Raw genomic sequence first — 104152 nt, forward strand, 5'->3', positions numbered from 1 at the left:
CACTTCCCATTTGCAGTAGTACATTATCTGTTCTCACTACTTTAGCCTCCCCTTTATCTGCGACAGTAGTCACTATTATTATCCCCGCTTTAGTAATTAAAACACTGGCACTTAAAGAGGTTGACATCCTTGTCCCAAATCACACAGCGGAGCCGGGCTTTACCTAGCCAGGGCTCCAGGGCTCTGAGAGTCAAGAGGCGAGAACTGCGTTGTGCTCTCCGCCCATAGGTGGAGCAGTTTGCGAAACCTGGGGGCGCCGCTGCAAGCTTTCAGCGAGAGAGGAGGGTGCAGTGGAGGGGCCCTTGGCACCTTCCGAGCCTGCGCCCAGATGCTGCGAGCCCTGACCGGTGCCCTGCGCCTTCCACGCCCCTGGAGACCCCTTCAGACCCGCAGCTGCGCCTCCGATGGGGCGGCTGGGGACCCGGAGATCCAAGTGCGCGTCCTGGCAGGTCCAGACCAAGGTAAGTGCGCTGTCGCGGGAGCGCCCAGGGGGAGACTTGACGGGTCCGAGCCGGGCTCCTGGCGCTGCTGCCAGGGCCGAAGCCATGGCCAGAGCGGCCCACTACACGCGGGAACACAGACCAGTAAGGGGAAGGCGGGTCGTTTAAGGATTTGATCCCGAATGTGCGGTTTCCCAGTCAAGGCTCCCCACGCCTTCCTAAGGCCGGGGAAGTGGGTGGCCCCGTCACTAGCCTCCCAGACCCTAGTTGAGGTGGAGCTCTAGGTCAATCTAAGTCCCTTCAGTCCCCCATTCGAAGGCCTGGGGCTGTGACGGAGGGACGGAGACTCGCTCAGCGATAGACCAAGCACCGGCGACCCCCACCCCTCACCGCTTCCACCCCAGTAACTTTAAAAGGCCTGCTGTCCCGTCGGCCAAGAGTCCTGGCTAGTTTCCAGAGCGCCGAGGCGGCGGAGCCAATCCGGCTCGCCATGCAGGGAGAAGAGGGAGGAGAGCAGAGGAGGAGCAAAGACCTGGGCAAGTCTCCATGCGCTCTGGCCCGGCTGTGGCTGGCCGTGGCTGGCGGACTTTTACACTCTTTTGAGTCAAAGGAGAAAGTTCGTGCTGGTCACTGGCAGAGAACTTTTTTTCCTAAGTAGGCTTCACGCGGAGCTCTAAGCTCAAAGTGGGGCTTGAACTCACCACCCTGAGATCAAGACCTGAGCTGAGATCAAGAGTGGGATGCTTAACTTACTGAGCCACCCAGGCAGCCCTCCATTTTCCACTAAGGGCGTTTTGTTTTTTGCTGGGGTGCAAGGGGATGTCAAAGTGCATTCAGTGGCGTTAACACCCCTCAGTCCTCTGCGTGTTACCATATGGGCAAAGCCATTTTCTTGGCTTTACTTTCTCCCCAGTCCCAACTCTCTCCCTGAGTTTGATGTAGCATAGTTTGTGTTTTAATTTACAGTTTTAAAGTACATAGATGGTGTCATACTATATAACTCGTATTTCTTCCTTTTTTCCCTGGTTGATACTAAGTTTTGAAGAGCTGCTTTGCCATATAAATCTAGTTTCTTGCTCCCTGCTGTTGTATACTGTTCCGTAGAGTGCATCCCCGACATGGACATGAAGGGTCTTCCTCTAGCCATTTGGGATTGTTGGTTCTTTTTTGTTTTGTTTTGTTTTAATGTTTATTTATTTTTGAGAGAGAGAGAGAGAGAGAGCAAGGGAGGGGAGAGAGAGGAGACACAGAACTCAAAGCAGGCTCCATGCTCCGCACTGTCAGTACAGAGCCTGACATGGGGCTCGAACTCACAAACTGTGAGATCATGATCTGAGCTGAAGTCAGACACTTAACCGACTGAGCCACCCAGGTGCTTAGGATTGTTGGTTCTTAGAGAATACTCCTTACTCTCATGCTTAGTTCATTGCAAAGCACAACAGCACTTGCTTTGAGATTGTTATAATTATTCTCCCTACTTTACAGATTAAGAAATTGGGGCAAAGGTTAGGTAGTTTGAATCAGATCTGATTTCAAAACCTGTTTTCTCAACTATTAGATCATCACTACTTCTTTAGTATTGACTCAAAAGACAGACTTCTACATCAATTAAAAAAACCAAAAACTGGGGCGCCTGGGTGGCGCAGTCGGTTAAGCGTCCGACTTCAGCCAGGTCACGATCTCGCGGTCCGGGAGTTCGAGCCCTGCGTGAGGCTCTGGGCTGATGGCTCAGAGCCTGGAGCCTGTTCCCGATTCTGTGTCTCCCTCTCTCTCTGCCCCTCCCCCGTTCATGCTCTGTCTCTCTCTGTCCCAAAAATAAATAAAAATGTTGGAAAAAAAAAAAAAACCCAAAAACCAAAAAACTATCATATGTCAAATTAGGGCTCACTTGCAAATACAGAATGTTTTATCCACAAATAACAAGGATTAGCAGATTAAACGGCTGCCCTTGCCAGAGGGCATATAGAAGGCAGGAGGAAGTCATTGAGGAAGGAAACCACGGAGGAAGGAAACCATGGAGAAACCACGGATGGAGGAGGCAGCAGGAAGAGGCTCACAAAGGAGAACACCGCCACCACCCCTACCTCCATCCCCCCACCTTCCACCAACCTAAAGTGATTTGGGGTCATTTGATATTCATGTTAGAAGCCACAGGTTCTGCTTCCACTTGAGCTGATGACACCACAACATTGTCACATTTTCTGTTGTCCTTGAAAATGGGATTCCCTCTTTAACCATCTTGGCTCTTCTTATGGCTCTACCCAACTCCTTAGCTGGGCGTTCAACGTTCTCCACCACAACCTTACCTTTCCATCTTATCTCTTCAGCGCATTGGGTTCATTTCAAACTGTCCCACCTCTGTTTTGTTCACTTGGATTCTCTTTCCACTCTGCTTATGTAAGTCCTTATGGAATTACACACCCCCTCCTTCCCATTTTCCCATTACTTTCCATGTATCTAAACTTATCTCTCTCATAGGTTGTTAACTCTTAGAGAGTGAGGATTGCTAGGTGGGTCCAGCTATTAGGCACATTCTCTTCTGGGCCTGAATTTCCCCTTCTATATAGTAAGGGGTGGTAAAAAGAGTTGGTCTCTAATACCTTACAGTGGTTCCTGTTGATTTTTTCTGGGGAACAAGAATTTTCTGTCCCTTTCAAGGTCTAGTTTCTAGGTAAGAGTAGGGAGGGTATAGTACACACCTATCCTTACTGTGGAGGTCCAGCAAGGGCAATGTTCCCAGAATCAGGGCTTGACTAGAAAGTCAGGGACCATGGCTGATTCCTCCCTATTTCTCCAGGACTTGACATGTGATAAGTGCAAATTAAATGAAAGCCAAACATAACCCTGTCTGGCTCCTCATAGCTCCCAGCTTGGAGTTCATTCCTTCTATTAAATCCTAGAGTTTCCCTAGCATCTATGCATTTTTTCTGCTCACTGCTCACTCACAAACTCTGGCTAAGCACTTATGGGCATTATCTCTCTCTTTTTTTAAGACTTTATTTTTAAGTACTCTCTACACCCAAGATTTACAAACAAATTTACAACCCCAAGATCAAGAGTTGCATTCCCTATTGACTGAGCCAGCTAGGTGCCCTAAGGCATTATCTCTTTTAATCCTCATAACAATCTTTTTATTATTAAAAAATAATTTTTTTAATGTTTATTTGTTTTTGAGAAACAGACAGAGTGCAAGTGGGGGGTGGGGGCAGAGAAAGAGGGAGACACAGAATCGGAAGCAGGCTCCAGTCTCTGAGCTGTCAGTGCAGAGCCCAACATGGGGTTCAAACCCACGAGCTGTGAGATCGTGACCTGAGCCAAAGTCAGCTGCTTAAGCAACTGAGCCACCCAGGTGCTTCCCTTTTTATTATTTCTACTTATGGATTAGGAAATTGAAGACCAGAGGGTAAAGCAACTTGCCCAAGACCAGTGGAACTAGTATATGACTAAGCTGTGACATGAGCCAAGCACCCCATTTGTATTCTGAAAGAAGGAGATAGAAATGGAGAGAAGGGATAAAGATGAAATATGGGGAGAGCATCAGCCGGAAAGGCAAGACAGATTAGGAAAGTGAAGAGGAGAGAAGAACGTCTATCAATCTCAGGATATTGCCTGAGGATAACAAATTACCACAAACTTTATTGCTTAAAATAACACACATGTATTATCTTATAGTTCCTATAGATCAGAAGTCCAGGCACAATGTAGCTGGGTTCTCTACTTCAGGGTTTTACTAGGCCACAATCCAAGAATTGGCCAGGGGTATGGTCTCCTCATAGGCTTGACTAGGGAGAGATCTGCTTCCAAGCTCCTCCCATTGATAGCAGTCACCTCCTGTGGTTGTAGGACTGAAGTCCTGTTTTCTTCCTGTTGGTCTGGGGGGTGTCTCGCAGCTCCTGGGGGCAGCCTATAGTTCTTTGCCACAGGACCCTCTCTGTAGGTCCACTAGTTTCTCTAGTATGCCCTAGCAAGACAGAGTCTTACATACATTGTAACCTAATTATCATTAAATTTTAATCTTTGAAGTGACATTTTATGAGTTTAGCTGTATTCTGTTGGTTAGAAGCAATTCACAGGGCCCCGCCCACACTCCAGGGAAGGAGATTATTGAGGATATGAAGATGGGGCCTGTCTGCCACAAAGATGTTGGACCTCTAGACTGTTTTCCTCAATCCCTCTGATGTGGTTTCTTTGTATCTACCAGAGTTTCCCTTCCCCAGAGTTGCAGCATTTTCTTTCATGGAGCATTAGAGCTGGAGAAGACCCTGGGGACATCTGAGTTCTGTGGGACCTCCAGATCTGTTGGGCTCAAAGAACTCTTTGAAGGTTTCTGGGGAGGCTAAGGAAGCCAGCCTAGTCTGCATGTTATAGATTTCTGTCCTGAACCACAGTTCTCTAACTCCTGGCTGGAAACCCTGTCCCTTGAGCGCTCCAAAACTTTTACTGTCTCTTCTGTGTCTCAGATTAACTCACACTGAGAATGCCATCTTAATAAATACTGCTTGTTTCACAGACAAGGCTCAGGACCCTGGGGGAAAATACTAAGGGGTCTTTGAAGGCCAAAAGATAGGTAAATACAGGAGGGGATACAACCAAGAAGGTACGAGAGTATTCGAGCCCTTGCCCAGAACTGGTCTCTCTTCTCTACAACTGGCCCAGATTGTGGGGGTGAGTTGAGGCCAGAGTAGGATGCAATGGCCATATTGGGGATGGAGGGTGGGGGCATCTTTTGGGTGGTATTAAGGAATTTGGCTTAATTTTGGTGGAAAGGGAAAGGGAGGGTCATGGTTGGATTTGGGTTAGAAAGAGGACTCTGACCCAAATGAGGAACGAATGTGGAGTAGGGAGGGGGAGGAAGACCAAAGGCAGGAGGGTCAATTTTGGGTGATCCATGTAGTAAAGAACCCATATAGGTTGCTGGCTGCAAGGAGGGATATTAGCTGAAGTATCTGAGATGTCATTTAAGAGGTTGAACTGGCATTGGAGACTGAGTAAATTCCATGGGTGAGGAAGAGGGGACTTCTGAGTTGATAGATCATTTACTCACAAAGGGAACAGGAGAAAAGATTGATCATTTTTTTGACCGGTTGGTCAAGACATCAAGTGGGCAACTGTGTATTCAGGCTTAGAGCTCCGGGGAGAGTTCTGGGCTAGTCAGATATGCAGAGCAGTTCTGGGTATACAGGAGGCAAGCACACAGGTGGTGTGGAAGGTGGAGAAGGGGCAGATGAGCATGTGAAAGCCCTCCTGACTTGCCCGTGTGTTTGTGTGTATAGTAACAGCAGAAGCAGGTAGGAACCAATGCAGTGGTCATTGTTGTCCGTCTCTCCGTGTTGCTCCATGGGGGTTACAAGCCCTTTCACTTCTGTGAGGGAGAAAGAGCAAGGGGTTATTCTCTCCATGTTATGGTCAGGGAAACTGAAGCCTGGGTGTCTGTGACTCGCTCTAAGTCACACTGCTCATCAAGGGTAGAGGCCACCAAGAATCCAGGCGGCTGCCTCCAGGCCCCAGCCCAGGAGTGAGCAGGCCAGCTGGCTCACCCAAGGCTGCCCTGTCACCTGCAGGAATCACGGAGATCCTGATGAACAGACCAAGTGCCCGTAATGCCCTGGGGAAGGTCTTGGTCAGTGAGGTGAGAAAGGGCAGCACCAGGGTGGGTGGGGGCTGGGCTAGGGCTGGGCTGGGAGATACCTGAAAAGATCTCCTCTGCAGCTTCTGGAAGCTCTGGCCCGGCTGCGGGAGGACCAGCAAGTACGCGTTCTGCTATTCAGAAGTGGAGTGAAGGGTGTATTCTGTGCAGGTGGGTTTCCTCCCTTGCCTCTACCCCAGGGCTCAGCAGGGTTCCCACCAGCCTATAGGGGGTTGGGGGTGTAGGTCAGCTCTAGCATAGGACTTATTGTTCCCATTTTATAGATGTGAACTCAAATACTCAGAGGTAAAATGCCTTGCCTCGTGTTACACAGCTAGTAAGAGGTAGAATAGAATTCAATTTTAACTTGGCCCCTCTGACCCTCAAATCCTTATTCTTTCTGCTACACCATGCTCTGTTCTGACGCTTCACTGAGGAAACTAAGTGCTGTGACATTGACAAGGTCTGTGGCCAAGAAGGTACTCTGTGTCCCTTTGCCCACCCACAAGATCTCAGTTCCTGTCGCCAAAACTCTCCACTGCCCCTGGACAATTTGGTCCTCACAGTAGGGCAAGCATCACCAACTTCTGTTTCAAAGACACAAAACACTGACTCACATCCCCACAACAAGAAGCAAGTGAGTGAGAGATGCACTGAGCTGAGCTAAGAACCCACTCTGGGGTGATTGGGGAAGGGGTAGCAGGAGTCACTGAGGAGGTGAGAAGAGGCCATGGATGGGTAGGATGGGAAGAACATGGAATTTCAAGGTGATATGGCTCAGTCTCTAGGTCTGAGCTGTCGGGATCACAGTGCCCAGTTTGGGGTCTCCCCTGGCACGACAAGTATGCAGAGGGGTCTGCCTGACGCAGCTGCCCTGGATGAGGGCCTCACTCTACCCTGGCTTCCTCCTTCAGCTCTATGCCTGTCTGACCTTCTCTATGAAGGTCCCAGTAGCCCCACTATCCCACCTAAGCACAGGGAAGTGGAGGGGTTGGGGGGATGGCTGCAGGAGGTCTGGGTCTGTCTCTGACTTGTTCTGGAATCCTGGGATAGTCCCTACCCCTCTTTGGCCTCAGTTTCTCCATCTGTCTTTGAGGGGCTGGGACTAATCAAAGACATGCAAGGGCTGTCAGCTCTGAATTCCCATAGTTTCAGATGTGAAGAGAATATATTCACTCCCTACTCCCACCTCAGCCCCCTGCCATCTGGCCTTTGATGACTCTGCCATGGTACTACTCTTACTAAAGTCCTTCCCAACTCCATCCCACTGTATCCTGCACTTGCTTGTCAGTTCTCTCATCTTGACTTTGTAGTCTCCTTGGACCACACTGACCCCTCCTATCAAAAAGTAATATGTTGGGGCACCTGGGTGGCTCAGTCAGTTAAGCGTCCGACTCTTGATTTTGGCTTGGGTTATGATCTCAGGGTTGTGGGATTGAGCCCCACATTGGGCTCTGGGCTGACAGCACAGAGCCTGCTTGGGATTCTCTCTCTCTCTCTCTCTCTCTCTCTCTCTCTCTCCCCCTCCCCTGCTCTCATGCACTCTCTCTCTCAAAATAAACCTTAAAAAAAATCAATATGTCAATTATCTCTCAATAAAACTGGGAAGAAATAATACATTTTTGATGTTTAAATTTGTTTATCTATTTTGAGAGAGCGGGAGAGAGAGAAAGCATGGGGGGGGGGGAGCAGAGAGAGAAAGAGAGAGAGAGAATCCCAAGCAGGCTCCATACTATCACCATGGAGCCTGATGTAGGGCTTGAACCTACAAACCGTGAGATCATGACCTGAATGGAAGTCAGATGCCCAACTGACTGAGCCACCCAGGTGCCCCAAGAAATAATACATTTTAAATATTATCATATATATTTTAAATTGTGGTAAATAAATAAATTACACAGGGTTTACATTTTAACCATTTTTAAGTATAAAATAAAGTGGCACTGAGTACATTCACATGGCCATGCAACTATCACCACTGTCCAATTCCAGAAATCTTTTATCATCCCAAATTCTGTACCTATTAAGCAATCCCTCTCCATTCCTCCTCCCCACACCAGCCCCTGATAATCTCTGTTGTACTTTCTATCTCTATGAACTTGCCTATTCTAGATACCTCATACAAGTGGAATCATACATTTGTTCTTTTGTATCTGGCTTTTTTTACTTAGCATAATATCCTCAAGGTTCACCCATAGTGAACATGTCAGAACTTCATTCCTTTTTATGGCTGAATCATATTCCATTGTATTTATACTACGTTTTATCTATCTTGATGTGCCCTGGGTTGTTTACACCTTTTGGCTATTGTGAATAGTGCTGCTATGAAAATTGGTATGCAAGTCTCTGTTTGAGTCTTTGCTTTTAAATCTTTTAAGAGTGAAACTGCTGGGTCATATAGTAATTCTACGAATAACTTTTTGAGGAACTGCCCACATGTTTTCCAGAGCAGCTGCATCATTTCACATTCCCACCAGCAATGCACCAGCGTTCTCCACATCCATGCCAACACTTACTTTCTATTTCTGTGGTTTTTTATAATAACCATCCTAAACGGTGTGAAGTTGGTTTCTCATTGTGGATTCAATTTGCATTTCTCTAATGACTAATGATGTTGAACATCTTTTCTTGCTTGCGTTTATTGCCCATCTGTATATATCTTCTTTGAAGAAATGTCTATTTGAGCCCTTTGTCCTTTGTGGTTTTGGTTGGTGAGTTCTAAGAGTTCCTTAGGTATCCTAGATATTAATACCTTATCAGATATGTAATTTGCTAGTATATTCTTCATTCCATGGGGTGTCTTTTCACTCTCTTGATAGTGTCCTTCGATGCACAAAAGTTTTTAATTCTAATGAAGTCCAACTGACCTTTTTGTTGTTGCACCTGTCCTTTTTTGACACACCACCCGCCCCCCCCCCCCCCGCCCTTTCCTCCCTGGCTTCCTGGCCCATGCCTTCCTCTCTGAGATTTCGCCTTCCTCTCTGCCTCTCAAGTCACCTTTGCTGGGTCCTTTAACAACCTGGGATTCAGTAATAGGTTATTTCCCAAGGGCTGTCACCACCCCCTCACTATCTGCAGGTGCAGACCTGAAGGAACGGGAGCAGATGAGTGAGGCGGAAGTGGGGATCTTTGTCCAGCGGCTCCGAGGCCTGATGAATGAGATTGGTGAGGGTCTTGGAGTGGGTTGGAGGAGGGCGTTCAGGGGCCCTGCTGATCCCAGTCCCACCACACCTACCATCCTCCACTGTAAAGAGAGGACAGTTTCTGTTGTGAGCTCTGTGAAGACAGATGACTCTCCCAGGAGGAAGGGCACAAAGAATTCTATAAGGTGGAAAGGGACAAGAGAGTTCAGAGGGCATTTCTCCCGGAGGGAGCTCTGGTGCTCAGCCTTTGTGTCCTGCTAGTTCTGACCTCCCCACCTCTCTACCCTCAGGGTTCAAGCCCAGCTATTCCAGTGGAGTCAGATTTCAGGCTGCAGGCCTTCAGGCTTTGATAATTACTGCTCTTTTTGCCTGGAATATCCCTCCTTGGCCACCTGAACTTTTTACTCATTCTTTAAAACCAGCAGGAAGCCTTCCCTGACTGGTTCTCCAAGATTTCTTTATCAGAGCACTGATTACCATGGGTCATCATTGCCTGTTTACAGATCTGCCTTCCCCGTATCTATTCAATCCTATGTTTTCAGCACCCAGCATGGGGCTTGGCACACAGAACTTGGAGGAAGTGCAGAAAGGCTGGTCTGGGGATGCCAGCAGGAGAGTGGGCCTGAGCACGGATCATTCAGCCCATCTCCCCACCCCAGTAGCCCAGCTAATTTCCCAACTTTCCCCAATAGAAAAACCAACTTCTAAGATAACCTGGCTGAGGTACCAGGTAAGGTTCCAAACCTGGGACCCATGAGGCCCTCTGTCCCAACCAGCTAGCCCCTTTCCAATCTTGAGTCCCTGTTCTGGTCCTGCTAGGGCCTCTCAGGCTGAGCCTTTCTTCATCTCCACAGCAGCCTTCCCGGCACCCACTATTGCGGCTATGGACGGGTTTGCCTTGGGTGGAGGCCTGGAACTTGCCCTGGCCTGTGATCTCCGAGTAGCAGGTACTGGGCAGAAGAAGAGGTGGGACAGGGTGAGGAGGGAAGAAGTAAAGCAGGGTAAGTCTGGAGATTCTGCACTTAGCCACTGCTCTGAGCTTTCCAATCAACAGCAAAACTAAATGTAACGTGAGGGATACAGAGCAAGTTTGGGGGGAAGCTGGTTTCCCTCCTGGCCCAGCCACTGACTGCTGTAGTACCTTTTACTCTTCAGAACCAGCCTCCTTCACCTCAGGAATGCTTCTACCAACCCCACAGCAGTTGGCGAGAGGACAATCAACAAAAACGCAGGGAGGGGAGACTGAGGAAAAGATTAATTGTTCAACTTTCTGGTTCTATGCAAGCCACATTTATTTGTCATGTTTTGCACAAAGAACCATGGGGGCAGTTTGTCACCAGCCCAGTTAATCACAGACATGCCTGGGCAGAAACACTGCCCTCTGGTTCACTGGTACCAGGCAAGGGTTGCCATACTTGTTCAGAGCGGTTGAGTTTGAAGAGTGGAGGGAGGGGATGAAAAAGATGATTGCCTTTAACCTTACAGGCTTGCTGGTTAGTGTGCCCTTCTTGGCAGCAGAAAGTCTGAGTGCTATCTGGTGCTACTCTCTTCCTTTCACTGCTTTTTCCTGCCACTCCAGGTAGAACATTTAGAAATGTGTAACTCCAGGCACAGAGGTAGCATCTACATGATGCATATCAAAGAGAAGGTATCAAATTACCAAGTCAGATCATAGCTCCAACTCTGTTTCTCATGTGCCCATGTTTAGGGCAACTAACTTGCAGGGTTTGGGTAGATGGCAGAGAGTGACTATAAAACCCCTCATAGGCAGGAGTATTGGCCATTCCCTGCTGCCAGACTGCATGGTTCAGATGGTCTGTGAGGGAATTCAGGAGAAGCCTGTGGGGTGGGACACACAAGGGAGCTCCTTAGAGAAGTAGAACTCAAAAGGAGAAGTGGACTGAAACATGGGAATTTTCAGGCTGATGAAAAGCTGGGAGGAATAACTGGTGTGAGCATGAGTCGTGATACTATAGGCCAGGCCAGAGCTAAGGGTCCATGAGACAGAGAATCCATTAACCCACAAATAGGCACTGGGTACCTCCCAAGAACCCCTTCCTTGTTACAAGCACCAGTACCTTGTTTGATCCTAAGCAGCTCTCTGACGATGGCAGAAGAGTAACCATATTTTTTCCACCTATGAATGAGGCTCAGAAAGGGTGAGATTTGCTTGGATGCATACCTCCACCACCGGAGGCAGGATGAGGGCCTAGGCCTCCTGACTTCTGTTAGGGCTCTTGCCAAGGCAGAGTCTGGGGAGGTCTGCTGCGGCCAGCCCATGACAGAAATGGTTGGCTGGAGGGGTGAGCCTAGGGGCAAAGGACTCTTCTCCCTGGGGATTGGCACTGCAGGACAGCGTGGGTGCTTCACTCTGTTCTGTTTAAGCAGCTTCCTCGGCTGTCATGGGGCTGATTGAGACCACCCGAGGGCTCCTCCCAGGAGCAGGTAACTGTACCCACAGCACCCATCCTTCTCTACTTACCCATTCCCACTCTATCCGAGCTACTCCCCTGCTTCCATCCTTTGCCTTATGTTCTGGGCTCAGCCCTTCCATCCTAACTCAGAATCTGTTCCTCTGAGAAGTCTTGGCTGACTCCCAGACTGGGCTCCTCTGGGCTCCCACTTCCTATGTCGATTTACCACCCGCACTCCATCCTGGCAGGAGGGACTCAGAGGCTGCCTCGATGTCTAGGAGTGGCCCTGGCAAAGGAACTCATCTTCACAGGCCGAAGACTGAGTGGTGCACAGGCTCAAGCCCTGGGGTTGGTGAACCACACTGTTCCCCAGAATGAGGAGGGCAATGCCGCCTACCACCGGGCAAGAGCGCTGGCCCAGGAGATCCTGCCCCAGGTGAGGTAGCAGCCTAGCACAGGAGACCCTGTGCCATGGGAGGGGGTATGTGTACACCTGTGGGGAGGCGAGGGGGTGCGTCCTGTGAGGACACACAAGATCCACTTAACTGGACTTAAATTTAATTAAAAATTTAGTTTCTCAGTTACACTTCCGCCACGTCAAATGTTAATAGCTACATGTGGTTAGTGGCTACTAGATCAGACAGTACTGCAATAAAATGTCCCCAAAACTATAAAGCAAGATTCTAAAGCAGATAAAGAACTACAAGCTTATCTTTCCCAACATACTGCACAGAGAAATTCCCATGTATCATGTAGGACATGTGTTACGACCCCAGCTAGGTGTAATCCTACCTGCTTCCAGGCCCAAAACCTTTAGCAGGGCAGCCCGAATCTGGCTGATGGGGTCTCCCAAGGACTGGAGAGCCTCTCACTGCTGGCTTCTCACTTGTCACTGCTGGGCCCTGGAGGAAGGTCCCAAGTTTCCGTATGAAAGCAGCTTGAAATGGAGCTAGGTTTTATAATGACTTAGCCCACATGGAGCGCTTCCTATCCATCAGACACAATCCCAGGTATTTTAAGAGTTTCTCAATCACTAGTACAATCCAGCCGAGTTGATTATCCCTGTTGTATTTGTAATACAACAGACCCAGAAAGGTTAAGTGACTTGCTCATCAAGGTCACAAAAAGTGACTGCAATACCAGAAAAAAAGACAATACTGGCATTTGGGCTTTTATTTTGTATACTACAAAATACAATATAAAAACTGGTATTCTTAAGAGTGCAGAATACATACAAAATTTTTAAAACTTAAATAATGCATTTCCAACACAAAAAATTTACATTTATAAAACAGATAAGCTTATAAAACTGTTAACCATATATTATCATTTTAATATTAACAGAAAAAAGTATTTGAATTAATCACGAAAATAAGTATTTTATTTTGGAAAAAATACTTTGTCTCTCTTAAATTTAAATAATCCTCCCTCATAACTTTCAGGTGTTCTTTGAGGGCAAGGACTGTAACTTTAAAAATTAATAGTGAGTTGGTTTAAAAGAAAGAATTTGTTTTGTCTTTATTTCTTTTTCTTTTCTTCATCACATACAAATGGAGCCTGATGATGTTACTTGGGCCATTCTAATGCTACCAGGTTTCTATTACACTTGAGCAAAAGTCTGAACTAACACAAAAAAACTCAAGGTAGTGCGTGGCTCACTGCACTAGCAAGACTTGTGGACTGTAGGGTTGTCTTTTTGCATAAACTGAATAACTGGGTCTTTGAGCTTCATCTCAAGAGGATTCAGATTTCAGATTTTTGAATATACTGAAACAATGGTCTCCTACTAATATAATTACTTATATTTCATTACTTAAAAATAGCTTTGTATACCAAGGCACCAGCTTACCAAAAATTAGTTCCACATTCACTAATCCCAATCTTCAACTTCTAGGCGAGTTATTGGGTGCCCAGAATGAGAGGGTTCCCGAATAGGATGAGTGTAAGGATGGTGTGATAGACTGCTGCTCTCTAGTGGATAAACCACCAAGACTAGGGAGTCAAATGGTATCCATACACTCAGGGAAAAAATTACATTTTCAACACACACACAACACACATTGTATCTATACAGTTTTTACTTTTCTTTGGTGAGAAATCAGTTTATTAGGTAGTTACCTAAATAATAATGCATATTCATGACAAGCAAATCAAACAGAAGAATAAGGGCATAAAGTAAAAAATCACAAGTAGGGTGACCCAGCTGACCTTGTCTCCGTAGGGCTGTCTCAGTTAAAAGTGAAAGTCCCATATCTTGATAATCCTTCAGTCACTGGCAAACCAGGATAGGTGGTCACCCAAACAGCTCTAGATTCCCCAAGCCCTCACCAGAGATGATCACTGTTAACAATTTACATACTCTTCCAAAAATTTTCATTGTATATATAGGAATACATATTATGCACATACACTCACATATCTAAAGAACTCTGAATTCCTTTTAGGACGGTTTGGGAGACAAGGAGCACACTTGCAGAGGCTAATACAGTTCTAACAGACATATAAAAACCATGAAATTAAAATATGAATAGTAAAGAATTCAAACAATATGGAAATGTATAAAACAAAAAGTGAAGTTGTCCATTCTCCTGACCCTCTGGAGAGATCAAAGGCACGTCATGCCAACAACTTTTACACAAATGAGATAAGAATGTACATACTAGTATAGCCCTTGATTTTTTTTACCCAATATTTTGGAGTTTCCCATTTCAGCATATACTTATCAACCTCATTCTTTTAAAACAACTGCACGCTTTTTCATTCATGGTACAGATGTGCCATCATTACTCAACTAGTACTCTAATGATGAACATTTTATGTTGCTTTTTGCTACCAAAATGGCTGGAGTGCATAACTGAACATCTTTGTGTACTTCTAGAAGTGCATCTGTAAGGTGGATTCCTACATGGAATTAAAACATCAAAGGGTATGTGCATCCACCTAACATCTTGCCCTTAGAAGCATGGTACCAATTCACTCCATCAATAATGTATGAGAATACCTATTTCCTGAATCTCAACAAACAGTGGGCATCACCAACATCTTACTACTTACCTAGTTTAGGGGAAAGGGGGCACCTCAGATTTTTAAGCTGCATTTCTTTAACAGTATAACTGAATAACCCTTGTGTTCATATTTCCTTTTCTGTGAACTACCTTTTCATACCCTTGTGAATATTCGTAAAAAAATTATACCAGCTCTTTGTAAATCAAGGACATTTGCCTGTCAGAAACATCACAAATACATCTTCCCAGTTTTTCACTTTTGCCTTTTATTCATGGTATTTTCCCCCAATATGAAGTCATTTGTGTTTATGTAGCTAGCCTTTTCACTTATGGCCTCTATGTTAACAGACTTTACAAATCTTTTTCTGATAAAGTTGTACTTACAAAAACTTCAAATAATTTATATGATCAATATAGGGAGTAAATACATTTTTTGCCTAAAGTGAGGCCGGGGATGGACTGCCAGGCCTGCGGTGGCCCAAGTTAATCGGAAGCAAGACCAGTGAACCGCAGGTTGCTGCTCTGATACACCTGCTTCCAGTGGCTGTGTAAACTGCCCCTTGGGATTTCAACTCAGGCCTGTCAGACCCCAAAGCCCAAGTTCCTAATCTTAACCTATTTTTCACCCTGCTGGAGTGAAACCTGCTTGCAGTAGAGGCTTGCATTTGCCGAGATGAGTAGGGGAACAGAGCAGCAGTGAGAAGGGTGACTGGAAATCAAATCCAAGCTTCCCCACTCTAGACAAACAGGACCAACTGCTTCACCTCCCTGAACCTCAAAGATGGCACCATGCTTGAAGAGTGGGTTGCACCTTTAGGCAAATCTGTAGGTGGGAAAACACTTTGTAAACTATTGTATGTTATACACACTGGGGGGATAGGTTAAATGGCAAGAACCCCAGATACACTTGGGAGGCTCAGGGATCAGTCAGGCTTCCTTCATTATAGATAGAGAGTATCAACTGAGAAGTAGAAAGTACTAACACTAACAAAATGTAACAGAACAGCTGGAACTTGACCCAGACCTGTCTCCCTGTCCATGACTCTTCCCCCCGCCCATGAAGATAGGTCCCTCTCTTTATTCCAACCCTCCCCCTCAACTATCAGCATTGATCCCCTCAACTAAGACTTTTTCCTTTTCTTTTCCCTAGGCACCCATTGCTGTGCGGCTGGGCAAAGTAGCCATTGACAGAGGAATGGATGTAAGCAGGTTCTGGGTCCACTGAAGTCAGTGGGATTGCTGGGAAACAGTGCTTTCATGGCTCATGCAGACTGAGAGCACAGCTAGAAACAACTCAGGAACCAGACTTTTCTAACAAACATGGAGTCTGACCTCTCTCTGTGCCTTAGTTTCCCACCCACAAAATGGAAAATTTGGCCAGGTGATATTCCGAATTACATTTTATCCTCATCTCTTTCTCTTAGAGAGAAAGTAATTTGAGTAAAAGGGTAAATGACTTATCTAGGATCACAGAACAAATGTAATAAGAATGCAAGTCTGTATGGCTTCCAGTCCATGTTCTTGGGTTTATGCTGGTGGTCAGTAAGGTGGCCTCAAGGATAGGGCTCAGGGTGGTGCCTTGGATGCTACTAATCCATACTCAGACATCAACTTACTCATCAACTCATCCATTACACACTGAATCTAGACCTGAGCTGAGAACTGGGACACAGAGAGAAGTCAAATATGGTCACTCCCCTAAGGTAGGGAAACAGGACAGATACAGACACAATCACTAGTACAAGGCAGGGGTACCTGGCTGCCTCAGTCACTAAAGTATGCAACTCTTGATCTTAGGGTCAGGAGTTTGAGCCCCATGATGGGTGTAGAGATTACTAAAAAAAGGCAGGGGTGGGTACCAAGCAGACACAGCTACTGCTGGGTATTGCTGGGTTAGGGAATGTTTTGTAAGGTTGGGCCTTGGGTTGGATGAGGGTTCAAAAAAATGGGAAGAGTATGAGCAAAAGCATAGACGTGTATAAACAAGTAACTTGACTGGGAGTAAGGGGTGAATTAGACTATACAGCACGTAAGTTAGGGGCACAGGCATTCTGATGCTGGACTGTCTGGATTCAAAGACCTGCTTCTCCATATATAGTTGTGACCTTCACCTTTCTATGCCTGATTTCTCAGCTGTATGGTAGGGATAATAACCCTTGCTGTGAAAAGTAAACGAGTTTATACACACATGGTATTTCTCTTAGAATGGTGCCCATAAGTGGGAGCAACAGTAAGCACTGGGCAGTAGAGACTAGAAAGCGGCCAGGGGCCCGGCCATAAACCCCAGGGCCTTACTCCCCAGGACAACAGAAAGCCTGTGAAGTTCACTTACCAGGAGTGACAGGAGGTGTGGAGAGGCAGCCAGATGGGAAGGAAGGAATACTGGCTATGTACAGCTTCCATACACCCTCCTCAGCTCCCCAGGCCAAGTGCAATCCTCCCCAGTTCTCACAGACCCGCTTTGTCCCAAACACTGTTTTATCACTGCTACAAATGGTGTTCCCTCTCCAGGTAGGGAATTCCTTATCATATTCATCTCTGTTCCTATGGACTAGCATATAGTAAGCCTCAGTAATACTTTGCTGGAGGAATCCACGAACACTAGGAAATGGTGTAGGCAGTAAGGTGGGCTGGCACCCCAAGCAGACAGAGGGGAAGAAGGTCAGGCTGATCCAGGCACCACTTCTTTCTCACAGGTGGACATCGCATCAGGGATGGCCATTGAAGGGATATGCTATGCCCAGGTACGTGACCGCTGTCCGTTGGTACATACTTGCAAGCAGAGGGCAGGCCAGAGTGGGGAGACTTGTGTAATACATAAGCAATTTAGTAGGCTCCTCCCACCCTGAAGAGTTAAACTCTGTGCCACTCCCTCTCACAATTAGCGTGGGATGGTCCTAGGGAAACCACACTGGTCCCTGGTACTGTGTCCTCAGCCATCTAATGGTGGCTCATACTGCCCCACTTAGTGCACAGAGAGTCACAAAGCACACAGGTAGAGGTAAGTGGCAAAGAGCCACTTCTTTTGTCTCTGTACCAGTGGCTGCTGTAGAGACCAGGATGGCCTTGCAATGTCTAGGCCTTGGTTATAGCCTGCAGGCTGTGTGTGTTCAATTGTGGAGGATTGGGGGAGGATGGTTACCTAAGGCTGACTTATTTAGCCCTTGACTCCTGGGTGAGTCAAAAATACTAATATCCAGGTTAACAAATATCCAAAATACTCCTAAACAAGGGGTCTGGGGACTTGTAGAACCTGGTACAAACTGGCTACACACCAGGATTCAAAGCCAGATTTCTTACTGTAAAACTTAATCATTCTCTACCGATCAGCCTCGTATTGGACTCCTGCAGACTATCAGCTCCCTGGAAGCATGTAAGCAGTGTGCAAGAGGCTAATGTGACAGGTCACAGATGCTAGAGAGGTGGCCTAACTTCCCCAGGTGATCAAGGAGTCAGGCCCACACCTTTGCCTGGCCCATCATCAGAGTTCAGAAACAATGAAAAGACTTGGACTCTGACCTTGCCATGGGCTGGACAAGCTTAAGCAAGTCTTTATTGGCCTCTGGCCCTGTTGTGCCCCCCACCCCACCCCAAATTAATACTCTGTATTGTTGTTTCAGAACATCCCCACCCAGGACCGGCTAGAGGGCATGGCAGCCTTCAGGGAGAAGCGGCCCCCCAGATTTGTTGGCAAATGACTCCCATTTAAGTATGGGAGATGCAAACCATCAAGGGCAAGATCCACAAGGACAATGATAGATATAAAACAACTGGCATGGTGTCTGATACCAAGGTACTGACCATGCCACTGACTGCTACCTTCGTTATTCCTTATCCTGGGGCTAGATGACCACTGGGGTCAAGTTAGCTTTGGAGAATATCTGTCTCTCCCTATTTGAATGGTAAACTAAGGATTAAAATAGATCACTCTGGGTCTTTATATTATTGACTCTCAGGCCTGGCCTGACCTCTGCCACTCAATTATCGGGTGCTCACCAGAGACAGCAAAAGGTTGTAAGAACCCTCCAGTTTCTTCCTCCATACAATAGGGATAATATGGAAACCCTGGTCATGGTAGAACAGGCATCAGGAATCAGACTGCAGATCCCAGCTCTCCTAGTTATTCATTGTGTGCCTCAGCTTCTTCAGCTGCAAAATGAAACTGTTAAAAACAAAAAAGCCTATGCCTCATGTTCAATAAATGTGAGTTATTATTACTGTACAGTGCTCTTGTGAGAACTGAATGAAATCATCACTGTGAAAACTTTTTGTAAACTATAGGGTGGCAGGCAATCTTTGATGGCTGCAGTACACAGTGCTCTCAGGAGCACTGAGAAGGGAGCAGGTTAAGTCTGAAGGAGAGAATGGAGGGTCAGGAAATGGTCAGGTAACACTGGAGTGAAGCCTGAACGTTCAATAGGCATTTGAGGCAAAGAAAGGAAGGGTAAGGGAAACAGCATGAGGGAAAGTGAGAAAGAGGATGACACACTTAGAAATGATGGTGGCTGATAAACACATATGCACACTAAGCCTCACAGCCCTGCTCCTGTACCAAGGTAGGAAAAGAGAAGGCTGCATCTTAAGCTGTGGCCTTATGATCATTCTTTAACTCATCTCAGCTTCCCCAGCTTAGGGCTGGTCTAGAGATACTAAGCCAAGGGCATGGATACATAACAGTAACATTGTCGATGTGCTGCTAAATACAAATGTGCCCAAGGCTGTGCTCATTTTCTGGAAGGAATAGTAAGAGTCCAGGCCTTAGAATCAGAAAGAACCACATTAGCTGGAGCCACGCATTCCTTGTAACTACTCAGTAAAGTAACAATGTTACTTAACCTCCTTTTTCTCATCTGTTAAATGGGGGAGAATACAACTTATCTATGAAAGGACTATCATGAATGAAACAAAGTTCAGAGGGTTGCCTCAACAGGCACTAGTTCTTACTTACCACATCCTCCTATCAGTAAGAGTTAGTATCTGGCAACAGAATGTTCTAAAATACTGGAACCCAGGTCAGGAACTGAAGACAGGCTTTTGGAATCATGCAAAAAAGTGAATACAAGAAAATACAGTGCAGTTTCAGAACTGTGGAAGTAAAGAGATTACAAATTCTCCTTATCTTGCTCACTGGTGAGCAAGAATTTTGAATATGATTTAGAGTATGGATAAGCCTCATTTGATTCCAAAAGACAGTACACAGAACTCCAGTAAGAATCGGGCCAGTTCGGAGTGCCGAGCGACCAGCTTTTGATATGGGCTCGGGTCATGATCTTGTGGTTTGTGGGTTCAAGCCCCACGTCAGGCTCTGCACTGACAGCAAGGCATCTGCTTGGGATTCTCTCTCCCTCTCTCAAAAAATAAAAAATAAATTAAAAAAAAAAAAAAAGTCTGGCCAGCTAAAGCACAAACATCTAGTATAAAAATATGCCACTAATCAAAAAGGAATATACTTTTGTTCTTTGGAAAACTTAAACAGAGGAATGGCAAAACATATTTCGTTGGTTGTCAATAATAAGGAAGGAATTCATACTCTGTTCCACAGAGGTTTGCAAAGGACACAAACAGAAGCCTCTGATAGTTTATACTGCAGTTGAGGCTGGTTCTCAAAAGCCCATTATATTTCTTGTCTTCATGCTAGGTAAGAGCACTCTGAAATCTATAGCAAAGTCTTTTTTCTGGCCCTTCCTCTTCTTCTCAGTTTTGGTCACAATCCCATTTAAATCAAAACTTTGAGGGATCAAGATTTACAATGCCCATATAATCATTATCTACACCCTCTACTCACAGTCATCAAGTCCTACTATTTTCCACCAGCACATCCACTTACACAGAATGTTATGTTCAGTCTAGTGTGTAAAGTTGGAGCCTTTTGCAAAAGGCCAAAAGCAGAATACCCAAAATTGTAAAAAATATATTTTTTCCTTCCCTCTACCCCACAAGTGGAAGGTACTTTGGTATTTATTAAAAAAAAAAAAAAAAAAAAAAAAAATTCCCCTCTTTTTCCTCCCCTCCAGCTGAGATTCTGCCTTCTAAACAACACATTTATAAGCATGTATTTTCCAAAGCTTTTTCATGTACTTCTTTTCTAGTAGCCTCACTAGGAATAACAACTCAGGATATTCTTTCAAACATGAAATTTAACATAAATACCAAGGTCTCCCTGTAGGTCTTTCGTTTCTCCTTCCTCTCTGAAACTCCCAGAGTTAAGAAGCTGGCCAGGGCTAGGAAAAGTAACTGGCATAGCTGTTCCAACATAAGCTAACAGGCCTCCCCACATAGTCCAAGGCTTGATTTTGCAAAGCTGTTGAAGGAGCGTTCCCAGAATGATTCCAACTTGATTTGGGATTATGGCTATCATTCAAAATCAACCTTTTTGCGGCCTACAGAAAATCAACAATAAAGGCCAGTGAGGCAGCCAACTTACAAACTCCAATGATAACTTGTTTCAACACTGAACTGCTGGCAAGGCAGAAGGGCTGACACTGAGGAACAGACAGCACCTCTAAGCCCCAGGGGCTGAGGAGGGCATTCAACACAGAGAGGGTCTCTGATAATTCATGAAATGCATTCTGAAGTCATCTAGAATGGAGGTTGCAATCCTCTGTGCTTGAGCATCTGCCTCACTGTGCTCCTGGATGTCACACAAAAACTGCAATCCTTCTTCTTCAACTAACATTCTGCAGTATTTGCTGGCTGAAAGAAAATCAAAGAGAACTGATGGACAAACTGGCATTTTAAATATTCCCAAGTCACCACATTCACCTTTGTGAAGAAAGGGTACCAAGGTTTAAGCCCTTTGACATAGGAATTAACAGATAAAAGAAATATGTCAAAGGGCACCCGGGTGGCTCAGTTGGTTAAGCACCCGACTTGGGCTCAGATCATGATCTCACGGTTTGTGGGTTCGAGCCGCACGTTGGGCTCTGTGCTGACAGGTGGGAGCCTGGAGCCTGCTTCAGATTCTGTGTCTCCCTCTCTCAGTCCCTCTCACACTTATACTCTCTCTCTCTCAAAAATAAACATAAAAAAAACTTAAAAAAAAATACGTCAAAACTTAAATAATGCTTGGATTGTGCAGTGCAATTATAAATGATTTTTTAGTATGTTTATTTCCAGACAACTCTATGCCTCAAATCTCTAATCCTAGCTAAAAGGATAGAAACCTCTTTTATTATAAATGTAATACACATTTCAAGTTCAGGCATTATGCTGAGCTAGATAACCTGATAACACTAGATGCTGGATAAAATATAACAAAAAATTTTAAATGTATACTCATTTATACAAAGTAAATGTATACTCATCTATACAAAGTAAAGAACTTGTCCAGGACCCAGACATAGATTGCAGAGAGCACCTAAGCTCATGTAACTTTATCTGCAGCTATCCCGGGGAAGAAAGGGACTGTCAGTTTCAGTAATCTAGCAATTTAGGTTCCAACTTACAAAGTTAGAAGCAATCTATATATAATAAAATATGTATCAGTGCATAAAGCTGACCCCTCAAAGGACTATAGGAGAGAAGGGATAAGACAATGAAAACATTTGGCCTCTAGGTGGGTATACAGGTGTGGTTGGAAGAAATCCTCCCCAAGAATTCATAACCACAGTAGTGAGTTGGTATAGGATTTGAATTTATACTGCCTAAATGTTCTGGGAACCCTTGAGCTGAGAAGTTAATATGAAAATTAGTTCAATCCCAGGACAACCTCTAGAGCACCTGAGGGAAGCAAATACAAAACTGCGTAGTCTAAAAAGGAGTCTCTTAATCATTCCAAAGGCCAACTAGACACAGGGAGAAATAATGATCTAATGACATGGAAATTATTTTTTTAAGGATAAGATAGGGGCGCCTGGGTGGCGTAGTCGGTTAAGCGTCCGACTTCAGCCAGGTCACGATCTCGCGGTCCGTGAGTTCGAGCCCCGCGTCAGGCTCTGGGCTGATGGCTCAGAGCCTGGAGCCTGTTTCCGATTCTGTGTCTCCCTCTCTCTCTGCCCCTCCCCCATTCATGCTCTGTCTCTCTGTCCCAAAAATAAATAAACGTTGAAAAAAAAAATTTAAGGATAAGATAGAATAAAGTGAGAGAAGGTATAAGATACTTCTGACAGACACCCCACAAGGAAAGTATAGGGGAAGAATAAGATCTTTAAACAGCTGAGAATTTTCATCAATTTTGGAAAGTGTAACTGTGACCTGAAGTCCAGAGGCTGTGTAACAAAAGGCTGATGAAACATAATGAACAAAGTCAAGACAATAAACTGCAGAAAAAATATTTGCAAGAGTTCCTTCAAATTAAAAAGATCAACAAAGAGTAGACAAAAAGTGAATAAAGAATATCAATGGACAATTCAAGGAAACGAAAACGAGTCTTCAATAAAAGATAGCTAATGTAACTTAAATGTTAAGCAAGACCATCATTTCACCTTAAATTGACAAAGAACAAAACATTCAATTAAACATTGTCTGTGTAAGAATGACAAGCTTTCATACATTGCTGACAGGAATGAAAACTGATAATCAACTCACCAGAAAACAGTTTAGCAATGCCTATCAATATCACCATGTTCCTAACATTTTGACTCAGCAATTCTAAATATTATGCAGATTAACTGACACTTGCAAAATGATACACTTAACAAATGATATGTACTATGCGTGAACTAATACTGTGCTATGCACAAATGCTAATACTATGAGCCTAGCAATGTTTTAAATGCTTAACGAATATTAACCCACTTAATTTTTTTCAATGTTTATTTATTTATTTTGAGAGAGAGAGAGAGAGAGAGAGAGACAGACAGACAGACAGACAGACATGAGTGGGGGAGGCACAGAGAGAGAGAGGGCAACACAGAATCCAGAGCAGGCTCCAGGCTCTGAGCTGTCAGCACAGAGCCCAATGCAGGTCTCGAACTCATGGACCACAAGATCATGACCTGAGCTGAAGTCAGATGCTCAATCAACTGAGCCACCCAGGCACCCCAACCCACTTAATTCTTACAGCTCTATGAAGTAGGTATTTTTATCCCCATTTTATAGTTAAGGAAACTGGGGCACAGTGAAGTCAAGTAACTTGCTCAAGTTCCCACTGTTAGTAACTGGCAGAAACTGGGAACAGAGCACAGGTAGTCAGTCTGGTTCTAACATCTGTCCTCTTAATTACCCACGTGTGCATCTTCAATTCATAGATAGAGTTACAGATATATAGTCTTTGTATATCATTTTTCATTGTACATTAATCCATATTCATGTATATAAATATGTTAATATTCAATAAAATAGTGCTTGTAATAGAAAAGACTAGAAACAATATCCATTTAAAGAAGACTGGTTAAATAATTATATCTATATAGTGAAGAAATACTGAGCAGTCTAACTAATAGTGGTAATCTGGAGCTCTGCCAGTTGCTATTTTAACTTTAGCAAGTTACTTAAGTTCTCTGTGCCTTGTTTGCTCATCTGTAATAGATGAATAATAAAAATAATGCTACCCCCTTCGCGTTGTTGTGAAGATTGAGTTAACTCATAAAGACCTTGCAATACTGCCTGGCACAGAGAAAGTACTCAACTAACTTCTAGTTGCTATAAACCAAAGTCATTTCAGAGCTATTCTGACAGATCTGCCTGTAGTTGTTTATATGCCAACACCATTCACAATACTTATTTATAATTTAAAGAGAAGTGTTAGGGCAAGCTCCTAGAAACCATTTTTCTTGGTCAGTTCTTTCTTGTTTATTCTGCCAGGTTAACTTTAGAATAATTTTCAGATCCCTCACCTCACTCGTTCATTTAAATTGCAGCATATTCATAAGCTGAAAAGATTTGACATGTGTCTCTTAAAAAGTCTTTCCATCTAGGAATATAGTATGTCTCATAATTACTTCAGGTTTCTCAATTATTTCTCAGTTTACTGCACAGAGCTCTCATTGTTTGTTAAAATTATTTTGGGAATTTTATACTTTTTGTTAGTAGCTAATATTTTAATTCTAAAGCTATTTCTTGAAACTTTTCACTATAAAATTATACTCTGTATTTCTTTTATAATAAAAGCAAAAAATTTTACAATAATCCTTAGCAAAGAATGTAAGTCCCCAATTCTCCCAACAGCCAAACATGTAAAAACATTTAATCTGGCTAGGAAACAACCCCTGACTCCTGGCCCTCCAGCCTCCCCCAGACCATTACAAAAAGGCAGATGTATATATTACTATAGACAGAGTATTCATGATAAACTGTTGAGTGAAAAGAGCCAGCTATAGGGCAACATGCACAGAATGAGCCCATTTTGTTTAAAAATGTCCTTATTTATATATAGTATATACTAACTACAGTATGTGTATAGAGAAGTATTTGGAAGGATAGTTATAATTATCAAATTGTTAATAGTACCTGCCTGTGGGGAATAGGAGTGAGAGCCAACTTTCACTTTCTTTTATAATTTTTTTTTTTTAACGTTTTTTTTTTGAGACAGAGAGAGACAGAGCATGAACGGGGGAGGGGCAGAGAGAGAGCGAGACACAGAATCGGAAGCAGGCTCCAGGCTTTGAGCCATCAGCCCAGAGCCCGACGCAGGGCTCGAACTCACAGACTGCGAGATCGTGACCTGAGCCGAAGTCGGACGCTCAACCGACTGAGCCACCCAGGCGCCCCAACTTTCACTTTCTATACTGCTTGACGTCCACCCCCAAATAGATTATAATTCTGTGACATTTTTTAAACTAATAAAAACATTTTCCAACTTCCTTTTTTAAAAAAGTTAAATTCAATAGAGGTGAACAAATTTTCAAAATTCTATCTTGAACTTAACCTTTATACAAAAAAACAGTTGGAAAACAACTATGTTTTGAATACATACGGTTTTTACTGCAGACATGATACATTGCCCATAGTGCCCAGAGCTGAACTGCTGGTTGAGAGAAGTTGCCAAGGAGTGGGAAAAATGCCTTGAAGGATCTAAAGAGGCACAAAGAAGTTCATTTAGAATTCAGGCTAGCATCTGTGATACAATAATTATTTTTAACCTCTCCACAGGATCATTTCCTCATTGAGACAGATGTATTGTTGAGCATATATCAGAAGCTAACATTTAAGAACTTACATTCTATGTTAGACACTCTTTATATTCAGTATCTCATTTCATCCTCAATCTTGCACACAATAAGCCTCATTTTACAGAGGAATAAAACTGAGTCTCAAAGATCTTCTAAAAGTGATTTTCCCAAAATCACAAAGTAACAGGATTTGAACATAAGGCTATCTGACTCTATTTTATCACTGTACCATGGTCTCTACATAGCACAATGAGGACAAGCTTTAAGAAAAGTACTTCTCCATCACGAGATTACCTGTAGGTCACCAACGCTGTCATCTTACAACTTGAACTTGGCCAATTCTGGATGGTTGCATACTATACAAAAAGAGAAACCAGGATTCTAGTATTGTATTCCACCCTTTTTAAAAGGTCATAATAGGCTGTTTCATGCCATTTATAATTACATATATATGAAAAAACAAATCTTCAAAATATGGGAATGATCACCCAAATTAAGGTATACCTACCTGCCAAAATATGAAGTAGATAACCATTAAATATGTAGAATAGGAACAAAGTCATGTGGAAAACAGTGCAATAAGAGGGGGCTTCTGAGTAAAGATGCAGGACTTGGCATGCATCCATTCCTTTCCTAAATCCCATGACCAGAAATATATAAATGGTTTAAAATAAAAGAAGGCAACCAAACAAGAACAAAGCAGAAAGAAAATGGTGAGTGATTTAGTAGATCTAGCACTGGAGAAGATTAAAAAATGAACCAGTTTGAACAGAACTCCCAGACATAAAAATCTGGCACACCAAGTACTTTAGGAAGTGAGATTAGAGGTGGGGTTAAAAACAAGAGGAATGATCGAAAGTACCGAAGAATCAAGACTCCCATATCTCCTTTCCACCACTAATAAAAATTTCTGGACTGGGCAACCTTGTGAACAATTAAGGGTTGAAGTACCATGTTAAAAACAGGGATGAAGTGAAAATCTAAATGATAAATGCTGAGAGTCCCTTGCTCTCAACTCTCTTCCTCTAGTGGGATTTCAGACCATTGGAACCAAGCTTATCATTTTCAGTCAGGAGAACAGAAGATTCTTCTTGAGGAAAATTCCAACCAGTTCAGGACAGAAGATCTAATGACAATGACAGTGACTAATACAGATCACGCTAGGTGAGGCCCACAGTTGACAAGTTCCACCCATCTGCACCTAGCTTCCAAACAACTCCACTCTTAAATATGACTGCACAGCTGAAGATCTCCATATACTTTAAGAAAGTCTGTAACATAAACGATAAAAATAGGGTGAAAAAGTAACTTGCAGAAAACAGAAACCTTGAAAGAAGAGGAAAATTTAAAAAACAAAACAAAAGCAAAACCCAAAAGCAAAAAACAAAAAACAGAAACCTTGAAAGAAGAGGAAAATTTAAAAAACAAAACAAAAGCAAAACCCAAAAGCAAAAAACAAAAAACAGAAACCTTGAAAGAAGAGGAAAATTTAAAAAACAAAACAAAAGCAAACCTTGAAAGAAGAGGAAAATTTAAAAAACAAAACAAAAGCAAAACTAATCATTACTACCTTTAAAGAGATAATAGATACAGCAACCATGGGAAAAGAGTAAGATATTATATGAAAAAGAAGCACTCAGAGAACAAAAGAGAGTTCTTGAAAATTAAAATAGAAATATATAAATACAAATATATAACTATACATAATATATAAAAACACATTATAAGCTATAAAAATAAATAAATATACTGTGGTACCTGGTGGCTCAGTCAGTTAAGTGTCCAGCTCTTGATTTTGGCTCAGGTCATGATCTCACAGATTGTGAGATTGAGTCCCACATTGGGCTCTGCACTGACAGTGCGGAGCCTGCTTGGGATTTCCTCTCTCTCTCTCTCTCTCTGCCCCTCCCCTCCTTGTGTGTGTGCACACACTCTCTCTCTCTCAAAAAAAAAAAAAAATTAAGGGGCACCTAGGTGGCCCAGTTGGTTAAGCCTCTGACTTCAGCTCAGGTCATGATCTCACAGCTCGTGAGTTTGAGCCCCACGCTGGGCTCTGTGCTGACAGCTCAGAGCCTGAACCTGCCTCGGATTCTGTGTCCTCCTCTCTCTCTCAAAAATAAACATTAAAAAATTTTAAAGTATATGTTAAACTATATGATGAGCCATATAAATATATAAAATTACATTAAAATAGCTAATTATATAATAAAATATATAAAATATAAATGCAAAACCCAATAGGAGTGGAGATTTTTTTATTTATTTATTTTGGAGAGAGAGAGCACAAGTGAGGAAGGGGCAGAGAGAGGTGGGGAGAGAGAGAATCCCAAGCAGGCTTCACACCACCAGTGCAGAACCCAATGTGAAGCTCGAACTCACAAACCTCAAAATCATGACCTGAGCCAAAGTCAGACACTTAACTGTGCCACCCAGATGCCCCAGCAGTGGAGATTTTAAAAGATTTTTTTTAAAGAGGAAAACAGGGAAATAGGTAAGGAAAAATGAGTCCAGGGAGGCCAACATCCTAAGGTGGGGGGAAAAAAAGAGGAAGAGAGTAGAGAGGGAGAAAGAAATTTCTCAGAACTGAAGGAAACAAGCTTCTAGAGCAATTAGTATCCAAGATAATGATGAAAATAAACCTACATCCAGGCACACCACTGTGTGATTTTTGAGAACAAAAATCTTAAAGGTTCTGAAGGAAAATGGCTTCTCAAAAGTGATACTGAGAAAACAAAGAAGTAATGACTTAAAAATTCAGAAAGAAAAATATTCCAAAACTAAAATTCTATACCCAGCCATGTGACTAACTAAATATGAAGGTAAAATAATGCCCTTTTCAAACAAATAAGGTCTGAATTATTTATTTATTTATTTGAGAGAGAGAGAGAGAGACAGAGACAGAGACAGAGACAGAGAGACAGAGAGTGAGTGAGTGTATGGAGGTGGGGAGGTTGGGAGGGTAGAGGGAGAGAAGCTAGAGCCTGACGTGAGGCTCGGATCTCGTGACTCTGAGATCATGTAAAGTCTAAAATTTTCTATTTCATGCATTTCTTCTGAGGAAGCTACTAGATAAGATCCAACAGAATGAGGGAGTACACCAAAAAACCAGGAAGGCATGCAATCCAGGAAACAGGGAATCCAACACCAGAGAAGTAAAGAGAATCCCCAGTAAAGGAATATCCTGGAATGACAGCAGTATAGCAAATACACAAATAAGCAGACCAGATGGAAGAAAACAGAAAGTTTTGGGAAAGAAGTCTTAAGAAGCTGAAGTAGATGGAATATATTTCAATATACTGAAAGGATATATATACTTGGGAGTATAGGAAAGGGTACGCATAGGGAAAATGAGAAAAAGAATCTTCTTTTTCCAGAATGGGAAAATGAATGAACAGATTAATGTCTAAAACTGCAAAATGAAGTAGCAACAGAGGTAATTTAGATATGGAGAAAATATCAAAAGAAATAGCTTGAAAAAAAGCTGAAAGTGGAAAAGAGAACTGGTTAAAGCCACATTCAACTGTTTATACGTGTAACTTTTATAAAAGAAAAATATCAGGAGGAATGTAACAAAGTATTAACAGAGGTTAGAGCTTGATTGTACGGTGAGTGATTTAGAATATTTTCTTTGTACTTTTTTATTATGTTTCCCATTTTCTACAATGAATACATATTTCTAAAATTCTTGGGACGCCTGGGTAGCTCAGTTGGTTGAGTATCCGACTTAGGCTCAGGTCGTGATCTCACAGTCTGTGGGTTCGAACCTTGTGTCAGGCTCTGTGCGCACAGCTCAGAGCCTGGAGCCTGCTTCGGATTCTGTGTCTCCCCCATCTCTCTGCCCCTCCTCTGCCCACACTCTGTCTCTCTTTCTGAAATATAAAATAATAATAATAAAGTAAAATTCTTAAAACTAGAAAAGTAAGTCTCCTGCAAGAAGAGATCAGGACACAGTTTGTAAAGAAGAACGAATGGTCCTTGTACCAAATCCTGGAGAAGAGCACTCCTCTGAAGGTCATGGGACATCCAGGGCTGTGTGTCAGATGTCAGGTGGGCTATGATGCCTGCAGCAAAATAACTGACTTCTATTTCTTTGCTATGGAGCAAGCTGCTAATATGTTTCACCACATCTTCAGTCACCAGCTTGGAAGACAGTTCTCTAACTTCAGCTATGTTGTTCTACAGGTAAAAGAGAGCAGAAAATATCAGGGATAGGAAAGGGAGAGAGAATCAGTGTCTGATTCTCTCTTCCTTTCCTACTGCTTAGCTTAGATACAGTCAGAATACTTCATCCCATCCTCCTCCCTCTCAATTTAGCCTAAAACCCGTAATCCCACCCCTTGATGATGAGGATATCAGTAATGACAAATCACTGAGTGAGCACTTACTAAGTGCCAGGCACTGTACTAGACAAACAAAAAGGTCCTTTTTAATGTTTCATATAGTTTTACCAAGAAATAAGTCACTCAGCAAGATTTAACTTGTCAGTCAGAACTTGTCAGGTTTATACTGCTAATAACTAGTTGAACTAGAATAAAATCCAGGCCTGACTCAAATACTTAAGATTGCTCAGGGCCTACTATATGTTACATTAGCTTGAAATTTAACAGTAACAATGAAAGGCAGGTAGTATTTTATTTTATATATTAGGTTGCTATGCTGTTTAACAAACTGCCACAAACTTGGTGGCTTAAAACAACATACATTTTTTCTCTCTGTTTTTGTGGTCCAGGAGTTCATCCATGGCTTAGGTGGCTCTTCTACTCTGAGGTCTCAAAAAGCCACAATCAAAGTGCTGGCTGGGCTGCATTCTCATCTGGGGGCTCCACTGGAAGGAAACCTACTTCCAAGCTTACAAACTGTTGGCCACATTCATTAAGATTGAGGGTTTCGTTTTCTTGCTGGAGGCCACCCTTAGCGCCTAGAAGCTGCCCATAGTTACTTCCCACAGGGGCTTCTTTCTCCAACTACTTACTTCTTGGCAGCTTGCTTTTTCAAATACATGGAAGAGTCTCTCTAGCAAGTCTATTAGCAAGAGGGATTAACACCATAGTACCCCTAAATCAGAGGGGGGATATGTTCTAAGACCCCCAATGGATATGCCTGAAACCACAAACAGTATCAAATTCTATAATATACTGTTTTTTCTACACAAACATACCTGTGATAAAGTTCAATGTATAAATTAGGCCCAGTAAGAGATTAACAATAATAGAATAATCATAACAATATATTGTTTACTTTTGTCTGTTTTTTTAAAGTTTATTTATTTTGAGAGAGAGAGCATGGGCACGGGAGGGGCAAAAGAGAGGGAGAGAGAGAGAATCCCAAGCAGGCTTCATGCTGTCAGCGCACAGCCCGACAAAGGGCTCAAACTCATGAACCATGAGATCATGACCTAAGCTGAGATCAAGAGTTGGGCACTTAACCAACTGAGCCACTCAGGTGCCCCTCATATAACTTTTATTACAATATACTGTTATAGGGGCACCTGAGTGGCTCAGTCAGTTAAGTGTCCGACTCTTGGTTTTGGCTCAGGTCATGATCTCATGGTTTGAGTTCAAGCCCAACATTGGGCTTTGCACTGATGGTGCAGAGCCTGCTTGGGAGTCTGTCTCTTGCCCCTCACCTGCTTGTGCTCTCTCTTGCGCTCTTAAAAAAAAATTACATGAATGTGGTCTCTTTCTCAAAATATCTTTTTTTTTAAAGCTTATTTATTTATTTTGAGAGAGAGAGAAAACACATGAGCGGGGGGAGGGGCAGAGAGAGAATCCCAAGCAGGTTTTGCTCTGTCAGTACAGAGCCTGATGTGGGGCTCAAACTCACAAACTGTGAGATCATAACCTGAACTGAAATCAAGAGCCAGATGCTTAACCGACTGAGCCACCCAGGCACCCTCTCAAATATCTTATTTCACTGTACTCACTCTTCTGCTGCTTGTGAGGAGATGATAAAATGCCTATATGACAAGACAAAAAGGTGGATGACGTAAGCATGTGACATAGCATTAGGCTACTACTGACCTTTGGACCATTCCTCAGGAGGATCACCTGCTTCCAGACTGTGAGTAACTGAAACTATGGATAAGGGGAAGGGGTCTACTGTCTATACACCATAACATAATCACAGAACTGATACCCTATCATCTTTGCTATATTCTATTCGTTAGAAGCAAGTCACAGTTCCTGCCCACATTTGAGAGGAGGACTTTTACAAAGACGTGAACAGCAAGAAGAAATCAGAATCACTAGGAATCACCTTAGGGTCTGTCTACCACACAGATGAAAACACAAAGGTTTAGAAGTGAAACACATAGTCAAATTGAACACAGCAGTTACTGTTCCTTCTGAAGCAGTTTTCAGAAAAGTATACCCTAGAGACTAGTATGTTCAAAATAGCATCATACAGCACTATGCAGAAAACTACATTATTTTGAGATCACTTACCCCAGGTATTTTTTTACAAGACCAGCTATACCCTATTGATTTCAGCAGAAACTGCACTATTGTGAGATTTCCCCCATTTTCCCCAAAGCTATCTATACATACCCTCATCAATAGTAGGATTTCAGCATTAAGTCGATCAGATGGAAGCCCCAGACAAGGAGAGACAACATGACAGCATCCTTACTATAACTGAGGACACCTTAGATGAATCTCACAATTTCTCTTATAAGCTTGGCAGAGGCTACTTTTCTAGTACCTTTTTCATTCCAATAGTCTATGAACAAAATGTTGAGAAGAGATGGAAGCTACAGGAGAAAGTGGGTCTTCTTCACTCAGAAAAAGGAAGGAAAGGAGGCATCCTCAAAAACTCTCAGCATTCTGAGAGGCTCTCAGAAAAAACTAAAAGATCTTTTAGAAAAGGTTAGCTAATAGTAGGACACTTAGCTTTATATAGCATATATGAGGCTTCAATCCACCTTTCTGGCCTTATTTATTGCTTTTCCCAACTTCTGCCAAAATTCCAGATATTCTTTATTACAGTATCCTTTAAATGATTACATTTTCTCATCTTCCCTAGCCAAAAGACCTTTGTCTCCTACTTATTTTGTCCTCTATCTTTCTACTTTTTTGTACCTTCCAATATTAAGATTTCCAATATTAATCATTTAATCCCCTCTACTCTGTTCCAAGTCCTATATGTGCTAGGGATACTAAAGTAAAGACACAGTCCCTGCTTTCAAGGAGTGCATGCTCTAGAATCAAAAGCTTCCACTAGACTTTGTGCTTTTCTAGCACTTACCACAGTCCATCTTAAATCAGAAAATTATTCATATACCTGTCTAACACCACCTCCCCAACACTGAAGGACCATCAGCTGGATGTATTTCATGCATGGCAAACTGCAAGGACTTAACAGTATGTCTTCATTACTTTTTGTAAATGTTCACCTTTATCTTTTGGAAACAAAGAAATTTCTCAATTATGGATATCCTGATTGAGAGGTAGTATAACAATATAATCAAAGAAATTTCTAAAGAATTGATTACCTTGATAAAAAAGTATGGTAAAGTGGTTAATATCAGAGATTCTACAGCTAGACTGCCTGAGTTTGACATTTGATTCTGCCTCCTACTACTTAGGTAACAGGATAAATAGAACATAACACAACTTTTCCTAGCTCTATGTGACTTAGCCATGTGACTTCACTGCTTCTCCCATCAAGGGGTGGCCACCTCCTTTAATGCGGGCTTAACCATGGACATATAATAAATATATATTTGGTCTTTGTTGCCAGTTCTTGAAAGAGAAGTCTTCAATCCCTTGGAATTTCCCAAGTGATAAGAGTAATCAGAGCATCTTTGTTCTTTATTTGGTAGGCAACTAAATAAATAACTCCAGGATGGGGACTGGTTGCCAAAAAAAAACCAAACCTTAATTAGAAGCCTCGGACTTTCAGCCCCACCCCACAACCTCTGGAGTAGGAGAGAGGAACTGAAGATTGAATTAATGATCAGTCATGCCTATGTGATGAAACCTCCATAAAAAATCCTAAACAATGGGTTTAGAGAACTTCTGAATTGGTAAACACATTAAGGTGCTGGGAGGGTGGTGTGCCCAGACAGAGTATGAAAGCTCTGCATGCATTCATCCTTCCTTGCCCTATATCTTTCTTCCATTTCACTGTTTCTGAGTTGTATCCTTTATAATAAACTGACAATATCAAGCAAAATGCCTTCTGGAGTCTGTGAGCCATTCTAGCAAATTATCAACCTGAGGAAGGGGTCATGGAAACTCCTAATTTATAGCCAGATGGTCAGAGGTATGGGTGGCCCAAGACTTAAAACTGGCAACTGAAGTGGGGCAGTCTTATGAACCTGAGCCCTTTAACTTGGATAACTTAGGATAACTTAGGTAGGTAGTGTAAGAAAGGAATTGAACTGAATTGGAGCATACTCAGTTGTTACTGAGAGTTGGAGAAGTGATTACTGGGAAACACCCAGGCCACCTAGTGTGCTTTGCCCAATGAGACATTAGAGAACGTGACATAAGCAGAGGTTTAAGAAGCACTTGCACAGTGGGACTTGCCTTCTAGCGCTACCCTGAAACTGAACCAAGCCCATGGTGACAGGGGTGCCTGGCTGACTCAGTCAGTAGAGCATGCAACTTTTGATTTCAGGGTCATAAGTTCAAGCCCCACATTGGGCTCAGAACTCCCTGGGGGTTGGGGAGGGGGAGAGAAGAAGAGGAAGGGAAAGGGGAGGAGGAGGAGAAGTCATCGCCCACGGAGATACAAGGCCCAACTAACAACCTGTACCAACTGTCACAGTGAGAGTTAGGCCATCTTAGCACACCTTGCCTTAGTTGAGCCACCAGATGACTACAGCAACATGAATAACTCCACTGGAATTACTGAGACCAGAAGAACTGTACGGCTAAACGGAGTTCAAACTGTTGACTCACAGATTCAAAAGTAAATAAAATGGCTGTTGTTTTAAGCTGTAGTTTGTTCAGTGCAAGAGGACTGATGTGGTATTATTTTATAGGGAATCACGTGAACACTAAATGAGTTAACACACAGAAATTGCTTACAATTGTGCCTAGCATATAGTAGGTGCTACATAACTGTTAGTTTTATTATTTTTTTTTTTAGAAATCAGAATTAACTGAAACAATTCACCTTACCCAAAGACCAAGTACTTTGCTTTGTATTGCTGACTCTGAAAAAGTCTGTCAAAAGAATATACAGGTTACTTTACCATGAAAAAAAGAACTTTACATATAAACTCAATCCTGTCTTCCCACCTCCAAGACTTGGATGAAGATTGCCAATCCTTGATTTTCTATAAAGTGACTGCAGGCAGCTGGAGACTCATCTGTAAGATTCCAAAGTGCTTTCAAAGTAAACAAGAGTGTGACATCATCTAAATTTTCAGTAGTCTTTTGTTTTACTATTGCTAGAAGTTCCTAAAAACCAAAGAGACAAAGAGTTAGATGCCCCAGTGACTAACTCAATTACAACATAAGAAAAGCAATAGTTGTTCTACCACTTAATAGCTCTGTGATCCATTTATTCTCTATATAATGAGTTATACCTAACTCCTAAGGTTTTTATGAAGATTAAAAGAAAAAAACAATTCAGCTTTAATGAGCACTTAATCTAGTTCTTGGTCCTTGTTAATAAGACTCATAATCAAGTACATATTGGCTATTCCATTATTCATTTATTTAGCATGGTTAGTCAACACCTCAGGTAAGAGCGACAGATTAAAAAAAAATGTTGGTTTTTCTCTCAACTAAATAAAAGAATTTTAAGTTTGGGAAAATGTTCTGAAGGAAACACATAAAAGCCTAAGAATTTACTTTAGAAAAGGCAGGAAAAGGAAACCTCCATGCAAAGGTAATATGTATACTGAAACAAATGAGACCAGAAGAGAAAGAAAGATAATGAGTTAAGCAAGGAGTAGAGACATAGAGGGGGCGGGAGTATGCCAGGCAGAGAAAAAGTGTGCTGTTCTTGAGCACACTTGAGCAGATCAATATGGCTAGAGGGTAACACCAGTACTACAACCATATGTCATAATAAAGAAATCATTGGCTCACTTTAACAGAGATTCCAAAACCCCATTTCATAGCAGAATAATATTGGACACAAGTGAAGCTAGTATCCTCACTTTCCTGCAAGCATATTAGACTGTTGTGAGAGAGGGAAAAGATAGCCATTTTCACTTAACCACCTAATGAAAACACATAAAATAAAACAGCACTGAACAAAGCAGAGTATGTCTGTTTTCAAGAGGAATGAGACCACCTCAAAAATTTTACCCATCAGGAGAGAATGTATCGAGAGAGTTTATCACAAAAATAAAGCTGTGAGAACCAAGAGGGAAGTGTAAGAGTGACACACAGCATTGGTAGCAATCATTCAGACGCCCAATGGGGTGAATGGCCGCAAGGCAAGGGAGGGAGCAGGGGAAGTGAGGCTGACCCTGACAATAATAACGAATGTGGCCAGGCCCGTGGTTAGATGCTTTATATATTTTTACCTTAATGACATTCAAAATAACTGCAAAATATTACTCCTATGACAGATGCCTGTTTTTCAGATGATGCCAGTTTTCAGATGAAGAATCTGAGGCACAGAGAAGATAAATAAATTATCTAAGGTCTTATGACTAGTGGCTGAACATGGCTTGTTTTCACCTAAAGCCTGAATTTTTGGTAACATTTCCAAAATTGTTTCTCCGAGAACTACAGGGCTGCTCTTCCCTCCGTGTTACTTCAGGACCTGCTCTCTATCTCGCTCTATTCTGTACCTCTGTCTGTTCCTGTTAACCATTCCCAGCAACTCCATCACATCATCTTGACGAAACTGCTGCCTCAAACACCCTACTTTATGCCCTAGAATCCTAAAAAAGGCTGCTCGAGTCTCATCTTCAATATCTGCCAGAACACTCTGAAGAGGGCATTCAACTGTATCTGGGAATTCTACTGGATTTCTCAATGAATTTGCTCCCAAGACCACTCTTCTTTCATCATTCCCTCTCCCCTCCGACTTTACTCACCATCTTTTTACACCTCTCATTCGATTACCTCATCTAGTTTTTCACGACCTACTGCTGTTCCTCCTGACAAAATCTATCAGCCTACCTACACATATATCAACGCATCCCGCTTTCCCTTCTGCTTTAGTCTAAAGTGAACATCTTTACTCCTGTTCTATACACAATTCCTGCACACACACAAAGATTTGGCACCAAATTACTTGCCTCTTTATTGCCATTGCCATCAATTTCTCCTTGTTTTTCAGAAATGTTTTCAAGGGCGTAAAATAGATCTTGGAAAAAACCAATTGCTGGCCCCATGTAGTATCTTCCTTTCTCTTTTTTTCTCATTAAAGTATATCAAAAAGTTGCTTCCGTGTTGCACCTCCCATTTGCTCATCATTGTAGTCCAAACAGGCTCTGTCCCACTACTCCACTAAAATAATGTAAACAAGATGACTAATGACTTCCATCCTGCCAAATCCAACTGGCACCTCTCTGTCCATCTCACTCAACCACTCAATAGCATCTGACATGACTGCTCAATTTTTCTGGAAATAATTCTCTTGGATTCTAAGACATCACTCTTTCTTGGTTTTCTCATTTTCCACACAACTCCACTCTCCTTCCCCGGCTTGTTCTTCTTTCTAACACACTCATTTCAGTCCTTCTTTTTACTCTATATGCACTCCACACTCTCCAGGTGATTATATCCCGTATCAGAACTGAGGACTCAAATTATTCTTACACAATACTCTGAGCTGTGCCCCATATCAAACTGCCTCTGTGACATCTCAAGCATTGCAGAAATTAACATGTCTAAAAAGTCACTCTTGATTTTTATCCCCCAAACCTACTGACTACATATCAAATACTCGTAAGATTCTACTTGTGACAGCAATGCAAAAGGTAAAAACTTTAGGAATAAATTTAAGAAATACAGAATATCAACATTAAGACAACACCCGTATACATCTGGGGGACATAGAAGACCAAATAAATGGGGTAACATCTCCTATTCTCAGAAGGAAATATCAGTATCAAAGAGATGTCAATTCTTCTAAGTAAATCTATAAATTTAACATAATCCCAAAGAAAACAAAGCTTTTTTAAAACAAGAAAAGCCAGTTCTGGTGTTCACATTAAAAAAAACAAAGAGGGACACCTGGGTGACTCAGTCAGTTAAGTGTCTGACTCTTGATTTTGCCTCAGCTCATGATCTAACAGTTCATGGGACTGAGCCCCGTGACAGGCTCTGTGCTGACAGTTGAGAGCCTGGAGCCGGCTTCGAATTGTGTATCTCCCTCTTTCCCTCTACCCCTCTTCTGCGCCCTCTCTCTCTCAAAAACAACAACAATAAAAAAAAAAAAAAAAAAAAAAAACACCCACACACAAAAATAAAACATAAGAAAAAAAAAGAAACTCAAGATCTTAACTATTAAGGAATTTATAAAACTAGTAAATAAAAAGTGTGGTATCAGCATATAAAGAGACATACAAATTAACTTAACACAGCACAAAGTCCAGAAACAGATGCAAATAGAGAAGGGAATTTAATATATGATAGAGGTAGCAATGTATAACAGTGGAGAAAAGATAATTTGTTCAACAAAAGGTGCAGAGGCAGACATTGAGAAGAAACACAGACCCTTACAACATACCCCCCCCCCCCAAAAAAAAAAAGGCTTTAAGTAAATCAAGAATTTACATGTTAAAAGAAAGGAAACCACAGATAAAAATCATGAGAAAATTTTAAAATATACTCTGTGGAGCACAGAAATACTTTCAAACTGTGCCATCAATGCCAGAGAAATAAAATGATAAATTTAAACCTATAAACATTTTTAAATTACTGCATGGCAAAACATGTCATAAATAAAGTACAAACAATCAAACAGCCAACTGGAATCCTCCCTCCATCCCTCCCTCTCTAAAATAAATTACATACATACATACATACATACATACATACATAAATGTAAAAAAATTCTTTAAAGATACATGTGGGAGAGCTAAGTTCTTATTTACTATAGCAGCAGAATCATTAGAAAACATATAAAATTGATAAATTAAGTTAAAAGCATTTTATTTAGAGATGTGGAGGTAAATACCAAAAGAAATAGCTCTAAGAGTAGAAAGTAGTTTCTTTTGGGAGCAGGTCTTTAGAGAGTTTTCACTTATAAGCCTTTTAGAATGATTATACTTTTAAAATTATGTTCATAGATTTTTTTATTGGAATAAAAAGGGTTATAAAAGCGACAATCAACTTACCTTAACTGCCATGAAGAGCTCTTCCTTAAGCTGTGCAGTTTGCTCAGATGAGAGCTGTAAGCAAACAAAAAGCCGAAAGTAAAACACTGGACATCTATCAGAGCTCCATCAAGATTCAGGAGAGAAATCTGGACTTTAGCAATCACATACCTGCAGGGCTAGAATAGAGGTGATGCTCACTGCCATTGTTTGCATCTTGGGGTTCTCATGCTTACAAAGCCATCTCATAACAAACTTGGCAGCATCAAACCTGAAAAAACAGGTTTTTTTTCTCACAATGAAGTTTTAAACAGTACATGAGGAGAGAAGAAATCACTTAACCTCCCCAACAAATCCTGTATCTTGGATTTCTAAACCCTCAGGCATGAAAATCAAGAGCACCTGGCAAAAAGAAGAGAAGGTCAGAAGAGGAAGAGGACAGAAGGCAAATAAGAATGTAAGCAAAATGCACAGAATTCAAAGTAAGTTTAGCAGGCAGGGGTGCCTGGGTGGCTCAGTCGGTTATGCATCTGACTTTGGCTCAGGTCATGATCTCACAGCTAATGAGTTTGAGCCCTTGCTGGGCTCTGTGCTGACAGCTCAGAGCCTGCAGCCTGCTTCAGATTGTGTCTCCCTCTCTCTCTGTCCCTCCCCTGCTCATGCTCTCTCTCCTTCAAAATAAATAAACATTAAAAAAAAATTTTTTTTTTAAACAAAGTAAGATTAGCAGACCTAGGAAAAACTTACCATTCAGTTCCTACTTTCATGGGTCTGAAAAATGTAAGAACCCACCCAACAAGTAGTAATTTGTAATATGAATTGTAGACAGTGCTAAAATGGGATAGCAAACAAATCACATAGCTAAAGAGAATTCATACCCTTTTATAGAGGCAGATAGTAGTTAGCTCCTATTGACTACAATTGTAGGAATGAAGACTGAGATGAGAAAGATCTTCTAACTTGCAAGAAAAGACAGAAATCAATTTTTTCTTTTTAATGAGGTCTTATTGTAACTTTAAAAGTCAACTCCCATTTTAAGTACACATTTCAATAAGATTTGAGAATGGCTTAGCCTAACACTCCACACCCACATACCACAGGCTTTGTTCATGCCAGCCTGTGCTGAATTTTTCTGCTGTTAGCAGCAACTATTATAAATGTTTCTGAGCTCATGAATCTGGAAGACTATAAAGGCCTCAAAAGGAGTCCCTTTGGAGTCCAGGATGAGGATTTTCTCAATTATTTTCAATAAAATAGTAACAAAAAGAATGACTGTACTTAGAAGAGACTTAGAAGAGGTACGGGAGAGAGAGGGAGAGAGAGAGAGGGAGAGAGAGAGGGGGAGAGGGAGAGGGAGAGAGAGAGAGAGAGAGAGAGAAAGAGAATGAATCTTAAGCAGGCTCTGAGCTCAGCACAGAGCCTGATGCAGGGCTCAGACACACAATCCTGGCATCATGACCTGAGCTGAAATCAAGAGTCAGGCACTCAACTTACTGAGTCATCACCCAGGCACCCCTAAACAGGCTCTACTTCTTAAGCTAGGCACCCTGATAAGTACTTTACAAACATTATCATGTCTAATCCTCATAAGAGTCACTATTTTACAAATGAGGAAACTTTTACAAATGAGTCAAACTTCAAGTATGTTTGACTCTCTGGAGCCCATGTTCTTGACACTTACTACCCTGAACTGGAATCACTTTGAGAGACAATATTTGCAAGCACAGTTGACCCTGGAACAACATAGGTTTGAACTATTGTGGTCCACTTAAACACAGAGTTTTTTTCAATAGACACACTGGAAAATGTTTTTGCAGATTTGCAACAATTTGAAAAAACTCACAAACAAACCTCATAGCCCAGAAATATCAAAAAAATAAGAAAAAGTTAGGGATTTATAACTATACAAAACATACATAGATACTTGTTACTGGTTTCTTTTACTATTACCATAAAATGTATACACATCTACCATAAAAGGTTATAACTTATTGAAACTTACACAAACACTTATAGACCATACATAGCACCAGTCAACAGAAATGTAAACAAACATACAGTATTAAGTAACTATATAGTTAACTGTACTACATACTGTACTACCGTAATTATTTCACAGCCACCTCCTGTTAACATTACAATGAGCTGAAGTGTGTGTGTATATCCACTTAAAATGCCCTGCAACATTAATCACTCGACATGATCAGTTTTCCCTCCAGTAAACTGTATACAGCAGTAAAAAGTAATCTCTTGCAGTACTCACATATTTTTCACTGTTTAGTAAAATATTGTAAACCCTGAATAACACCATGAGACCCATATAAAAATGCCACTGATGTTGGAAGTGCTCCCTAGAAACAAAGAAAAATCATGCCATTACAAGAAAAAGTTGAACTGCCTGATATCTACCATAGATTGAAGACTGCAGCTGGGGTGCCCATCATTTCATAAATGAACCCAGAATAAAGACCACAGTAAAAAAGAAAGAAAAGAAAAGAGAAATTGGTGAAGGTGTTGCTGCAGCTATGCCAGCTGTCATGAAACCTTGCGCTTTTTTGCAAAACACCCTTTTATCTTATTGAAAATGCAGCTTTTATGTGGGCAGGGATTGCCATAAGAAAAGCATAGTTATAGACTCTAATATGACTTGAGAAAAAGTGACCATATGACAAGTTAAAGGAAAAGGAAGGGAAAGGATCTAAAACTGCAAAAAAAAATTTAAGTTTATTTTTTGTAATTTCTACAACCAGTGGGCTCGAACTCACAACCCTGAGATCAAAAGTCATATGTTCTTCCAAGGCTCTTGGGTGGCTCAGTCTGTTGAGTATCCGACTGTTGACTTCGGCTCAGGTCGTGATCTCATGGTTTACGAGTTTGAGCCCCGCATCAGGCTCTGCACTGGCTCTCTCACTACACCTTCCCTGCTGGCACGTGTGCTCTCTCTCTCAAAATAAATAAATAAACTTAAAAAAAAAAAAAAAGCCTCAGGTACTTCTGAGCCAGTCCAGGTGCCCCTAAAATTGCAAAATTTAATGCCAGCAAAGGATAGTTTGCTTTTTAGAAAGAGGTTTGACTTAAGGCAGGAAAGAATAGGTTAACTCTACTGTTTTGTACAAATGCAGTCAGTTTTACGATAAGAACTGCCCTTATCCATAAAGCTGCTAACTCCGAAGACTTGAAGGGAAAAGATAAACATAGGATGCTAGTCTTTTGGTTGTACAAGAAGGCCTGGACAAGAATCCTTTTTATCGATTGGTTCCATACTTTGTCCCTGAAGTCAGGAATTACCTTGCCAATAAAGGACTGTCTTTAAAATTCTCTTCATATTGGGGTGCCTGGGTGGCTCAGTCAGTTGAGCCTCCAGTTTGGCTCAGGTCATGATCTCGTGGTTTGTGGGTTCATGCCTTGCGTAGGGCTCTGTGCTGACAGCTCAGAGCCTGGAGCCTGTTTCAGATTCTGGGTCTCCCTCTCTCTCTGCCCCTACCCCGCTTGCACTGACTCTGTCTCTCAAAAATAAACAAACACTAAAAAAATTTTTTTAAATTCTTTTCATATTGGATAATTCCCCTGGCCCCCAGAACCCCATGATTTCAAGCACTGAGGAGGTCTATCTGCCCCCAAACACAGGGTCTCTAATTCAGCCTCTAGATCAGGGTGATAGGGACCTTTAAGGCTCATTACACACAGTACTCTATGGAAGGACTGTCAACATTTTGGAAGAGAATCCCAATAGAACATCATGAAAGTCTGGAAGTATTACACCATCGAAGATGCAACTATTGTTACAGGAAAAGCCATAAAAGCCATCAAGCCCGAGACAATAAATTTCTGCTGGAGAAAACTGTATCCATTTGCTGTGTATGACTTTATAGGATTTATGACAGCCAATCAAGGAAATCATGAAAGAGACTGTAGATATGGCCAAAAAAAGGTGGGGGGTGAAGTTTCAAGATACAGATCTTGGAGAAATTCAAGAGTTAATAGACCCCACACCAGAGGAATTAACAGATGTCAATTTGATACAGATGAGCGCTTCCAAACCAGTGCTGGACAGCGAGGAAGAAGATGTAGGAGAGGCAGTACCAGATAATAGACTGACATTAGACAGTCGGGCAGAAGGATCCCAGTTATTCAAGACTGCTTTTGACTTATTTTATAACATGGACCCTTCTATAATACGGGCAATGAAACTAAAGCAAATGGTGGAAGAAAAATTGGTACTGTATAGAAGTATCTCTAGAGAAATGAAAAAGCAAAGAAGTCAGACAGAAATTATGATGCAGTAAAGTTATACCAAGTGTGGCTGCCTCCCCTTCCATGTCCTCCACCTCTTTCACCCCCAAGACAGCAAGATTAACCCCTCCTCTTTCTCCTCAGCCTGGTCAACATGAAAACAATGAGGATGAAGACCTTTATGATGATCCAATTCTACTTAATGAGCAGTAAATAATCATCATGCCTACAGTTAATAAACCTCTCTGTTGTGTATGTATCTTCATATGAACATCTAATAACTGTATAGCAAGAATTGTATGAGAGGTGTCTGTGTCCTTATTAATGCCTAAGTATTCAGGATGTACAACATCACATGCAAGACTTGCATGGAAGTGGACAGCCTACCCTTATAGAGCATAAGGTAAGTGATATTTAATATAAGATTAAAAACATGTTAGTTTTCTTATCATTTTGTAATTTTGCTTTCCAAGAATTACATTACCATATAATATGCCTCTGCCATAACTGAAGAAACTGCATTTCAGCCTATTATCAAAGGCAAGTAGTTGTTTTTTTTTTTTAATTTGTTTTTTTTTTTTTTACATTTATTTATTTTTGAGAGACAGAGCACAAGTGGGGGAGGGGCAGAGAGAGAAAGAGACACAGAATCAGAAGCAGGCTCCAGGCTCTGAGCTGTCAGCACAGAGCCCAAGGCAGGGCTCGAACTCACAAACTGTGAGACCATGACCTGAGCCAAAGTCAGATGCTCAACCTACTAAGCCACCCAGGCACCCCAGTAGTTTTGTTTTTTTTTTAAAGTAACAATGTTTCCAACACTGTATGATAAATATGACTGCTTTACTCTATGCCATGAAAATTTTACAGCAATTCATTCATTAGTGTAAGGCTAGGCTACCATGAAACAATTCATTGATTATACTATACTACCATAAAGCAATCATATTGCTGCTTCTTCATTATCAATGCATGAATACACTTGTAAATAAATATTTTTCACACTATCTTTCCTTCTTTCCTTCCTTCCTAAGTAAACTCGGGGCACCTAGGTGGCTCAGCTGGTTGGGTGGCTGACTTTGGCTCCAGCCATGATCTCACAGTTCTTGTGTTCAAGCCCTGCGTCAGGCTCTGTGAGGACAGCTTGGAGCCTGGAGCCTGCTTCGGATTCTGTGTCTCCCTCTCTCTCTGCCCCTCCCCTGCTCATGCTGTCTCTCTCTCAAAAATAAATAAAACATTAAAAAAAAAAAAAAAAGAAAAAGAAAAACCTAAGTAAACTCTACCGCCAATGTAGGGCTTGAATTCCATGACCCTGAGATCAAGTCGCACACTCTACTAAAACAGCCAGATACCCCACATTATCTTTTCATTTTTGATATCTAGCATTAGTAATACATAAAACATCTACAGTGTTTTGTAGATGATATTGATATAGGTACTGACAGAAGTTTCACCTTAGAAGTAGATAATATAAACTTTTGGTATCAATAAATATAGTACAGTACTATAAATGTATTGTTTTCTATTTATGATTTTTTCTTTTTAAAAAAATATTTATTTATTTTTGGGGAGAGCATGACTGGGGGAGGGGCAGAGGGAGAGGAGAGAATCCCAAGCAGACTGCCTGTCAGAGCACAGAGCACAATGCAGAGCTCAATCCACAGCGAGATCAGGACCAGAGCCTAGATCAAGAGTCAGATGCTTAACTGATTGAGCCACCTAGGTGCCCCTTCTTTATGATTTTCTTAATAACATTTTCTTTTCTCTAGCTTACTTTAATGTAGAATATAATATATAATATTTAACATACAAAACACATGTTAATCGACTATTTTATCACTAAGGCTTTTCAGTCAATAGCAAGCTACTAGTAAAGTTCTGGTTGAGTCAGAATTATACATGCGTTTTGACGGGCGGGGGTGTAGTGTGAGTGTCCCTAATCCCTGCATTTTTTCAAGGGTCATCTGTAGGGTACTTCTAATCACCTCTGTGGAAGAGGCTCAACAGAACATTCTCCTCAAACACCTTAGCCCAGCCTTAACCAAACCCTTGCTAATAAGCTAATAACCAAAGCCAACAATGTTCAGAGTAACACTAGTCAACACCCCAAAATCAGATGACCAAGTTGTATACTTGCCTGTCAAATGGAACATCCACAAGAATCCTGGAATTGGTTAAGGAGAGAAGACAATTCTTCTGTAACTTTAAGGGAATAAAGAAAAATAATTTTGAGCAAAGGTATACCCCATTCTAAATAAAGATTCTAGGCATTTACTGAGAGCTCACTGTGTACCTGCCTCTGTGTACTTCCAAGTTCATTTAATCTTACTCTGTCACATTTACCTCTGCCTAAAGAACAATCCTCCCCCTACCTTTTTTTTTTTTTGACAAAGTGGGGTCTTTTCTCCTGAACCCCAATGGCCTGACTATGGGTCAGTCTAAATCAATTACCTGAAGCCTGGGCCATCTACAAATGTCCTTACCAGATCTCTCATAACTATGTGATAGAGTTATACCTGCTACCTAAGAACCAGCAGGGATGAAACTGGGTCATTAGAGACAGGAAAGAAAGAGAAAGCCTCATGGGAAAGTTGTAGGAATAGAAAAACATACCATTTCTTTGAAAGGCCATAATAAGTAGGCCTGTATGACTGAAGTAGTTTAAGAGGCAGGGCCAGCAAGCCTGAAATGCCAACAGGAACTGGGCAGTAACAAACAAGTGAAGTGGGCTGAATGTGACAGAGCAGAGCAGTTGTAGGAATTACGGCAAACGAGAATTAATGGCCTCTTATAGGGGCAGTTCTTACTCCAACTGATGCCTTCCATGTAGGAATTAACACCAAACTGCGAAGGAGCTTCCAACTTCTCAACAGAAAGTAGAAATAGATTTTTTTTTTTTTATGAGGAAAAACCACCTTCCTTATTGTATTTTAAAAATTTTACATTTCAAGTACATACTTCAATTAGATTTGACAAATTGATACAGCTGTGTAACCACTACCATCCACCATCACCATAGTTAAGATAAAAAATATTTCCATCACCCCAAAGAGTTGCACTGCAACTTAACCTTAATCTGCACTGCACTGCAATCTTAACCTCACAGGCTTCAACCCCAGAAAATTACATTGTCCTAAGAGACTAATCTTTTCTCAAGTTTCACATAAATGGAATCATATGGTATCTACTCTTCTGTGTCTGGCTTATTTTGCTCAGTATATAATGTTTTTGAGATTCACCCATATTGCACATGAGTACTTTTTTCCTTTTTATTGCCAAATAGTATTTTTCTATACGAACATACCACAATTTATCTATTCATCTGTTGCTGAACAACTGAAAAGTTTTCAGTTTTAGGAGATATATTATGAATAAAGATATTATGAACATTCATGTAGAAGTCTCTGTATGAATATATGATTTCATTTCTCTAGTAGTGGAATGACTAGGTAGTGTAGAAGGTATATGTCTAACTTTGTAAGCCAACGTCAAACTGGTAATTGCATCATTTTACATTCTTCACATCAATATGTGAGAATCTCAGTTGCTCCACACCCCTGCCAACACTTTTGATTTCAACCAATCTAGTGTGTAGTAGTACTAGGTATGCAGTGGTATCTCAATGTGGTTTTAATAACTAAACACACTGAGCATCTTCTTACATACTCATTTGTCATCTGTATGTATTCTTGGGTAAAGTGCTCAAATCTTTTGCCTTTTAAAAAAATTGGTTTATCTTGTATTACTAAGAGTTTTTTTTTATATTTTCTATAAAAGTCTTTTCTCATATATACAAAATAAACATTTTTCCCAGCCCACAGCTCACCCTTTTCAATTTGTGTATGTGTGTGAGAAGCTTATTTTGATGAATTCTAAATTTATTATTTTTCTTTCATGATATGTGCTTTTTGTATCCTAAGAAAACTTTGCCTACTTCAAGGTCACAAATATTTTCTCCTATGTTTTCTTCTACAAGTTTTAGGGTTTTACCTTTTATATTTAGATCTATGATTCAATTCAAGTTAACTTTCACATATGATGTTAAGCTTATAACGATGTACTGAAGTGTTAATAGTACATGGGTTTCTGGGTAACTGGTTTTTGAGAAATTTTAAAAATTTGAACCCAACTGCTTATCCAAATTTGCTATTTTTTTCTATAACAAATATAAATTCCTTATTTATTCTCTCATTCTTTCAGGTAGGATGAAAAATAAAAAGAAAATAATGCTAAAACTAATAATAACTAATACTAATAATTTTTTTCATGTATTTGCCCTGAAGTAAGAAGCACAGTCAAGTATTCAATTCAAATTACCTGCTGGTAATGGGGGAAATTTTTCAGAGCCTTGAAAAGCAGACAGGTGACCTCTGACAACAGACGAACAGGCATCCCCCTGGCCAGGCCCTGGCGTGTTAAGTTGAGGGCGCAAGCACTGGCTGTGAACTGCACTGGCAAATCCAATGGATGATTCCTCATTCCTACAGCCACAAGCTGAAGATGAACTTGTTTTTAGTGGCATATGACAACATTAGCATTCTTTAAACTGTCTTGTTTTTGTGTTAATTGGCAAAAATATCTGTTCATTGGGCCAGAAAGTAACAGATTTTCCCTATCCTCAGCATTTATTATTTTAGGACACCAGCAATACCTTCCAATCCAAATGCAGCCATTAACTAGCTCTGTGACTAAAGGCAAGTCACTTCCCTTCTTTGGACTTCTGTTTCCTCAGTAATTTCATAATCCTTTATCGAACCTCACTCCATACAAAGCATTGTGATAAGCACTACAGGGGACACAAACATGAATTACTTACACCCTAATTCCTTAACATAAAGCCTTGTGAGAAAAATAAGGTATGTAAACAAAGGATACTGTGAGGGCTATCAAAACATGAAACTGGAAAAAAGAAAGCATCATAAAAGAAGTATACATAAAGTGCTGCCTAAGGTCACTGTGGAGGGAGCAATCATTTCTGGTATGGAATCAGAAGACTTCTTTCAGAGAGCACATTTAAGCAGGGTTGCAGCTAAGATTTGGACAGAATAAGACGGAGGTAGGGATGAAATGAAGAGGAGATTCCCAAGGAAGGGAAAGGTGATAAGGAAATACACAAAATAAACAAAAGGATGGGATGAATCCATTAGCGGAGGAGAAAATTTGAATTTAACAGAAATTTTGAAAGCATTTGAAAAATGGTAAAGCATAACATTAGAAAGGTAACTGGAAGACAAACTGTGAAAGACCTACAACACTCATGTAAAATGGAGGTGCCATTCTAACCTCAGACCACCCCTGCTCTAACATTTAAGGACAAAGCAATCTGTTTTGTCTATCCAACAGGGATAATAATCATCCCTATCTACCTCAGAAACTAGTCTGCTGATACTTGCATGAACCATGATTTTAAGAGACCAGAGCCCCTCGGGGCACCTGGGTGGCGCAGTCGGTTAAGCGTCCGACTTCGGCTCAGGTCATGATCTCGCAGTCCGTGAGTTCGAGCCCCGCGTCGGGCTCTGTGCTGACAGCTCAGAGCCTGGAGCCTGTTTCGGATTCTGTGTCTCCCTCTCTCTGACCCTGCCCTGTTCATGCTCTGTCTCTGTCTCAAAAATGAATAAATGTTTAAAAAAAAAAAATGCAGAAATAATTTTAAAAAACCCATGGTTTTCAAAAATCATAGAATCTTTGATATGAAATGGACTTTTAGAACACCAAATTCAGTATCATTACAAATGGGAAAAGTCCAGAATTTTTTCTCTTTATACAGTGCTGCTTTTAGGTTATGAACAAATCTAATCTCGCATGAGGCAGAAATATCCATATTTTTAAGGAAATGCAGAGAATTACAAATAATAAAGACACAGTGACTTTAAGACTCTTCATTTCCACGTTACATTTCACTCTAAATAACTGCAGTTTTCTTTCCCAAACCACTTAATACTTCCAATAAAATTTAAAATAAATTCATTCTGTAGGGGTGCCTGGGCAGCTCAGTCAGTTAAGCGTCCAACTTTGGCTCAGGTCATGATCTCACGGATCATGAGTTTGAGCCCCACATCGGGCTCTCCACTCTTAGCACAGAGCCCGCTTCAGATCCTCTGTCTTCCTCTCTCTCTCAAAAATAAATAAACATAAAAATAAAAAAAAAAAATTCATTCTTCTGTAAACCAAAGCCTGGACCTACCAATACTGGTAATTTTACTTTATTCACAAAATACTTTAAATGGTAGATTTGGCCACCTTCAATTATTACATTTTGCTCTGTTCTTGTTGGAGATACTGATGTTTTCTTTTAGAAAACCAGAGGTTAGATTTTAAAGAGTAAACAAATGGAGTGCCTGGGTGGCTCAGTCGGTTAAGTGTCTGACTTTGGCTCAAGTCATGATCTCGCAGCTCGTGAGTTTGAGCCCCGCGTTGGGCTCTGTGCTGACAGCTCAGACTTTGGAGCCTGCTTTGGATTCTGTGTCTCCCTCTGTGTCTGCCCCTCCCCCACTCGCACTCTGTCTCTGTCTCTCTCAAAAATAAGTAAACATTTAAAAAACATTATTTTTTAAATAAAAAACAAAGAGTAACCAAATGAATGAATGAATAAGAAACAACATTTAGGGCAAAGTGACTTTGTGTTTATAAATTATATCTCTTATTGTAGGCAAAATAGTACAGTGCTCCTATAGACCCTTCTCAGGTAAAATCAAAACGCTGGATGATTCTAATTGATTCAGATGCTCAAAATGAGAAATGGTCTAGTAGTTAAGTCTAACAATTGTTTTCCTTTCTCTGTGAGGGTACTGTGGCTCACTATAGAATAAGGCATATAAATTACTGCAGTCAGTGTTTTGTGAACAGCTTTAATGAACTAAGTAAAAAGTGGTAACAAAAACTACCTTTCTGAGGTATAGTTACCTTTAAAATCGCAGGCATGGTTACCTGCATTGAAAACGTCTCTGTGAAGAGCCTGTAAAGGGCTTCCTTCATAAAACATGACCTATTCCTGTATCGACTCAGAGCTTCTGAAATCTGGCTCATATTGGCTCCTCCAGCAACCTGAAAAACAAAAATATTACCAATAGGTTTCACTACTCAGGTTTTTAAGGGGTTTTGAGTGTTAGAAACAATGACAGGTATTCAATTCAGTGTTCCAGGTGCATTACAAAGTTACTCTTATTGAATTCTAATAGGTAAACGGTCTCCTCAATCCCATTTTTACAGATGGGGTCAGAGAGATGAAGTATGGTGCTAATTTTAACAAACCAATTCAGTGATGGAGCTAAAGTGAAATGCCATCTCCCTACAACTATATTACAGTTAAGACTTCAAAAAAAAAAAAAAAAGACTTCAACTGAATAATGGGTGGCATATAAATTTTTAAACAATCAATAACCATGACTGCATATGTTTTCTAAGTACTCATATAGAATAAATTAGGTAATAAGAGAAAGGTAAAAGGCCACATAAAATAACTAAAATGGAAGGGAAAAGGACTTTTTTTGTAGTATTACTTTTTATTTATTAAATATTAACACAATTCTTTCTTGCTACCACCTAAATAATAACTTTAAAAAATCTACATATAGACTTTGGGTCTGGAGGATAATGGTACCCCCCCCCCCCACCATGATCCAAAACATAAAATTAATAAGGAATGCAAATAAAACTAAGTATGACCCAATTTTCAGCATTCCTGGGTAGTGGAGAAGGAAATAAAGGGGAAAATTCAGAATCTTGTAAAATGAAAACAATCCCCTCTCCACTCTACCATGACCAGTAGTATCATTATCACTGAAGAAACCTCACATCACTGATTGACATCACTAATGGACAATGCTTCTCAAGTAGGAGCTATGTCCATTAAATACCAAAAAGTAAAAAATTCAAACCAATTCCATATATAGCTATTTATAAGAAATTTCTAAGTAGCATTTCTTCCTATAAACCAACAACAAATCAGAAGAAAATTTTAACACAGCACTAATCTGAATTAAATATTCTCCGTAAGCATTTGGGGATATGAAAAAATACCCTCAATGAAAAGATGAGACAATGGTTGATTAAACTCAGGAAAGAAAAAGACAAAATCATATCAAATATAAAAACTAAGTTACAAGGCACCCAAGGAAGCGTGGATTTGAATAAAAATTTAGTAATGAAAAGAAATGCAAGAAAACAAAATTTTTTAAAAAGAAAGAAGTACAGGGGTTCCTGCGTGGCTCAGTTGGTTAAGGGTCCAGCTCTTGACTTTGGCTCAAGTCATGCTCTCACGGTGCATGGGTTCGAGCACCACATTGTACTCTGCTGGTGGTACAGAGCCTACTTGGGAGTCTTTCTCTCCCTCTCTTCTGCCCCTCGTCCACCCTCTGCTCATGTGCTCTGTCTTTCTCTCTCTCTCTCTCAAAATAAATAAATAAACTTAAAACAAAAAGAAAGAAAAAAGTACAAATGGTCTAAGATTGAGTGTTGTTATGGAAAAAAGACAAAGAAGATCCAAGATGTATATATTTGAAGGTCCTTAGGGGAAAACTAATATTTAAAACTATTATCTAGAAAAACTTTCCAGAAATAATTTTTAAAAAGACCTAAATCAATACATTGAAAGGATCCACCCAGTACCAGGGACAACTAACTGAGATCGTCTGAGACATATCAGAGTACAAAGATTAAATTTAAAGATAAAGAAAAAAACAATCTGCAGGGCTTCCACATAAAAAGATCAAATAAATAACACAGAGAATTAGATTGTCACGGAACTTAAAAAGCAACATACAAAGCAAGTCAACAGTGGAGAATTTTCAAGAAACCAGGAAAGAAAAGGGTAAAAAAGGAGTTTGTATTCAGCCAAGCTATACTTCAAATATCAAGGTTATAAAAATATAAAATACTGAATAATAAGAACTCAGAGAATAGGACACAAATCTCCTTCCTGGAAAATCTGCTAGAGAGTAAGTTTCATACAGTAACCAAGAGATGACGGAGGTAACTCTAGCAAAAGGACAGATGGTGAACATTTAACATATTTAATCATAGATCTGTGTCCCCACATAGTCAACAAGTACATTGGGAAATTATCTGTCTGATATAACTATGTCAGAACCCAGGAGTTTATCAAAGGCTTGCAATTTCCCAGAGAAGCCTTAGACAGGAAATTGTGATTCGTTTCCATCTATTTCAGCTCTTAGCACAGTAACAGCTGTCCACCCCCACCCATCAGCCCCCAGAAATAATCCAGGGCAGCATGCACTTGGCTTGTAGGAGCCAAGAAAGGAAAAAGGATCATGACTCCCAATTATCAGGGATATGTGTTCTGATCACAGAATGCTGCTTCTGAGAACAGGGTACAGGACGCAGGTGAGAAGCCACGATCGCTGCACCTCTCCCTCCAAGCAAACTGACTTCCAGGGAAGTTAAAGGGCCAGTGTCCTTTATATCCCCCTTGTCTTCCTTTTACTCTTTTTCTAATTTGGGAAGCCAGACATTAAAGACTAAAACATTCAAAACAAATGCATATACAGAGAAAATTCCAAAGTGACTGCACAGACCCAAGAAAGATTCAGAGAAGACCTAAAAAGACCTTTAAGTTTATACTTCAGGTTGATATCTGGCACAGGTCAAAACAAAACAAAAACAAACACAGTAACAAAACAGCCAACCCTAGGGAAAGGAGACAATCTAATTTCTAGAGCTACCATATTATAAGTTTCAAATGTCCAGTTTTTAACAAGAAAAAAAATCACAAGGCATACAAACAATTAAGGAAGTATGGCTCATTTGAAAGAAAAAGGAATCAAGAGAAACTGTCCCTATAAAAAAAAAAAAACAGATGGCAAATCTACTAGGAAAGACTTCTAGACAACTGTCTTGCAGATGTTCAAAGAACTAAAGGAAGATATACATAAAGTCAAGGAAATGATGCATGAGCAAAAGAGAAAAAAATCAATACAGACAGAAATCATAAAAAAGAAAAAGAAGGGGTACATGGGTGGCTCAGTCAGTTAAGCATCCAACATCAGCTCAGGTCATGATCTTACGGTTCGTGGGTTCAAGCCCCGCGTCAGGCTCTCTGCTGACAGATCAGAGCGTGGAGCCTGCTTTGGATTCTGTGTTTCCCTCTCTCTCTGTCCCTAACCTGCTCACACTCTGTCTCTCTCTCTCAAAAATAAGCAAATATTTTTTAAAAATTTTTTAAAAAAAGGAAAAAGAAAAAGAAAAGAAATTCTTGAGCTGAAAAGTACAATAACTGAAACGAAAACTTCACTAGAGGGATTCAAAGGCAGATTTCACCAGACAGAAGAATCAACCAATTCGAAAGCAGGACAACAGAAATGAGTAGTCAGAGGAACAAAAAGCAAAAAGATGAAAACAAAATGTGAAGAGACCCTCAGGAACCTATGAAATACCAAGGAGCAGACCAAACTACACATTGTGGGCATCCCAGAAGACAAAGAGAGGGGCTGAGAGAATATCTGAAGAAAATATGACTGAAAAATTCCCAAATTTGATTAAAGACATTAATATAAATATCCTAGGAAATCTAGAGTAAGATGAACTCAAGAATACTCACACCAAGACACATTATAATCAAATTTTTGAAGGCTAAAGACAAAGAAAATCTTGGAAGCAGCAAGAGAAGCAAAGCATCATACATAAGGGATCCCTGATGAGATTATCTGCAGATTTCTCATCAGAAACTTTAAAGGGCAGAAGACAGTGGGAAAACAGATATGTTTGAATTGTTAAAAGAAAAAAAACCCTGTTAACCAAGAATCCTATATCCAGCAAAACTGTCCTTCAAATGTAAGGGAGAAATCAAGACATTCCCAGATAAAAAAAAAGTTGAAGAAATTCATTATCACTAAACCTGTCCTGTAAGAAATGCTCAAAGGAGGGGCGCCTGGGTGGCACAGTCGGTTAAGCGTCCGACTTCAGCCAGGTCACCATCTCGCGGTCCGTGAGTTCGAGCCCCGCGTCAGGCTCTGGGCTGATGGCTCAGAGCCTGGAGCCTGTTTCCGATTCTGTGTCTCCCTCTCTCTCTACCCCTCCCCCGTTCATGCTCTGTCTCTCTCTGTCCCAAAAAAAAAAATAAATAAACGTTGAAAAAAAAAAAATTAAAAAAAAAAAAAAAAAAAAAAAAAAGAAATGCTCAAAGGAGTCCTGCAGAGTAAAATAAAGTAACACTAGACAGTAATAAGCCATCTGAGGTAATAAAGATCTCAACAGAGGTATATACATGGTCCATTTAAAAAACTAGTGATATATTGGGGCACCTAGGTGGCTCAGTCAGTTAAGCGTCCAACATCGTCTCAGGTCATGATCTCTCTGGTTCATGAGTTCGAGCCCCACATAAGGCTCTGTGCTGACAGCTCAGAATCTGGAGCCTGTTTTTGATTCTGTGTCTCCCTCCTTCTCTGTCCCTCCCCCACTCGTGTTCTGTCTCTGTCTCAAAAATAAATAAACACTAAAACAAAAACAAAACAAAACTAGTGATATATTAACACTGGTTTGTAGGAGCACCTGGCTGGCTAAGTTGGTACAGTATGTGACTCTTGATCTCAGGGTCATGAGTTCAAGCCCCATGTTGGGTGTAGAAATTACTCAAAAAAAACAAAAAAACAAAAAAACAAAAAACAAAAAAACAAAAAACTGGTTTGTAACTTTTTGTTTTCTACATGATTTAAGAAACGAATACATTTGCTAAAAAAAAAAAAAAAATTATTATTCTAAAAGCTAGTGTTATTATAACTTGAATTATCAATTTTTATACTCTGGGGCAAAAAATGCATAATGATATAATTTGGGGATATCATTGATTAAAAGGGGTGAGAATGGAGATGTAAATGAGCAGTGTTTTAGGTCACTGAAGTGAAGCTGATACTCAAATTGGAGTATTGTGACTTTAGGATATTAAATGTAATCTCCACGATAACCACAAAGAAAACTGTTACAGAAAATACACAAAAGGAAATGAGAAAGGAGTTTAAACATTTCATTATAAAAAAATCAGCTGAACAAAAGGAAAATAGTAATGCAGGAGATGAGAAACAAAAAAAGCTGCAAAACATATAGAAACCAAAGAGCAAAATGACATAAGTCCCTCCTTATCACTAATTACTTTAAATGTAGATGGATTAAATGCTACAATCAAAAGACAAAGATTGGAAGAATGAATTAAACATATGATCCAACTATACACTATCTACAAGAGACTCACTTTAGATCCAAAGACATAGCTAGATGGAAAATGAAAGGATGGAAAAAAAACATTCCATGCAAATATAACCAAAAGACAGCAGGGGTGACTATACTACTGTCAGACAAAATAGACTTTAAAATCAGAAGAGGTTACAAGAGACAAAGCAAGACATTATATATCAATAAAAGGTGCAGTACAGCAAGAAGATATAATAAGTGTACACACTGATGTATCTAATGACAGACTATTAAAACATATGACACATAGGGGCACCTGGATGGCTCAGTCAGTTCAGCATCCAACTCTTGATTTCAGCTTAGGTCATGATCTCACGGTGGTGAGATAGAGCCCTGCATCAGGCTCTGCTCTGAGCATGGAACCTGCTTAAGATTCTCTTTCTACTTCTCCCTCTGCCCCTCCCCTTTGCCAGCTCATTCTCTCTGTCTCTCTCTCTCTCTCTCTCTCTGTCTCTCTCTCTCTCTCAAAACAAAACAAAACAAACCAAAAACATGACACAAAAACTGACAGAATTAAAGGGAGAAACAGACATTTCTACAATAATGGAGACTTCAATAACCCACTCCATAATGGATAGAACCAGACAGAAGTAAGGAAACAAAGGACTTAACACAATAAACCAATTAGATCTAACAGACGTATGCAAAACACTCTACCCAACGATACCAGCATCCACAGCCTTTAAGGTGCACGTGGGACTTTTCCAGGAGAGACCATGTGTCAGAGCAGAAATTAGGTCTCTACAGATTTTTAAAAACAGATATCATACAAACTGTCTTTTCTGACAACAAGATGAAGTTAGAAATAATAGAAGTAAAACTGGAAAATTTACAAATTTATGGAAATTAGATAACACACTCTTAAATAACCAATGGATCAAATCAGAAATCACAGGGAAATTAGAAAATATTTAAAGGCAAATAAAAACAAAAACGCAGAATACTAAACCTGGTAGGACCCAGGGAAAGCAGTGCTAAGAGGGAAATTTATAGCTATAAATGTTTACATTAAGAAAACAAGATGGGGTGCCTGGATGGCTCAGTCGGTTAAGCGTCAGACTACAGCTCAGGTCATGATCACACAATTCATGAGTTTGAGCCCTGCACTGGTCTCTCTGCTGTCGGCACAGAGCCCGCTTCGGATCCTTTGACTCCTCTCTCTCTGCCCTTGCCCTGCTCACTTTCTTTCTCTCTCAAAATAAATATATAAACTTAAAAAAAAAGAAAAAAGAGAAGAAAACAAAAAGAGGCACCTGGGTGACTTAGTTAAGTGTCTGACTCTTGATTTCAGCTCAGGCCATGACCTTGCGGTTCGTGAGATCAAGTCTTGCATTGTACAGAGCTTGTTTGGAATTCTCTGTCTCTCCTCTGCTTGCACCTACTCTCTCTCTCTCTTTCTCTCTTCTTTACTTTTCCCTCTCTTTCAAAATAAATAAACTTAAAAAGAGAGAAGAACAATAAAAACAAGAAAAAATCAAGTCAACAACTTATCTTTACAACCTAAGGAAAAAGAAAAAGAACAAATTAAACCCAAAGCTAGCAGAATGAAGGAAATAATAATGATTATAGCAGAAATAAATGAAATACAGAATAGACAAATAGAGTAACTTAGTAAAACCAAAAGTTGGTTCTTTGAACAAATGAAATTAACAAACCACTAGCTCCCAGATGGATTAAGAAAAAAAGACAGAACTCAAAATACTAAAATCTGAAATGAATGTGGGAACATTCCTACTAATCACAAAGAAATTAAAAAAAATTTTAAGAATACTATGAACAGTTATGCCCCAACAAATTGAGTAACTTAGATGAAATAGGCAAGTTTCAAGAAACACAACACTTAACAAGACAAAATCCTGAAGAAATGGAAATTTTAAGAGACCTGTAACTTAGTAAGGACATAGGATCAGTAATTAAAGATCTCCTCACAAACAGAAGTCCTAGATCTGATGGCTTTGTTAATAAATTCTACCAAACATTTAAGTGATACCTATCCTTCTCAAAGGTTAAAAATTGAAGAAAAACCCTTCCTAAGTCATTCTATGAGGCTAGCATTACCCTGATACCAAAACCAGAAAAAGATACAAGAAAACTAAAGAGAAATACACTTAAAGAACAGTGATTCAAAATTCAACAAAATATAAGCGAACTACATACAGCAGCATATGAAATGGATTATATACCATGGCCAAGTGAGATTTATTCCTGGAATGCAAGGATGGCTTAACATATGGAAATTGATTAGTATAACACACATTAACAGAATGAAGGGAAAAAACATAATTATTTCAATTAACATAGAAAAAACACTTGACAACACCCTTTCATGGCAAAAACACTCAATAAACTGGAATTCAAAGGGAATTACCTCAACTTAATAAAAGCCATGTATAAAAAACCTGCAGTGAACATCATATTCAATGGTGGAAGACTGGAAGCATTTACTCTAAGATCAAGAACAGACAAGGATACCTACTTTCATGACTTCTACTGAACATAGTACTGGAAGTCCTAGCTAGAGTAATCAGGCAAGAAAATGAAACAAATGACATCCAAATTGCAAAGGAAAAAGTAAAATTATCTTTGTTTGCAGGTAATATAAACTTATATGCAGAAACCCCTTAAAGATTCCACACACACACACAAAAAGCTATTAGCACTAATAAAGGAAACTAAAAAGAATCGCAGGACACAAAGTCAACAAGCAAAAATCAGCCACATTTCTATATAATAACATGAACAATCTGCAAAGGAAATTATGAAAATAATTCCATTTACAATAATATAATAAAGTACTTAGGAATTAACCCAGGAGGTGACTTATATGGTGAAAACTACAAAACACTACTAAAAGATATTAAAGGCATAAAAACAGACATATATACCAATGGAATAGAATAGAAAGCCCCCAAATAATCCTTAGTATATATATGGTCAAATGACTTTTACAAGGATGCCATGATCATTCAACAAGGAAAGCACAATCTTTTCAAGAAATTGTGCTGAGTAAACTGGATATGCATACGCAAAAGACTAAAGTTGGAGGCTCTTTATATATAAAAAAATTAAAATGGATCAAAGACCTAAATGTAAGACCTAAAACTATAAAACTCTTAAAAGGATACAAAGGGCAAAAACTTCATGACAATGGATTTGGCAATGACTTATTGCATAGGATACCAAAGACAGGCAACAAAAGAAAAAATATATATATAATATATAAGACCTAAAATTTTTTAAAGTTTTGTGCATCAGAAGATAATATCAACAGTAAAAAGGCAACTCACAGAAAGAAAATATCAGCAAATCATATCTCTGGTAAGGGATTAAGATTCACAATATATTGAGAACTTCTATACTCAATAATGAAAAACAAGTAAACCCACTCAAAAATGGGCAAAGGACTTGAGCAGACCTTTCTCCAAAGAAGACAAACAAATGGTCAATAAGCTCATGAAACATGCTTAATAATCACTCATCAGTAGGGAAATGCAAATCAAAACTTCAAAGAGATACCCACTAGGATCATTACTGTTCAGAAACAGTAAATAATAAGTGTTGACAAGATCTCAAAAAGATATATGGGGTCTCAAAAAGATTTATGAATAGCCTTATTGACAGCAGCATTATTCATAATAGCTGGAAGTAACATGGAACCAACCCAAGGGTCCATCGACAATAAATGGATAAGCAAAATGTAGTATATACATAACACACTTAATTCAACCTTAAAAAAGAAAGTAATTCTGCAATATGTTACAACAAATGAACCTTGAGGACATTTATGCTAATGAAATAAGCCAATCACAAAAATACTGTATGATTCCACTTATGTACTTAGGCAAAATCACAGAAACAGAAAGTAGAATCGGGGTTACCAGGGTCTGGAGAGAGGAGGGAATGAGGAGTTAGTGTTTAATGGGTACATAGTTTCAGTTTTTCAAGATGAAAAGAGCTATGGAAATGGATGGTGGTAATGGTTGCACAACTTTATGAAGGTGTTTAATACCATTGAACTGTACACTTAAATATGGTTAAGATGGTAAATTTTATGTTAACGTATGTTTTGTCATCCAAAAAACTTAAAAGAATGGAAATATAGGGGTGTTTGACTGGCTCAGTCAGTAGAGCATGTGCCTCTTGATCTCAGGGTCCTGAGTTTGAGCCTATATTGGGGGTAAAGATTATTTTTTAAAAAAGAAGAAGAAAAAAGGAATGGAAATATGAACTGACATGGGGTGATTTTCAAGACATATTGTTAAGTAATAAATACAAAGTATATACTACCTATTGTGTAAGAAGAGGAAATAAGAGAACCTAAATACATCTGCTTAGTACCTTGATTAAACCCTCAGTCTGGCGGGGGAAGGTACTGCAAATAAATTTTCAATTCTTTTTAACAGGCTTGTGTTTCACTATAGTATGGGTATACCAATTCTGAAAACTCTTTTACGTATACTGTAGGATGAAGCAAATGTGCCAATGTTTTGAGAACCAAGGTTCTCACTGTGGAAAAGAGGAGATGCAAGTAAAGAACACAGAAAGGCAAAGGAGAATGGTGTGAGGATGGACATTTGGAAGTATTACTCTGAAACTTATTTCATATATCTCCTTAGCCCTGTTTCCCAAAAGGGACTTAAAAACAAAAATATGCAGGGGTGCCTGGGTGGCTCAGTTGGTTAAGTGTCTGACTCTTGATTTCAGCTCAGGTCATGATCTCACAGTTCTTGAGTTCAAGTCCCACACTGAGTTCTGCACTGGCAGCATAGAGCCTGCTTGGTATTCTTTCTCTCTCTCTCTCTCCCTCTCTCTCTGCCCCTCCCGTCCTCTCATTCTCTCTCTCTCAAAATACACATTAAACAACAACAACAACAACAACAAAGATACCCCAACAACTATGAACAAACCTAGTACTCAGATATTGGCTTAATAAAAGGAACCAGGGCTCCTAGTAGAAATGCCAGAAGGGCTAGGAACAGGAAAGTATATGAAGCCTAAAACATCTTCATGTGCTAGAAAGTGAGGAAGTGATCAAAATAACAACAAAGGGGTACCTGGGTGGCTTAGTTGGTTGAATGTCTAACTTGGGCTAAAGTCATGATCTCGCAGATTGTGAGTCTGAGCCCTGCATCTGATTCACTGCTGTCTGCATAGAGCCTGCTTCAGATCCTCTGTCCCTCTCCCCCGCTGCTCCTCCTCTGCTCACATTCTCTTTCAAAATAAGTAACATTTTAAAAAATAAAATAAAAATCTTCAAAAATAATAATAGTAACAACAATTATAACAATGGAGACATGTAAAAAAATAACACAGGAGCCAGTATGAAGGAGCATCCATTGGCCAATCTGTAACAAACTGGGCATCAAAATAATTAAGGACAGTACTGAATTGTAAACCACTGAAAACAATTAAGAATCAGTGAGTTCACATTGAGGTTGGGTTAGACAGACAGATGCAGAAGGCAGGGCTCTTCCTTATGGTAGGAGGGCTAGATTTGAAAATCATCACTTTGCAACCATTCCAGTCAAGACTGGTTCAGGTAAGAATCATCAATGGATGCTAAATCCAGATTAGAAAGTTTGATGAGGACGAGGATATTTGCATAGTCTTCAAGTACACATCACTTATTAGTTGCAAGTGAAAAAAATACTATCCATATAGTATAGAAACAATACAATATTATATAGATAGTATTTTATCTATACCGGATATTTTATATAATATCTGGACAATACTTTGAATGTATGATGAAAAGTAACAGGACTAATGAGGCACACTGTGTGCTTCAGGATTGTATTCTTGAGACTGATACAACATGCCTCCCAAGGAATTCTGGCCAAAGATGAAGAACCTAATCATAAGGAAACATTCAACAAACCCAAAATGGAATATTCTTCCAAAAAGCCTACAAAACAAAGCTAGTCTGTATTCTTCAAAAATATCAATGTCACAAAGGACAGGAAGGACTAAGGCACTCTTCCACATTAAAAATGTAAAACAATGGATATATTCTAAAATTTTTTAAAAAGTTTTATGGCCATCCAGATCTAAGAGCTGAAAAAGAAACAAAGGATTAACCACATGACCAAGCAGAAGACCAGATAACTGTTGCCTCACCCTCTCTTCTTGGCTTCCTGAAGATGCCATTATAAAACAATCTTCAGAAGGGATCCCCGCCACACCCCACCAGGGGGTTCACAAGGATTTCCTACCAAATGAAGATGTGTGTGGCTTTTAATACTAATACTGGGTGCCCTTTCTGCCTATTTTATTTTTTATTTTTATATTTTAAAATAAGCTCCATGCTCAACATGGGGCTTGAACTCATGACCCGGAGATCAAGAGTTGCACACTATACAGACTGAGCCAGCCAAGTGCCCCCACTTTCTGCCCATTTTAAAAGAATTAAGTACATGCTGCCCATTCTAATTTGGGGTACAATAAATAACGTTATTTGTTGTGTTTAAAGGTCTTTGCTTACATTTGATTTTATTCATGTTAATGCAAGCAAATTTTTGATCAACCTAAATAACGAAGATACTTAGTATACTTTGCATCTGATCTAAAACATATATATTTCCATTAAATAAAGTTTTTCTGAACCATTTAAATTTTAAATTTGCCATACCTTACACTCCACAGAAGGCTGGCTTAAGATCTTTAGAGTTTCTTAGTACTGGGAAGACTGTGGTTTCTCCTCTCCATCCCAACAATATCTAACACCGTATAGAATGCATACTTTAAAGTTTTCAAAATAAACTAAACTTACATGTATACCAGATAAGTTTACTGAAACACAGCTTCCCATAATCTTTTGGTAGTACCCACTTTGACAGTATCTTAACTACATGCATAATCCCTCTGCAGAATATTCCAGCATTTGTCCCATATTATTGTATATACCAAGAGTGTGTACTAAAAAAAATTTTTCCCAATAGCTGTGGTCTTTTGATCATTGTGACACTAAATGCTATTAATCTGAAACAGGCCTAAGTATACATTCCCAGTAAACAATTCTCTACATATCTAATCTGAAAGTTCTCACTATTATCTCTAATTCTAGCCTAATTAATTAACTGATGGCTTACACCTTCACTAGACATGCCAGAAAATTAAAAAGACTTCAAAATACAATTGCTATTTTCAAATCAAAAGAATAAAAATATGAAAACAGCTCTCTCCTTTTCTCTGTCATCGTGGGGTATGCGGCTGACTATCTCCCACCATGTCTTCTCATAAGACTTTCAGGACCAAATAATTCCTGGCCAAGAAACAAAAGCAGAAGTGTTCCATTCCCTAGTCGACTCGCAAGAAAACTGGTAATAAAAATCAGGTACAAAAAAAAAAAAAAAGAAGGTATAGCTCCAAGAGGAGGCATTGGAGAAGAACCAAGCTGGGTCTGCAATGGATTGCACATGAGATGGCACACGTATTTATGTTGCATGAAGGTAATGTGCTCATATCCTATCATTCTGTAAACATCACTTCTACCAGAACAACAGACATGTTTTACAGGTGAAATGATTTTTCTGTCACTGTGCTTCTGCACCAGTAGGCTGGTTCAGTAATAAATGTAAGAGGCCTTTCGTTTGAGGAAAAAAAGAATAAAAATGTGAAAAAAAACTGGGGTGCCTGGCTGGCTCAGTCAGTGGAGCATGTGTCTCTTAGTCTCCCAGTTGTGAATTCAATCCCATGGTGGGTGTAGGGCCTACATTAATAGATAGATAGATAGATAGATAGATAGATAGATACATAGATAGATAGATGAAAACAAGTAATGACTGCAAATCATTTTGCTCTTTCAGCCTAGAAAGAATTACGTATGGTATAATTAAAAAGCATTTCAAAACAATGGTTCTGAACCTTGGCCGCACATTAGAAATACCTGGGAGCTTTCAAAATTTTGATGCCCACACCAAGTCCCAGAGCAATTAAATCAGAATCTCTGGGAGATAGGACACAGGCATCAGTACATTTTAAAGCTTCCCAGGTGATTACACAGTACAACCGAGGTCGAAAACCACTGTTTTAAAAAAGAAATACTTTAGGGGCACCTGGGTGGTTCAGTCGGTTAAGTGTCAGACTTCTGATTTCAGCTCAGGTCATGATATCACGGTTCATGGGGTTGGGCCCCGCAAGGGGCTCCATCCTGGCATTGTGGGAGCCTGCTTAGGATTCTCTCTCTGCCCCTCCTGCACTCTCTCTCAAAATATAAATAAATAAATGAAATATTCTGAAACAAAAATATTTAAATTTGTGGGTTTTTAAATTTTTAATGTTTATTTAAATTTTTTAAATGTTTATTTATATTTGAGACAGAGAGAGAGACAGTGCATGAGGAGGGGAGGGGCAGAGACAGAGACAGAATCTGAAGCAGGCTCCAGGCTCCAAGCTGTCAGCACAGAGCCCAACGTGGGGCTCAAAGTCACAAGCCATGAGATCATGACCTGAGCTGAAGTCAGACGCTCAACCGACTGAGCCACCCAGGTGCCTCTAACGTTTATTTTTGAGAGACAGAGAGAGACAGAGACAGAGAAAGAGTGTGAGCAAAGGAGGGGCAGAGAGAGAGGGAGACACAGAATCCAAAGCAGGCTGCAGGCTCCAAGCTGTCAGCACAGAGTCCGATGCAGGGCTCGAACCCACGAGCCGTGAGATCATGACCTGAGCTGAACCCAATGTGTGTTGCTTTAAAAACAGCACCATGAGTGCTTGCTTCAGCAATAAGCTAAAACTAAAACTGAAACAATACAGAAAAGATTAGCATGGCTCCTGTGCAAGGATAACAGGCAAATTCATAAAGTGTTCCATATTTAAAAAACAAAAAACAAAAAAACCAGCATCATGATTGGCTATAAACTTACTCTGGCAATGTTCCAAACTTTTTTTCTTAAGACCCTTTTCAAAACTGTTTTCTCTCAAACCTTCAGCAAAAACATTGATCACTGCCTTACTAATTATATTTAGCTGTCAACAGAGGTGAACAGAGCAAGTTTTAGAGTCACAAAGACTTGGATAAAAGCCCTAGCTCTACCGTTTAATAGGTAGTTATAGGATTATGGATAAGAAGTTTAACCTAAGCTTCCACTTCCTCATCTATAAAATGGGAGGATTAAGGAGGAAAACAACATGCACAAAGTGGCATCTGGCATATAGGTGGGAATGTATAAATGGCTATACTTATCATATCAAACTAAAGATCTGCACGCCAGGACCATATCTTGCTTTAGGTTGTAATTCCACAACCTACCACATGGTAGCTACACAATCATTTTTGTTACGCTCGCTCCATAGGATTTTTTATCTGTCTTTGTAACCCTAATACCTAGCACAGATTCTGTTTTATAACAAAAGCCTAACAATGTTCTAAACAAATGAAAACAAACTTATTTCAGATAAAAAACAAACCCTCAAGCCTTGCTTTGCAGTAAAGAAGTCAGAATAACCAGCATCCGTAGCCAACAGTCCCACAAATTGCATCGCAGGCCGCTGCCGTATAAACAGTTCTACAGCTCCATCGGTGATACAACTGCCCCCCGATATATCCAGTGACACAACATTAGGCAGAATATCCTTTTGCTGCAGCAAATGAAAAGCCAGATCTGATTTGAGTTGCCTGTGATCAGAAATATCAAGGTGAAGCAGACATTTAAGTTCTCTAATAACTGCAAGAATCTGTGGTTTGGTCATGGTCAGACACTTTAGATAGTGCATTGTGAGAGATTTGAGTCGATCTTTACAGGCGAGGAGTGTAGAGATGTTAGTGACCATAGTATTGGAGATATCCAAGCTTTCCAGTTTTGGTAACTGAGAAACGTTAGCCAGGTCTTCACTATGAAAACAAACATTGAAAACACTTAAAACGCGAAGACCGGTGAGCTGACCAAAGAACAGTAATCTTGAATCCTGAGGGATGCTCGTTGAGTCCAACAGGAGACACCGAAGGTTTTGCTGGATCCAGCTATTGCTGCAGAGTCCACTTATGATGTCTGGAATTGGGAGGTCAGTGTGCACTGCAGTAGCATCCAGTTCAATGACTTTGTGATGACAGAAGGCTTTTGTGAATGCAGCTGTCGAGATTTTGGCTTTTTGAATATTGACCAGCTTCAGTTTCATTTGGTTGCCTTGGAAAATGCTCGCTGTTCTATCAGTCAGCTTGCCTATAAGAAAACCAGAACCAGCTTGTAATAACAACTAAATCTCATGCCTTTTCCAGGAAGCATTGTGGTCAATGAACAATGACAGATGCCAATAATAATAATGACTATATTTACTGCTCATTCTGTGGCAAGAATTGTTCTAACCCCGTTACTGAGATCACCTCATTTATTCTTTATAATAATACTGTAATACTATTAATTACTATCTTATAAGATACTAGAGCTTAAAGATGTTAAGTGACTTGCTCAAAGTCAAAATATGTGGCGGAATCAGGAATCAAAACCAGCTGGACTCCAGAGCCCACAGTTTTATCCACAGCAACCGTGCTCACAAAAAATAAAATAAAAATAAAAATAAAAATAAAAATAAAAATAAAAAATAAAATAAAATAGATAAATAAGTACATACGTACAATATACAAATAACACTACCAATGATTAGTTTAACTAAATTAATAGATAGCCTTTAACAAGTCACTTACCCCTCTAGGCCTCAGTTTGCTCATCTATAAAATGAATGGGTTGTACTAGATTTTATTTAGAAGAGATTTACCAAGCATCTTCTGTGTGTGACATTCTATGTAAAGTAATTGTCACACAAGGTAATTAGATACCTGTGACCACAAGGAATTCAGTCTAGGAAGGCACATCAGGTAAACAAATGATTATAATAGTGTATTACATGCAGTAGTAAATTGCACCATGTATTAAATTAGTACAGATGAGATTAACTTTGGGAAAAGTTCTGAAGACTAAATATTAGTTTGGGGGTAGGGGCAGAGAAAATGGAAGAACTTATCAAAGACAAGGAGGCAAAGAACAGCAGATTACTTGGAAAGACCCCAAGCAGATTAGCATTACTGGAATATGGTGGTGTAAAAGGAAAGGATGGCTAGAAAGAAAAGTAGAAAGGAAGGTAAAAAGCAGATGCAGCCTGTAGACAAAGTTATGAAACCCAGACTTTTTTTTATCCTATGCACAATAAGGAACAATTCAATTTTGAAGCAGAAAAATGAATGGTCATTGGGGCCCCTGGGTGGCTCAGTTGGTTAAGTGTCCAACTTCAGCTCAGGTCATGATCTCACAGTTCATGGGTTCGAGTCCCGTATCAGGTTCTATGCTGACAGCTCAGAGCCTGGAGCCTGCTTCAGATTCTGTATCTCCCTCTCTCTCTCTCTCTCTCTCTCGCTCTCGCTCTCGCTCTCACTCTCTCTCTGCCCCTCCTCCACTCATGTCCTATCTCTTAAAATTAAATAAAAACATTAAAAAATTTAATTAAAAAAATAGTCATAATTATATTTTTAGAAAGACCAATTATGTGACTGTAAAGGAATTAGGATGGTGTCTGATGGAAGATGGGGCAAGAGATTATTGATGCTTCTCATAATGCAAGATAAAAGTTTAAAACAGGGCTGACAGAACATGGTGGCTGAACAGAATGGGGGAAAGAACTGAGAGAAAAAGGTATTTAGGCTGATTCCCACCTTTTCAGTTTGAGCTGGGCTGTGCTACCAAGACAGGAGGAAGAAAGTCCCTATACTTCAGATTTTGAGGAAGAATTTAGTACACTGATTCATACATTTATTCAACAAATACTGAATGTTCACTGTATGCAAAGTGCTATACTTCACAGTGAATGAGACAGACATGGCTTCATACCATCATGGAGTTTACTTACACTCTAGAGGGAGAATACCAGAGAAGCAGAAAATATCTAACATTAAAAATGTAGTAAGTGAGGGGTGCCTGGGTGGCTGAGTTGGTTGAGCTTCTAAGTTGGGTTCAGGTTGTGATCTCATGGTTTGTGAGTTGGAGCCCCACATCGGGCTTACTGCTCTCAGCATGGAGCCCGCTTGGGATCCTTTGTCCCCCCTGTGTCTCTGCCCTCCCTGCTCGCTTGCTCTTTCTCTCTCAAAAAATAAACATTTTTTAAAAATGTATTGAGTGAATTAAAAACAGAACTATGCTACAATCCAATAATCAGACTATTTGGTATTTATCCAAAGAATACAAAAATACTGGGGCGCCTGGGTGGCGCAGTCGGTTAAGCGTCCGACTTCAGCCAGGTCACGATCTCGCGGTCCGTGAGTTCGAGCCCCGCGTCAGGCTCTGAGCTGATGGCTCGGAGCCTGGAGCCTGTTTCCGATTCTGTGTCTCCCTCTCTCTCTGCCCCTCCCCCGTTCATGCTCTGTCTCTCTCTGTCCCAAAAATAAATAAAAAGTTGGAAAAAAAAATTAAAAAAAAAAAAAAAAAAAAAGAATACAAAAATACTAATTCAAAGGGATACATACACCCCTATGTTTAAAGAATCATTACGTATTAATAGCAAAATTATGGAAACAGCCTAAGTGTCTTATTGATTGATGACTAGATAAAGATATAGGGGGGAAAAAAAAAAGATGTATGTGTATATATAACACACAATGAAATACTACTCAGCCATAAAAAATAATGAAATCTTCCCATGTGCAACAACATGGATGGAGCAAGAGGGTATTATGCTAAGGGAAATAAGTCAGTCAGAGAAAGACAAATACAGTATGATTTCACTCCTATGTGGAACTTACAAAACAAAACAAAGTGAAAAAGGGAGAGAGAGAGCCAAACCAAGAAACAGACTCTTAACTATAGAGAACAGACCGATGGTTACCAGATGGGAGGTGGGTGGGAGGGTTAACATAGATGCTGGGGATTAAGAAATACACTTGTTATGAGCACTGGGTGTTGTAGGTTAAGTGTTGAATCACTAGATTGTATACCTGAAAGTAACATAGATGCTGGGGATTAAGAAATACACTTGTTATGAGCACTGGGTGTTGTAGGTTAAGTGTTGAATCACTAGATTGTATACCTGAAAGTAATATTACACTGTATGTTAAATAACTCAAATTTAAATTAAAAAATTTTTGAAATGTAGTAAGGGGCACCTGGGTGGCTCAGTGGGTTAAGCATCTGACTCTTGATCTCAGCTCAGGTCGTGATCTTACACTTCGTGAGACTGAGTCCCATTTTGGGCACTCTGCTGACAGCAGAGCCTGCTAAGGATTCTCTCTCTCCCTCTCTCTGTCCCTCTCCTGCTCACACATGCGTTCTCTCTCCCTCAAAATAAAAAATAAATTATAAAATAAAATAAAATAAAATAAAATAAAATAAAATAAAAGTAGTGAGAGTTCTAAAGGAAACAAACAAGAACATGATAGAGGGGTAAGGAAATGAAAAAGGAAAACAAGAATCCTCTGTCTCTCTGAGGAGGCTGAGGAGGTGATGTTTAAGCTGAGACCTGAAGGACATGAAAGATGAAGGTAGCAGTTGTCATTCTAGATGGAAGGAAAAGCTGAAGTCCTGATGTGGGAAACAGGTTGGTTTTTTTCTGTGAAATAAGAGCAAACCAGTATGGCTGAAGCACAGTTGATGAGGGGATACCAGCATCTGACAGGTTAGAGACAGAGGCAAGAAGAGTCAATCGTGCAGACCAGGGCAAGAAACTGACTTTCTATCCTAAGTACAAGGAGAAGCCTTTCAAGAGTGACAGAGGTAATGTCCAGATCTGATTAAACTTTAAGAGGACTGTTTGCTGTGTGGCAGAGCTTGCCAAGGGGCAAAAGTAGAAGTGAAGAGAGTGCATATGAGGTCAGAGGAAAGGAAAGAAAAGGTATCTATGATAGGAGGTAAGAGGAAAAGAATGAGATATATATTTGAAAGTAGAAAATGTTTCAATATTACCAAGGAGAGAAGAAGAAATGAAAAATGTCACTAAACAAATAGGTAGATGGTCATTTTGGAGATGGGGAAAATGGCAGTGTAGTAGATGCTGCAATAGGACACCTAGATCCTTTTTAGGAACAAAGGACTTACTACTAGATCTGTTGGGAGTGCCAACAGCTAACAGCCCTCATCTATGGGGACTACACTGGCTGTAGTCCAATGGGACAAACAGTTGTCCCACCCAAGGTCACACCACTTCCCCATGCAGACCCATTTCCAAAACTGAGTTGGGAGGTATAAGGTCCAGCGTTCACAGCCCAGCTCAACACAGATCTGAATAGTTGAGGATTTTTGCATCTGTGTTCATGACAGAGATTTGTCAGTAGTTTTCTTTTATAACATCTGTGTGGTTTTGCTGTTAGGGTAATGCTGGCCTCAACGAATGAGTTAAGAACTATGTCCTCTGTTTCTATTCTCTGAAAGAAATTATAGAAGAATTATGGTATAATATAATCCTCAACAAAATATTAGTCAACTGAATCCAACAATGTATAAAAAGAATTCTACACCACAACCAAACAGATCTGAGTAGTTGTTACACCTTCAGAATTCCCCAAAATATCAGTTGGCATTCTAGATTCTATAGATTTTAAACCTACAAGACTGAAGTATAAACACTTGAAATTAACTGGCACAAAGACAGTATTTAAAACTGTGGGAATGGATAACATGGGAATGTAAAAGGAGCAAGACAAAGTACCGAAAACATTTACATTTAAGGTCAGTAGAATGAGGAATAACAGTCATAATAGCAACTAACAGCTGCTGAATGTTCTAAACGTTTTAGATATATTAACTCTCCAAATCCTCATAAAACCCAATGAGGTAGGGATTATTGTTAGCCACATTTTTGCAGATGAGTTGAGGCATACTAAAGTTAAGTAGCTGGCCCAAGGAAACATCTAATAGTCATGACTGTACAAACCTAGACAGTCTGGCATCAGAGCCAGATATCTTAAAACTTTAATTTGTACTGTCCTTCAAGGGGAGCTAGATAAGGAAACAGATCAGCAGCACGGCCACTGAGGAAGGAAGAAAACCAGAAAAATATGATGACTGAACAGCCCAGAGAAGAAATGCAGTATATCCATGAGGCATCCTGGATATGCAGTTCTAGAGCTTAAAATAAAAGTACTGTGCTGGGAACTCTGGGGAATCGGAGAATAAGTGGTAGCTAAACAACAACAACAAAAATTTAAAAAGATTACCCACAGACCCAAAGAGTGTATAAAGTGAGATGGGTACCCAAGATGGAACCTTAAGGAATATAAAACACTTAAGGGATATATAGAAAAACAGGAGCATATAAGGAAATTATGGCAGAGTAACCAAGGATACAAGAAAAAAACAGAAAAATGAAATACTCTGAAGTCAGAAAGGTCAAGAGTAATTAATACTAAAAGTCAAAGGTACAAGAATTCTCTGATGATTTAATGGATCTAGGCAATGACCATCTATGACCACCAAAATCACAAAACCATCCGGACAACCAGACTTAATTAATCCCCTTAAGGAAGTACAAGGTACAACCAAAACCATCAAACCTGAATATGATCAAGCCTCTACCTCTAACTTTCAATTTATAGGGATTACAGGGATCAGAGGAATAGTCAAAATCACAGCACTGTCAAACAATGGAAAAATCCAGATTGTGGGAAAACACTACAGAAAAACTACCACAATTTCTTTAAAAAAAATTAAATAACTGGGGGCACTGGGGTGGCTCAGTCAGTTAAGCATCTGATTCTTGATTTCAGCTAAGGTGGTGATCTCATGATTCCTAAAATGGAGCCCTGCATCTAGCTCCCACACTGACGGTGGGGAGCCTGCTTGGGATTCTTTCTCTTCCTCTCTCTGCCCCTCCCCTGCTCACAAACATGCATGCGCTCTCTCTCTCATAATAAGTAAATAAACATTTTAAAAAGTAAAATAAATATATAAAAATAACTGTAAAATCTCTAAACAAACAGAGATTAAATAATCCACTTCTAAACAAACATATGGAGGGGTGCCTGGGTGGCTCAGTCGGTTAAGTGTCTGACTTAGGCTCAGGTTATGTCTCACAGCTCATGGGTTTGAGCCCTGTGTTGGGCTCTGTGCTGACAGCTCAGAGCCTGGAACCTGCTTTGGATTCTGTGTCTTCCTCTCTCTCTCTTCCTTTCTCCCACTTGCACTCTCTCTCAAGAATAAACAAACATTAAAAAAATATATATGGATCAAGGAAGAAATCTCAAGAGAAATTTTAAATTGTTTTTTGGGTTTTTTTTTTTTCTATTTTATTCTTTTCCCAAGTTTTTATTTAAATTACAATTAGTTAATTACAGTGTAATAAGAGAAATTTTAAATTTGGAACAATATGAAAACACAATTTATCAAAATTAGTGGGATAAAGTGAAAGCAGTGCTTAGAGGAAAAATGACAGCTCTGAATACATATAAGAGAAAAGAAAGATCTAAAATCAATCATCTTGGGGCATCTGGCTGGCTCACTCCGAGGAGCATGAGACTCTTAGTCTCAGGGTTGTGAGATAAAGCCCACCTATTGGGTGTAGAGATTACTTAAAAATAAAATATTAATAAATAAATAATTTTTAAGAATAAAATAAAATCAATCATTTAAATTTCCACCTTAGGAAACTAGAAAAAGAACAAATTAGGGATGCCTACGTGGCTGAGTCGGTGGAGCATCCACTCTTGATTTCAGCTCAGGTTGTGATCTCGGTTTGTGGGTTGAAGCCCCACATCAGGCTCTGCGTTCACAGTGTGCAGCCTGCTTGGGATTCTCTCTCCCTCCTTCTCTGCCCCTCCCCTGCTCACGTGTGTGCATGTTCTCTCTCCCACAAAATAAATAAACATTAAAAAAAAAAAAAAAGAGAACAAATTAAATCCAAATTAAACAGAGGAAAAGAAATAGTAAGAATTAGAACAGAAATCAATGAAATTGAAAATGTGAAATCAATATAAATCAATAGAGAAAAATCAACAAAACCAAAAGCTGTTTATTTAAAAAGTCCAGGTTAAGTTAAAAAAAAAAAAAAAAAAAAAAAAAAAGAAAAAGAGGAGACAAATTACTAGTATCAGAAATGAAAGAGAAGGGACACATGGGTGGCTCGGTGGCTCAGTGGCTCAGTCGGACTGAGCATCCGACTCTTGATTTCAGCTCTGGTCTTGACCCCAGTGTCATAGGATTAAGCCCAACATCATTCTCTCTCTCTCTCCCCTAATAAATAAATAAACTTAAAAAAAAAAATAGAAGCAGAGGACATACGGACATACTTCCTAACTAATTCTTTGAGGCAAGCATTACCCTAACAGCAAAACCACACAGATATTACAAAAGAAAACTACTGATAAATCTCTCTTATGAACACAGATGCAAAAATTCTCAACAAAATCAGTAAACCAAATCCTCAACAAAACACTAGCAAACCGAATCCAAAAACATATAAGAAGAAATCTATACCACAACCAAATGGATTTATCCCAGGTATAGAAGGCTGGCTCAACATTCAAACATCAATTAATGTAACCCATCACATGCAAAAAGGAAAATCACATGATCATATGAATAAATGAAAAAAAAAGCATTTGACAAATCCAACATTCATTCCTAATAACAACTCTAAGTAAACGACAAATAGAGATGAATTTCCTCAACTTGAAAACTATTTACAAAAAATCTACAACTAACATACTTAATGGTGAGAAATTCAAAACTTTCTCACTAAGATAAGGTACCACACAAGGATGTCCCCTCTCACCACTCCTTTTAAACACTGTACTGGAAGTCCTTGCTAATGCAATAAGACAAGACAGAGAAAAAAGAGATTAGGAAGGAAGACATAAAGCTCTTTGTTCACGGGTGACATATTATTTACCTGGAAAATCAGAAAGAATCACAAAAAAATAAAACAAAACAAAAAAACAACGCCTGGAACTAATATTACAGCAAGATTGCACAATACAAGGTTACTATACAAAAAGTGACTAGCTTTCCTATATACCAACAATGAAAAAGGGAATTTGACATTACATAGAATACCATTTACATCAACACCCCAAAACAATGAAATACTTAAGTATAAATCTAAAAAAGTTTGTACAAGATCTATATGAGGAAAACTAGAAAACTGATAAATGAAATCAAAGAACTAAATAAGTGGGAGAGATATTCTATGTTCATGAACAGGAAGATTCAATGTTATAAAATATCAGTTTTTTGCATTATTCAGCCATAAAAAAGAAAGAAATCTTACCATTGGCAACAACATGGATGCAGCTAGAGACTATCATGCTCAATGAAATAAGTCAGTCAGAGAAAGACAAATACCATATGATTTCACTTGTATGTGGAATTTAAGAAAGAGATGAGCAAAGAGAAAAAAAGAGAGGGCGAAAGAGAGAAAAATAAGCTAAGAAACAACTCTTAACTGTGAAGAACAAACACTCCTGTTACCAGACCGGAGGGAGGTAGGGGTATGGGTGAAATGGGTAATGGGGCTAAGAAGTGCACTTGTGATGAACATTGGGTGACGTATGGAACTGCTGAATCACTATATTGCACACTTGAAACTAATATAACACTGTATGTTAACTACACTGGAATTAAAAAAAATTTTTAGGGGCACCTGGGTGGCTCAGTGGGCAGAGCATCTGGCTTTGGCTCAGGTCGAACTCTCAGTTCGTGAGTTCAAGCCCATATTGGACTTGCTGTTGAAAGCCTGTCAGCACAGAGCCTGCTTCAGATCCTCTGTTCCCCTCTCTGCCCTTGCCCACTTGCACTCTCCCCCAACATAAATAAATATCCAAACAAAAAAAAATTTTTTTTCAAGTTATCAGTTTTCCCCAGGTTGATATACAGATACAATGCAATCTTAATAAAAATCCTAGCAGGTTATTTTGTGAATGTCAATAAACTGATTCTAAAGTTTATATTCTCCTGGGTGGCTCAGTCAATTGAGCTTCAGCTCAGGTCATGATCTCACGGTCCATGAGTTCGAGCCCATGTCAGGCTCTGTACTGACAGCTCAGAGCCTGGAGCCTGCTTCAGATTCTGTGTCTCCCTCTCTCTCTGACCATCCCCCGTTCATCTCTGTCTCAAAAATAAATAAACATTAAAAATAATTTTTTTTAAAGTTTATATGGAGGGTGCCTGGGTGGCTCAATTGGTTAAGCATCTGACTTCAGCTCAGGTCATGATCTCATGGTTAGTGGGTTCGAGCCCCACGTCAGGCTCTGTGCTAACAGCTCAGAGCCTAGAGCCTGCTTCGGATTCTGTGTCTCCCTCTCTCTCTGCCCCTCCCCTGCTCGGGCTCTGTCTCTCTCAAAAATAAAATAAACATTAAAAAAAAAAATGTTTAATAAATAAATAAAGTTTATATGGAAAGGCAAAAGACCTAGAACAGCCAACATAATATTGAAAGAAAAGAACAAAGTTGGAGAGCTGACACTACGTAGCTTCAAGACTCACTATAAAACTACAGTAATCAAGACAGTGTGGTACTGGTAAAAGAATAAAGATATTAACGGAACAGAAGAGAGAGCCCAGAAACAGACCCAATAAATACAGTCAACTGATCTTTAACTCAAAGAACCAAGACAATTCAATGGCAAATATATAGTTTCTTCAACAAATGATGTTGGAACAAATGGACATCCACATGAAGAAACAGAAACAAAAAAACATGAATCTAGACACAGACCTAACTAACACGTTTCACAAAAATTAACTCAAAACAGGGGTGCCTGGATGGCTCAGTCAGTTGAGCATCTGACTCTTGATTTCGACTAGGGTCATGATCTTAGGGTCTGTGTATTCAAGCCCCGAGTTGGGCTCTGTAGTTTGGAGTCTGCTTGGGATTCTCTGTCCCCCTGCCCCGCTCTCCTGCTCACGGAATCAAAAAATAAACAAACGTTAAAATAAAAAGCATTAAAAAAATTAACTCAAAAACAGATCACACACCTAACTGTAAAACACAATACTATAAAACTCCTAGAATGTAACAGAAGAAAATCTATGGGTATAATGGGTATAGTAATGCCAAAGACGCAATCCATGAAAAAAATTATTGATAAGCTGGACTTCATTAAAATTAAAATTGTGGGGCTCAGTCAATTGAGAGTCCAACTTCAGCTCAGGTCATAATGTCACAGTTCATGAGTTTGAGCCCCACATCGGACTCACTGCTTTCAGTGCAATGCCTGCTTCAGATCCTCTGGCCCCCTCTCTCTGCCCCATCCTCACTCACTCTCTTTCACCCAAAAATAAACATTTAGAAGTATAATAAAACAAAATTTGATTTAACTTAATTCAAATAAAATTAAAATCATATGTTCTGTGAAAGAGAATATCCAAATAATTAAAAGACAAGCCAGACTGGGAGAAAATAATTGCAAAAGGCATATCGGATAAATGACTTATCCAAAAACATATAAAGAACTCATGCGGCGCCTGGCTGGCTCAGTCATTTGAACATCCAACTTTGGCTCAGGTCATGATCTCATGGTTTGTGAGTTCAAGCGCCGCATGGGAGTCAGTGCGAAGCCTCTGTCTCCCTCTCTGCCCCTCCCCAACTCACATTAGTGTGTGCTCTCTCTCTCTCAAAAATAAACATTAAAAAAAAAGAATGCCTAACAATAAGAAAACAAAAACAGTAAGAAAACATTCCAATTAAAAAGTGGGCCAAAGACCTCACCAAAGATGATATATAGATGGCAAATAAGCATATGGAAAAGATGCTCCACATCACATGTCATCAGGGAAATGCAAATTAAGACAACAGTGAGACAGCACTACACACTTATTAGAATGGCCAAAATCCAGAACACTGAAAACACCAAAAGTTGGGCAGGATGTGAAGCAACAGGAGCTCTCATACACTGCTGGTGGGATGCAAAATGGTACAAAAGCCATTCTGGAAGACAGTTTGTCAGTGTCTTACAAAACTAAACATATTCTTACCATATGATCTAGCAATTACATTCCTTGTTACTTACCCAAAGGAGATGAAAACTTATGTCCACACAAAAACCTGCACAGAGATGTTTACAGCAGCTTTATTCAATAATTGCCAAAACTTGGAGGCAAGACATCCTTGGGTAGGTAAATGAATAAACAGTGGCACATCCAGACAATGGACTATTATTCAGCACTAAAAAGACATGAGCTATCAAGCTATAAAAAACATGGAGTGAAATGCATATTACTGAGTGAAAGAAGCCAATATGAAAAGGCTACCTACCACAGGATTCCAAATATGCAGAACTATGGGGACAATATAAACATCAGTGATTGCCAGGCATGGGAGGAAGGTATGAACAGGCAGAGGACAGAGGATTTTTAGGACAGTGAAAATATTCTTTATGATATAATGATGGGTATGTCTTTATACTTTTGTCCAAACCCACAGGATACACGACACCAAGAGCGAACCCTAAACTAAAACATGGACTCCGGGTGACTATGAGGTGTCAAAGGTAGCGTCATCCTTGGTTAAAAAAAAAAGTACTATTCTAATGAGTGACGTTGACAATAGGGGAGACTATGCGTGTGTGTACCCTCAATCTGGTTGTAAATCTAAAACTGCTCTAAAAAATAAAGTCTTACACACACACACACACACACAAAGATAGAGATATATACACATATAACATACATATTGCAAAATAATACGAGATAGCCTGTAGATCAAAAGAGGGCTAAAAACCCTATCAACCGATCACAATATATGGACCTCACCTAGATACTAATTCAAACAAAGGTTTTTAAAAGTTGTAAGACAATCAGTCAAAATGAACGCTCACTATCTGATATTAAAAAACGAATATTAAAATTTTAAGTGTTAAATTAAAATTACGGTTATGTATATACATTTTACAAGCCCCACTCCCCACCTACATTTACAGTTGAAATAACATAATACCTGGGATTTACTTCAAAATATCTGGGGGCAGGACAAAGGTGGGTAGGTGTGTGGATGATGCAAGATTGGCCATGAGTTGATAATTGTTTAGGTTGAATATACTGAGGTTTATTTACATTTTCTAGTTTTGTACATTTCAAAAAGAAAATCAACTATATTTCTGTACACTAAAAATAAACAATCCAAAAATGAAATTAAGGGGCACCTGGGAGGCTCAGCTGGTTAAGCTCGATTTGGCTCAGGTCATGATCCCCGGGTCTGCCCCTCTCCCTCTTTCTCTCAAAAAAATAAATAAATATAAGTAAATAAATATGTAAATAACAAAAATGAAATTAAGAAAGCAATTCCACATAAAATAATATCAAAAGAATAAAATACTTAGAAATAAATTTAACAAAAGATGTGTAAACTTATATACATGAACTAGAAAACACTGTTCAAAGAAATGAAAGTCCAGTTTAATAGAAAGTTAACCCAAACTCATGAAGATTTCAAATGGTTAAGATGGCAAAACATTAGAAAATAATTCAAGATGATCTAAATAAACAGACATCATGTTCATCATCAGAAGACTTAATGCTGTTAAGATGGTAATGCTCTCCAAATTAACGTACCTATTTGATGCAATCCTTATTCAAATCCCAGCTGGATTCTTTGTAGAAACTGACCAACCGGTTCTAAACTTCATACAGAAATATAAAGGACCCAGAATAGCCAAAACAATCCTAAAAAGAGAATTCTCACTTTCGAATTTCAAAATTTACTACAAAGCAACAGCAATCAAGATAGGGTCATACAGACAAAGGATAGACATATTGCTTCGCAGAACAGAAATGAAGGTAAGAAATAAACACAATGCTCTGTGGTCATCTGATTTTTTAAAAGGGTGCCAACACCATTCAATAGTGAAAGAATAAACTTTTCAACAAATAGTAATGGGACAACTGTATAGGCACATGGAAAACATAAAGCTGGACTCTTACACTTCATGCCATATACAAAAATAAACTCAAAATGGACCAAAAACCTAAGAGTGTAGGAGTGAAAAAACCAACACTCTTAGAAGAAAATACAGGTATAATCTTTAGGACCTTGGATTTGGCAATGAATTTTTAGATATGATACCAAAAGCATGAGCCAGAAAATAAATAGATAAATTGGACTTCATGGAAATTAAAACCATTTTTGGGGCACCTGAGTGGCTCAGTCGGTTAAGCATCCGACTTCGGCTCAGGTCATGACCTTGCAGCTTGTGAGTTTGAGCCCCGCGTTGGGCTCTGTGCTGACAGCTCAGAGCCTGGAACCTGCTTTGGATTCTGTGTCTTCCTCTCTCTGCCTCTCCCCCATTCGCACTCGTCTCTCTCTCAGAAATAAACATTAAAAAATTAAAACTGTTTGTAAGTCAAAACACACTATCAGCAAAGTGAAAAGAGAATTCATAGAATGGAAGAAAATAATTGCAACCATGTAACTGATAAGGGACTTGTAACAAGAAAATAAGACATGGGGATGTAATGTACAGCATAGGGAATATAGTCAGTAATATTGTAAAACCTTTGTATGGTTAACAGATGGTAACTAGATTTATCATGGTGATCATTTTTTTAAATTTCTGGGGCTCTGTGCTGACAGTGCTGAGCCTGCTTGGGATTTTCTATTTCTCCCTCTCTGTCTGCCCCTCCCTCTCTCTCTCTCAAAAATAAATAAACATTTAAAAAAAAAGTACTCGGCAATCACAAAGAATGAAATCTTCCCATTTGGAATTACGTGGATGGAACTAGAGGGTATTACGCTAAAGTGAAATTAGCCAGAGAAAGACACATATCATATGATTTTACTCATATGAGGAATTTAAGATACAAAACAGATGAACATAAGGGAAGGGAAGCAAAAATAATATAAAAACAGGGAGAGGGACAAAACATAAGAGACTCTTAAATATAGAGAACAGAGGGTTGCTGGAGGGGTTGTGGGAGGGGGTGGGCTAAATGCAGGCATTAAGGAATCTACTCTTGAAATCATTGTTGCACTATATGCTAACTAACTTGGATGTAAACTAAAAAATTAGTAATTTTTTTTAAATTAAAAGAATAAGTAAATAAAAAGAAAAAAAAAGAAAAAGAAAGAACTGGGCAAAGGATATGAATAGACATGTCTCCAAAGAAGATATAAAAGGCCACATATTATACAATTTGATTTATATTAAATGTTCAGGGAAAAAAAACAACACAGAAATAAAAAGTCTATGAGTAGTTGCTTAGGATTGGGGGATGGGTAAGGAGTTTCTTTTTGAGGTGACAAAAAATGTTCTAAAATTGATTGTGATGACAGCCGCCCAAATCGCTAAAAACAAAAATAATAATACCATTGAACTGTACACTTTAAGTAGGTGAATTATATAGTATGTGAAACACATCTCAGTAATTTGTTACCAAAAGCCTTTATATTAAGAAAAAACTGATAAACATTAAAAAAAAAAGTGGAGATGCCTGGGTGGCTCAGTTGGTTAAGTGTCCCACCCTTGATTACAGCTCAGGTCATGATCTCATGGTTGTGAGTTCAAGCCCTACACTGGGTTCTGCACAGACTGTGTGGAGACTGCGCGTCCCCCACTTGCACTGTCTCTCTCAAAATAAATAAACTTAAAAAAAACAGTAACATGATAAATTAAACACCATTTAAAATGCTCAACATCATTACTCATTAGGGAAATGCAACAAAACCACAATAAATACTTCACATCCACCAGGAAGGCTGTAATCAAAAAGTAAAATAACAACTTTTGGTGAGGTTTTGAAAGCCTCACTACAAGGGGAAGTAAATGAAAAGATTTTTAAGTCTCGTATTCACAACGAAAAGAGGAGACAAGACTATAGGAACAGCACTTCAAAAGCTAGAGAGCAAACAGATGAGTGGGAACTTGGTTTAGTTCTCCATTGTCTTCACTCTGCTAAGCTAATAGCAGGATAAACCTAGAAACAAGACAAATTTCCTGCAAGGGATCCCAGAAAGACTCTGAGATTCAAATCTCCACACAAATAAAATGGAAATTATTTCCCTATTTCCCATCCATTTGTTGTGAGGAGTAAAACAGGAACTGGATATGAAAGCACTCTTCAAATAGTAAAATGCTTTAAGAGTACAATATAAAGAAACCTTATCAAAAAAAATTAAATAGGGATACCTGGGTGACTCAGTTGGTTAAGTGTCCAACTCTTGATTTCAGATCAGGTCATGATCTTACAGTTCATGGGATCGAGCCCCACACGGGCTTGGCATTCTCTCTCTCCCCCTCCCCCATGCACTCATCCAAGAGTGCTCGCGAGAGCGCACTCTCTCTCAAAATAAAGAAATAAACTTTAAAAAATTAAAATAAAAGAGTGTTATTATTACCTTGCCATGTCATCACCCCAAGGAATCGATCAGCTACTTCCTGAGGAAAACTCCAATGCTCTGGAAGGCACAATGTTCCATCAGATCTTTCAGAACACAATTTCTCTAGGTTAGCAATCAGGAAGTTCAGGCAGATGTTGACCAAAGAGTAGGGAGATGCCTCCTCCTAGAAAACAAACTTTGTTAGAATACATCCAGAAAAACTCAGCACAGAAGTAGACCATGCAAAAGACATCAAACTAGTTGGTAAGGATATCTGAAGATACATTCTCCTTACCCTAGTAGTGACTTACATGATTTATATGTAACGAAACCACCTTATTCCAACTGTTAACTGAATGGAAGATTTTATCTATTTCTGTTGTATCTTGAAAAAAAAACAAGTTCTCTCAATCCTTCACTCATCACCTGTTGTGTGCCAGCCATTGAAAATACAGCAATGAGCAAAATATTATTTTAATCCTTTTGGAGCTAATAGTGGGGAACACAACCAAGAAATCTGACAACTTCAATGAAACACAGGGGCAACTCAAACAGACATCACATGGTCATTCACTCAACAAATATTTATTACTCAGTGATTACTATGTCCCAGAGGATAAGGCCTGTCTATTCTTTTTTTTTTTTAAGTGTATTTTTTTAAGTTTATTTATTTATTTTGAGAGAGACAGAGTGTGAGCCAGGGAGGGGCAGAGAGAGAGGAAGAGAGAATCCCAAGCAGGTTCTCCACCGGCAGCAAAGAGTCTGACGCGGGGCTCAGACTCACAAACCATGAAATCATGACCTGAACCAAAAGTCAGACACTTAACTGACTGAGCCATGCAGGTGCCCGAGGCCTGCCTATTCTTACCCTCAAGTGTTCACAATGTAAGTGTGCTATACCAGGCTGCTGTAGAAGAGTAAGAACTGACAGTGAGGTGAGAGTAAAGAGGCATATGGTCTCTTTCTCCTCTAAGAGAAACTGGCATTTGTTTATCCAACAAATATTTGAAAGGCATGGCATTGTATCAGACACGAAGAGATAGACATAGGTCAAACAGAGGTTGTTACCTTTGTCAGAGGCTTCAACATGGAATAATTCCTTGACTTCCACACCACTTTCAAATGATTAAGTTCCTTCCATGATCCAAAGTAAAAATTACTCCTTTGCAAATACCCTCAACTCCTTATTCCCTCTCCAGACAAAACTCCGTTCTTAGAAGAACTCTACTAACTAGTTTTTTGTGGCAACACACAGCAGCTAATCATCTCTGGGAAGGAGGAAGATTCCCATAACATAGCATGTCACAGCAAATTCATAATCATTAACTTCAAATTAGCCCTCCGTAGCTCTGAGACAGTTGTCTGTCCATAAGGTCTTCAAGACAGGGTACTCTCCCAACATCAGGCAAGAATTATTCCATGCCTTCTACTTATTCCTCAAATGCATTTTATGCTATCAGAATCTGACTCACTTCATGGAGAAAAATGAGGCCATCTCACCATCAAATTTAGCCGGAAAATGCATGCATCTTTCCTTTACTTTCCTCTTACATGGAAAATATTGGGGGGGGCGGGGCACCTGGGTTAGGCATCCAATTCTTGATTTCAGCTCAGGTCATGATCTCATGGTTCCTGAGTTCAAGCTCCACTTGGGATTCTCTCTCTCTGCTCTTCCCTTGCTTGTGTGCGTTCTCTCTCAAAAATAAACTTTAAAAACACAAACAAACAAAAAAAGAAAATGTGTACCTCCTTGCAAAGCCCAACACTTCCACATGTGCTGACTGACTTCATCCCCCCTTGCCTTGGTCCCTCCTATCATTTCTTCATGCATACATCTTCAGAGTGTCCTCAAATGGATCATTCTTAACATATAATTTGTTCTGCTATATACCTTAAAAACAAAAACACCTTCTGCAGAAACCCACATTCTCTTCAGTTACTCCTCTTCATAACTAAATTTCTCCAATAAGTTCACATGCTATCCAGTAGTCCCCCACTTATCCACGTATCCACAGAAGATGCATTCCAAGACTCCCCGTGGATGCCTAAAACTGCCCACGGTACCAAACCCGATACAGACTGGTTTCTCCTCTATCCTCTACATACCTAAAATAAAGTTTAATTTATAAACTAGGCACAGTAAGAGATTAACAATATACTGTAATAAATTATATCAATGTTGTCTCTCAAAATATCTTAACTGTACTGTACTCATCCTTCTTGTGAGGATATGAAATGATAAAATGGCTACATGATGAAAAGCAGTGAGGTGAATGCCACAGGCAGTGTGAAGCAGCATTAGACTACTAATGATTTTCTGACAATATGCCAAGAGAAGATGACCTGAGGGGTGCCTGGGTGGCTCAGTTGGTTAAGTGTCCCACTTCGGCTCAGGTCATGATCTCACGGTCTGTGAGTTCAGGCCCCACGTGGGGCTCTGTGTTGACAGCTCAGAGCCTGGAGCCTGCTTCAGATTCTGTGTCTCCTTCTCTCTCTACCCCTCCTCTGCTCACATTCTCTCTCAAAAATAAATGAACGTTAAAAAAATAAAATAAAATAAAACAAACAATGACCTACTTCGGGACTACAGTTGATTTAGGGTAAGTGAAACCACAGAAAGTGAAACCTCAGATAAAGGGAGACTACTGTAATCACTTTCTTCCTATTCATTTCTGTGTGTGTGTGTGTGTGTGTGTGTGTGTGTGTGTGTGTGTGTGTGTGTTTTAACTGAGGTCTAATTTACATATAGCAAAAAAATTACTTTTTGGTGTACTTAGTTCCACAAATTTTAACAAATGCATAGTCATGTGCCACACCACCATAATAAACATACAGTTCTATAACCCAAAAATTCCCATGTCCCTTTATAGACAATCCCTCCCACCAACCCCAAGCAACCAAATCTGTGTTTGTCCCCAGAGTTCTCCCTTTTCCAAAATGTCATATAAATAGAATCATTCAACATGTAGGCCTTTTGAATCTGATTTCTTTCACTCCCCATAAAGCATTCAAGATTCTTCCATGTTGTGTTTTTGTAATTAGTTCCTTTTTTATTGCTGAGAAGTATTATACCGCATGTTCCACAATTTTATCATTAAGGGCATTTGTATTATTTAAAGTTTTAGACAGTTTTGAAGAAAGCTGCTATAAATATTCATGTAAGTTTATGTGAATCTGGGTTTCATTTTTCTTGGGTAGTTTCCTAGGAATGGGATTCCTGGGTCCCTGGGATTCCACACTTCCTACTAGTCTGTATTTAACTTTATATAAGAAAAGTGCCGGGGCGCCTGGGTGGCTCAGTCGGTTAAGCGTCCGACTCCAGCTCAGGTCACGATCTCACAGTCCGTGAGTTCGAGCCCCGCGTCGGGCTCTGGGCTGATGACTCAGAGGCTGGAGCCTGCTTCGGATTCTGTGTCTCCCTCTCTCTCTGCCCCTCCCCCGTTCATGCTCTGTCTCTGTCTCAAAAATAAATAAACGTTAAAAAAAAAAAAATTAAAAAAAGAAAAGTGCCAACCTGTTCTTGCCAAATGGATCTACAATTTTGCATTCCCAAAATTTTAGTTGCTCCAACTCCCCAGGTCAGAATTCATGTCCAAAAGACTGAGGGAAGCAAAAAGATTCCCTGAAAGAGTCTCAGGAGACTTCTACTTAGGTCTTAAAAGCCAGAATTGGTTTACAGGCCCATGGGAAAATGGAGATTATACTTCATGTGGGTAATTTCTACACATCTATCTCCCAGGTCACTATCTCTTTGTTTAGTGGTATATATTTCTTCATAGTCTAATTGTATATTGTTCTTTTTTCATGACTTATTTCATCTTTTATATCTTTACTTTTAAATATACTTATAGTGTTTTAATAATCCATTTCCTTAAGTTTCCTGGAATGTAATCCTGTTGTTGATTCTGTTGAATTTTACTCATGGAGATTCGTGGTTCATAAATTAAGATTGTGAACGCACTTTTAATGGGATTTTATTTACTGGACTCCTATGAGGCCTGGGTAGAAGACATGTCACAGGGGCGCCTGGGTAGCTCAGTTGGTTAAGCATATGACTCTTAATCTCCACTCAGGTCATGATCTCACAGTTCATGAGTTCAAACCCCACACTGGGCTCTGCACTGACAGCGTGGAGTCTACTTGGGATTCTGTCTCTCTCTCTCTCTCTCTTGCACTCTCTCTCTCTCAAAATAAATAAACTTAAAAGAAGAAGAAAAAAGATGTTCACATCAGAGAGATTCTGCAAAACTATGGTTACCCCAGGGGAATTACCAAGGCTCACCCTGATAATTTCTGAACTATAGATTTCCTGAACCAAGCAAGAAACCCTAAATGTGGGGCCCAGTCAGTTAAGTGTCCAACTCTCGATTTTGGTTCAGGTCATGATCTTGTGGTTCATGAGACTGAGCACCACGTTGGGCTCTGTACTGACTGTGTGGAGCCTGCTTGGGAGTCTCTCTCTGCCCTTCCCAAGCTGTGCTGTCTCTCAGAATAAACAAACAAACAAAAAACCCTGAATGTGTGTGAAGACAAGCCTATGGTAGCAAATTTTTTTTTAATGTTTATTTATTTTTGAGAGAGAGAGACAGACAGTAACAGAGACACAATGCGAGCAGGAGAGGAGCAGAGAGGGAGACAAAATCCAAAGCAGGCTCCAGGCTCCGAGCTGTCAGCAGAGAGCCTGATGTTGGGCTCGAACTAAAAACCTTGAGATCATGGCCTGAGCCAAAGTCGAACGAATTAACTGACTGCGCCACCCAGGCGCCCTGCAAATTGTTTTTTTGTTTACTTATTTTTGAAAGAGAAAGAGCACAAGTGGGGAAAGAGGTACGGAGAGAGGGAGACACATAATCTGAAATAGGCTCCAGGCTCTGAGCTGTCAGCACAGAGTCTTATGCAGGGCTTGAACTCATCAACCGTGAGATTGTGACTTGAGCCAAAGCTGGATACCTGACTGAGCCACCCAGGCACCCCAGTAGCAAATTTTAAGGAGGTATCTATCTACTCAAAATCCACACCAAAACTGACAGCATTCCCCATTTCCCTTTCCCATAAGCAAATTTTTTTAGATCTACCATTTCACTAAAGTAAAGCCAGCCTTTGTTAGCCCATATTAGTTTATATTATATATATAGTTATAGTTTACAGTATCCACTCAAATTCCCTCCCAGATTTTGGCAAAAGCCTAGCCTCCAATCCCAAGTTATTGATATTGGTAAATGTCAAAGATTTAGGGTCTGCTTACAGTGATGTTTTCCACTTTATCTGGATTAGGTGGGGGTCCTGGGGATTTCTCTTACTTTGCAAATGTTTGTAACATTTGATCCCAAATATTTAGTTTTAAGATTTTCTAACATTATTTGCCATATTACTACATGACAGCCCCATTTAAAAAATATAGCATAGTAGGGATGGCTGGGTGGCTCAGTCAGTCAAGCACTTAATCTGTTAAACACTTAATCTGTTAATTTAATCAGTTAAGCACTGACTCTTAATCTCAGCTCAGGTCATGATCTCACATTTTGTTGGATTGAACACAGCATAGGGCTCTGCACTAACAGCGAGGACCCTGCTTAGGATTCTCTCTCTCCTGCTCTCTCTTCCCCTCCCCTGTGCACTTGCTCTCGCTCTTTCTCTCTCAAAATAAACATTTTTTAAAAAGAACAAAAATAAAAATATAGTATACTAAAGACTAAATCCACATAAAAGATATTTAGAAATTTATAAAACATTCAGGGGCACCTGGGTAGCTCAGTCGGTTAAATGACCAACTTCAGCTCAGGTCATGACCTCACAGTTTGTGGGTTCGAGCCCCACGTCAGGCTCTGTGCTGACAGCTCAGAGTCTGGAGCCTGCTTCGGATTCTGTATCTCCCTCTCCCTCTGCCCCTCACCTGCTCATGCTCTGTCTCTCTGTTTCTCAAAAATAAATAAACATTAAAAAAATTAAAGAAAATTTATAAAACATTTCAAATATAAAAATAAAATATAATATAAAGTATATTTTTAAAATACGCTTTTGTATTTATCCCATAGCTTAAAATGAATATACCAGTATGTTTGCAGTCCCTTTCTGATGCTATTTCCCATCCCTTCACCCAGAGACAATCATTATCTTGTATACTATTTAGTTCTCCATGTCTGTAAACTTTATGTAAGCAGAATTGTACTACAGCACTTGCCACCTACCTCCTACCCAGACTCACTCCTTAATCTTCTCTACCCTGCTCTCTACTGGAATAAAGCAGATCTCCTGAACAGATTCCCTTGCCCTGTCAGTTTGGTTCTGACAACATGAAACTCTCAAAGAAGACAGAAGGGAGGTGAATGAAGTTAGAATTTGTTTCCTAGTGTGGCTAAAATTACCACAAAAAATGAGATGACTAACTCTGGAAAATAATATGGAGGTTCCTCAAAAAATTAAAAATAGAACTACCCTACGACCCGGGAATTGCACTACTAGGTATTTATCCAAGGGATACAGGTATGCTGTTCCAAAGGGGCACATGCACCCCGATGTTTACAGCAGCACTATCAACAATAGCCGAAGTATGGAAAGAGCCCAAATGTCCATCGATGGATGAATAGATAAAGAAGATTTGGTGTGTACACGTACACACACACACACACACACACACACACACAGGACTATTAGTAGGCAATCAAAAAGAATGAAATCCTGCCATTTGCAACTACGTGGATGGAACTAGAGGGTATTATGCTAAGCAAAATTAGTCAGAGAAAGACAAAAATCATATGACTTCACTCATATGAGGACTTTAAGACACACAACAGATGAACACAAGGGAAGGGAAGCAAAAATAATATAAAAACAGGGAGGGGGACAAAACAGAGGAAACTCTTAAATATGGAGAACAAGCAGAGGGTTACTGGAGGGGTTGTGAGAGGGGGGATGGGCTAAATGGGTAAGAGGCATTAATCTACTCCTGAAATCATTGTTGTACTATATTACAACTAACCTGGATGTAAATTAAAAAAATAAATTAAGGGGCGCCTGGGTGGCTCAGTCGGTTGGGCGGCCGACTTCGGCTCAGGTCACGATCTCGCGGTCCGTGAGTTCGAGCCCCGCGTCGGGCTCTGGGCTGATGGCTCAGAGCCTGGAGCCTGCTTCCAATTCTGTGTCTCCCTCTCTCTCTGCCCCTCCGCCGTTCATGCTCTGTTTCTCTCTGTCTCAAAAATGAATAAAACGTTAAAACAAAAATTTTTTTTTAAATAAAAAAATAAAATTAAATTAAAAAATAAATTAAATAAAGACTGAGAAAAAAAAATGAGATGGCTAAAAACAACAGAAGTTTGTTCTCTCACAGTTCTGGAGAACAGAAGTCCAGAAAACAAGTCCCCTGAGAGCAGGGCCATTCTCCTCTGAAGGCTCAAGGGAAAAACTGTTATCAGCTTGTAGAAGCTCCTGGCTCTCCCCAACTGAGGCAGCAAAAATGATCTCTGTCTTCACATGGCCTTCCTCCCTGTGTCTCCAGGTCTCAAATCTCCCTCCATTCTCTCATAGATTCCACTAATCTCATCAAGATTCTTAACATTTGTTAAGACTTGTTAATGATGTGTTAAGGTTGCCTTGGGCTGTGTCCCCCAAATCACTCCTTTAAAATTAGCCCTCACTCCTTGCTATAGACTGTGTTCCTCAAAAATTCTTATGTTGAGGGGTGCCTAGGTGGCTCAGTCAGTGAAGTGTCCAACTCTTGATTTTGGCTCAGGTTATGAACTCAAGGTTTGTGAGTTTGAGCCCCACATCCAGCTCTGCACGGACAGTGCAAAGCCTGCTTGGAATTCTCTCTCTTTGCCCCTCCCCTGCTCTCTCTCTCTCAAAATAAATAAATAAACATTAAAAAAATTTAATAAGGGGCGCCTGGGTGGCGCAGTCGGTTAAGCGTCCGACTTCAGCCAGGTCACGATCTCGCGGTCCGTGAGTTCGAGCCCCGCGTCGGGCTCTGGGCTGATGGCTCAGAGCCTGGAGCCTGTTTCCGATTCTGTGTCTCCCTCTCTCTCTGCCCCTCGCCTGTTCATGCTCTGTCTCTCTCTGTCCCAAAAATAAATAAACGTTGAAAAAAAAAATTAAAAAAAAAAAAATTTAATAAAACAAAATCTTTCCCAAAAAAGTACAATAGGGGAAAAAAATTAAGTACAATTAAAATAGCTTTCAAAAATAAAGCTGAAATAAAGATATTCTCAAACAAAAAGCAGAGAGAACTTGTTGCCAACCAATCTACACTATAAGAAAGGTTAAATGTTCTTTAAGCTGAAGAAAAAGGAAAGAAGATGAATATTTGGGATTTAAGAAAAAGGGAGTAATGGAAATGGAAATGTGGATAAAGAAAAAAACTTTTTTATTTCCTAATGTCTTTAAGAAATAACTGATCAAAGCAAAAATAAAGAAATAAATTGTGCAATTTATAACATGGAGAAGTAAGAGGTATATTATCTCACTAGCACCAAGGACAAAACAAAAGGGAAAAAAAATCAAAGAATACTGTTTTAAGGTAAACTGCTATATTTTAAAAAAATTTTTTTTAACGTTTATTCATTTTTGAGAGACAGAGCCTGAGTGGGGAAGGGGCAAAGAGAGGGAGACACAGAATCTGAAGCAGGTTCCAGGCTCCGAGTTGTCAGCACAGATGTGGGGCTCGAATTCACGAATAGTGAGATCATGACCTGAGCTGAAGTCGGATGCTTAACCAACTGAGCCACTCAGGTGCCCCTAAACTGATATATTTTAAAGTAGAATGTGATCAAGTCAAATGTGTATTTTAAAACCCAGAGCTGTGACTCTCAAACTTCTTGGTCTTAGGACCACTTTATACTCTTAAAAACTGGATTCTATCTATCAACATGTTACTACATAAGTTAAAACTCAGAAATCTTTAAAACCTGTATTAATTCATTTAGAAATAAAAGAAGTTAAAAACCCAATTCCACACTGGGGCGCCTGGGTGGCTCAGTCAGTTGAGCGTCCAACTTTGGCTCAGGTCATGATCTCACAGTTCACAGGTTCAAGCCCTACATCGGGCTCTGTGCTGACAGCGTGCTCAGAGCCTGGAGCGTGGTGTCTCCTTCTCTCTCTGCCTCTCCCCTGCTCATGCTCTGTCTCTGTCTCTCAAAAATAAATAAATGTAAAAAAAGAAAGAAAATGGGGCCTTAAAGACCACAGAGGTCCTTAATCCACACTTTAAAAACTGCTACCTTTGAGTGACCATTAAAGACTGACAGAAGGGGGGAGGGGGGAAAGAGACTGGAAGAAGGTAAAGGAGAGAAGCAGAACTAGCAAGTCAATAGGAGAGATAAAATGAAACTTGAAAAGTGTTCAAGTCAGGAAAGGAAGAAACAAAATGACAAACAGGACAAATAAAACACAAATAGCAACACAGCAGACTTTAAACACAACAATTTTGATAATCACATTTACTCTGATTTAAAAGGCAGACTGTCAGACTGAATAAAAGACCTTTTCTACAAGAGATGTGCTTTAAACATGAACAACCATACAGGATTGTCAAATACCAATCATAAGGAAAACGGAGTTAACTATATTAATGTCAAAAAAAGACTTCAAGGCGAGACTATTACCAGAATACATAAAGATAAAAGGATCAATTCATCAGGAAGACGTAATTCCTAAATGTATATGCACTTACTAACAGCTTCAAAATTCATGAAGCAAACTCAAAGAATAAAAAGAAAAATCCAGAGTTGGAAATGAACATTCATCTTCAAACAACTGATAAAAAACAAGGAGCTGGAAAAGGAGTAAGAATATAGAAAATTAACATTATCAACCAACTTCACCTGACATTCATAGATAAAACCCATATATATTGCTGTACAATATATATCTTTAAGTGCACATAAGTGTGCACCAAGATAAATCATATCTGAGCCATAAAACGAATCTCAATAAATGTAAATGGATTAAGGGGCACCTGAGTGGCTCAGTCTGATGAGTGTCCAGCATCAGCTCAGGTCATGATTCTCACAGTTCCTGAGTTCAAGCCTCACCACTGTCAGTGCAAAGCCCACTTTGGACCCTCTGTCTCCCCACCCCTTTTTGCCCCTCCCATGCTTGTGCTCTCTATCTCAAAAATAAATAAACATTTAAAATATATGTATACAAATGGATTAAAATCATAGAGTATGGTCTCTAACAATAATTATGTTTGAAGTCAATTTACAATTTTTTTTTTTAACGTTTATTTATTTTTGAGACAGAGCATGAACGGGGTAGGGTCAGAGAGAGGGAGACACAGAATCTGAAGCAGGCTGATTTCAGATTCGGCCTGTTCTGAATCACAGAACAGAGCTGTCAGCACAGAGCCCGACGCGGGACTCGAACTCACGGACCGCGAGATCATGACCTGAGCCGAAGTCGGCCGTTTAACCGACTGAGCCACCCAGGCGCCCCTCGTTTGAAGTCAATTAAAAAAAAAAAAAGATGTGTGGAGGGCCTGACTGGCTCAGTTGGTTGAGCACCCAACTCTTGATTTCAGCTCAGGTCCTAGAATCGAGCCAAGTGAAGGACTCTGCACTGGGTGAGGGGCCTACTTGGGATTCTCTCTCCCTCTCCCCTCCCCCCCTTAAAAAAAAAAGATATGTTAAATATCCCCAACTATTTGGTAATGAAGCAATACATTTCTAAACATCCCATGGCTCAAAGAAGAAATCATAATGGAAATTAGAAAATATTGTGAACAATATACCGGAGTTTATGGGTATTAACCAAAGCACTATTGGAGGAAATGTTTGTATTAGAAACAAGATGTAAGGGTCGCCTGGGTGGCTCAGTCTGTCAAGCGTCCAACGTTGGCTCAGGTCATGATCTTAAGGTTCATGAGTTCAAGCCCCGCATCAGGCTCTTTGCTAACAATTCAGAGACTTGAGCCTGCTTCAGATTGTGTGTGTGTGTGTGTGTGTGTGTGTGTCTGTCTGTCTCTCTGCCCCTCCCCCACTTGCGCTATGCCTCTCTCAAAAATAAATTTAAAAACATTTTAAAAAATTTAGAAACAACTTATAAATTTAATGCCCTAAGTTTCCACCTTAAAAAGATAGAGAGTAAGTTAAACCCAAGGATAAACATAAGAAATTATAAAGATACAAGCAGAAGAGAAAACAGATGTGCAATGGATATAAATCAAAACCAAAAGTTAGTTCTTCAAAAAGACTAACAATTATTAAATCCCTAGATACAAAGACTAAGAGAAAGTAAAAAGAGAAAACACCAATACCAGGAACAAAAGAGGGAACATCATTACAGATCCTATAAGAATTAAAATGACAAAAAGGTATCCTATGAACAATTTTGCCAATAAATTTGGTAACTCAGATGAAATAGGCAAATTACTTAAATAACTACAAAAACTGATAATCTATTAATAAATGCATACATATTTAGGAATGTTATGACTCGATAAATTGATGCTTTTATAAAACATAAAATGAAGTATATGAATAGCTCTCCCAAAGAAATTAGTTTCAGTGGCTTCACTGATGAGTGCTATTAAACACCTAAGGAAGAAATAATCTCAGAGTCATGAGTTTGAGCCCCACATTGAGGGCAGAGTTTACTCAAAAGAAACAATTAAATTTTTAAAAAGGCAAAAAATAATATCTATCCTCCACAAACTCAAAAAATTGAATAGGAAAAAAAATTGAACAAGGAACAATTCCCAATTCATTTTTGAGGCCAGCATTATCGTGATACTAAAACTAGATAAAATATTTCTGGAGAGCAATCTCCCTCATAAACACGGGGCATACAAATACTTAACGAAATATCAGCAAATAAAATCCTGTGATATATAAAAACAATACATCATGACCATGTGGGGTTTAGATGTAAATGTAAAGTTAAATTCACAATCTAGAAAGTCCACCACATCAACAGAAAAACAACAAAAACATATAATCTTAATAAATGCTGAAAAAGCACTTGACAAAATTCAACACACATTCATGATTTTAAAAATACTCCTGGCAAGGGCGCCTGGGTGGCTCAGTCAGGTCACGATCGCTCAAGGCTGTGAATTTGAGCCCTGCATCGGGCTCTGTGCTGACAGCTCAAAGCCTGGAGCCTGCTTCTGATTCTATGTCTCCCTCTCTCTCCTGCCCCTCCCCCGCTCATGCTCGCTCGCGCGCTCTCTCTCTCTCTCTCTCTCTGTCAAAAATAAAAACATAAAAAAATATATATTTTTTTAAATATACTCCTGGCAAACTAGGAATGGAAGAAAACATCCTTAACTTGATAATGGGCATCTATGGAAAAACCTTTAACCAGTATCATACTTAAAGGTGAAAGATCTAGAATACAAAGATGTTTACTCTCACCACTTCAACATTTTACAAAGGTTCTAGAGAAAATACAATTTAGAAAAAGGAAATAAAAAGCATAGACTTAAAAAAAAGCATAGACTAAAAGGGAATAAAGTTAAGCTGTCTTTATTTGCAGATGACATAACTGTGACGAAAATCTTAAGAAATCTTTTTAAAAAAAGTGAATCTAGCAAGATTGCAGGATGCAAGAGCAATACACCAAAAAATTCTTTGCATTGTTTTTCCAAAATATTTTTACAGTATCAAAAATAGGGATGAATTTAACAAAATATGTCACAGACCTTTATTATCAAAAACTACAACACATTACTAAATAAAATTAAAGATGACATAAATGGGAAAATATATATAAGCGAAAATGTGTTAATTTTCAAGATTAATTGAAAATAAAATCTTACCAAGAAAACGAATGTATGCAGTACACTATGGAACCAGGCAGAAAATGGGTTGGTTTGATTTCTAGGGAAAAATCTTGTTTCAATTCCAATCAGCGTCAACAAAAAATGTGCTTGAGATACTGTGCTATATAGTACATGCTTAAAAACCCAGCTTTTCTATTTGCTACAAACAAATTTACAAATTATATAGCAGCATTAAAAGTGAATCCAACAGAGTACAGAGAAGTACAGGACAAATCGTTGTAGGGCACAACAACCTTCCAACAAGGTATTGCACGTAAAGTACAACCTCAATGAACGTTTCCTTCCCTCCATATTTTAGGTTGAGCCTTAAGTGGATTTTGAGTTCTAAGAGTCGTGGCCCTTGGGGCGTTGTAGAACGTGGAATCTGACCCCAGAACACCCGAAGTCAAGTTCAGGTTCTTAAGCAAATCAACTAACCTTTAGAGTTCTCAACTGCCCTAGACCACAGAAAAATGGAGACTATCAATGCATACAAAAGACTAGAGATAACCGGATTACTCTAGAAACGCGATACTTAACACACAGCAGAAAATACACTCTGTTGGTTTGCATTTTTGTAGGTGTAGTTTAATAGGAATTCCCTGGAGGGAGGGCGGAAGGGGGTACACGTGAACTGAAAGGATTTCAAGTCTTGGGGTTCTAGTCCCCCCACCCCCTCGCCGGACGCACGAGCGGCTTCCAGCTAGAGTTCCGGGGCACAGGCCTCGGGTACTAGGGACTGCTGGGTCACAGTCTCTACGCAGTACCACGTCCACAATGCACGTGGCAGTACGGTCGAGGTCGGGGGCATTTGGGTTCATTATGACAATAATAAGCGCCACCGTCAACTGCCGGCCAAGCCTAGAGAGTTTACGTCCGAACTTACACCACTCAGCAAACGGCGGCTGCCTCCACAGATGAGAATCGCAGACCAGAGGAGGAGATGCCCTCGGGTCAGCCGGGGGGGCGGGACTCGCCCTCGCCGAGCCTGAACGCTGCGGCGCCAGGTCGGAGCGCTCGGCCCAGAGGCTGGGACCCCCGGGACAGAAAACTCCCTTCCAGCGTGCACTTCCCCAGCGACGACAGAAGCCCAGCCTCGGCTCACTCTTCAGACTTTACCCCACGTCAGCCAAACGAACCAGCAAGTGCCTTCGCACAGTCCCCGACGACTCCCTGGCTAGCGCGGCGTCCCGCCGAGGTTCGCGTCCCCGCCCCGGTGCTCACCTGCACCACGCAGCAACCCAGGGCATCCTTCTGAGCGTCGGGAGGGACGATATTCCTGGGCGACAGGCCCGGGTGCAAGAAGTGAACCATGGCGACCCCCGTCGGCGGGGCGGCAGGAGAGAGCGAGCGTCGAGCGCGGACCCGGATCCCGCGAGAGAAGGGGTCGAACCTCGCTGTGAAGCAGCTGAGGAGCGCCCGCTCCCGGGCAGCGCACGCAGCAATCACGCTGCTCCGTCCGGACCGCAGGGGTTTTGAAACGCCCGGCGTGACCACGCGCACGCGCCCGCCGCGGCCTCCCCCTCCCTCGGAGGCCGGACCGCCGCAGACCCCGCCCCCGGGGCCGGCCCGCCCCTCGCCTACCAGTGCCGACCACCACCCCACCCTATCAGGGCCCAACCGTCCTCCTTTGGGCACACCAACGCCACAGAGAGCGCTCACCCAACTCCTACTCACGCCTCTGAGACCAACTTGCCTTAAACCCACACCTCAGGGGTTGATACCTCACTCCTGTAGCCACTCTAGAGTATGCCCACTCTAGAGTATGCCTGTGAAATTGGAAAATAGAATATTTATTTATGTATTTTCAGTACTCTCTATACCCAACGTGGGGCTTCAGCTCAGGACCCAAGATTGAGAGTCCCATGGTCTACTGACTGAGTCAGGCAGGCACCCCTAGAATATATATATATCTATATCTCTCTATATATATCTATATATAGATACATAGATATAAATACTTTAAAAAATATATTTTTAAAGACCTTTCTCCTAAAACTATGGTAACAACACCTCTTTTATCACTCTTCTCTGTTGATCCAACTCCTACTGACACTGAATGAATCAAGTATCAAAAACACTTCTGACTTCCTTTACTCAGCTTTCTTGTGACCTGCAAGGTACTAAGAAAATCCTTATAACCTGCTCCAAGAAAGAAACCCTGAAAGCAGTAAATTAGTACACTTCAGCTAATTTAAGTAAAAATATGTCTTGAAAAGGGTAGTTCTTAAGAGTATGAGCCTTAGATTTGAACCCTGGATTGGAATGCCTGCTCAGCCATCTACTAATTTGTGAACCTTGAGCAAAGTTCTTAATTTCTCTGAAGTTCAACATCCCCATCAGTAAAATGTGATAAGAATGTGTTAGCGCCCAGGGTTGGTGTGTAAAGATTAAACAAGATAACATACATAAAACTATGATAATGCTTGACACATAGCAAGTCCTTAATAAGTGGATTCAAAAGTTAGTTATTTTTCAAGTACAAATACTTTACAAAATGCTTTCCTTTCACATTTATTCTTTTATTTAATCCTCATTAAAAAAAAAAAAAATCCAGGGCTTCTGCATGGCTCAGTCCATTAACTGTCTGACTTCAGCTCAGGTCATGATTTCACTGCTTGTGAGCTTGAGCTCCCTGTCTGGCTCTGTGCTGACAGCTCAGAGCCTGGCGCCTGATTTAGATTCTGTGTCTCCCTCTCTCTCTCTCTCTGCCCTTCCCCCCCCCCCCACCCCGGTCTGTCTCTCTCAAAAATAAACAATAAACATTAAAAAAATTATTTACAGTAGGTATCTCCATTTTACCCACAGAGAAACTGAACACCTGAGAGATTGAATAGACAAGTTAAATTTTACCCACGTGATGAACAGAAAACCTGGGAATCAAAATCTAGTTTCCTAACTCCCAGTCCAGTCAATGTTGGGAGTTTATTTTCAGTGGACTATTATTTCATAACTTCTCTATCCTCCAACTTCCAACACCTCCTCCTCCAAACATATTCTCAGCTTCCTGTTTTACTGAAAAAAAGAAAAGCAATAAAATAAAATTTTAAAAAAGAGCATCCTAAGTTCTCACCATCAACAACTACCCACCTCTCTGTATGGGCAAACTGTCTTTGCCTTACTGCCTATTACTATCAACTATTTTGCTCTTACTTAAGGCCAGCTCCTGTATTTGGACTTGTCCACTAGATCTTATCCCCTCTTGCTTAGTCAAAGACATCACCCAGCAACATCCTTTCTTTCTCCTGCATTATCATTTGTCCCCTTTCTTGGATCATTGACACCAGCACATAAACAAGCTGAGGGATACCTGACTGGCTCAGTGGGTGCAGCATGCGACTTATGATCTTAGGGTTGTTAAGTTTGAGCCCCATGTTGGGTGCAGAGATTGCTTAAAAATAAAATATTTAAGGGACACCTGGGTGACTCAGTGGGTAAGCATTCAACCCTTGGTTTTGGCTCAGGTCATGATCTCATGGTTCATGGGCTCGAACTCCTGCTTAGGATTCTCTCTCCCTCTCTCTCTGCCCCTCCCTGGCTCTCTCTCCTTCTTTCTGAATAAATAAATAAATAAATAAATAAATAAATAAATAAATAACTTCAAAAATAAAGTCTTTTAAAAAAAATAAATTTAAAAAAAAGCCTATACTGGGGCACATGGGTGGCTCAGTGGGTTGAGCGTCTGACTTCGGCTCAAGTCATGATCTTGCAGTCTGTGAATTCCAACCCCACATCGGGCTCTGTGCTGATGGCTCAGAGCCTGGAGCCTGCTTCAGATTCTGTGTCTCCCTCTCTCTCTGACCCTCCCCCACTCATGCTCTGTCTCTCTCTCTCTCTCTGTCAAAAATAAATTTTAAAAAAACATTTAAAAAAAAGCCTATACTCTTTCCATAATTAAAAACAAAAAAATACTTTTGACCTAATTATTCAGGTTGTAAAAGTCAAAAACAAATGGAGACCACCCTCAAAAATTCCCTGAACAGAAAGAAACAGTTAGTTGTACGAAGTTTAATTTAATTTATTTTGCAAGGCTAACTTAACCTGGGTCATTTCTTGCTTATGCTTCTGAAAATAATAAGCAAAACTTAAACTGTTTCCCAAGGTTGGTATGAGGTAACCACTGATCAATTCCTTATCATTTAAGAAAACTCTAATATTATAACCAACCACTGTGAAGAGTAATCACTGCTTTCTCACTATATAAGCTGCTTTATAACCCCTGAGCCTCATTCCATTTCTTGGTTTTGAGTGCTCCTGGTTTCCAGGGTTTTGGTGTGCACAAGAAACTTATACTAATCACTACTTTGGTAATTCATTGGTTTTTCTACTGCTTCTAAACTTTTGACAACATACTCCCCCCATCTCTTCTACTCTGTTTACAGTAAAACCTCTCTAAAGTGTGGTCTGTACCTGGTGTCTCTTACCATTTGCTTTCACCCTGGCCACTCCACTAAACAGTTCTTGTCAAGTTGATAAATGCACTTTTCATTCTTCATCTTATTTGACTGTTCAGCAGCATTTGACCCAAGTGATTTCTTCTTCTCTAACATACATTCACAAAAAATAATAAATAAATAAATAAATAAATAAATAAATAAATAAATAAATAATACTTTCATTTAGCTTCCAGAATACATCTCTTCCCCCCCCCCCCCCGCCCCCCGCCCCCAACCTCTTTCTTCTTTCTTTCTCTTTTCCACCTACCTCACTGGCTGCTCCTTCTCATCCTCCTGATTCCTCATCACTCAGAATTCTACTTCTTTGTGTATGCCAGGACTCAGTGCTTGTATACCTCTCCTCTATCCATTCTTTTACTTGTGGGGATTTTATCTAGTTTCATCACTTTGCAAGCAATCTATATGCTGATGTATCCCTATTTTTTTATGTCTACCCCATGCCTCACTTTCGAACTTCAGACTCATACCCAGCTGTCTATTCAACATATAGACAACCTGGTTATATAAACAGCCTCAATGTGTCCAAAAGTAAACTCTTGATATCCTCCCCCTAACTTGCTTTTCTTGCCAGTCTTTTCTATTTCAGTATATGTGGCAATTTCTTCATTTTCAGTTGCTTATGAAATCTTGGAAATCATTTTTAACTCTTTTATTCTCTCTCCTTTTTTAAGAATAGGCTCTTGGTCCAACATTAGGGCTGAACTCATGACCCCAAGGTCAAGAGTCCCATGCTCTACCAACTGAGCCAGCCAAGTGCCCCCTTGTTTTTTATTCTTATATCACCTATCCTACCTCTTAAGAAACCCTTGGTTCTATCTTCAAAATATATCTAGAGATTATCTATGCTCTACCTCTTCCCTGGGCCAACAGCTTGTCATTGCCTGCTTGGATTTTTTTTTAATTTACTTTTTTAATGTTTATTTATTTTTGACAGAGAGAGAGAGACAGAGCATGAATGGGGGAGGGTCAGGGAGAGAGGGAGACACAGAATCCGAAGCAGGCTCCAGGCTCTGAGCTGTCAGCACAGAGCCTCACACAGGGCTCAAACCCACAGACTGCAATATCCTGACCTGAGCCGAAGTCTGACACTCAACCAACTGTGCCACACAGGCGCCCCTGCTTGGATTTTTACAAGATCCTCTTATCTGGTTTCTCAGCTTCCGCCCTTGCTCCACTGAAATCTATTCTCAAAACAGGAGCTGGGGTGATCATTTTATTTTATTTTTGTTTAACGTTTATTTATTATTGAGAGGCAGAGAGACACAGAGTGTGAGCAGGGGAGGGGGCAGAGAGAGGGGGAGACACAGAATCCAAAGTAGGCTCCAGGCTCCAAGCTGTCAGCACAGAGCCTCACGCGGGGCTTGAACTCACAAACTGTGAGATCATGACCTGAGCCAAAGTTGGTTGCCTAATCAACTGAGCCACCCAGGTGTCCCATGGGGTGATCATTTTAAACGGTCATGTCACCCTTCTAAACAAAACTCTCCTATAACCTCCCATCTCATGAAGAATAAAAAAATTCTTAAAGATGGTGCTCTAACGGGAACAAAACATAAGAGACTCTTAAATATAGAGAGCGAACAGAGCATGCACCAGTGTGAGCAGGAAAGGAGCAGAGAGAGTGGGAGAGAGAGAGAATCCCAGGCAGGTTGTGCACTGCTAGCACAGAGCCCGATGCTAGGCTCGAACTCACAAACCGTGAGATCATGAACAGAAACCAAGTCGGAAGCTTAGCAAACTGAGCCACCCAGGCGCCCCCAGAAATGTACTTTTGCACACGTTGTTGTTCACTCTACCCCCCCCCCCCCCACCTAATTCCTATTGATCCTTTTAATCTCACTTAGATGTTAATTCCTCTAGAAAGCCTTCACTGACATACCCTACTCTCTTCCTGCCAACTCTGAAGAAAAGGTAGGGAAGGATTGTGCAGATGTAGATAAACTGAGAAGTTTAAAGAAATTCAATTTCTCAGTGCACCTGGGTGGCTCAGTCAGTTTGTAATGCCCCCGATTTCGAATTGGAGAGACCACCAAGGAGCCAATACTGATGCAAACGCACGAGGGTTTATTTGCAAGCTCGAGCTTGGGCCCAAGTATACCCGACACAGCGGAGCAGGGACTTGGCCCCTAGGTTAAGAGGCGTAGCAGTTTTATAGGGGCCAGTGGCCAATGAGATTGTAACACACACAGAAAGTTGCATAGTCATGTTAGTCCACACGCAGGTGGCCAATTGAATTACAGTTTACCCTATAGTAACTGTTTGAACTAGCCTATCACTCTGGTCAGAATTGGCACGCAAGTTTGGCGGGCAAAAGGCGGGGTTTACACTCTTTGGCGGTTAGGGGTTCCGCGTTCCTATATGAGCCGGTTTCCAGTAAAGGTGGGCTCTGCGGCTTGACTAGGGTGGGGGAGTGTCTTAAGCAATAAGTAGGTCATGTGGGGGTTATACATGAGATGGTGGGTGTAGCATAAAATGGAGTTAGTCTTGCTCTGCTGGTCCAGGGGTAGGGGGTTTTTGTTAAATTCCTTGGGTCCCACAAGTTAAGCATCTGACTCTTGATCTCAGCTCATATCTTCATCTCAGGGTCGTGAGTTCAAGCCCCATGTTGGGCTCCTTGCTAGGTGTGAATGAAGCCTACTTAAAAACAATAATAATAGGGCACCTGGGTGGTTCAGTCAGTTAAGCGTCTGACTCTTGGTTTCAGCTCAGGTCATGATCTCACAGTTCATGGGTTCAAGCCCCACATCAGACTCTGTACTGAAGTGTAGAGCCTGCTCAGGATTCTCTCTCTCTCCCTCTTTCTTCCCCTCTCTCCCTCACATACTCTATCTCTCTCAAAATAAATAAACTTAATAAAAATATCTTTAAAAATAACAAAATAAAGAAATTAAACTTTGAAATGAAATTAGAAAACTGTAGTCAAGATCTCTTTAAATCATGGTTGACATTCTTTAAGAATTTTATAAAATCTCTTAATCCTCATGGACCTGAAGTATAGAGGAAAGATCATGTTGATGTCAAAAAAGCCTGAATTCAAATTCCACTTCACCTCTCCTTTGGGCAGTTACTTAAAAGCTAATAGAACTTCTACCCTATGTGTTATTTTTGGCTTTCAAATAGATAGGATGCTTTCTAAGGGAAAAGGTCTGTGACTTTGAGCAAGTATTTGTCTCTTTCTGGGCATTGAGGAAGCACACAAAGATGAGCTATTAACATCTGTGATTTACCCATATCTATGTCTGTTAGCTTTGGTTTATTTCTCCCATTGTGATCAGCAATAAAACCTTTGTTATGGAAAGAGCCTGCCTAGGAAATAAAGAAAGGAACTGGAACCACAGAGGAGCACAAAGTGTCAGGAGCCCTAAACAGGAAAGGTTTAAATTGGATTTGAGATTGGCATTAATGGTTAAATTGGATTTTTCCTCTGTATAGCACAGTGATTAAGAGCATAGATTTCAGAGCCTGACAGACCTGAGTCTTAATGTGTGACTATGACACCTAATAGTCTGTGACCCTGGCAAAGTTATTTAATACCTCACAATTTCTGTATCCATAAAATGGAATAATTGTCACCGTTGTTATAAGGTTGTTGCAAGGCTTAACTGAGAAAATACACATAAAAAGGTTTAGCATAGTGCTTACCTTGATATACTTTCCAGTTACATTGGAATTCCAAGGCAGTCATTGGAATCTATCGAGTAACTAGTAGTATTTGAAATTATAGACCCCTTCCAATAGTACTTGGCATATAGTGTTAATTTATTGACCCCAAAACCTAAATTATGGTTGATTTAGTCTCATAGGTCTTTAAAGGGGAAATCTTTAAATCCACTGCTAATATCCACTAATAATAATGTGCTTTATTTCATGAATCAGTTTCAAAGGGATTTTGATTATACCTTTGCTTTGCATTGAAAATCATTAGTACTAATTTTACAAAATAGCAAAAGTTCTACAAATAGTGGAGATACTAGTGTCAAAACAGTGTCTAGGTTTAATCTACAAGTTCCTCTATATCTTATGATTTGAGGCAAGTCATTTGACCTCGTTAGGCTTCCCTTCATCTGTAAAGGTAGGGAATAATTATCTTTCCTTACAAGATATTTGAGAGTTAAATGCAGTACTTGGCTCATCATTCATAGTATTGGCAGTTTTGAAGGGTTTTGTTTAAGGCCAAATTGATGAGACTGAGAATTAGGTAAAATATGTTTTTGGAAACCCTTTAATTTCCATATTCAAATATGACAACAACATTCTAGGTATGTAATTGAAAATGGTTCCTTTTATAATGTATATTAATGTGAAGTGACAGGAGAGCTAAGGTTTGGTTTTGTTTTGTTTTGTCTTCCAATCCCTGTGCCCAAAGTGGTGCTGAGACAGCCAGGCACCTGAGCTAAGAGTTTTTGCTGTTCTTCTTAGCTGTTAGTAGTCATATCCCAAGTCAAGAAGGGCTACTCATTAGAGATGGTCCTTGACTGAGTCATTGCAAGATGATTTTGAGCAGCTGTCTTACTGAAGGCATGGGAGTAAGCCATTCGTTTGAAGCACCTGGCTATTGGTGTCGTTTCCCCAAACTTGTTCTAAAGGCTTACTTCTGAAAGCTAAGAGCTCACTGTGGGTACTCCCAGCCTAGGACTTGCTCTTTCATAGGCTGGAGCCTGTGTAAAGACTAAATTTTGAGACTGCATTAGAATCTTAAATTATAAGAACAAAAATGATTAATGTGAGTGCTCATGGTTTCTACCATTCATCCCCTCCTCTCAATTCGAGGAGTTAATGGAGTTAGAACAATTCATTGGACTCCTAAAATGCAGATTAATGGGGAATAGAAGATGGAAGGATAATGGGAAGAAAGGAGGAATTCAGTCAAGAGAGATTGGGTCAATCTACATAATAAAAACTGTGACAAAGGGTGAGGGAGGGGGAAGGGTGGAGTAAGGTTTTACAATTTTTCCTTTTTGAAGTTATAAAACTTAAAAAAAAAAACCTGTCATCCTAACACAGCTAATCTCATATTTGTATATTAGTGAAGCAATCATATTTATTTTGACCATTCATTAACGATTCTATAGCATTCTAATACTAACGCTGCCCTAGAACATCATCCTCAGGGACAATCTCCACTTCTGTGACCATTTGTGCATTCTTTTCTGTAACATTCACTTGATGCTTAATCACATAATGCCTAAAATCTAAGAAATCTCATGCTATTATGTAACAATGTGGTGGGGAGGAGAGGCCTACTGGATTGGAAGTCTGGAAATAAGAATTGTAGTACACAGTCTGTCACTGGCTTCCTGCGTGACAGACAAGCTTGTTTTATTTAAGACCGTTTCTTCAACTACAAAATGAGTTTCTGAAACTGAAATAAATAACTAAGGCTTCTTTCTGGCTTAAACCTTGTTTTTTGGTAATCTCCCTCATTAAATACTCTTAATATACATTATATCAGTTAATTATCTCAATAGTTGTGTGAATGAATGTCAACCCAGATATTATGTTCTCTAGGAAGTCTTCTTGGGGTTGTGTAATGGGTGCCCAGTTTGGATTGTGATCTCTGTGCCTCTATAATAAGCACTGTGGACTGGCCTGTAATGCAATTTAAAATAATATTTCTATGCTTAATATTTCCTCCCCACAAAACTGTAAGTTTCCTGAGGGATTTATAAATTACATAAACTCCAACACTTAAACAGTACCTAGCACAGGTATTTAATGAAATGAATGAATGGAGTTCCATCCAGTACTAGAAACTTGTGCAATAAAACCACTGGTAAGCCATTGCTACAAGTTAATAACTAAGGAATCTATATCTTGCATTAAAGCAAATAGTCTAGAAATAAAGTAGACAAGACACGCTTTACATAAAATTTATAACATTTATTTAGGCAAAAAAAAAAAAAAATTCCCAAAACAAAACTCTGTACACACAACATTAATACCTAAGTGATGTCCTGATTTAAAATATAGCATGATTCATGTACAGAACACTCCCATTCATCTGGCCACAGTGAGAACAGTGCCTTCAGTCCAGAGAATTTGAGAGCCTTGGAAATGTATACACATTACATTTCCCAATGAATTTTTCATATCCTTTGAAAGGAGTTAAACTCTTCCATCGAAATTTAAGCAAAAGATAGCCTTTCTCTCATAAGTCCGTGGGAATTTGACAGTGGGAATTCTTTTTTTTTTTTTTTTTAATTTTTTTTTTTCAACGTTTATTTATTTTTGGGACAGAGAGAGGCAGAGCATGAACGGGGGAGGGGCAGAGAGAGAGGGAGACACAGAATCGGAAACTGGCTCCAGGCTCTGAGCCATCAGCCCAGAGCCCGACGCGGGGCTCGAACTCCCGGACCGCGAGATCGTGACCTGGCTGAAG

General features: G+C 40.0%; 2 protein-coding genes and 1 non-coding gene across 5 annotated transcripts; 2 read left to right on the top strand and 1 right to left on the bottom strand.

The window, feature by feature from the left end:
• Nucleotides 1-237: 237 nt before the first annotated feature.
• Nucleotides 238-18850, top strand: ECHDC2 (enoyl-CoA hydratase domain containing 2). Of its 3 annotated transcripts, none has more exons than XM_047871472.1 (10): nucleotides 238-461; nucleotides 6002-6069; nucleotides 6150-6237; nucleotides 9145-9231; nucleotides 10064-10210; nucleotides 11598-11654; nucleotides 11872-12059; nucleotides 15779-15829; nucleotides 17325-17372; nucleotides 18249-18850. In XM_047871472.1, exons 1-10 carry the CDS (start codon nucleotides 329-331, stop codon nucleotides 18324-18326), a joined length of 945 nt encoding a protein of 314 aa, XP_047727428.1. In that variant the 5' UTR covers nucleotides 238-328; the 3' UTR covers nucleotides 18327-18850. The 3 variants fall into 3 exon arrangements, with proteins under 3 accessions (XP_047727428.1, XP_047727429.1, XP_047727430.1); XM_047871473.1 differs by having other exon boundaries at nucleotides 10064-10156; nucleotides 11595-11654; XM_047871474.1 differs by having other exon boundaries at nucleotides 10064-10156.
• A 2280-nt stretch (nucleotides 18851-21130) lies between these two features.
• On the bottom strand, nucleotides 21131-94695 carry ZYG11A (zyg-11 family member A, cell cycle regulator). Its single transcript, XM_047868885.1, is given in 14 exon segments — nucleotides 21131-21321; nucleotides 25484-25581; nucleotides 25974-26035; nucleotides 29661-29855; nucleotides 34805-34849; nucleotides 34925-35086; nucleotides 38935-38988; nucleotides 39085-39184; nucleotides 45281-45345; nucleotides 47461-47637; nucleotides 50047-50187; nucleotides 64750-65501; nucleotides 80581-80746; nucleotides 94541-94695. Coding segments are annotated over 14 exon segments (2298 nt in total). The 5' UTR covers nucleotides 94631-94695.
• On the top strand, nucleotides 64052-64158 carry LOC125174178 (U6 spliceosomal RNA). Its single transcript, XR_007155307.1, has one exon. It is a non-coding gene; the product is annotated as a U6 spliceosomal RNA (small nuclear RNA).
• Nucleotides 94696-104152: the final 9457 nt, after the last annotated feature.

Source organism: Prionailurus viverrinus, chromosome C1, assembly GCF_022837055.1.
Source record: "Prionailurus viverrinus isolate Anna chromosome C1, UM_Priviv_1.0, whole genome shotgun sequence".
In the NCBI taxonomy this organism is placed as follows: domain Eukaryota; kingdom Metazoa; phylum Chordata; class Mammalia; order Carnivora; family Felidae; genus Prionailurus; species Prionailurus viverrinus.

Excerpts from the sequence above, each read along its gene's own strand:
- ECHDC2 (XM_047871472.1), top strand. The coding sequence starts at position 329 with ATGCTGCGAGCCCTGACCGGTGCCCTGCGCCTTCCACGCCCCTGGAGA. Across the intron at positions 6,070-6,149 it reads GGAAGGTCTTGGTCAGTGAG|CTTCTGGAAGCTCTGGCCCG; the intron begins GTGAGAAAGGGC and ends TCTCCTCTGCAG. Across the intron at positions 10,211-11,597 it reads GAGGGAAGAAGTAAAGCAGG|CTTCCTCGGCTGTCATGGGG; the intron begins GTAAGTCTGGAG and ends CTGTTTAAGCAG.